Source organism: Oncorhynchus clarkii, chromosome 7, assembly GCF_045791955.1.
Source record: "Oncorhynchus clarkii lewisi isolate Uvic-CL-2024 chromosome 7, UVic_Ocla_1.0, whole genome shotgun sequence".
NCBI classification, from domain to species: domain Eukaryota; kingdom Metazoa; phylum Chordata; class Actinopteri; order Salmoniformes; family Salmonidae; genus Oncorhynchus; species Oncorhynchus clarkii.
Genome location: NC_092153.1, coordinates 43,858,637 through 44,002,815, shown reverse-complemented (window position 1 = coordinate 44,002,815; position 144,179 = coordinate 43,858,637). Strand labels below are relative to the sequence as shown.

The 144,179-nt window shown below is 41.1% G+C and overlaps 2 protein-coding genes and 1 pseudogene across 2 annotated transcripts; 2 read left to right on the top strand and 1 right to left on the bottom strand.

Annotated features, from left to right (window-relative positions):
* Positions 1 to 24,964: 24,964 nt before the first annotated feature.
* On the top strand, positions 24,965 to 64,558 carry LOC139414261 (microphthalmia-associated transcription factor-like). Its single transcript, XM_071162161.1, has 9 exons — positions 24,965 to 25,046; positions 61,263 to 61,490; positions 61,716 to 61,811; positions 61,999 to 62,101; positions 62,388 to 62,471; positions 62,845 to 62,898; positions 63,012 to 63,087; positions 63,218 to 63,365; positions 63,504 to 64,558. The coding sequence occupies exons 2-9, from the start codon at positions 61,413 to 61,415 to the stop codon at positions 63,891 to 63,893; spliced, it is 1,029 nt and encodes a 342-aa protein (XP_071018262.1). The 5' UTR covers positions 24,965 to 25,046; positions 61,263 to 61,412; the 3' UTR covers positions 63,894 to 64,558.
* Positions 64,559 to 65,306: 748 nt separating this feature from the next.
* Positions 65,307 to 68,421, bottom strand: LOC139414259 (2-epi-5-epi-valiolone synthase-like). The gene is made up of 5 exons (XM_071162160.1): positions 68,160 to 68,421; positions 67,168 to 67,807; positions 66,371 to 66,607; positions 65,825 to 66,077; positions 65,307 to 65,706 (listed from the first exon to the last, which is right to left on the bottom strand). The coding sequence occupies exons 1-5, from the start codon at positions 68,333 to 68,335 to the stop codon at positions 65,630 to 65,632; spliced, it is 1,383 nt and encodes a 460-aa protein (XP_071018261.1). The 5' UTR covers positions 68,336 to 68,421; the 3' UTR covers positions 65,307 to 65,629.
* A 1,263-nt stretch (positions 68,422 to 69,684) lies between these two features.
* LOC139412595 (uncharacterized) lies at positions 69,685 to 88,900 on the top strand (annotated as a pseudogene).
* Positions 88,901 to 144,179: the final 55,279 nt, after the last annotated feature.

The window sequence follows — 144,179 nt, the reverse complement described above, 5'->3', positions numbered from 1 at the left end:
TTCTCCCTCAGGGGTGAATGTTACTTAACCATTGTGTGGATGCCACCGGTTGCTACCCTCTTATGGGAGGGTGGTGAGATTGTCTCTACTGCATGATTCCGAGGCATCCAGGTTTAGAGCCAAGCCCACTGCATCAGGTTTTCTCAATGTCCAGTCAAGGTATACAAGCTAGATCTGCTTAGGCTTTTATAAAGCTAGCCAGCTTCTGTTAGCATCACATTCCAGGTCAGGCTTTATCCTTACTACAACGGCGGATATTGCTCTTCCGCCTGCTGCTAAGTCAGGTAGGCCAATTGTCTGGGAGAAGAAGGAAAAATCCCATTGCAAAATAATGCATTTTAACCTATTCATTGATGGAATACCATATGATGGAAATACATTAGACTGGCCATGCTTATCGGTCTATAGGTAATTTGCATCATTTTGTGGAATTAAATTTGCGATTGTGTACAGTATGTTAGTTATGCATTTTATGTATCACACGCGTACAGCATACAGATAGACTTTGAGCGGGAAATCTGCTACAGCATCTCAAACAGCAGAGGCATAGGCAACAGAAGGCAGGCTTCATCAGCGAGTCACACACCACTTTGCAATGAACTGTAGGCAGTAGGCTATGCATTTTCAAAACATTTACTTAAATTGTTTGAAACCTGAATGTGTACCTTGGTTTAAAGTAGCCTAGCCAAAATTAGACCACGTCCGTGGAGGTAATTATTTTATATAAACTTTCTTTCATTGTCCAGTGACCAAAAGCACAATCCTAGTCATATTAGCAAACCATGCAAATTGCTGCGTATTAGATATTTTAATCTCTTACACATGAAACAGCTCACATGTGCTGTGTGCTTTTGGCAACGGTGTTTTCCCGCTAATTGCTTTATGGAACGAACAGTTGCCCGTAGCCTATACTGCCTTGTGCGCATTGCTGCGCTTATAATGTGAATAAATAGCCTAATAGTTTATCAATATATTAAGCGAAACTTTCTGATCTGTTTACATTCACAACAAGTAGGCAAGGTCTACTTGTTGTATGAATTTGGGATCTATCATCCCACAACTGTCCCTGAGTCTGTTTGGAATTATTTCGACACAAGCTGACTGTTAAGGATCCAAATATTCTGTGTGTATCCTGTGTGTGTATTTCTTTTCTCTCCTTCTCCCCTCCTCACAGGTGGCAATCATCATTCCCCAATCACATCCCCTGTCCCTTGGTTTAAAAACCCATTCAGCTGTTTCCTCTGGAGCTCCATCTCTCTGTCAATCTCTCCGTAGTTCTCTGGTTTTGTTTTCGCTACTACATGTCACTTTGTCCCCACCTGTGAGTATTGTTTTTGTTATGGTGTTTGATGGTGGGAAAAGGGGGTACTAAGACAAGTCGCCCATGGGCATACACTACCCGTAGGTAAACTTTGTTTAAAACACTAGTTAGAACTGGGCGGACCACCCACTGTATTTTTGGTTAGTTAGCTGTATTGAAGTAGGTTAGTCTAATTTAGGGGTGTTTTCGGACATTTGTTTCTTTCCTTGGATCCAGCTCAGCCCATTTTCCTGTCCCCCTTTACCGTGTGTTTAGAAATAAACCCTGAGTGTTTGACGGTAACTTAGTTGTCTGTGATATTCGTTCTCACCGTTACTTTGTCACTATTACTTACACCTTGCATGAGTTATGTTACGTGTCTCGATACCATCCCCCCCCCCCCCCCCCCCCCTCCTAGACTGCCGGGCCAAATGGATTAGTAACACTGACCAATAGAATAGGTCAACTTTTCTACTATTTGTATTTTATTTATTTAACGAGGCAAGTCAGTTAAAACCTCTAGGGGATCTGTGTCTCTATACAGGGACAGTTTTTGCTAATGTGCGCTAATGTGACTAGAATGACGTAACAGCCAACTTTCCAGGACATATGCATGTCTTATATGTGCAGAAAGCTTAAATTCTTGTTAATCTAACTGTACGGTCCAATTTACAGTATCTATTACCATGAAGGAATACCATACTATTGTTTGAGGAGAGAGCACAACAACAACTTTTATCAAGGCAACTGGTTTGATACATTCACCTTTGAAGGTAAATCATGTACTTATATTCAGTAATCTTGCTCTGATTTGTCATCCTGAGGGTCCCAGAGATAAAATGTAGCATAGTTTTGTTTGATAAAATGAATGTTTATATTCAAATGTAGGAACTGGGTTCTGCAGTTTGAACCGCTGCTGTTTTTGGTTTTAAATATGCTTAAGTATCAAAAGTAAATGTAGTTGCTAAAATATACTTAAGTATAAAAAGCAAAAGTACAAATAATTAAATTCCTTATATTAAGTAAACCAGACAGCACAATTAAATGTTTTATTTACGGATAGCCAGGGTCACACAACACTCATACATCATTTACAAACGAAGTATTTGTGTTTAGTGAGTCCTCCAGATCAGAGGCAGTAGGAATGACCAGGGGATGTTCTCTTGATAAGCGTGCAAATTGGACCATTTTCTGTCCTGCTGGGAATTCAAAATGTAACAAGTACTTTTGGGTGTCAGGGAAAATGTATGGAGTAAAAAGTACATTTTAAATTAGTACTTCAGGCATTAGACAAGCTATTTAGGAATGTAGTGAAGTAAATGTTGTCAAAAAATATAAATAGTAAAGTACAGATAGTATTTTTACTTAAGTACTTTACACCACTGTCTGTAGCATTGAATTGTCTAGGAAGTGACCAAGCCTGTTTGAACCCTACACTACAGTGTGGAGCCACCCATAACAGTATCAAAAGACAGTATACCATTGAAGAACTCTCTATATTGTCTATCACAATGTATCCGTGTGTCTTTATATTAATCTCAGTGTTCCCTTTGTAACAGGCCCGTATTCCCATATAGCTGTCTTCCTGTAGCAGTGATCAGGACTCTCATTGTATTGAATGGATCAGCAGGGTGCTGGTCCATGGGGCAGGTATTCCCCTGTCCTCTCTGCAGCAGTGAGGTGGCTGACTGCTTGCTACTGGCTACCTGCTTAGTAGCTTGCTTCTGTGAATGTGAAGAGGTGGGGAGGGACAGCAGTGTGGAGGGGGAAAGGACAGGTGGCCTCTACTGAGGGAGGGAGGGGGTCTCACAGAACACAACATTAATGAGGCAGGGCTCATCCAAGCGTGGGATATACACATTGTCTTCCATCTGCCAAACAGCACAGATATTACTCCTAAAATCAACAACATATACACATTTCATGATCAGTACAGTCTTCCAATATGAGCAAACAGAGTATACGCTTGTCCAAGGAGAGGCAATCTCGCAAACACAAAACAAAAAGAATAAAGAGTACACTTCAGGCATTAGACAAGCTATTGAGGAAAACTCAATATATCACAGGTTCAGAGGGCTCTGTAGCTCGCTAGCCATGTCTTTACCAAGCAAACCCCTCCAGCAGTAGCCATGCGAAACACTCACATGGGGATTTAACCACTGAGCAGTATTGATCACTCTGGTTTCAAGGCTTTGGGGTATGTCTGCTCCCTGAACACATCTGCCTCCGTGAACATCTCTATTGCTGCTACAGTGAGAGAATAATAGCTGCTCAGGTCTCTCCATCCATATCCATCCCCCCCAATCAGCACAGAGTTCTCTCAATGGTCATTATCATTCAGGCCCTCAAAAACCTCCTAAATGAGCACTCCAGCTCCTCTCTCTCTCTCTCGTGTGTGTGTGTGTGTGTGTGAGAGAGAGATATAGTGAGAGTAATAAAAAAGGGAGACACACACAGAGACACAGTAATTACAGGAAGGATCATCGACAGCTCCCCCCAGTTTGCAGGCAAAGCAGCAGGATACTAAAGCATCCGCAGACAGACACAGAGCAAGGGCCAGGGATGGGGTCTGCTTTGTTGGTATTCTCAGTTCCCAAGCCTCAGTGTAATTGAGTGCTGGTCTGCAACACTGAGAATGAGACAAACAATAACAAAAGGATGGTGCTTTCTACACTGTGGTGCGGCTAATGTTGGCTCTTCTCAAGGGAATTATTACCCTATAGCCTCTGGCCTTCCTCAGTGCACAGCCATTGCCAGTGGTACCCCTGGGTAAGAGGTTGGTCTATAGCTCAGGCTCCATCTTACTCCTGTTAAAAGCCTACCTATACACCACAATACCCACTGAGAGGTGGAAGGTGACCAAATGTACACGCAGCATGGTTTCTCAAAGCAACAAAGTTCATTCTTAGAGCTCCCTATAAATAGGCATATAAAAGATAGGTCAATAACAAGCTATTTTCCATTTTGTGTACGAATGGGGCCATACCCAAAGACGGAGTGTCTGGAATCTGGATGCTTGGAATTGTGACATTACCCACATTATTCCCATGAGACAGGGGCACTTAATGTGAAGTGCCTCAGTCAATGTCCACTGACACAAATGGGTAATCTATAAATCCATCCTTATATCCATCCTCTAAATTATGTATAAGGAAATGCATGTGCTCTGGGAATTTTGGGTGGAATTTGTCCACAAACTGGCAATCCTCTCTCCTCCTTAAATAGATTGCCTGTTGGCTTAATGCATTCTCTTTCATCTAAATGATATGGGCCCTGCCTCCCAAAGGACTTCCATGCCAGCTGAGGAGCCCCTTTCAGGCCGAATCCCTGTGCTTTCTACTCTGCATCGCACTGAACACCAAAGCATGAAATGTGTCACAGTAGGGGATTCAAACCTTCCACTCACGTAAGAGGATGAGTACAGTCACTCAAATCATAACAGAAAAAAATTGAACAGGACAAATAAGCACATTTTCTTCCTAAATGTCTGCTAAATCAAACAAAAGCATTCTGTTTATTTATGTGTTTCAAAAGACTGTGCCTAAATTTACAAAGGGCCTAGAGGTCGACCGATTATGATTTTTCAACGCCAATACCGATTATTGGAGGACCAAAAAAAAGCCGATACCGATTAATCTGACAATTTTTTTATTTTTAATTTATTTGTAATAATGACAATTACAACAATACTGAATGAACACTTATTGTAACTTAATACATCAATAAAATCAATTTACCCTTAAATAAATAATGCAAAAACAAAGTGTTGGAGAAGAAAGTAAAAGTGCAATATGTGCCATGTAAGAAAGCTAACGTTTAAGTTCCTTGCTCAGAACATGAGAGCATATGAAAGCTGGTGGTTCCTTTTAACATGAGTCTTCAATATTCACAGGTAAGAAGTTTTAGGTTGTAGCTATTATAGGAATTATAGGACTATTTCTCTCTCTACCATTTGTATTTCATTAACCTTTGACTATTGGATGTTCTTATAGGCACTTTAGTATTGCCAGTGCAACAGTATAGCTTCCGTCCCTCTCCTCGCTCCTACCTGGGCTCGAACCAGGAACACAACGACAACAGCCACCCTCGAAGCAGCGTTACCCATGCAGAGCAAGGGAAACAACCACTCCAAGTCTCAGAGCGAGTGATGTTTGAAACGCTATTAGCATGCACCCCGCTAACTAGCTAGCCATTTCACATCAGTTACACCAGCCTAATCTCGGGAGTTGATAGGCTTGAAGTTATAAACAGCTGCTGGCAAACGCACGAAAGTGCTGTTTGAATGAATGCTTACATGCCTGCTGCTGCCTACCATCGCTCAGTCAGACTGCTCTATCAAATCATAGACTTAGTTATAACATGATAACACACAGAAATACGAGCCTTAGTTCATTAATATGGTCGAATCCTGAAACTATTATCTCAAACAAGACGTTTATTCTTTCAGTGAAATACGGAACCGTTCCATATTTTATCTAACCAGTGGCATCCATAAGTTTAAATATTGCTGTTACATTGCACAACCTTCAATGTTATGTCATAACTACGTACATTTCTGGCAAATTAGGTGACCCAAACTGTTGCATATACACTGACTCTGCGTGCAATGCAAGAGAAGTGACACAATTTCACCTGGTTAATATTGCATGCTAACCTGGATTTCTTTTAGATAAATGTGCTGGTTTAAAAATATATACTTTTGTGTATTGATTTTAAGAAAGGCATTGATGTTTATTGTTAGGTACACATTGGAGCAACGATCTGCACCGCATCGATTATATGCAACGCAGGACACGCTAGATAACTACACATGGTTGATGATATTACTAGTTTAACCAGTGATTATGATTGATTGATTGTTTTTTTATAAGATACGTTTAATGCTAGCTAGCAACTTACCTTGGCTCACTGCATTCACGTAACAGGCAGTCTCCTCGTGGAGTGCAATGTAATCAGGTGGTTAGAGCATTGGACTAGTTAACTGTACGGTTGCAAGATTGAATCCCCCGAGCTGACAAGGTAAAAATCTGTCGTTCTGCCCCTGAACGAGGCAGTTAACCCACCGTTCCTAGGCCGTCATTGAAAATAAGAAGTGTTCTTAACCAAATTGCCTAGTTAAATAAATATTAAATAAAAAGGTGTAAAATATATATATATATTTTTTTAATCGGTCTCCAAAAATACAGATTACCGATTGTTATGAAAACTTGAAATTGGCCCTAATTAATCGGCCATTCCGATTAATCGGTCGCCCTCTAAAAAGGGACATTTCAGAATGTCCATGGTTTAGTACATGAAAATAAGTTAGACTATTTGTTATACACAGGATGTCCTGTGAAAGGACAAAAGCAGACGTAAAACAAGGAAAAGGTCCAGAGATAACCAACCACACAGGCAGTATAACAGCCAACAAGAGTCCTGTTGACAGTGTTAACCATGTTTGACAGTTCCCTTCCTTGAGAGACTGGGAGCACAGAGGGCATTAAGTGCAAATCATTTGATGTTTTTCTGTTTGCATTGTATGTATATTTCACAGTAATTTCACCCCCTTGTCTCTTGCATGATCTCTGGCATAAAAACAAACAATGAACCCTGCCAAACTCCTAATTGGAACTCTAATTATTTACTGCAACTCTTAACTCAGCTTTCCTTTCTGGACAACCCTGCCATCTACAGTGGGAGGGGCTTTGAATTGATTTCCACTGCTAAGCCTAAAGATTACAGTTGACCCACAAACAGGCATTGACCAGCACTGCTTTGGGGCATGAACTTACATTAGGCACTACCATAATCAAGTTGAGTAGCCACACTAGTAGGCCTATTCATTAAATCAATCATACTGAACTGGAGAAAATATTTGAAATTCTACAAAAGTTCATAACTTTGAGAAGAGAGAGGTCATTAACTTATTGCATTAGTCTTTTTTCCCCTATTTTGTATTTTTGTCGTAATCTGTAGTCAGTAAAGGGTTCAGAGTATTGCCTGTAGACTAGAATGCCCTGTTCGGAAAATCTATTCAACAGGACCTGCTCACTCTGTCAGATTACATGATTTGTACAAACCTGCATGACCACAGTATCGAATAACTACCAATCTTCCTGTTCAATGTGCATGAAAAACGTTCAAATGATAGGTGCGTGGGAAAAACAGAAAATGCCAGCGACCAAATCTTAAGACAAAAGAAAGGATTGGTCTAAAGGTGAGAAATCACACTATTCCCAGGACCAGGTTTCTACATGTGTTGCCTCTGAAGGCTAAACAGTTACGTCTAGACAGAAAAGGTATGTTTCTACTGTTTACACTCTGAAAGGCTAGATTGTATGGATGAGTCCATTAATGTACTTTGATTGGTAAATAACTTATCTTTGCTGGCTGGGCACCAGCAATGGAATCTTCTGTGACAGTTAATAGCTTTATTGAATTGGAAGCGCTGAGCCCATTAAAAGCAACTGAACATACTAGACTAAAGTCAACACAATGCTGTCCTGCTTTTGTACTCTACTGTAATTACTGTAATGTGTGTGTGTACACGTTTTACTGTAATTGTGAGTACCAGAAGTCCTTACAAGAATAGCAAACCAACAACAATTCTGAGAAGTGAGGACATTTTGCCAGACCTCACTTGTAAAAAGGCGTCGGGTTATGTTCAGGGTTAGATTTAAAATGAAGGTTACGGAAAATAGGATTTTGAATGGGAATCAATTGTTGGTCGCCAAAAAGTCCTCAAGTTTAATAAGACAAAGCTCTGCGTCTGTCTTTGCGTCTGTCTCTGCGGGCCTGTGTAACACTTACTTTATGAACTGCAAATTCAATATTGACCCCTTTACAAACCAACCTCATGCTTTTTTTCAATATCACTGTAGCGACAGGCACATTAGCACTGTATAGCTTAACATGTATAGCTATTTCAACGACCATTGCATGACACCAGTGAACTGAGGTAAGCGAGTGAACTGAGCTACTGAGGTAAACTGAGGTTTGTGAATCAAACTTTGTACTGATCGGGTTGCTGTTTACAGTTAGTTGTGGCTTTACTGTACTATAAAGTTCCTACTTTGAGTAGCCTATGTGTAGCCTACAATTGCACTTTATTTCATTACAATCAAATGTGTGTTATGGCCTTATTTTGGTACTTGAGTCCAGAGTGACACAAGACTCGTACAGGATATCACATGCTCTCTCTCCCATTGTTGGTCTTTCCCAGGAAACAGGAAACTCAGGCAGAAGTTGTAAGTCTGTGGCTGGATGTTTGTTTGTGTCTGACCATGTCTATGAGCGTTGTCTGTTATGTCTTCATTGTCCCCCTGGACTCGTGCTGTGCTCATAAATAACACCTTGTTGGTGCATTTCCATACAGGATTTACCCCCGTGTTTTACCCAAAAGGCCGGCACCTGTGTCTCACTGGGCCATGGTTTCGGTGGACCTGCTCTCTTGGGGCCAAAGTCAGGCCACTGGTACTTTTCAGATAACATTTACATAACAATGGTTAACTGTGAACTTTAACACCTTCTCACAAAGCAACTGCTTTGATCATGTAATTGATTCTGCTTTTCACAAGTCGTCAATGTCAGCCCTAGATATGGAAACACGATTTCCCTAGTATAACATTAGGGTGTATACACTAGTGTAAAACTGGTGTTACAGTCGAAAAGCAGCATGTGTGCATGTTTACAGCATATTTACAAGAAAACAAGCATGTTTTGGTGTGGTACATCAGTCTGTCATGCAACCTGGTCTCGGAGCATTTTGTATTATTCTGTACGTAAATGTATTTTAGTATTATGTTACGTTTCGTATGGTTTGTATTAATTTGTGGATATCCGTCACCCATTTCGAATTTGACAAATTACAATTTGTATTATCTGTTACGAATTTGCTAAACATATGATATGTTACGAATTCTAGCTAGGTGGTTAACGTTAGCTAGCTGGCTAAAGTTAGCTAGACTAGGTGCTAGGGTTACGTTAATGAATTAGTTTAAAGGGTTAGAAAAAGTGTTAGCTAAAATGGTTCAGGTTGGGGGAAGGGTTAGCTAACATGCAAAGTAGCTAAAAAGTACAAAGTAGTTGCTAATTAGCTTAAGTTGTCCCTGATGAGATTCGAACTCGCAACCTTTGAGTTGTTAGACGTTCGCGTTATACGCCCACCCTACTTTTTTTCTTCTATTTTTTAACTTAAGTATCCTTCTCTGTCTTAGGTAACCATAGCAAGCGTAGTGAGTCTGAAACCAGGCTTGGTCATCACCTGATGTGTATGTTCTCTTCTCAAATTGGTAGATAATGACACTATAAGCTGGGTCAATACATTACATTTTTGTACAACGTCTAAGTAATAATAATATTATTATTATTATTATTAAGTATTCATATTGTAGGTTCCTAGCTTGTTTAAAATATTTAAGTATATAACATGTGCCAAGTAATGCACAACGCAACAGGATAATGGAATAGAACTGAGGGAGAAAACACAGAGCAAGTACCAGCTTAGGTTGGTTTATTGCTGAAGAAAAACAAAATCTTCGCGTGTAGCCTACACAAACAGGTGAAACTATAACTTATACCATAAATAAGTTGGGCTTGGCACAAATTACCGATGTTTGCTAGCCTCATCAGTATTGATATCGATAAACGTTGCTTAAATTATCAATAACTGGGCAGTTCCTTACCTTGTCTTTATTGTCGCCGTTATGATCGAATTGAGCTCCAGGACTCTTTGTATGAACAGAAGGTTTTTACCCGCACGGATAAAAACAAATTATTCCACCGGGTTTCTCTTCTGCTGTAACCAAGTAAAACTCATAAAGGTACAATTAACCGCTGATCTTTCTCTATAGACAACTGATCTGTTGGAGCCAGGAAGCAAAGCTGCCGGTGCATATCCTTATCGCGCACAGTTCCACCCATCCACACCCCGCCTCCTCCCCTCCTACCTTCAGCCAATTCACAGAACAGACGAACTTCCCACTAGCTGTGCCAGAAACGCGCTCTCCATTGCGTAAACGCACGCTCCACGCACAAGCGATGTGGCACCTGCTGAACCACCCGCTGAACCACCCGTATCAACAAAGCTCTGCAAGCTGCTCTGGTCTGCTCTGCTCTGCATTGCATGTAACATACTATAGCTAGCTACAGTGGTTGAAATATTGAATGATCTATTAATCATGCTGGTCATTCACATTAGTAAACGTTGAACAAACGTTGCATCCATCAGTTATCAGAGAAGAACTAAGCCCACCTGATGAAACATGTTTTATCCCATCGTTTTAAAGTGTTGATGGTAGAGAGCTGAATGTGTCCTTTCCTGTGAAACCTACATTTACATGTCAAGATATTTGCAGGTGCACATCATTCAATTACACTGCCTTTTCAATTGTATCGAAGAGAAGATTTTCTTTGCAGATCACATAAATTTGGATTTTGGTTTCAGGGGAATATAATGACAAGATATCAGTCCTGTCCCGACCTGTGATTTCACACATGGCTGGTTATGTGGAGATGATGCTGCTGCTCTCTCACATACATTCATCTTGATCTCAGTGATAGTCTAACCAATGGGGTAATGAGTTTTCTGGAATTTGTCTGCAGAATGTCCCACTTTTATGGGCACAGATAGACCAAGAGAGATTGTTTTTCTCATACAGTGAACAATGATTCATCTATTAGGTGAAAAAGTAAGTTGGTAGAATTTAAAATGATGAATTAGTAGCTTTTAACAAGCCCATTACTAAAATAGATATTGACTGAGTACTTGGTCAGTAGAATTTATGTGAATGTGCAAAATGGGTATCTTTCAACTGACAGAATTGTGAAACAAGTTATAAGGGGAAGGAAGGAAGTGCCAGATCATTGTGGAGTGTGAACAATGGAAAATCTCTGAAATCCACAAAAACTGCAGGACTAGGAAATGGAAAGGATAAAAAACAACTGACTAGGTTTACTGTAAGGTACACTACATGACTAAAAGTATATGGACACCTGCTTGTCGAACATCTCATTCCAAAATAATGAGCATTAATATAGAGTTGGTCCCCCCTTTGCTGCTACACATCCTCCACTCTTGTGGGAAGGCGTTCCACGAATATACATACATTGCTGCGGCGACTTGCTTCCATTCAGCCACAAGAGCATTAGTGAGGTCGGGCACTGATGCTGGGCGATTAGACCTGTTTCGCAGTCGGCGTTCCAATTAATCTCAAAGTTGTTCGATAGGGTTGAGGTCAGGGCTCTGTGCAGGCCAGTCAAGTTCTACCACACCGATCTCTGCCATGGAAACCCATTTCATGAAGCACTCGCCAAACAGTTATTGTGTTGACTTTGCTTCCAGAAGCAGTTTGGAACTCAGTAGTGAGTGTTGCAACTGAGGACAAAATATTTTTTACACATTACGCGTTTCAACACTCGGCGATCCTGTACGGTGAGATTTTGTGGCCTATCATTTCACATCTGAGCGAATGTTGCTCCTAGACATTTCTACTTCACAATAACAGCACTTACAGTTGGTTGAGGCAGCTCTAGCAGGATAGAAATTTGAGGAATTGACTTGTTGGAAAGGTGGCATCCTATGATGGTGCCACGTTGAAAGTCACTGAGCTTTTCAGTAAGGCCATTCTACTGACAAATCCATTAATTTGAAGGGGTTTCTACATACTTTTGTAAATATAGTGTAGCTCAACCAGGTCAAAGCGTTAACATGCAAACCAAAGGTGGGTGGTACCCATTAGCAATCTCACCCTTGCATACCAATTATTTGAAACCAATTATTATCCTTTGTGTCTAGACAACTGACTAGTGTGTACGGAGGCAAAATGCTTCCTTCAAATCCGAAATGAGTCACCCATGGGACTGCCCCACCCCCATCCCCCATTTGTGGGGATTTCTGGTAGCGAGTGATTAGGCTCACCCCAGTGCCATGTGTGCCCTAAGAATCTCTACCCCCAAATCTCTGCCTGGCTTCAGGTCCCATGGAGATTACCACAGAAGGCCTTGTCACTTTGGCTGCGTTTAGACAGGCAGACCATTTCTGATCTTTTTCAACTAATTGGTATTTTGAGCAAACCCATCAGATCTTTTCAAATCAGATCTTTTTTTTTGAGAGGATCTGATTGGTCAAAAGTCCAATTCATGAAAAAGATCAGAATTGGGCTGCCTGTCTAAATGCAGCCACAGACACTTCCTTTATCTGTCATTTTCAATGATACATTAAAAATAAATCTAGATGGCATGCCAATTTTCTTCTCAAAAATATTAATTAAATATGAGAAAGAAGGTATTGGCTACATAGTCAAACATCCTTAAAATTCATATTGCATATTGTTTGAGGATTAAGACAGTTTTTGTTCAGGTGTGAACAACCAAATGCATCACATAAGTATTTATTTATAGGCCACTGTTCTATTGTAGTTCAGAATAGGTCCATGAGGAAATGTACAGATCTTTTAAGAAATTTTTAAGTAATTACTGATTTTGAGAATTATGTTTAATAATACAAAAAATTATACATTTGGATGAATGGTATGTACGGTAAGTAATGTTTAAATAGTCTACCTCAAAATACCATGTTGATAAAGTGGAGTAATTCTTGTTTTAGGCAGGGGAGGTTCACACCATGAATATTGAATAGAAGGGATTATGTCCCATCAGTGTTCCTCATGAAGCAGATGTTAACATGGAAAGGAGGGGTAACCTTCAGGACCGGAGAGACCTTGAGCTGATTGACACACTGTGCCCATCTCCCTGCTGGGGCCATTGTCAGTGTGCACCATGTCACCATGCATCTCCAAGAATCTGTCTCCTTTTACAGGCCTCGGGCCAGTTTATCTCTGACTGCCACTACCATTAGACTTGACATTGGTTAACTGGTAATATGGTATTTGATGCTCAGACATCACCTCTCATTAACTTTGCAAACCACAACTGTTTTTTTGTGTTGTGAACTTGTGTACAATCCCTAATATCAAACAAAGGACACAATAATAATTGTGGGTGTTGAATCCATATGGGCTAGTGTCTATATGGGCTATAGACATCCCATCTCACTCAGCAGAGCAGTCAAAACAGGTTGACTGTACAATGGTATTGTACTGATACAGCCACCAGCCTTCATTCTTCATTTTCCAGGTCATACTGAATTACACCACCATTAGTCTCTCCTTCAGCTTTGTCAGCCCATCCCCCATTTAAAATTATGAGGTGTAATGTGGGGATATTGCAGAGGAGGGTAGAGGGGTTTTTCGTTTGGCAGTTTCCTTTATTTCTCCAATATGTGTCTCTCTGTACCTCCTGTTTCAGGTTCTATGTGCTGCATTCATGCATTATGGTTTGCAAATACTCCAATGTTGATTTATGATCATATTTTGAGCTAAAGCCATAATATCAGCACCCTATGTTTACCTGAATTTATACCTGACACTTTTTTATAATGTTTATATGAATGATGAGCAACATATTAGACCAGGCAATGTGACATAGTATATCATAATATGTGAATAGTGCAATTTTGTGGCCCATAATTTTTTTTTTTACAAAAACGGATCATATTTAGAGATTAAGTGCTTATCATTAAAACACACTTTTAAATACAATAAAACTAAAATATTAAGATATCTTCAAATATCCCCATGCACATTTCCCCCCCAGGGCATTCATTATATCTGGGCTCCCGAGTGGTGCAGCGGTCTAGGGGGTCGCTCCAGGCTGTATCACAACCGGCCATGATTGGAGGCGCACAATTGCCTGGCGTAGGCCGTCATTGTAAATAAGAATTTGCTCTTTACACTTGCCTAGTTAATTAAGGGTAAAATAAATATCTGTTTTCAGTATACAGAGATGACAGACAGGTAGAAAGAAATGAATATTCCCGGACTTCCTCTTGCCTTACACTACCATCTAGTGGAGTGCACGTGGAACTGGACAGTCTCCTTGCACACTAATTTGCGCAGCAAATAGCTGAATTTATGCTATAAGAAAATTGTCGTGCGGCCTAGAATATTATGGGTAGTCTATTAAAAATTACAACCGTGTGCTGCTATATACCAGCTAAGTATAACACCGTTGAAGTTAGTGTAGGCTAGTTTATTATCTCTGCCTGTTGCTTTCTCAGTATCATCATGGAAAACAAGTAGTTGTTGATTAACCCACCCTTTGGTGTTCACAGGATATGACTACATAAATAACTTTTGTTTTCAAATGACAGTTCATCATAATTATGTTTAGATTATTTGTAGCTATTGTCGCGAGAGTTTCACTTGGAGAGTATGCAGTCCGATTCGCAATTGTTCCAGGTATTGTTGAAGAGCAAGCCCATGAAAAACTGGTCAGTGCAGATCTTAACAACCTACTGCCTGGAGTTGGCTAAGTAAAACGATGATTAGTGATGTCGAATTTATGAATGTCTTTTATGATTACTGATATAAATATTTCACATTGATGTTTAAAAAATAACCATTAGTCTAATAAACTAGAGATATTAAGGATAATAAGAGTAGCTGTGATGTAAACCTTGGGCCATTCTTTGTTTGGACTGGAGGTTACTGAACAGCATTACCCCTGGAATGAAGACTGGCCCTTTTCTCATTTGGGAAAAGTCAGTCCTCCACTCTTTCTCTTCCGTCCTCTCTCCTCCCTGACCCGTAAACCGATAAGTGGTAGAGAAGATGTCAATTTGTTAGTAGGTGAATGGGAAGAGTGTCCTCCCCTCCACGATAGCCACCTTGTGTATCCTACCTGAGTCCTTCCTGGAAGAGTTTAGAAATTTGGCACACAGCCTTTTTTGAATCAGCTTTTGCTTTGTCGGAGGAGAAAAGCATGCATGCGTTTAAAAACAACATGCTACTGTACATACGATAAAAATGTCTTGCACAACTAACGTATTATTTTTTGTATCACTTTATACATTTATTTTGGGATCCACCGCTGTAAACGTAATTTGCCTGATGACATGCGGAGGAGAAGGAGAGCCTAATTTCATTCAAGCGCAATTTCGTCCACGTTCCCTCTCCTCGCTGCTTCTCCTCGATTTACTTTTGACCTTTTTCAAAAGGAGGTGAAAGAGGATGGAGGAGACAGGAAGCAAGAGTTGAGCAAATCCAATTGAGAAAAGGCTATCCTGTGTTCATCCAATTTAATGCTTCAAGCACTGTAGCTGAGCACGTAGGTTTTTTTTAGATGTAGATCTCAATGGTAAATCTACATCAGTGGAATGTAGCAATTATGGAATGCTGGCAAGATGAACTAATATTCATAGGATTTTAGCCATCTTTATCATGGTAAGATAATTAATATTGTCGGGGTGTGCTCATCAGGTTTGTCCCTTTGTTTCAGGCTTGTCCACAAAGTAATATTGGCACCCAAAACCAAATCTCACGTGTACACTCGTGTGAAAAGGACTCTATTTGCACAAATACAGTACGGGCTATAGTGGTTAGGCAGCTAGGCTACTCCACCATCACCGGTGCTCAAGGTGATGCTATTTCACAGTGAAGCTGACATGCTTTGTTGTGTCAGGCTTGCTCTGACATGCCTCCTAGAGCAGTGGTTCTCAACCAGGGGTACCAGGGGGCCTAGTGTGTACTTGAGAAGACTCAGGAGACCATAGGCCTAATGGTAAAAGGCACATGACGGGGTACTTCAGGGGTACTTCCGGGCAGAACAAAATTCAGTTAGTGGTACAGTAACCAAAAAAGGTTTGGATCCACTGTCCTAGAGTGTGTGGTGTAGGCAGGTCCGTCATGGGGGAAGAGGAATGGCAGGAATTCACCCCAAGGGAAGAGGATGACATGTCTATGAGCGCTACAAACATATCACATGGATTCACTGAACTGGAGGTGGCTGTAGACTCGCCTGAAGCTGTCAATGATACTTATAGGATTCAATGAGATCAGTCATATAGAACAAAAATATAAACGCAACATGTAAAATGTTGGTTCCATGTTTCAAGAGCTGAAATAAAACATTCCAGAAATGTTCCATACACACAGAAAGCTTTTCTCCCAAATGTTGTGCACATATGTTTACATCCCTGTTAGTGAGCATTTCTCCTTTGCCAAGAAAATCCATCCACCTCAGAGGTGTGGCATATCAAGAAGCTGATTAAACAGCATGATCATTACAAAGGTGCACCTTGTGCCTGGGACAATAAAAAGCCACTCTAAATGTGCAGTTATGTCACAACACAATGCCACAGATGTCTTAAGTTTGAGGCAGCATGCAATTGGCATGTTGACTGCAGGAATGTCCACCAGAGCTGTTAGAGAATTGACTGTTAATTTCTCTACCATAAGCCACCTCCAATGTCGTTTTAGAGAATTTGGCAGTACGTCTCACAACCTCAGACAGGGGCGCAACATTCACTGGGGACAGGGGGGGACATACCCCAGACAACATGTAACCACGCCATCCCAGGACCTCCACATCCAGCTTCTTCAGCTTCGGGATCGTCTGAGACCAGCCACCCTGACAGTTGATGAAATTGAGTATTTCTGTCTGTAATAAAGCCCTTTTCTGGGGAAAAACTCATTCTGATTGGCAGGTCCTGGCACCCCTTCAAATTAGTGGATTCGGCTATTTCAGCCAAATCCGTTGCTGACAGGAGTATAAAATTGAGCACACAGCCATGCAATCTCCATAGCCAAACATTGGCAGTAGAATGGCCTTACTGTAGAGCTCAGTGATTATCAACATGGCACCATCATAGGATACCCAACAAGTCAGTCAAATTTCTGCCCTGCAAGTGTTGTTATTGTGAAGTGCAAATGTCTAGGTGGAACAACAGCTCAGCTGCGAAGTGGTAGGCCACATAAGCTCACAGAACGGGACCACTGTGATGAACGCCTGCTGAAGCACGTAGCTGATAAAAATAATCTGTCCTCGGTTGCAACACTCACTACCGAGTTCCAAACTGCCTCTGGAAGCAATGTCAGCACAATAACTGTTCGTTGGGAGCTGCATGAAATGGGTTTCCATGGTCGAGCATCACCATGGCATAACATCACCATGCGTAATGCCAAGCGTTCTCTGGAGTGATGAATCATGTTTCACCATCTGGAGGTCCATACAGAAATGGTTTGTCGAGATGGACAGATGAATTGGAACGCCTACTGCGAGCCAGGCCTAATCGCCCAACATCAGTGCCCAACCTCACTAATATTCTTGTGGCTGAATGGAAGCAAGTCCTCGCAGCAATGTTCCAACATCTAGTGGAAAGTCTTCCCAGAAGAGTGGAGGCTGTTATTGACACGTTCGTTATAAGGATCTGACCAAGGCGCAGCGTGGTATGCGTACATTCTTATTTATTTAAAGAATGAACACTGAACAAACGCTATACAAATGAGTGCTGACAGGCAACTACACATAGACAAGATCCCACAAACACCAAAGGGAAAATGGCTACCTAAATATGATCCCCAATCAGCGACAACGATAAACAGCTGTCTCTGAATGAGAACCATGTCAGGCCAACATAGAAATACAAAGAACCCTAGACCTACAGCAACCCTAGACATACAAAAACACTAGACAATACAAAAACTAGCGTACACCCTGAGTGTACGCTAGTCACATCCTGACCTAACCAAAATATAAAGAAAACAGAGATATCTAAGGTCAGGGCGTGACAGTTATAGCAGCAAAAAGGGAACCAACTCCATTTTAATGCCCATGATTTTGGAAAGAGGTGTTCAACGAGCAGGTGTCCACATACTTTTGGTCGTGTAGTATATATATACTGTATATTTATACTCCGGACTCCGACATTGCTCGTCCTAATATTTCTATATTTCTTAATTACATTAATTTACTTTTTAAATTGTTGTGTGTTGTTAGATATTACTGCACATTTCGCTACACCCGCAATAACATCTGCTGAATATGTGTTACGGACCAATCAAATTTGATTTGATTTAGTTACACTTAGGCCTACAGTGCATTTTCCGAGATCTCCAAGATCCATGATTCGTACCGGGTTTAAGTTATGTTCTAATTCAATTGTTAAATGCTTAATGACAAATAACACCATCATAAATGTCGTTAATGTTCGGAAAGAAAGGTTGTGTTTTATGTCACATGACCTGTGAAGACTCCATGCTAATATTAACTCATGAATTTTGGACAGCTCATGAACTAGGGTGTAAAACATGTTTTGAATCAACTTGTATTATATTGAATGTAGGCTACCGGTTCTGCTTGTGTTCATGTGTGTAAAATTGCCTCGGCTGAGCGGGTAGGCTACCAGCAGTGGTGTAGGCCTAGTGGTGAGTAAACAGAAGTAAACACCGTTTACCCAACTCTTTCAGATAATTGTATAGGGGGCGTAACTTTTTACATTTTTTACTACGACCAGCAATCAGATATTATCCACCTATTTTCTTTTAACATAACTGGCTCATGACCATGTGGGTTTTTCACCGGACAGTGTCAGCCCCATTTCAGGTGACCCGACTTATAGTAGACATAATCAGCAGAAATTGTAATTGTTTTAAGAAGGTCAAACCAAGGAACATTTTGCTGTTTGATTGAGAATTGTAAGACCCCTTGATGCATAAAAAAAATAAGATAAAAAAAAGATTTGATGGAAAATGTTATGGCCTTACTGATATTAGACCATAGAAACGCATTGAACAACAAACAGATAGTCCCCCCCAAAAAATCTAAAATAACATTTTTCTTGTGTCTGTCCTATATCTGAGAGATATCAGAAATATCATTTTACATGTATTTAACCCCTCATTTGAACCCCTTATTTTTGTCACTAAACAGTCTCTGTGTATACTTTTTTTTAGACTGGTACCGGGGGACCTTCAGATGAGTCTTGTGAGGCATGTGTGCATCCTAGAACAAAACATCCGAAATGTACTTCTTCGTGAGAGTCTCATCTTTCCATAGAGGGGAATAGTTTGTATGTCAATGGAAGGACTGTGTGCATCCTAGAGCAAAACAACTGAAATGTACTTCTTCGTGAGAGTCTCATCTTTCCATAGAGGGGAATAGTTTGTAGGCCAATCCGGACGCTACAGACGATTTTGTGAGGAGACCAATGTTTGGGATGTCTCATGTTGTGACTAACACGTCTGTTCACTTTGATCGCAGATGCGGAAGTGTTACATAGGCGGATGCAGTGGATTGAGACTCCAGTGCAACAAAAAAAAAGATATCTCTAGCTAACTTTTATGGGGATTTGTCACTGAATTGGTATCACCAGTGAGTTACAGTGCCTTGCGAAAGTATTCGGCCCCCTTGAACTTTGCGACCTTTTGCCACATTTCAGGCTTCAAACATAAAGATATAAAACTGTATTTTTTTGTGAAGAATCAACAACAAGTGGGACACAATCATAAAGTGGAACGACATTTATTGGATATTTCAAACTTTTTTAACAAATCAAAAACTGAAAAATTGGGTGTGCAAAATTATTCAGCCCCTTTACTTTCAGTGCAGCAAACTCTCTCCAGAAGTTCAGTGAGGATCTCTGAATGATCCAATGTTGACCTAAATGACTAATGATGATAAATACAATCCACCTGTGTGTAATCAAGTCTCCGTATAAATGCACCTGCACTGTGATAGTCTCAGAGGTCCGTCAAAAGTGCAGAGAGCATCATGAAGAACAAGGAACACACCAGGCAGGTCCGAGATACTGTTGTGAAGAAGTTTAAAGCCGGATTTGGATACAAAAAGATTTCCCAAGCTGTAAAACATCCCAAGGAGCACTGTGCAAGCGATAATATTGAAATGGAAGGGGTATCAGACCACTGCAAATCTACCAAGACCTGGCCGTCCCTCTAAACTTTCAGCTCATACAAGGAGAAGACTGATCAGAGATGCAGCCAAGAGGCCCATGATCACTCTGGATGAACTGCAGAGATCTACAGCTGAGGTGGGAGACTCTGTCCATAGGACAACAATCAGTCGTATATTGCACAAATCTGGCCTTTATGGAAGAGTGGCAAGAAGAAAGCCATTTCTTAAAGATATCCATAAAAAGTGTTGTTTAAAGTTTGCCACAAGCCACCTGGGAGACACACCAAACATGTGGAAGAAGGTGCTCTGGTCAGATGAAACCAAAATTGAACTTTTTGGCAAGAATGCAAAACGTTATGTTTGGCGTAAAAGCAACACAGCTGAACACACCATCCCCACTGTCAAACATGGTGGTGGCAGCATCATGGTTTGGTCCTGCTTTTCTTCAGCAGGGACAGGGAAGATGGTTAAAATTGATGGGAAGATGGGTGGAGCCAAATACAGGACCATTCTGGAAGAAAACCTGATGGAGTCTGCAAAAGACCTGAGACTGGGACGGAGATTTGTCTTCCAACAAGACAATGATCCAAAACATAAAGCAAAATCTACAATGGAATGGTTCAAAAATAAACATATCCAGGTGTTAGAATGGCCAAGTCCAGAAGTCCTGAATCCAATCGAGAATCTGTGGAAAGAACTGAAAACTGCTGTTCACAAATGCTCTCCATCCAAACTCACTGAGCTCGAGCTGTTTTGCAAGGAGGAATGGGGAAAAAATTCAGTCTCTCGATGTGCAAAACTGATAGAGACATACCCCAAGCGACTTACAGCTGTAATCGCAGCAAAAGGTGGCGCTACAAAGTATTAACTTAAGGGGGCTGAATAATTTTGCACGCCCAATTTTTCAGTTTTGATTTGTTAAAAAAGTTTGAAATATTCAATAAATGTTGTTCCACTTCATGATTGTGTCCCACTTGTTGTTGATTCTTCACAAAAAAAATACAGTTTTATATCTTTATGTTTGAAACCTGAAATGTGGCAAAAGGTCGCAAAGTTCAAAGGGGGCGAATACTTTCGCAAGGCACAGTAGGTGCAAGACACCTGCTCCCAAATTCTCCATGCTTCTTCTGAGAGAAGCAATAAGGCCTGAGGTGGTGTGGTATATGGCAAAAATACCATGGCTAAGGGGTGTTCTTAGGCACTACGCAACGCGGATACAGCCCTTTGCCGTGGTACATTGGCAATATACCACAAACACAGCTAATCAGCATTCGGGGCTCGAACCACCCAATTAGATGATTAGATGATGCTTTCTTCCCCTGGTGTAAATCTAGAATATTATACTATTAAATTGCCCCAGCATATGTGGCAGAATAAATAAAAATTGATGTAAGCTTCCACCAAGCTTTTGAGGGATTTCCCTGGCTACAATATCATACTTTGTAACTTCTAACTAGACCAGAAAATGGAACATATGGAACAAACAATAACTGCCTTGTTGCATATCTATACTGTTCATAAAATATGTTTCACAGTGTCTCAATAAAAATAAATTTCTCAATGGAAGATAATATGCATGTTGTGCTATTGAAATGTATTAGACTTAGGAAGTAGATTCAACATTGAGACATCACTGCGATTTGATGTGGTTAATTGAATGGTCTTGGACAGGATGACCCAAAGATATTGATGATGTTTTAGATGTTCCTGAAATTAATTCCATAAAAATGTGTGACATTTTGACCTTACCCAAGCCTTCTTTAAGACTCTACAGTGATGTGTATATAGATGCTACAAAGCCAGTTTAGATTAAGAATGCAAATTATTGACATTAATTTATGGATAATAAAAAAATATAAATATTTCAAAAGTACCCTTTTTGATTTTGTTTATTCTTAGACATTTTGTTTGAAACAAAATACCCTTAAAAAATGTCCAGAGTGGGCTCTTTGGTACTTTTAAATATAAGGAATTGCTAGTAAATAACAGCAATATACACATTTTGCATTCCTTTAGACTTTTAATTTGACTTACCTTTAGAAAACACGTGTCCTAGTGTTGCGTGACTTCTGTGAAAATTAATATAGTCTATTGCATGTTACACTGTACGGTACATAACATTTATCCTTACTGCACTATATACATGTATAATAATAATATTTGATATATACTGTATGCTATTTAGCAGACGCCTTTATCCCAAGTGACTTACACTACGGTGAGATCATAAATGTTTTGTATAAAGGTCCCAACAGGAATCTAACCCCCAACCTAAGAATTACTAGCGCCACACTTTACTAACAGCCACACAGGACCATGCCCTTAATGGTTTGTGGCTATGATCAATGGAGGTCAGTCTGACACAGCCTGAAGATGAACCTACATGATGAGAAAAGACCCTGTTGGGATGGTCCTGTCAGGCCATGTAGTTCCTGTATGGCACAATGATGATTTGTTATTTGGTTTTGTTTTGTTACTTTTTTTGACCCTCCCCTGATGTCTCTCTGTAGCTCAACTTTTTAGGGATCGGCGTCCCATCAACCGGACAGTTGTAAATCATGCAGCACCTTGTGTCACGATCACAGATTTTAGAGAAACAACAAATGTTGGTACATAGAAGTGTCTTATAACGGCTGAAAGCTTAAATTCTTGTTAATATAACTGCACTGTCCAATTTACAGTAGCTATTACTATGAAAAAAATGCCATGCTATTGTTTGAGGAGAGCTCCTAACAACAAAACACTTTTTTCACCGCGATAGGTTTGATAAATTCACCTCTGAAGGTGAAATGTGTACTTACATTCTGAAATCTTGCTCTGAATTATCATCCAAAGGGTCCCAGAGATAACATGAAGTGTCGTTTTGTTAGATAAAATCTTTTTTCATATCCTTAAAGTCTGTATAGCATGCACGATCGATTTTGTATTTCCACTTTTTCAATTTGCAGAGAAAGGAATCTGTGAAAATCTAACCCTAAACATTGTTTCAACCAGTCAAATCACGTTCGTATGTATTCCTCAAAGATCCTAGAATGTAACCAGACTTCACTATATCATTAGGGGTGTAGTATATCCTATAGGACCCTATATTTGGTCAGAGAGCGACGCCTTCATGGCATGCCGATGACGCGGGTGGTCTTCACTTGAATGACTCTAACTTTGTCAAATAAGCACAAATAGGGGTCAATCAAAGCTAGCTAGATAGCCAATGATCTGGGCTTTACGGGAGTATCCGGAAACCATGTATCTGTCATAAAATGTAGCTACTAACCTTGTGCGACTAACCTTGTAGAACTGGGACCTTTCTGTTGCATGTTAAAGATGGTGGTAGAAAAAAACGGTTGGTCTTTGTATTTTCTTCTACCAGATCTATTGTGTTATATTCTCCTACATTCACATTTCCACAAACTTCAAAGTGTTTCCTTTCAAATGATACCAATAATATGCATATCCTTGCTTCAGGGCCTGAGCTACAGGCAGTTAGATTTGGTATGCTATCCCTGTGGCCACAAACTCCACAAACCTCATGTCTTTATAAATGTCTGCAGCTTAACATTTGTGTAGTTCCTATAACTGTGTGGACGAGAGCCAGAGGACTCTTGCTTGTTGTTTTGGGCAGTTTCAGTCTGCATGAATAGTGGGATTGTCTAGATATTTTAGGGTGGGGTTATAAGATCATGAAGCCTCCACTGTGCTATCGTACGGGCATGGTGATGCTAAGTGATAGTTGCAGTGCGTGGCTGAATTTGACATGACTGGCTAATTAGCGTGATTATCACACAGCTGCGCAGGCTGAGAGGCTTTGCGGTGGTTTTATCAAAAGGATCACTTACCCAGGGAATGCCTCGTCCTGACAGTACATGCACTGCCACATCCATTCAGGTCTGGGATCGGCAGAGTCCGTCTTGAGAAACACATTGTACATTTCATAAAGGGAGAAGAGAGTGGATGGGAATAACAGTGATAGATGGAGAGGAATGACTTATTGCTCATTTGTATTATTGCACATGATTAAGACTGCAGAGTCTTGTTCCAAGAAGGCAGGTCAATATTGTAGCCAGTCTGCTGTTGCCACGTCTCTGAGGTTATAGGGCCACAGGCCACTTCTAGGAGCTATGTGGCCCAGTCTTGGTCACAGCTTTCCCAGAATTCCACTCTGATCAGGCATCAGGGGAGAATAGTCCAAGTTTAGATTCTATGTAAGAACCTTCCAGCATCTCTCTCTCCCCCACCAACTACAGGTGTATGATCTTAATTTGAACACTATTTTGTTGTCAATAATTTTCTAACACATGGTTATATTAACAGTATTCCATTTTTCATGCAGCCTCATTTTGGACAGCTGATAGCCTAACCATTATGGACTAATTGTTCAAATCTTGTTGCTACAGGATTATTCTGCTGTGACAATACACCTGTACCTGCAGCTTCCCCTTATTTGCTAGTTCCTTGCTACCTACATAATAATGTATGTGCCTCTTTCACATATTGTTCTCCTCATGCTCCGAACAAAATCTCTCCTTTCCCTACATACTCATAATGCCTCGGTTTACCTCCCTCTCTCATTGAATTGTATTCTAATATGATGCCTCATCCTGCTCGTTAAACCTGGATGGCTCAGAATAATGCAATCAGCCTCTCACTGCGTGTGTGTTTGTGTCCTGACTGTGTCTCTCTCCCCAGCTCTGCCTTGCTCTGGCTGGGCCGTGGTCTGCAGAGATCCCCTGGACCTACATGTGTTCTCCAAGCCCCCCTGGATTCTCAGTGTGCCCCCCCGTGGTGATGTCACGCGTCCTCTCCGCCAGCAGCTGAAGTGGGAACAGTTCCCAGGAGCAGGAGCAGCAAGAACAGTGGGAACAGGGAGTGAGGAGCACCAGGCACCCCTCACACCACTTTCTACACTTCAGCACCCCCCAGACCCCCACCATCAATGTCACGCCGTCCCCCAACCTGCCCGCTGTGACCCATGTGTCTATGGAAGTCCTCAAGCTAAGACTACCACAATCCCAGGCAGGTAGGGTTGGACACTCTCTTTTCACCGCTCTGGGTGGCAGTACTAGAGGAGCTGCCAAGAGGTAGGGGCATGGGCATGGCATCTGTAGCTTCTGTCTTTCACTGGTTCCTAGGTACATGGGTTGTTATTGTTAGTGCTGCAGTGGAATTGTCTTTCAGTGCCCCGTTTTTCAGAATTTCATTTAGATTCTTGATTAAACGTGACTACAAACAGATTACAGTTTATAGCATTTTTTGGTAAGATTGTTCATTTAACATGATTATGGAGTTTCATTACATAAATAACGGTGACTGTGTCACCTTAAAACTGAAAACTACAGCTTTTTAAGACTGAACTGTGTTAAATCCATATCTGGATTATCTCCTGACAAAATCCCTCTGTTTCCAGACATTTGGCATTCAACATGTTTAATCCTATTTGCTCCACTACATTGACCATTTTCATTGCTTTGATTTCTGGTACGTCCTAGTGAACCCTAAAAACGAATGGTAGCGTTAGTATGTTTCTGCAATGAGACAGAAGGATATTACAATGTTTTCCCAAGGCAACTGTTAGGAATCAAGAACAGGTAAGATTTTATATTTTCTAAATTGCATGTATTCGTTGTTTTATTTTACTCTCTCTAGCTCGGTTTCCACCAATTTGCGAAAAGAATATTGTGAATATTCAAAAAATCTGCATAAATCAGCACATTTCCCCACAAGAGATGTTTTTCCATCAAACAGACTTTTTGCGGATAAAAGACTGTGCGTGATGACTTAGTGCACATACAAATACATTTTGCAGTGAAATGCCAATTTACCGAATGAAAAATACAAGTTAAATGGGTTTCCATGGCATTTTCAACTCTATTGATGGCTTTGACACAAAAACTGTTGCGTTAAATAGCAAATGTGCCCACACCGGTCTTGACAAGTGCGTTCTTGCCAACAGCTCGCCGACACAGCGTAGTCCTGCTACCTACGTTATTTGATTATTATGGATAAGAGCGATATTATTTGCATTTGTCAAATGGCAGCCAAGCATCGATCATAATGTCACCAGAATAAGACCCTCGATATTTATTGGAATGGCGTATCAAGCTCATCACCTTGCACATCCACCACCCTTTGAAGTTCATCACAATTTATCTGTAGCATATTGCCGCGTTCAAGTACTGGTCAGAACTAGGAAACTCCGACATGTCCGACTAACTAACAACTGGTTGTAGTTATACACGTGCCGTGTTCAATGAATAAGCAAATCGGAAATGTAATAGTTTCCAATTTCCGACTAGCATGTGAATGCGGAATAATAAACTGCACGCTTTCCAGAGTCGTAGTGGGAGAACCATTAAACATTTCATCGCGTGACTCCAAATTGACTTCGATAGGATGGTTATTATATCTTGCTCAAAGGAACCTACTGCATGGAGAATGTTAGTTGTGCTTGTTAAAAGAAAGGGGCCAAGCAGCAACTCTGTGTTTTAAATATGTCGTATCCTAAAAAGTTGGCTATTTGGGATTTAGCATGCAATTGTCTGCCATTAATCTCAGTTCAGAAAGAAAACACAAAGTGTACATTTAACCATTTATTAGAAAAGATAACAATGCATGTGTTGGCGTTAGGGCTCTGCTCCTTCAGGGTAGTTCACTGCCAGAGCGAAGAGACATATTAAGATGATAATATAACTACAGGCAGTTAGAATATAAACTATATGAAATCGCCCGAAGGAAGGAACACAGGACCCATATGGTGAGATATGGTGGTGAGATATCAGAACAGCAAGCATTGCGAGCAACAGCTAGTAGCAGCAGCACGGCAGCAAGAGACACCAGGGCAGAGAAAGGCTACATAGCCTTCTTGATTGTCAACAAATCTGCCCAATTAGCTGATTCACTTTCCATTCACTCACTCCTTTCGACAAAACCCACTTGTCCATACTACAATCGCCATGTTGGGTTGCAGCCCAATATACCCATACCCGCCAGCGCATGTGAGCACGTGACATCTGGCATCGACGAAGCTTGTGTAGAACGGGTCTTTTGAAATAGACCGCATGTAATTAGTGTGAATCCAATTGGTGCAATATCAGCTGATGCACTCGGGTTTCCCTTATGTACTGGTTATGCTTAATTAGTTCTATATGTTTATTACTGTTTACACTGACTGCTTGTTTGGCAGGGTTTCCTCTGCTACTAAATTCTCCACCAGAGATTAATCATCATAAAAATGCATGTGCCGCTGTTATGGCTGATAAGATATTTAAGTAAAGAATCTAGCAATATTATACCTGTTCTGATAGAGATGTTATTAGTTATCAATCAGAGATCTATGTGAGCACATTATCCGCTCCTACAGGTGCAGGGTCTTAATTTGAGCCAGTTTCCTAGAGCTGGAAAATAATTCTGCAGCAACAGCAAATGGGAATTATTGTGTGGTTTATAATTAATGGACTTTTTTGTAGGGGTTGATACATTTTTCACAAGGGAATATCAAGTTTGACATTTTAAAGTGGAAATTACAAACTTCAGAAACCTTTTAAAACGTCAGATACATTACAAGTATTACATTTCCTGCATTGCAGGAAGTTTTTGAGTTCTACTTACTTTGTGATAGCCAGAGTAGTCTGTTGTGACCAGCAGAATTTGTTCACATTTGATAGCCTTGTATCTCTTTCTGCAGACTTATCGGACTTCTTGTTTCTATTTTAGTCACATGGTGGTTGTTGCCTCCTATAGCCTTGCACAACACATTAGTTCATGTTTTGTTTTGATAAATATTGTTTTTTTTAAAGTTTATTTGGTTTTTAAGATGGTTGTAATATTTTAGAGAACATTATACATTTTACATTCAATAATGTTTAAACAGCTGTGAATCCAATGCTTTGTAGAAGCATCCAGCTGTTTCCAGGAAAGCTTTAGAGAAATGCTTGACATTAAAGAGGTTCTTAGAAGTGTAGGGTTTTCTTTCATTGTAAAAATGACCCACCAACATCTAACGTCCCTAGTAAACACATTGTGGCAGTTTGAATTTGACCTATCTGTGCCTAGATAAACAGGGTCCCTCCAAAATTATGCATGCAGGCAAAATTAGCTTAAAGGTACCAGGCAGAGCCGCTGGGCCATGAAAGTGAAAACATTCAACACAGATGAGTTTATCTAAAGACTGAGGGGACCCTTAATTAGTTACCTCTGACCCTGCGAGAAATTAGTAAGGAACCAGTTCAGGGGTCAAGACAATGGCATGCACAGAGTTTTACCACACACAGAACACTAAGTCAGCAAAGAATGCTCTTAATTAGGCCCAATACTTTCATTCTTGAGCTTGTTTAGGAAAATAAATACTGCATTGAAATAATGCTCACAGGATCATATCCAATGAGCTCAAAATCATCACAAAGAAACATTATCGCAGTTGATGCTTGACATTTGGGATAGCACATACCAAACATGCCATTTCATAATTACTACATGAGTGACCATTAAAAAAAAATGTATGTCATGAAAACCTGGTGAAGTTCATAAATCCCCTCCCTAATCCCTCCCTAAGAAGACCACAGTCCTTCTTACTGGATTACATGTGAATATTAAAGGGGCAATCTCCATATCCTACATAAATGTTTGGACTTTTGAAATATATAGCCATTGATTCTTGAAGAATATAACTTATGAATCCCTCATGAGCTTTGTTCAACTGTCATACCCCATCAGAACACAACATATAAGCTTGTTTTACTCCATTCTTTTACTCCAGTAACCTACCAGGTACAACCCTAAATCCGTAAACATGGGCACCCTCATAGATATCATCCTGACCAACTTGCCCTCCAAATACACCTCTGCTGTCTTCAACCAGGATCTCAATGATCACTGCCTCATTGCCTGCGTCCGTAATGGGTCCGCGGTCAAATGACCACCCCTCATCACTGTCAACCGCTCCCTAAAATACTTCAGCGAGCAGGCCTTTCTAATTGACCTGGCCCGGGTATCCTGGAAGATATTGACCTCATCCCGTCAGTAGAGGAAGCCTGGTTGTTCTTTAAAAGTGCTTTCCTCACCATCTTAAATAAGCATGCCCCATTCAAGAAATGTTGAACTAAGAACAGATATAGCCCCTGGTTCACTCCTGACTTGACTGCCCTTGACCAGCACAATACATCCTGTGGAGTATTGCATTAGCATCGAATAGCCCCCGCGATATACAACTTTCAGGGAAGTCAGAAACCAATATACTCAGTCAGTTAGGAAAGCAAAGGCTAGCTTTTTCAAACAGAAATTTGGATCCTGTAGCACTAATTCCAAAAAGTCTTTGGACACTGTAAAGTCCATGGAGAATAAGAGCAAATTGTAGACCTCCACAAGACTGGTTCATCCTTGGGAGCAATTTCCAAACGTCTGAAGGTACCACGTTCATCTATACAAACAATAGTATGCAAGTATAACACCATGGGTGTCACATTCTGACCTTAGTTCTTTTATTATGTCTTTGTTTTAGTATGGTCAGGGCGTGAGTTGGGTGGGTTGTCTATGTTCGTTTTTCTATGATTTGCTATTTCTGTGTTTGGCCTGGTATGGTTCTCAATCAGAGGCAGCTGTCAATCGTTGTCCCTGATTGAGAACCATATTTAGGTAGCCTGTTTTCTATTGTGTTTCGTGGGTGATTATTTTCTGTTCTGTGTTTTATGTATGCACCGTACAGGACTGTTTCGGTTTCATTTCGTTATTTTTGTTGTTTTATTATTTAGTGTTCTGAATTATAAATAAATATAATGAACACTTACCACGCTGCGCATTGGTCCTCCGATCCTTCCTACTACTCCTCCTCGTCAGAGGAGGAAGACGAAAACCCTTACAGAGGGACCACGCAGCCGTCATACCGCTCAGGAAGGAGACGCGTTCTATCTGCTAGAGATTAACGTAGGTTGGTGCGAAAAGTGAAAATCAATCCCAGAACAACAGCGAAGGTCCTTGTGAAAATGCTTTAGGAAACGGGTACAAAAGTATCTATGTCCACAGTAAAAATGAGTCCTATATCAACCTAACCTGAAAGGCCGCTCAGCAAGGAAGAAGCCACTGCTCCAAAACCGCCAAAAAAATGCCAGACTATGGTTTGCAACTGCACATGGGGACAAAGATCGTACTTTTTGGAGAAATGTCCTCTGGTCTGATGAAACAAAAATATAACTGTTTGGCCATAATAATCATTGTTATGCTTGGAGGAAAAAGGCGAGGCGTGCTAGCCGGAGAACATCCCAACCGTGAAGCACGGGGGTGGCAACATCATGTTGAGGGGGTGCTTTGCTGCGGAGGGATTAGTGCACTTCACAAAATAGATGGAATCATGAGGAAAGAACATTATGTGGATATATTGAGGCAACATCTCAAGACATCAGTCAGGAAGTTAAAGCTTAGTTGCAAATTGGTCTTCCAAATGGACAATGACCCCAAGCATACTTCCAAAGTTGTGGCAAAATGGCTTAAGGACAACAAAGTCAAGGTATTGGAGTGGCCATCACAAAGCCCTGACCTCAATCCTATAGAAATGTGTGGGCAGAACTGAAAAAGTGTTTGCGAGCAAGGAGGCCGAAAAACCTGACTCAGTTACATCAGCTCTGTCAGGAGGAATGGGCCAAAATTCACCCAACTTAATGTGGGAAGCTTGTGGAAGGCTACCTAAAACATTTGATCCAAGTTAAACAATTTAAAGGCAATGCTACCAAATACTAATTGAGGCATGTTAACTTCTGACCCACTTGGAATGCGATGAAAGAAATAAAAGCTGAAAGCAATAATTCTCTCTACTGTTATTCTGGCATTTCTCTTTCTTAAAATAAAATGGTGATCCTAACACAGGGAATTTTTACTAGGATTAAATGTCAGGAAATGTGAAACTGAGTTGAAATGTACTTGGCTAAGGTGTATGTAAACTTCCGACATCAACTATATATAGATTTTTCTATTGTGTTATTGACTGTATGTTTGTCTATCCCATGTGTAACTCTGTTGTTGTTTTGTCACACTGCTTTGCTTTATCTTGGCCAGATCGCAGTTGTAAATGAGAACTTGTTCTCAACTGGCCTACCTGGTTAAATAAGGTGAAATAAAAATAAATACAAAATTGTTTGTAAACAATACCATTGTAAACAAACAGTGTATAGCTTCTAAACATGGTTAAATCTATACTTTTGATCTCAGGTATGGTCAGCACTTGTATCCATAGCTGTGTCTATGAATTTGAGAGTGGTTCCTTTTCTCAAGCCCCATCACTCAGCTGTTAACCTAAACCAAGGTCAGGTGGCCTCTTTGTTGTTGTTGTTCGAACTGCAGATTGCCCCTCTAAAGTTTTTAAACGTCTTTAAACACAGCCATTCACATGTAGCCACTATAGATACAACCTTCCATATACAGTGCCTTCTGAAAGTATTTAGACCCCTTGACGTTTTAGACATTTTGTTAGGTTACAGCCTCATTCTAAAATGGATTTAATTGTCCCCCCCCCCCCTCATCAATCTACACACAATCCCCAATAATGAAAAATGAAAAATGTTTGATCATTTATTACAAATTTTAAAAAATACATAAGTATTCAGACCCTTTAGTCAGTACTTTGTTGAAGCACCTTTGGCAGCGATTACAACCTTGAGTCTTCTTGGGTATGACGCTACAAGCTTGGCACACCTGTATTTGGGGAATTTCTCCCATTCTCTGCAGATCCTCTCAAGCTCTGTCATGTTGCGTTGCTGCACAGCTATTTTCAGGTCTCTCCAGAGATAATCGATCAGGTTTAAGTCCGGGCTCTGGCTGGGCCACTCATGGACATTCAGAGACTTGCCCCTAAGCCACACCTGCGTTGTCTTGGCTATGTGCTTAGGGTCATTGTCCTGTTGGAAGGTGAACCGTCGCCCCCAGTCTGAGGTCCTGAGAGCTCTGGAGCAGGTTTTCCTCAAGGATCTCTCTGTACTTTGCTCCGTTCATCTTTGCCTTGATCCCGACTCGTCTCCCAGTCCCTGCCGTTGAAAAACATACCCACAGCATGATTCTGCCACCACCATGCTTCACCGTAGGAATGGTGCCAGGTTTCCTCCAGAAGTGACACTTAGAAATCAGGCCCAAGAAATCCATCTAAGTTTCATCAGACCAGACAATCTTGTTTCTCATGGTCTGAGAGTCTTTAGGTGCCTTTTGGAAAACTCCAAGCTGGCTGTCTTGTGCCTCTTAATGAGGAGTGGCTTTCATCTGGCCACTCTACCATAAAGGCCTGATTGGTGGAATGCTACATAGATGGTTGTCCTTCTGGAAGGTTCTCCCATCTCCACAGAGGAACTCTAGAGCTCGGATTCTTGGTCACCTCCCTGACCAAGGCCCTTCTCCCCCGATTGCTCAGTTTGTCTGGGCGGCCATCTCTAGGAGGAGTCTTGGTGGTTCAAAACTTTTTCCATTTAAGAATAATGGAAGTCACTGTGTTCTTGGAGACTTCAATGCTGCAGAAATGTTTTGGTACCTTTCCCCAGATCTGTGCCTCTACACAATCTTGTTTCGGAGCTCAACTGACAATGTCTTCAACCTCATGGCTTGGCTTTTGCTCTGGCATGCACTGTCAACTGTGGGATGTTATATAGACAGGTGTGTGCCTTTCAAAGTCATGTCCAATCAATTTAATTTACCACAGATGGACTCCAATCAAGTTGTAGAAACATCTCAAGGATGATCAATGGAAACATGATGCACCTGAGCTCAATTTTGAGTCTCATAGAAAATGGTCTGAATACCTATGTAACTAAGGTATTTCTGTTTTAAATCGTTTATACATTTGCAAAAAATGTCTAAAAACCTGTTTTCGCTTAGTCATTATGGGGTATTGTGTGTAGATTGCTGAGGATTTATTTATTTTTTAATCCATTTTAGAATGAGCCTGCAACATAACAAAATGTGGAAAAAGTCAAGGGGTCTGAATACTTTCCGAAGTCACTATAGCCATTTGTGTACAGACATAACAGTAAAGTCTAGCTTAACCTCGGTACTGTAGGCCTGTACAGTCTTAGCTTGTTGAGTCTCAGTGGTTAATGGGATTTTGAGTTCAAACTTGTCTGGTGTTGGGTACTCAAGAAAACACTTCAGTTGTCATTTGGTTTTAACTTAGTTTTAAACACATGGAGTCCACCCAACCCATTCAGAAATAACATCTACTCATTTTGCTTTGGAGGTTGGGTTGCAGTTAGTGGACAAAAGGGAACATTTTCATTTCTGACATACACAAAGGCATGTGTCAGTACTGCAAGTCAATAGTTAAATTAGGAAAATTGCATGAAACACGAACAGCCTAAAATAAACAGACGAAACAGCAAGCAAACGAAACAGACAAGAAGGATTGTTCTTATAGACAGTATCTGTGTTGCAAGGGATCTTCTTCATAATGTAAGATTTTGGATTGCTTGGATTAAATCAAAGCTGTGCTGCAGTTATCCAGACTGCGGAAAGATCACATTGTTCCTGTGCGGCAAAAATGTACACTTTTGATTAGTATCTAAACCTTTTTATAGCATCAGAACAACAAAGGTCTTATTAGGGCTTATCACTCGAGAGTCCTATTTTCTGTGTGGCTGTGACCAGTTGAAGCTATGGTAGTGCTGTGGTGGTAAGTGGTGGCTAGTGCAGAATTAGGATAAGGGGTTCTTAGATGATTATAACAGCTTGACATCAATAAGGTTTTTTGTACCCATGGAGCTCAGCAAAGCTTCACCTGCGTGGGCACAGTAGGAGTAGGAGAGGGCTGAACTGGGAGGGGACTCAGTCTCATAAATAAATAGCCTCATAAATCATCTAAATTCATAAATTGATACCAAATATTTGATATAAAATAAAGTTGGCCATTCTGCAATGAGCTGAGACAGTTGACTTTTAAATACCATCAGATTTATCTCCACATGGAGAGTAGACTTGTTGTCCTTTCCCTCTCTCTGATAGTTGGTAGTAGGGTTGACCTCTGGAAATGTTCAGCTTGGGGCCTAGTGCAGAGCTGCATAATGCTCCATCATTGTGCTCCTTATTTTGGAGAGGAGGTTTAATGCTGAGGTTTAATGCTTTGTCAAAACCCAGCAATTTGAAAAAAGTTTTGTTTCAACACAGTTCAGTAAGTATACCAACATCACTCTGGATTTCTGAGGACTCTCTTCCTGCCTCGATTTTAGGGGCTTTACACACAAGGGTATACGGCCAAGGATCCCAATGCAATGTGAACTAATAATAACTAATAATGTGAAAGCTAAGTTAAAGGGATACTTCAGGATTTTGGCAATGAGCTGCATAAACACACAGAGCTGGTTTATTATAGCCTGGAATGGGACTATGAGATCTCTCAGCTTAACTTGTTATGACAGTGAAAGTCTGTTAAACAAGGGAGGTCTGATACTGTACATCCTGCTGTGGGGTCAAGAGGTGCAGAATGCATCAATGTGTTATATCAAGTCCAGCAATGAATAGCACAAAACCAAAAATAAAAACTACAACAAATAGTAATGAATGAATTTCCTTTTGCATTCATTTGTTGTGGTTTATATTTTTGGTTTTGTGCTATACATTGCTGGACTTGATATGACACATTGATGCATTCTGCACCTCTTGACCCCATAGCAGGATGTACAGTATCAGACCTCTTGTTTAATGGACTTCCACTGTCATAAGTTTAGCTGAGAGATCTCATAGTCTCATGCCAGGCTATGATAAACCAGCTCTGTTGGTTTATGCAGCTGTACACATAAACTCCATTGTTCATCATTTAGGCAAGTGCATTTTCTTAATCCCTTAATTTCTTAAATTGGACAATGTTTCCCATTCTGGGTAGAGAAGGGTTACATTCTTGTTAACGTCTCTTGCCATAGGCCCAGTACCACACAGCACAAGTAGAAGATGCCTCTTTGTCTGTGGCCCCTCTTCTTAGCTGAGCAGCCTATGGCATCACAGCGGCTCCTATGCCTGAAATGTCAGAGGCTTGTATCTATGGGCTGGGAGGCTAGAAAGCAAAAACCACTGCCTTGAGGCTACGATGGAATCCAGAGCATATCGGTCACTTAAACACACAAAGTCTCTCTTGATTTCAAGGAAGAGCTGTGTTTCACTGATATGCATTCAGTGTTTTGTTTATTCTCAACAGCTTCCACTCTCTCTCCCACTCTGTTGAACACATCATACCTTCTTGACACTTACCAGCTGGTATATTCTGAGAAGCATATGATTTTTAGAGCTTGGTGAGAGCAGGATTGTCCTATTGTTATTTTGCATACAACCTTCCCACAACATTCTGGGAATGGTGCAGAATAGTTGCTTCCCAACGGGCACAGACATCAATTCAACATGCATTCCACATTGGTTCCACGTAATTTCTTTGAAATGACGTAGAAGCAACATTGATTCAACCAGTGTTTGCCCAGTGGGTTGGCTTTGGAATATTCTTAGCACATTTAAGGAACTTGACAAAAACATTATTTTCTTGGTATTTCATTACTTTAACAGAACGTTTTCTAAAAGTTCAAATATGGTTACTATTCATTTCAATTTTGGTAATGTTCTAGGAACGTTCTCCAACTGGTTTGACACATGGGAATGTTATCAAATAGTTCATAGAACGTTAAGAAACAACGGTCTTCTGTGGGAATTTCAGTACTTCAGCATAACGTTTCTTACATGTTTCTATTTAAAATCATGTTCTCAAATTGTTCCCAAACATGAAGAAATCTCCATAAAAACCACAAGAATACTTTAGTAATGTTCAGAATATGTTTTAAGAATGTTATTTAAAAACATATACATTCCGTTCTCAGAAACAACAAAACTCTCTCTATCCTCTATCTTGTTAAGTGTATTCAGGTGTGTTGGACGCGCCCACTAATTTGTCACACCTGATCTTAATGTGTGCTCTTTTCCTTTGAAATAGTCTGTTTGAGAACTTAAATCCGTTTTAACAAATTTATGTCAGCATGTTAAATGTGCAACCAGAGGGAAAAAAACTGGACCACCTATACTCCACACACAGAGATGCATACAAAGCTCTCTCTCGCCCTCCATTTGGAAAATCTGACCATAATTCTATCCTCCTGATTCCTGATTCACTGAAGCACCAGTGACTAGATCAATAAAAAAGTGGTCAAATGACGCAGATGCTAAGTTACAAGACTGTTTTGCTATCACATATTGGAATATGTTCCCGGGATTCCTCCGATGGCATTGTGTACACCACTGTCACTGGCTTCATCAGTAAGTGCATCGATGACGTCAACCCCACAGTGACCGTACGTACATATCCCAACCAGAAGCCATGGATTACAGGCAACATCTGCACTGAGCTAAAGGCTAGAGCTGCCGCTTTCAAGGAGTGGGATTCTAACCCTGAAGCTTGCAAGAAATCCCGCTATGCCCTCTGACGAACCATCAAACAGGCAAAGCGTCAATACCGGACTAAGATCGAATCGTACTACACCAGCTCTGACGCTCGTCAGATTTGACAGGGCTTGCAAACCATTACAGACTACAAAGAGAAGCACAGCTGAGAGCTGCCCAGTGACACGAGCCTACCAGACGAGGAAAAGTACTTCTATGCTCGCTTTGAGGCAAATAACACTGAAACATGCATGAGAGCACCAGCTGTTCTGGAAGACTGTGTGATCACGTTTTCCGCAGCCGATGTGAGTAAGACCTTTAAACAGATCAACATTCACAAGGTCGCAGGGCCAGACAGATTACTAGGACATGAACTATGAGCATGCGCTAACCAGCGGACAAGTGTCTTCACTGACATTTTCAACCTCTGCCTGTCCGAGTCTGTAATACCAGCATGTTTTAAGCTGACCACCATAGTACCTGTGCCCAACAACACTAAGGTAATCTGCCTAAATGACTACCGACCTGTAGCACTCACGTCTGTAGCCAGGAAGTGCTTCGAAAGGCTGGTCATGGCTCACATCAACACCATCATCCCAGAAACACTAGACCCACTCCAATTTGCATACCGCCCCAACAGATCCACAGATGATGCAATCTCTATGGCATTCCACACTGCCCTTTCCCACCTGAACAAAAGTAACACCTATGTGAGAATGCTATTCATTGACTACAGCTCAGCGTTAAACACCATAGTGCCCTCAAAGCTAATCAATAAGCTAAGGACCCTGGGACTAAACACCTACCTCTGCAACTGGATCCTGGACTTCCTGACGGGCCGCCCCCCCCCCCCCCCCCCCCCTGGTGGTAAGGGTAGGTAACAACACATCCGCCACGCTGATCCTCAACACAGGGTCCTCTCAGGGGTGTGTGCTCAGTCCCCTCCTGTACTCCCTGTTCACTCATGACTGCATGGCCAGGCACGACTCCAACACCATCATTAAGTTTGTCGATGACACAACAGTGGCAGGCCTGATCATTGACAACAACGAGACAGCCTATAGGGAGGAGGTCAGAGACCTGGCTGTGTGGTGCCAGGACAACAACCTCTCCCTCAATGTGATCGAGACAAGGGAGATGATTGTAGACTACAGGAAAAAGAGGACCGAGCATGCCCCCATTCCCATCGACGTGGCTGCAGTGGAGTAGGTTGAGCGCTTCAACTTCCTTGGTGTCCACATCACCAACAAACTAACATGGCACACCAAGACAGTCATGAAGAGGGCACGACAAAACCTATTCACCCTCAGGAGACTTGGCATGCGTTCTCAGATCCTCAAAAGTTTCTACAGCTGCACCATCACTGCCTAGTATGGCAACTGCTTGGCCTCCGACCGCAAGGCACTACAGAGGGTAGTGCGAATGGCAAAGTACATCACTAGGGCTAAGCTTCCTGCCATCCGGGACGTCTATACTAGGCGGTGTCAGAGGAAGGGCCTAAAAATTGTCAAAGATTCCAGCCACCCTAGTCATAGACTGTTCTCTATGCTACCGCACGGCAAGCAGTACCGGAGCGCCAAGTCTAGGTCCAAGAGGCTTCTAAACAGCTTCTACTCCCAAGCCATAAGACTCCTGAACACTAATGAAATGGCTACCCAGACAATTTCCAAAATAAGCTACACTGTGGCGGTGTTATTCAAGTCTTATTGAAACATTCAGTGAAAGTTTTAAGGAAGTTAATCAAAAACCTGCAAATAACCATCCTTCCATTCTCAGAGCTTTGATTAAACCACTTTCAAGGAACAAGAGTAAAACATTCTCAGAACCTTCTTGCAACCTAAAAATAGTGTTCCCAGAACAGGCTAAATGTTCCCTTCTGTTTTCAGAGCATTTAAAAAAACGTTCAGTTTTACCTGTCAGTACTATGGCTTCTTTCTCGCAACCAATGATAAACCAAAAACATATGTTCACACAACTTCCAATGAACCAAATGTGCTTGCTGGGTTATCTTAACCCTGCATTTAAGATATCACAGTCCAAGGGAAGAAGGGGTCAATAAGAGTATACGTCCCATCTGTGAAATGTTCTAAAGGCACAATATCTAAGATTTTTTTCTGTTGACGATATATACGCATTGATTTTTGAATTATGTAACTTATACGTACGTACGTGCCTTATGAGCTTAGTACCTGGTTGTCGAATATCTCATTCCAAAATCATGGGCATTAATATGGAGTTGGTCCCGTTTTGCTGCTATAACAGCCTCCACTTTTCTGGGAAGGCTTTCCATTAGATGTTGGAACATTGTTGCAGGGACTTGGTTACATTTAGCAACAAGACAAGAGCAGCAGTGAGGTCATGCACTGACGTTGGGCGATTAGGCCTGGCTCGTAGTCGGAGTTTCAATTCATCCCAAAGGTGTTCGATGGGGTTGAGGTCAGGGCTTTGTGCAGATCAGTCAAGGTCAATTGTTCCTCCTCCACCAAACTTTACAGTTGGCACTATGCATTCGAGCAGGTAGCATTCTACTGGTGTCCGCCAAACCCAGATTTGTCCGTCAGACTACCAGATGGTAAAGCGTGATCCATTACTCCAGAGAACGTGTTTCCATTGCTCCAGAGTCCAATGGTGACAAGCTTTACACCACTCCAGCCAATGCTTAGCATTGTGCATGGTGATCTTAGGCTTGTGTGCGGCTGCTCGGTCATGGGAATCCATTTCATGAAGCTTCTGACAAACAGTTATTTTACTGACAGTGCTTCCAGAGGCAGTTTGGAACTCAGTAGTGAGTGTTGCAACTGAGGACAGACGATTTGTACGTGCTACACGCTTCAGCAATCTGCGGTCCTGTTCTGTGAGCTAGTGTGGCTTACCACGTCACGGCTGAGCCGTTGTTGCTCCTAGACGGTTCCACTTCACAATAACAGCACTTACAGGGCAGCTCTAGCGGGGCAGAAATTTGACTAACTGACATGTTGGAAAACTGGCATCTTATGACGTTACCACGTTGAAGGTTACTGAGCTCTTCAGGAAGGCCGTTCTACTGCCAATGTTTGGCTATGGTGACTGCATGGCTGTGGCTTTATACACCTGTCAGCAACAGGTGTGGCTGAAATAGCCGAATCCACTAATTTGTCAATTTAGTGTACTTTGATTGTTTGTTTTTTCCAACAACAGTATAACATGTCCATTCTTCTGATCACAAGTGACAGACCATACCTTTAACATAGATATGAATTTGGCTATAGAATTTTAACTGTTTTGTCTATAAACTATTATGACCCCATTCCTGAAAGCTACGACACTCTGGAATATGAATTAGCCTTCTGTTCCCCGTTATGATGATCGCAGGCCGCGTTAGAAGGGAGTGTCACAAAAAAGACTAACGCGTCTTCAGGTCTCAGGCAAGGTTACTCATCACATGCATGGATCACCAAACCACCTCTGTTGTACTCTCATTAAATGGGGTGCACAGTTCCTTCTGCTAAACACTAACCCAGGTCTCCTGTGTGCCAGAATATGCAACTTTTCAGATCAAAGACAAGTTACTCATCGCACAAGCATGGTCACGGAACCACCTGTGTTACACTTCAGCCCCCTTTGACCTCCTCCTTGAAGATCCCCATCCAAGTCACAGGACCAATGCCTAGGCTTTAGCTCAACAGGCTAACACAGTCTTAACCTAGTCAGACACATGTTAACATTATAATGACTAACCTTGCCGGAGACTTGAAACTAACACGTCTAACACAAAGTAGCACATCAAACTAATACGTCTTCAGGCCTCAGACAAGGTTCTCATCACAAACTACGCTCTTTTGATGAGTAACCTTGCTGGATCTTGAAGAATTGTATTAGTGTCACAGATGGAGATCTGTGAAACTCACTCATTAGCCTGAAGTGTCACTCCTTGATCAATTGAAGAAGGCCTTTTTCAATAGCACGTTGGGTTGGAACACTTCAGGAGGGCGGTCACGTGTGTTTGCGAGGCAGAGGTCCTGAGTTTGAGTCTTGGTATGAGCTGAATCATTGGCAAACGGTACTCTTTAATCTTGACGCTACCCATCCCGTTAGCGGGATCATTTTCGTCAGCAACCGCTGAATAGCATAGCGCCACAGTCAAGTAATATTACAAAAAAATATTCATATTCATGAAATCACAAGTGCAATATTGTCTTTTGTTAATCCACCTGTCGTCTCAGATTTTGAAATTATGCTTTACAGCAAAAGCAATCCAAGTGTTTGTGTAAGTTTAACGATAGCATAACAAAACATTATGTACACTAAGCATTAAGTAGCTAAGTCACGAAAATCAGAAAAGCAATCAAACGAAACGTTTACTTTTGATCTTTGGATGTTTTCACTCACGAGACTCCCAGTTACACAACAAATGTTCCTTTTGTTCCATAAAGATTATTTTTATACCCAAAATACCTCCGTTTGTTTATCGCGTTATGTTCAGAAATCCACAGGAAAGAGCGGTCACCACAACGCAGACGAAAATTCCAAATAATATCCATAGTTTCCACAGAAACATGTCAAATGTTTTTTATAATCAATCCTCAGGTTGTTTTTAAAATATATATTCGATAATATATAAACCGGGTGTGTAGGTTTTTCAATAACACCGGGAGAAACAATGGCCGCTTTACTCAGTAGCGCAAATCTCACTCTGAGAGCCCCCACCTATCCACTTACGCAATGTGATCTTTCACGCTCATTTCTCTAAATAAAAGCCTGAAATTATGTCTAAGGACTGTTGGCACCTTAGGGAAGCCATAGAAAAATTAATCTGGTTGATATCCCTTTAAATGGAGGATAGGCATGCATAGGAACAGAGAGGTTTCAAAATAAGAGGCACTTCCTGATTGGATTTTCTTCTGGTTTTTGCCTGCAATATCAGTTCTGTTATACTCACAGACAATATTTTTACAGGTTTTGGAAACTTTAGAGTGTTTTCTATCCTAATCTGACAATTATATGCATATTCTAGTTTCTGGGGCTGAGAAATAGGCAGTTTCAAAACGTTTTTTAGCCAAAAACTAAAATACTGCCCCCTACACGCAAAAGGTTAAGCAAGCAACGTGTCGTCCTTTACATTAACTTCATGAACTTACGTTCTTTACCATTCGGCCATCAGATTTGCCACCATTGCTCCTTATAGGACATATCACTGCACTCTATACTCCTCTGTAAGCTGGCCATCTCTGTATACCGTCGCAAGACCCACTAGTTGATGCTTATTTATAAAACCCTCTTAGGCCTCACTCCCCCCTATCTGAGATATCTACTGCAGCCCTCATCCTCCAAATACAACACCTGTTCTGCCAGTCACATTCTGTTAAAGATCCCCAAAGGATACACATCCCTGAGTTGCTCCTGTTTTCAGTTCACTGCAGCTAGCGACTGGAACGAGCTGCAACAAACACTCAAACTGGACAGGTTTTTCTCAATCTCTTCATTCAAAAACTCAATCATGGACACTCTTACTGACAGTTGTGGCTGCTTTGCGTGATGTATTGTTGCCTCTATCTTCTTGCCCTTTGTGCTGCTGTCTGTGCCCAATAATGTTTGTACCATGTTTTGTGCTGCTACCATGTTGTGTTGCTACCATGTTGTTGTCATGTTGTGTTGCTACCACGCAGTGTTGTCAAGGGTTGCTGACTTGCTATGTTGTTGTCTTAGGTCTCTCTTTACGTAGTGTTGTGTTGTCTCTCTTGTTGTAATGTGTGTTTAGTCCTATATTTATATATTTTTTTATTTTTAATCCCAGGCCCCCATCCCTGCAGGAGGCCTTTTGTCTTTTGATAGGCCGTCATTGTAAACAATAATTTGTTCTTAACTGACTTGCCTAGTTAAATAAAAGTTAAATAAAAAATACAATAAATAAAAAAACGTATCCCTATAGGCTTTAGCTAAGTTGGCTAGAAGGATGATATGGACAAAAATCCATATCGCAATAAATTGCCTGAATTGATGCGATAACAATAAGACAATATGTTTAGAACATTAATCTGCACCACAGTTTTTTTTTTAGCTATCCTTTAAACTACTACTAGTAGTTTGATGGTTGAAGCCATCAATTGTCCCATTAACAATCAGCCATATTAGCAAACTTATTTAATTTCAAACTTGACATTTCTCTGGTGTAGGCTACTTATTGCAATGAACGATATCAGTAAAATGCCTGCGATAAGTTTGATTTGATTTATTAGGATCCCCAATTAGCCGACGCCAATGGCGACAGCTAATCTTACTGGGGTCTGACACGTAACTAAAAAGACATTACAGACAAAATACTTTATAATTTACATACGGTTAACCCCCATGGGACGGTTGAGCTAACGTGCGCTAATGTGATTAGCATGAGGTTGTAAGTAACGAGAACATTTCCCAGGACATAGACATATCTGATATGGGCAGAAAGCTTACATTCTTGTTAATCTAACTGCACTGTCCAATTTACAGTAGGTATTACAGTGAAATAATACCATGCTATTGTTTGAGGAGAGTGCACAGTTGTAAACTTGAAAATGTATCAATAAACCAATTAGGCACTTTGGGCAGACTTTATACAACATTTTGAACATAAATGCAGTGGTTCATTGGATCAGTCAAAAATGTTGCACGTGCATTGCTGCCATCTAATGGCCAAAACCTAAATTTCGCCTAAACTGGAATAATACATTGTGGCCTTTCTCTTGCATTTCAAACAGGATGATCTTTTACCAGATCTAATGTTTTATATTCTCCAACATGAATTTCACATTTCCACAAACTTCAAAGTGTTTCCTTTCAAATGGTATCAAGAATATGTATATCATTGCTTCAGGTCCTGAGCTACAGGCATTTAGATTTGGGTATGTCATTTTAGGCATCTATCAGTTGCACAGATATGTCAGTACATACACACAACCAGTAGGTCACATGGGGGAGAATTGTGCTGTGAGGTGTTGCTTTATTTGTTTTTTGAAACCAGGTTTGCTGTTCACTTGCGCTGTATAAGATGGAAGGGAGTTCCATGCACTCATGGCTCTGTATAATACTGTATGTTTCCTTGAATTTGTTCTGGATCTGGGGACTGTTAAAAGACCCCTAGTGGCATATCTGGTTGGGTAAGTGTGTGTGTCAGTGCTGTGTGCAAGTTGACTATACAAACTATTTGGAATTTCGAACACATTAATATTTCTTATAAAAACAAGAAGTGACGCAGTCAGTATTTCCTCAACTCTTAGTCAAGAGAGACTGGCATGCATAGTATTAATATTAGCCCTCTGATTACAATGAAGAGCAAGATGTGCAGCTCTGTTCTGGGCCAGCTGCAGCATAACTAGGTATTTTTTGCAGAACTTGACCATATGACTGAACAATAATAAAGGTAAGAATAAACTAGAGTGTGCTGGACTTGCTTTGTGGAGTGTGGTGTCAAAAAAGCATAGCATCTCTTTAATACAGACATACCTCTCCCTATCTTTGCAACTATTGAATGTATATATTTTGACCATGGCAGTTTACAATCTAAAGTAGCACAAGTAATTTAGTTTCCTCAACTTGTTCGACAGCCACACCATTCATTACCAGATTCAGCTGAGGTCTAGAACTTAGGGATTGATTTCTACCAAACACAATGCTCTTAGTTTTAGAGATGTTCAGCACCAGTTTATTACTGGCCACCCATTCCAAAACAGACTGCAACTCTTTGTTAAGGGTTTCAGTGACTTCAGTAGCTGTGGTTGCTCATGCGTTTATGGTTGAATCATCTGCATACATGGACAGACACATATACTTTGTTTAATGCCAGTGGCAGGTCATTGGTAAAAACAGAAAAGAGTAGAGGGCCTACAGAGTTGCCCTGCGGTACACCACACTTTACATGTCTGACATTAGATAAGCTTCCATTAAAGAAAACCCTCAGTTCTATTAGATAGATGCACTACATGGACAAAAGTATGTGACACCCCTTCAAATTAGTGGATTCGGCTATTTCAGCCACACCCATTGCTGACAGGTGTATAAAATCAAGTACAAAAAAGCCATGCAATCTCCATAGACAAACATTGACAGTAGAATGGCCCATACTAAAGAGCTCAGTGACTTTCAACGTGGCACCAACGTGGCACCATACTAGAGCTGCCCCGGTCAACTGTAAGTGCTGTTATTGTGAAGTTGAAACAACAACAATGGCTCTGCCATGAAGTGGTAGGCCACACAAGCTCACAGAACAGGCCCGTCGAGTGCTGAAGTGGTGGAGCAGTCAAAATACGTTCTCTGGAGTGATGAATTACGCTTCACCATCTGGAAGTCCAATGGACAAATCTGGGTTTGGAGGATGCCAGGAGAACGCTACCTGTCCCAATGCATAGTGCCAATTGTAAAGTTTGTTGGAAGAGGAATAATGGTCTGGGGCGGTTTTTCTTGGTCAGGGCTAAGCCCCTTAGTTTCAGTGAAGGGAAATCTTAATTCTACAGCATGCAATGACATTCCAGACAATTCTATGCTTCCAACTTTATGACAATGCCCCCGTGCACAAAGCATTGTCCAAACAGAAATGGTTTGTCAAGATAGGTGTGGAAGAACTTGACTGGCCTGCACAGAGCCCTGACCTCAACCCCGTCAAACACCTTTGGGATGAATTGGTACACCTACTGCGAGCCAGACTTAATCGCCCAACATCAGTGCCTAACTAATGCACTTGTGGCTGAATGGAAGCAAGTCCCCACAGCAATGTTCCAACATCTTGTGGAAAGCCTTCCCAAAACAGTGGAGGCGGAAAACGAGGGACCAACTCCATATTAATGCCCATGATTTTGGAATGAGATGTTCCACGAGCTGGTGCCCACTTATAATTAGTAATGTAGTTTAGCTCTGAATTCATGATATGGCAGAGGTTGAAAAGCCATAACACATACGTTTTCACAACAACAGGTTATGGTTAGTATTATCAAAGGCTGCGCTGAAATCTAATAGTACAGTTCCCACAATCTTCTTGTTTTCAATTTCTTTCAACCAATCAGTCATTTGTGTCAGTGCAGTACATGTTGAGTGCCCTTCTCTATAAGCATGGTGAAAGTCTGATGTTAATTTGTTTACGAAGAAAAAACATTCTATTTGATCAAACACAATTTCTCCCTTCAGTTTGCTAAGAGCTGGCAGCAAGCTGATAGGTCTGCTGTTAGAACCAACAAAGGCCACTCTTGGGTAGCGGAATGACTTAAGATCCCTCCAGGCCTGAGAACAAAGACTTTCCTCTAGGCTCAGATTTTTTTTTAAATTAAGTACCATTTTATTGGTCACATACGAATTTAGCAGATGTTATTCTGGGTGTAGTGAGATGCTTGTGGTTCTAGCTCCAACCGTGCAGTAATATCTAACAATGCACACATATATAAAAGCAAAATAATGGAATTAAGAAATATACAGTTGAAGGCGAAAGTTAACATAAACATAGGTTGGAGTCATTAAAAATTGTTTTTCAACCATTCCACAAATATCTTGTAAACAACCTATAGTTTGGCAAGTCGGTTAGGACATCTACTTTGTGCATGACACAAGTCATTTTTCCAACAATTGTTTACAGACAGATTATTTCACTTATAAATCACTGTATCACAATTCCAGGGGGTCAGAAGTTTACATACACTAAGTTGACTGTGCCTTTAAACAGCTTGGACATTCCAGAAAATGATGTCAAGGCTTTAGAAGCTTCTGATAGGCTAATTGACATAATTTGAGTCAATTGGAGGTGTACCTGTGGATGTATTTCAAGGCCTACCTTTAAAGTCAGTGCCTCTTTGCTTGACATCATGGGAAAATCAAAAGAAGTCAGCCAAGACCTTGGGAGCAATTTCCAAACACCTGAAGGTACCACGTTCATCTGTACAAACAATAGTACTCAAGTATAAACACCATGGGACCACACAGCCGTCATACTGCTCAGGAAGGAGACGTGTTCTGTCTCCTAGAGATGAATGTACTTTGGTGCGAAAAGTGCAAATCAATCCCAAAACAACAGCAAAGGACCTTGTGAAGATGCTTGAGGAAACAGGTACAAAAGTATATATATCCACAGTAAAACAAGTCCTATATCGACATAACCTGAAAGACCGCTCAGCAAGGAAGAAGCCACTGCTCCAAAACCGCCATAAAAAAGACAGACTACGATTTGCAACTGCACATGAGGACAAAGATTTTTTTGAGAAATTTCCTCTGGTCTGATGAAACAAAAATAGAACTGTTTGGCCATAATGACCATCGTTATGTTTGGAGGAAAAAGGGGAGGCTTGCTAGACAAAGAACACCATCCCAACCGTGACGCACGGGCGTGGCAGCATCATGTTGTGGGGGTGCTTTGCAGCAGGAGGGACTGGTGCACTTCACAAAATAGATGGCATCATGAGGAAAGAACATTATGTGGATATATTGAAGCAACATCTCAAGACATCAGTTAAAGTTAAAGCTTGGTCACAAATGGGTCTTCCAAATGGACAATGACCCCAAGCATGCTTCCAAAGTTGTGGCAAAATGGCTTAAGGACAACAAAGTCAAGGTATTGGAGTGACCATCACAAAGCTCTAACCTCAATCCTACAGAAAATTTGCGGGCAGAACTGAAAAAGTGTGCGCGAGCAAGGAGGCCTAGAAACCTGACTCAGTTACACCAGCTCTGTCAGGAGGAATGGGCCAAAATTCACCCAACTTATTGTGGGAAGCTTGTGGAAGGCTTCCCGAAATGTTTGACCGCGAAGTTAAACAATTTAAAGGCAATGCTACCAAATACTAATTGTGTGTATGTAAACTTCTGACCCACTGGGAATGTGATGAAAGAATTTAAAACTGAAATAAATCATTCTCTGAACTATTATTCTGACATTTCACATTTCACACACTATTATTCTGACATATAAAATAAAGTGGTGATTCTAACTGACCTAAGACAGGCAATCTTTACTCAGATTAAATGTCAGGAATTATGAAAAACTGAGTTTAAATGTATTTGGCTAAGGTGTATGTAAACTTCAGACTTCAACTGTACATAGAATGGTATATGTACAGCAATATTTGAATCGGATGGACTTGACTAGAATGCTGTAATACTCTACAATCATGGCCAAAAGTTTTGAGAATGACACACATTTTTATTTTCACAAAGTCTGCTGCCTCAGTTTGTATGATGGCAATTTGCATTTTCTCCAGAATGTTATGAAGAGTGATCAGATGAATTGCAATTAATTGCAAAGTCCCTCTTTGCCATGCAAATTAACTGAATCCCCCCAAAACATTTCCACTGCATTTCAGCCCTGCCACAAAAGGACCAGCTGACATCATGTCAGTGATTCTCTCATTAACACAGGTGTGAGTGTTGACAAGGACAAGGCTGGAGATCACTCTGTCATGCTGATTGACTTCAAATAACAGACTGGAAGCTTCAAAAGGAGGTGGTGCTTGGAATCATCGTTCTTCCTCTGTCAACCATGGTTACCTGCAAGGAAACACATGCCGTCATCATTGCTTTTTAAAAAGGGCTTCACAGGCAAGGATATTGCTGCCAGTAAGATTGCACCTGAATCCACCATTTTTCGGATCATCAAGAACTTCAAGGAGAGTCATTCAATTGTTGTGAAGAAGGCTTCAGGGCGCCCAAGAAAGTCCAGCAAGCGTCATGACCGTCTCCTAAAGTATATTCAGCTGCGGGATTGGGGCACCACCAGTACAGAGCTTGCTCAGGAATGGCAGCAGGCAGATGTGAGAGTATCTGCACGCACAGTGAGGCAAAGACTTTTGGAGGATGGCCTGGTGTCAAGAAGGGCAGCAAAGAAGCCACTTCTCTCCTCTCCAGGAAAAACATCAGGGACAGACTGATATTCTGCAAAGGGTACAGGGATTGGACTGGGGTAAAGTGATTCATCAGAGAAAATGACCTTTCTGATTGTCTGGGCCTTATGAAATGCTTGTAATTATACTTCAGTATTCCATAGTAACATCTGACAAAAATATATAAAGACACTGAGGCAGCAAACTTTGTGGAAATTAATATTTGTGTCATTCTCAAAACTTTTGGCCACGACTGTACGTATGAAATGGGTAAAAAATTATGTAAACATTATTAAAGTGACCAGTGTTCCATTATTAAAGTGACCAGTGTGACATATAGGAGTGGCTATTGAGTCAGCTACCATCCTCACTAGCTTTCCATCTATGTTGTCAATGCCAGGAGGTTTGCAATTATTGATCGCTAACAATTAAAAAAAAAATGTAACATCAATCTTGGCTTCATACAGTTTCTTCTTATTTTTTTGAGTTTCTCAATTTGCAGTAAGTCAGACAGTCAGATATGCAGCCAGACTTATTAGCCACTTCCTTTTCCCCCCATCTCCATCAACCGTACAGTTTTTAAATTCCTCATCAAACCATGGAGCCGTAACAGTTCTAACAGTCCGTTTCTTAACAGGTGCATGTTTATCAGTAATTGGAAGAAGCAATTTCATAAATTCATCAACTGCACCGTCTGGATGCTCCTTATTAATCACTTCAGACCAACAAATATTTTTAACATGATACACATAAGAGTCACAGCAAAATATTGTGTATGATCTCTTATAAACTATTTTAGGCCCAGCTTTTGGAACTTTGGCTTTCCTGGATATAGTCACCATATTATGATCACTGCATCAAATGGTTACGGATACAGCTTTAGAACAAAGTTATACAGTATTAGTAAAAATGTAGTCAATACATGTAGATGATCTTTTTCCTGTAGTGTTTGTAAACACCCTGGTAGGTTGATAAATAACCTGAAACAGATTACAGGCACTGAAGCTTCCTCTGGTGCAGACAGCTTGATGAAAACCAGTCAATGTTAAGGTCCCCAAGAAAGTATACCTCTCTGTTTATATCTCATACGCTATCAAGCATTTCCCACATATTATTTAGATACTTACTGTTAGCACTTGGTGGCCTATAGCAACACCCCAAAAGTGCCAAGTGAACTTGCAACCACTACACTTCAAATAAGATCTTCTCCAAGCATGACTTTTTATTTAACTAGGCAAGTCAGTTAAGAACAAATTCTTATTTACAATGACACCTACCCCAGCCAAACCCTAACAACACTTGGCCAATTTTGCACTGCCCTATGGGACTCCCAATCACAGCTCATTGTGATACAGCCAATGATTGAACCAGGCTCTGTAGTGGTGCCTTTAGCACTGAGATGCAGTGCCTTAGACCACTGCGCCACTCAGGATCCCAAGGGGACATGGGATATGGCTCTGATTATATGACAGGGATATGGCTCTGAATATATACAGCAACATCTCCCCCATAAGCAATCCTGTCTCTTCTACAGATGTTATATCCTTGTATTGCTGCTGCTGTATAATCAAACAAATTATCTAAATGAGTTTCAGAAATGGCTAATTTATGAATGTTATCTGATGTTAGCAAGTTATTGATTTCATGAACCTTATTATTGATTTCATGAACCTTTCTAAGGCTACATATATTCATATTAAGTGATCGATATGGTTGGTGTTGATAATTTTCGGTTTATCATCCCGGCTCTGCTAACACAGTTCTCGACATGCAGGAGACCTGGTTCGAACCCAGTTAGTGTCAAGAGCAAGATTAAATAAGGAGTGGAAGGGCCATGACAATTGCATTTCAACCATAGTCTTATGTGGGCCATTTTTTGTTGTTGTGACACTCCTAACTGTCACGCCCTGACCATAGTTTACTTTGTATTTTCTATGTTTTGATTGGTCAGGGTGTGATCTGAGTGGGCATTCTATGTTTCATGTCTTGTTTGTCTATTTCTATGTTCAGCCTGATATGGTTCTCAGTCAGAGGCAGGTGTTCGTCATTGTCTCTGATTGGGAACCATATTTAGGTAGCCTGGGTTTCACTGTGTGTTTGTGGGTGATTGTTCCTGTCTATGTGTTTTTCACCAGATAGGCTGTTTTAGGTTTTCGTTACGTTCATCACGTTCTTTATTTTTGTAGTGTTTGCATTGATTCGTGTTTTACGTTTGTTCATTAAAACATGGATCGCAATCTACACGCCGCATTTTGGTCCGACTCTCCTTCGCATCAAGAAAACCGTTACAGAATCACCCACCACCAACGGACCAAGCAGCGTGTCAACAGGCAGCAACAGCAGCGTAAAGAGGAATGGACATGGGAGGACGTTTTGGATGGCAAGGGCTGTTACACTTGGGAGGAGATACTGGCTGGAAGAGATCGCCTCCCATGGGAACAGGTGGAGGCACTTAGGAGAGCTGAGGCAGCCGGAGAGAGGAGCCGGCGATATGAGGGAACACGGCTGGCAAGGAAGCCCGAGAGGCAGCCCCAAAAATTTCTTGGGGGGGGGCTAACAGGGAGTATGGCTACGCCAGGTAGGAGACCTGCGCAAACTCCCTGTGCTTACCGGGGGGCTAGAGAGACCGGACAGGCACCGTGTTATGCAGTGGTGCGCACGGTGTCTCCAGTGCGGGTGCATAGCCCGGTGCGGTATATTCCAGCTCCGCGTGTCTGCCGGGCTAGATTGAGCGTCGAGCCTAATGCCATGAAGCCGGCTCTACGCAGCTGGTCCCCAGTGCGTCTCCTTGGGCCGGCTTACATGGCACCAGCCTTGCGCTCGGTGTCTCCGGTTCGCCTGCATAGCCCAGTGCGGGCTATTCCACCTCTCCGCACTGGCAGGGCGACCGTGAGCATTCAACCAGGTAAGGTTGGGCAGGCTCGGTGCTCAAGAGCTCCAGTGCGCCTGCACGGTCCGGTTTTTCCAGTACCACCTCCACACCCCAGCCCTCCGGTAGCAGCTCCCCGCACCAGGCTTCCTGTGCGTGTCCTTGGCCCAGTACCACCAGTGCCAGCACCACGCATCAGGCCTACAGTGCGCCTCGCCTGTCCAGCGCTGTCGGAGCCCTCCTCCTCTCCAGCGCTGTCGGAGTCTCCCGCCTGTTTAGCGCTGTTAAAGCCTTCCTTCTCTACAGCGCTGCCGGAGTCTCCCGCCTGTTCAGAACTGCCAGTTAGCATAGAGCTGCCAGTTAGCATAGAGCTGCCAGTTAGCATAGAGCTGCCAGTTAGCATAGAGCTGCCAGTTAGCTTAGAGCTGCCAGTTAGCAAGGAGCTGCCAGTTAGCAAGGAGCTGCCAGTCTGCAAGGAGCTGCCAGTCTGCATGGAGCTGCCAGTCTGCATAGAGCTGCCAGTCTGCATGGAGCTGCCAGTCTGCAAGGAGCCGCCAGAGCTGCCTGTCTGCAGGATGCCGCCAAAGCTGCCAGTCTGCAAGGAGCCGCCAGAGCTGCCAGTCTGCAAGGAGCCGCCAGAGCTGCCAGTTAGCATGGAGCAGCCAGGGCCGCCAGTCAGCATGGAGCAGCCAGGGCCGCCAGTCAGCATGGAGCAGCCAGGGCCGCCAGTCAGCATGGAGCAGCCAGGGCCGCCAGTCAGCATGGAGCAGCCAGTCAGCATGGAGCAGCCAGTCAGCATGGAGCAGCCAGAGCAGCCAGTCAGCATGGAGCAGCCAGAGCTGCCAGTCAGCGTGGAGCAGCCAGTCAGCATGGAGCAGCCAGAGCTGCCAGTCAGCATGGAGCAGCCAGTCAGCATGGAGCAGCCAGAGCTACCAGTCATCATGGAGCAGCCAGTCAGCATGGAGCAGCCAGAGCTGCCAGTCGTCCAGACTCTTCCAGATCTGCCAGTCGTCCAGACTCTTCCAGATCTGCCAGTCGTCCAGACTCTTCCAGATCTGCCAGTCGTCCAGACTCTTCCAGATCTGCCAGTCGTCCAGACTCTTCCAGATCTGCCAGTCGTCCAGACTCTTCCAGATCTGCCAGTCGACCAGACTCTTCCAGATCTGCCAGTCGACCAGACTCTTCCAGATCTGCCAGTCGACCAGACTCTTCCAGATCTGCCAGTCGTCCAGACTCTTCCAGATCTGCCAGTCGTCCAGACTCTTCCAGATCTGCCAGTCGACCAGACTCTTCCAGATCTGCCAGTCGACCAGACTCTTCCAGATCTGCCAGTCGACCAGATTCTCCCAGATCCGCCAGTCGACCAGATTCTCCCAGATCCGCCAGTCGACCAGATTCTCCCAGATCCGCCAGTCGACCAGATTCTCCCAGATCCGCCAGTCGACCAGATTCTCCCAGATCCGCCAGTCGACCAGATTCTCCCAGATCCGCCAGTCGACCAGATTCTCCCAGATCCGCCAGTCGACCAGATTCTCCCAGATCTGCTAGTCGACCAGGATCTGCTGAAACCGCCAGCCAGCCAGGTTCTGGTAGTTTCTACTACCTGCCTGGGCTTCCTCTCAGTGCTGAGCTTCTTCTCAGTGCTGAGCTTCCTCTCAGTGCTGAGCTACCCATCTGTCCCGAGTTACCTCTGTCCCGAGCTGTCCCTCTGTCCCATGTTATCATTGTGGTGGGTAACCTATTTAGGGACGTTTAGGAGGGGGATTAAAACTGTCATGGAGTGGGGTCCACGTCCAGCGCCAGAGCCGCCACCGCGGACAGATGCCCACCCAGACCCTCCCCTATAGGTTCAGGTTTTGCGGTCGGAGTCCGCACCTTGGGGGGGGGGTACTGTCACGCCCTGACCATAGTTTACTTTGTATTTTCTATGTTTTGATTGGTCAGGGTGTGATCTGAGTGGGCATTCTATGTTTCATGTCTTGTTTGTCTATTTCTATGTTCAGCCTGATATGGTTCTCAGTCAGAGGCAGGTGTTCGTCATTGTCTCTGATTGGGAACCATATTTAGGTAGCCTGGGTTTCACTGTGTGTTTGTGGGTGATTGTTCCTGTCTATGTGTTTTTCACCAGATAGGCTGTTTTAGGTTTTCGTTACGTTCATCACGTTCTTTATTTTTGTAGTGTTTGCATTGATTCGTGTTTTACGTTTGTTCATTAAAACATGGATCGCAATCTACACGCCGCATTTTGGTCCGACTCTCCTTCGCATCAAGAAAACCGTTACACTAACACCACCTGTGATCACCATAGACGGAAATAGAAGGCACGTCCATGTTCCAGAGAGTCTTAGCTTCATAGCCAAAACGGTTCAAATGCTAGAGCCAAGTTCATAGCAGGAAAATAAATTAAACATGCCCCATTGGCTTTAGAAACCGCCAGAAGCTTCTGTTGACCACAGTGAGTATTTGATTCTATCTGTTCTCCTTTACCTTTCCTGGCTGACAAAGTACCAGGATGTTGTCTCTGGTTTTGAAACTACATTTAGAGAACAGAATTTGAAAACTGAATCTGAATGTACATCTTTTTTCAAAAACAATTTCTGTTGGCACTGAAATTGCTTCATATTTCTGCCAGGCCGCAGGTCACTTCCCCTGTGTGTACTTCACCTCTCTATCGCAATCTGGAGGCCTCTTCTCCACTCCAAGTCATGGTTTCCAGTTGTCCCAACAAAGATGTCATACTGTGAGAACTTTAGAGAGCGTTCCATTAAACACTGAACCACCATCACTTATTGGAATGACGGAGCCTCCCCGCCAACAACCCTATTATTATAATTGTCTGTAGGAGCAAATTCCGACACCGAGACAATTCCCCAAAAATAGCCCAAATTAAGATTCAAGCTCTTCCCCAGCGAGAATTCTCATTAATCTCGCTTTCGTTGTTTCTGACTCTCTCTTTTTCTCCCGATTGTCGCACCTGACCTTCACTTTAGTTAAATTACAATCTCTGTGTTTATGTCCTAACCTGTCACAATGTTTGCAGGGAGTATTGCACTCCAGGGCGAGATGTCCTGTCTTATTGCAATTGAAACATCTTCTCTTTTTCTTTCTGCTCCATAAAACGCTGGTCTCCCGTTAATCCCGGGACCTCCTTTGAGGATTTACTACCCATGTTTGATAAATCCTTGCCGTTACTAGTAGTTATGGTATTAATCACTATCTATGTGTATGTATTTTTTACCTTCTATGTGTGTGTTCCCACTTTCTACCGCTCTCACAATCTAGGTGTATATATTTATATGATCTATGTATGTGCTGTTTAACGTTACCTAGTTACAATCTATGTGTATGGATTTATATGATTTCTCTTCCCTGGAAACTTTATCTATAGCGTTGCTGTCGATTGGATATTAGGTCTTACCTTACAACTATCGGGTTGTGTCGGAGGATTTTTAAAGTACACTAATATCTCGTATCTCACTTCACTACTTTGGGCTTCCCTCTCCTCCTTTTTGGACACTATCCAAGTGTTGAGTAGGTTAAACTATCCTGTTAGTTATTATTCGTACAAGCCATCCGTCCTACCTAACAACACCATTTAGTATCCCGGCTTAATATCTCGGGCAAACAGACCTCTGTTATTAAGTTTAGTTTTATTTATGGTAGCGCACCTTACCTCAGGTCATCGCGGACCTGTTACTACTGTGTATATCGGTCATACAAAACCCTGTGTATATTGGTCATACAAAACCCTGTTCATCTGTTTGGAATAATGAAGCTCCTATTATTGATAAATTCGAAATATTTTTTTAGAACATCAAATCAAAGATAACTTAAATCATTCCCCCCAAATCCGAGAATAAAGACCATTTACCGTCGTCCTGCAGACTGGGAAAAGCAATGTTCGTGAGATTCCGTCAACGTCTCTGTCGACCTTAGATATATATATACCGGCCTGTTCTTTGAACCCCAATTCAGAGGCCAGGTCTTTAAATAACGGGTCAAGACCCGCCCATGCACGTTTTTCGGGCGTACTACCTTCGGACGACAGAGGCAGGTTTGGAAATCCGCTCGAAGGACCAATTGTCAAGGGAATTTCATAATTCCTATACGTGTTCATTAACCAATTCAATTAAAATCACTCTGTCTGTTTCTAAGAATTTGTAAGATCCTTATTTGCATAAAATAGACAGAGACCAGTCTTATCAAAATTAGATAATAGTATTTAATCTCGGAGCACGCTACCCATAGAACAATGTACAACAGTTTATATATCAAATATGACGTCATTGGTTATAAACTGAATCTCCTCCTCTCGACCAAGACAAAGCAGGTTCAAAGGTTTATTCCAACCCACTAGCGCACACTCCTGACACACACACTATATCAAGATGAACTTCTTATGGTATAGGGGACGGTTGCGTCCCACTTGGGCAAAAATGCAGCGCGACAAATAAAAAAAAAAGAACTTTCATTAAATCACACATGTAAGATACTCAATTAAAGCTACACTCGTTGTGAATCCAGCCAACATGTCAGATTTTTAAAGGCTTTTTGGTGAAAGCATAAGAAGCTATTATCTGATGATAGCACAATAGTAAACAAAGAGGGTAGCATATTTCAACCCTGCAGGCGCTACACAAAACGCAGAAATAAAATATAAAACATGCATTGCCTTTGACAAGCTTATTTTGTTGGCACTCCAATATGTCCAATAAACATCACAATTGGTCCTTTTGTTCGATTAATTCCGTCCATATATATCCAAATGTCCATTTATTTGACGCGTTTGATCCAGAAAAAAAACAGCTTCCAAAAAATTCAACGTCACTACAAAATATTTAAAAAGTTGCCTATAACATTTGCCAAAATATTTCAAACTACTTTTGTAATACAACTTTAGGTATTTTTAAACGTTAATAATCAATCAAATTGTAGACGGGTCTATCTGTGTTCAATACAGGAAGACAACAAACCAACGCTACTTTTCACGTCTTGCGCACTCTCAACAGTGTTACCCAGTTCCTAGATGGCCTACTTCTTTATTGCACAAGTTAATAACCTCAACCAAATTCCAAAGACTGGTGACATCCAGTGGAAGCGGTAGGAACTGAAAACAGGTTCCTAAGAAATATCATTTGCCAATGAGAACTCAGAGAACTCATTTGCCAATGAACAGACAGAGACCAACAAAAAGAAATCTGAACGGTTGGTCCTCGGGGTTTTGCCTGCGACATAAGTTCTGCTATACTCACAGACATGATTCAATCAGTTTTAGAAACTTCAGAGTGTTTTCTATCCAAATCTACTAATAATATGCAAATCTTATAGTCCTGGCATGAGTAGCAGGAAGTTGAAATTGGGCACGCTATTTATCCAAAAGTGAAAATGCTGCCCCATATACCTCAAGAAGTTAAGAGTCTCATTAGGTCACTAATGTGGTGTGCCTGAAATGTTTCCAAGAGACCATTACCTTAATGTCAAATAGAACTTACCCAAAACGTGGTTACCATGTTCTCAGAACTTAAGTTATTAATGTTCTAGACATGTTTAATGGGAAAATTGCAAGAACATTCATGTGTACAAGGGTACAAGGGTTAGGAAAATATTCTATCAATGTCCCACCAAACATGTACACAGAACATAAGATATTAATGTTCTAGACACCTGAACATTGCAAGAACATTTATGTGTCCAAAAATAAATAAATACACATCACGTCTCATTACTGTTGCTGAGCCAATCAAGGCCCTGATTGGCAAATCACTGATCGATTCACAGCTCTTTGTCTGTTTTCCAGGTTAGGGATAGTCATACGCACAGTGTTTATAAGATACAATGTTTTCAACTTACATGTTTGACACACTTTGACATACATGATTACATTATGCATGTTCAATTAGTAATTATTATTCAACATATCCTGACCTGGGATTTGATCTTATAGCCTCTTAGTTCACAGTACTTATTTCTGCTATTTAGGGGCTTTCTGTGTAGTTGTTTAATGTTGGAGGGGCATATTAACCTGTTTTAATGCTACTCCTGAATCACTTTGATCAATAAAATATTTTCTTGAGTGTACTTTTAACAGAGCTGAGATTTAATTCATAGTGCATTCACTCTATTGCTTACACCTATCAAGTTGTTTCAGATCTACACGTGCCTAGGGAGAAGGGGTTAGGGTTTCTTCTGGACAGGGGATAACTATCACTAGCCCAATAAACACGTCCTAGAGATATACATTATTGGGAGAGTGGCTAGGGAATATTCTCCGAACCCTCAGAGTACTGGACACATGAATGTTCTTGCAAAGTCCCATAAAAGTTGCCTAGAGCATTATTGTTGTAACCACGTTCAAGATAAGTTCTGTTTGGGATTAAGGGAATGTTCTCCTACCTTTAACACTAAAACATGCTAAAAAAGGTTCTCAGAATGTTTTATGTTACCCTAACTAACGGAAAACTGGACACTCAAACATTAGGGGAACATTACGGATAACAATATGGGTAACATTGCTCTCCCTAGATCTGTTAGCTGGGCTCTCTATGTTTAGGGTTTGGGGTATGTTAATCCATCATGTTTGTGAGAGGGCTATTGATATCGCTGTATCTCATGTGAGGGTCCTCATCAATTTGGACTCATGGCTAAGCAGTTCGTTCGCCAACTTCGTCACCTCATTCATAGACCACATCTGTGGAATTGTTCTGAGAACTGGCACTGTTAGCATCATCCTTTTGAATGCTCCTCTAGTCAGTTACATGAGTATGTAATTGGTAGTATGTAATGGGGAAATATGCATGTCCCGACAAGAAGTTTAGTGTCTTGTATCCTCATCTCTTTGGAATTTTCTGTCAGAGAAATACACATTTACTGGTGACTGGCAAATAATGTAATTATCTTCTCCCAAGAGTAAAAATGTACATTCTCAGTTTACACCCATTCAGAACAATGTTGGTCCTTTTGATATAATGGTGTACAGCGTTGAACAGGTTGCTAAACAGCAGTTCCTAGATTAGAAAAGGACATTCAATGTTAATGTTATGGGATCTCCATTTTTATTTTCAAGGTTCAGGTCTCTTTTTTCAAGGTTATTTCTAAGAACTACATCTCAACTCGTGTATCCCATATTATGTGAAAGCAATGTCTAGCAGCCCACTGTATGCGCTTAAGGGTACAAGGTGTTTTTGACAGGTAGATAGAGAAGAGAGTCTAATTACAAATGTTAGGTGCGAGAGGGAGGCGTTGTCTGCAACATTAGACTAGGATAGGCTTAGCTACAGCGCTCTGCACAGTTCTCTGCAAAACGTATTATATTTGACAAAAATTCATGCCACTCCGTTTAGTATGATATGTTACTTTACGTTAGATAACATTACATTGGCCTACGTAAACCCGGGACACCCAAATTAGTATGATATATTGCGTTTGGTATGAACATAGGTTACGTAAGGCAAAAACAAAAGGAGGCTGGTTGGTCAGGGTGGATGGGTTGGTATATAACGCTATTGTCCACCAACACAAAGGTTGCGTTTTTGAATCTCATCATGGACAATATCAGAATTTAGCAACTTTTCAACTACTTTATTCTTTTTAGTTACTCTGCAACTACTTTGTATATTAACTAACCCTTCCCAAAACCTAACATTAACCTTTTAACCTTACTCCTAAACCTAACCTTAACCCTAACCTTACCCCCTAGCATATCATACTAAAGCAGTAGAGCGTAATATATCACACTAAAGCAGTCAAACATAATATATCATCTTAAACAATCAAGACGTAGGATACTATACATCCTGCAATTCGTATTATATTGTACGACCACTATTTCATTAGTAAGCCAATGTAATGTAACCTAAGATAAAGTAAAATTTCATACAAAGTAGAGCCCTATAGTGGAGGTGTCATTATACCCATAAAACCTAGCGGTCAAACAGGAAATGGTTCCAATCGTTTTTCCACCATTCGTTTTTCCCATAGGGAATTTTAGAAACACTTAAAATAAGTTATGTTTGCCTAGTGGATACAGGCAAATATATTGATACAAGTCACCTTGTCCTAGAGAGATTTACACGGTTATCAAAATGTCACGCCAGAGTAAGCCTACACGAAACACAGCCGTTATTGTAAGTGTTTCTAAAATCCCCTATGAGAAAATTGTATGGTGGGAAAACGATTGGAACCATTTCCTTGTTTGACTCCTAGGTTTTATGGGTATTATGACAGATACTGTGGTACTCTATGGAATGGCATGGATTTTAGTAAAGTATCATTTTGTTTTGCTCTGAGACCAGGTTGCTCTGCATCACAGGTGTTGGCTCCAGGTATGACCCCTGCAGTTTTAACTAAATGACTGCCCCAGAATAATGGGCCAGCTTTGTTAAAATCGAATGGTCAGTTGTGAGCTTAACATTTCTGGTAGTGGATTTTAGGGAGGAATTTTGGTACTATTTGAGAATGTAAAGATTTGAGAATGTAAAGATTTTTCTAACAATTTTAGTAACACACTTGTCTATACTAAAAATGTATAAATAAATAGCTCTATAAATGAGCTAATAACTGTTTTAGTTTTTTTGCATTGTGGAAATCCCAGTTGGCACTCTGCTCATAGCTTGTACATGTAGAGACAGACCAAAATCTGTCAAAACAAATGATCTTCCTGTACAAGGGTGTGAGGATGAGATAATATTCTCGGTTGATAGGGATCTCAACTGATTTATATACAGTACAGTTAGCCCTTGTGTTAGATACAACTACTTACAGTGTCTTTTATTTTTTCATATTTGACATGGTTTTGGAAACATGAATGGGCACGTGTCTTCTGAAAGCCAGATAAACTTTTCTAAGCAGGGTTGAACTTTATTGGCATACAGGTCTAATGGTCTAGATCAACTATTAAACTGTATTGACATATATTCATCTTCCTAATTAAACAGTAATATTTGTTTCTGATAATGTCATATTCCTAAGGTGTCAAACCAGCAGTGATTCTACTTTTGTGCCATGCCTGTGATCCATTTTAAACTGGATTTGTGATCCCCTATTCTTTTTAACCCTAGTCAAGCTGCAGACTAACTAGGAATGGGCTATGACTTAGTAGACTAGTGGATCCTGGCACACCATTTGGGAACCACTGGGAGACTAGGTTTAACACGCAACACCAATCCGAAAATTGGTAGTGGTATGGTCTGTTCTAAAAATCCTGCTACATTTTTGGATTAATCTTTTTGTTACGCAATGTTTGTAATGGAACAGTGGTGTCAATTGTATTCCGGGTTCTCAGAAAAAATAATGTTTTATACTAGATGAGCGGAACTAAAGATGAAACGTTAGTTAGCCGGGAGCGAGTTTCAATTTGGAAACTAGTAACCCACTAGCAGAAAGAGTCCTTTGTGAGACGGAGATGTTGACGTCAAATGAACGCTGTGAAGACATAAATTCGTAGTTTAGCTAGAACAACACAACATAGAGAGGATGAGCCCTAGTACCCTCCCCCTGTCTCCAAACTTGTATAACTAATTAGGGGTTTGCCTTTAATAAGTTAAACTGATAAAGCCTGTCCTCTTGTTTGCACATGGTAGCCTTGTATTCACACAGTTGACTGTCCAGACAAATAGGATATCTGATACATACTATCATACAAATTACAATATGTTGGAGATGCTTGAATACAGCCATTACCAGGTGAGTTTTACCATTACCAACTGTTTTTTGGGGGGTTTGGTTTTCTATCAGTATGCAGTATTGCTATGAGTGTTAGTGTCACTTGCATTAGTATAATGTCATATTTATGTATGTACTATATTTGTACAAACATAAATAAATGCATTGTATTCATGACATTGTCCTCGGTGCACTGTATAATTCACTGTCATTGAGTAGAAGAAAGAAAGGGGCGTATAATTAGAGGCTGTGATTGAAAAGGTTTGGTTTATTGTTCATGATTGTACAATCCATGTGTTGCTCTTCAGACATGCATTCAAGTCTGAAGATCAATCCACAGAATCTCACAGATCTTAATTGTGAGACATTTTACAAACAGCAAAGCCACATTTCACTGGATAACTATACGTTTCCATAGGATGAGATGGTCTAACCCCAGGAACCTCATTACCGACACTGAACAAAACTGACTTTGGAAACATTTTCCGCCGTCTTCCAACGTCTCTCATTTCCCCCCACCAAGGTGCAGAGCCATCTGGAGAACCCCACCAAGTATCACATCCAGCAGGCCCAAAGGCAGCAGGTGAGGCAGTACCTGTCCACCACCCTCGGGGGTAAGCCTGGCAGCCAGGCCAGCAGCCTGCAGTGCCACAGCCAACCCCCAGAGCACGGGATGCCCCCCGGCCCAGGCAGCACTGCCCCCAACAGCCCCATGGCCCTGCTGACCCTCACCTCAAACTGTGAGAAGGAGGTAGGCATAAAAGAGAGGACACAGAGATCCAATGCATGTACCATTTCCACTGTTTTTTTTCTTTCATTTTGACCTCACAATGGATTTATTCAGGAATATGGCGAACTGGGTACAAAATGCATATAGATTTCTGGTACATCTTTCAATGTTGTCTATCAGAACATTACTCGAATACAAATCTGGTACTTTAGGTTGGTTTATAATGTTTTTGTTTTATTATTACAGATGGACGATGTCATCGATGATATTATTAGCTTGGAAACCAGTTATAATGATGATATTCTTGGCTTTATGGACCCCGGACTCCAGATTACAAATACCGTAAATTTACATCCTTCCCAATACATAACAACTTTTTCAAATGTTAAAGTGCAATAGCAATCACTCTAATCTTCAGGAAGGTACACAACACATTTACTGAAAAGGAACTACAGCTTTGCATGCTTTAGAATATCAATATCAATACATGTTGCATTGTAATCATTGAATGCTCTGTTCCTTTCCTCAGCTCCCTGTATCTGGTAACCTTCTGGACATGTATGGAAACCACGGACTTACCAGCAGTAATGCCTGCCCTGGTAGTTTATCCAACATAAAAAGGGAATTCTCAGGTACGTTTTTGGTCTGCCGAGTACAACCAATTATTTACAAGACACCATCAGCCAAGCATCTCCATATTAAATATTGTCAACCCTGTCAGATCACAAATAGATATTTTAAAAAAAACTTTGTTTATGAAACCATCGTAGTGATGTACCAATAGTATACTAATGATATACTAATACTAACAGTCAAAGAAGCATATATGCATCAATATTGTGTGCAATTTGTAAAATGCATAACATACTGTTAGCTATAAATAAAATAAAAATTACAAATAATTTACCAATACTTAAGCTCCTGGCATGATGAACATACTTGACAAGACTGCATCCTGTGGCCAGTTTGACAACTACCAAAGGCCTGAGGGCTTTCCAGTTGGTACGTTGTCACTAGATTTTCACATTTTCAAACGATTGTTTATTTCCTTTTTTGAAACACATTATTAAACTATTTTCATGGTGGCTCATTAACGTACCTGAACCAAAATGTCAGTGGGGATTCAGTGGGGATTCAGATTGGATATTTTTGTGATATTAAAGGCAGCATTAAAGGCAGGTATTTACAATTGCCTCTGTAAAGTATTTTGTGTGTATTGACAAATTAGATCTATGTATCAGTAGAAATGTAGTTTAGATACCCAATGGGTTACATGAATGGTGTTAAGCTAGAAAAGGGTTGTAATCATCTTGAGTAGGTAAGAAATAAGACACCTTCACTTGCCACTCAAAAGTGTTTCCCTTCCGACCAGAAGCTGAGGTCCGAGCGATGGCCAAGGAGAGACAAAAAAAGGACAACCACAACTTAAGTGAGTTTCTTCGGCAAAGAGGAGTAATCAGTTATTTGGGATACATGTGTCCCTCACATGATATTAAAACTCACTCCTTATTTTCTGCTTTTCTGCTTCTCTTCACCTTGTAGTTGAACGAAGGAGGAGGTTCAACATCAACGATCGAATCAAAGAGCTTGGAACCTTGATTCCTAAGTCAAATGATCCGTAAGTAGCCCAGTTTATCGACCAAAAATGTTGGCGTCCTCCCTAGGACGTACGTGCTCATGCAGTTTAAGGATCAGCTGCTCAGTTGCTACGCGCTGACTGTAGACTATTGTCCCCTGCTGTCCCCTAGGGACATGCGCTGGAATAAGGGCACCATTCTGAAGGCCTCGGTGGACTACATCAGGAAGCTGCAGAGGGAGCAGCAGAGAGCCAAGGAGCTGGAGCTTAGACAGAGGAGGCTGGAGCATGCCAACCGCCATCTGATGCTCCGCATACAGGTACACACCACCAGAGGGAGCCAGTGAGCGTAGCACAAGGGCACCTTGAGAAGAAAAAAAGTTATACTTAAATCCTCTGGAAATGTATAGCCAGTATAAGTATCTATGTGTTCTTGTGTTTTCTGTGTGTCTGTGTAGGAGTTGGAGATGCAGGCGCGGGCTCATGGTCTTGCGGTTGTGCCGTCCCCTTCCCTCTGCTCCTCTGAGCTGATGGCCCGAGCCATCAAGCAGGAGCCCATCCTAGGAGACTGTCCGTCAGACCTGTACCAGAAGTCGGGCCCCGACATGTCCCCTACCACCACACTAGACCTCAACAACGGCACCATCCACTTCAATGACAGCCCTTTGGATGCAGGGGAACCAGGGGCCTATGGCTCCAACAAGGCCTCCACTAAACTGAAGGACATAATAGACAACACCCTGTCACCCATATCATCCCTTCTGTCCTCAGTGTCTCCAGACGCCTCCAACAGCAGCAGCAGGCGTAGCAGCAGCTCAAGCATGGAGGAGAATAATCCTGGTTGTTAGCACTGCCCACGAGCTCAAGTCACACTCACATTTTAGCATATTGTTATTACTGTGATTGTTATTACTAGGTTCTGCTATTGATCTATTCCATGAGACACTTCTGTGCTGGCATCCAAAGATGTCCTCCAGCTTTCCTTCCCTCGTCTACAGACATTCTGTCTTTTGCTTTTGTTTGTTTTGCAATATCATTGTGTCTCTGTCTGGAACCAAATCTGACGGTTCAGATTAGTCTACTCTGCTCCTTAGCTGGCTGCTGAGATTTACTGTACAATAAGATGAACTTTTCATGGGTGAATTATTTGAGAGAAAGTGCACAATAACATGACAAGATTTGATATTTTTCTCATGTCATGACTATTTGTTAAATTAGTTTAAAACATTTGTTTATTACAGTATATGATATCATACATATTTAGTTGAATACTTTGTTCATTCAACTGATAATAACATTGTACTAAGCATTTAAGATGAGCTAATACCTCTTACCCTTAAATTAAATTCAGAAGCAATGGTTTGAAAGCCACAATTTTATTTTTGCGAATAAGAAACAACTTGCAGGAACAATGAATGCCCTTTTAATGACTTTTTTTCCCCTACATGGTGATAGCTAAAGTGAAGATATTTGTACAAAACGACACTGTAAATATAAACATTTTGTGATTTTTTGGGGGTTTGTTTTTTTATTGAGTAGGTCTTTAATTAAGTATTAAATTAAGTGAATCGATTTTTATTTTTATTCCCCTGGCTATTACCATATAATTTACATCTGTGTTCTTATCCCATACAAAGTTGTAATGCACATGAAGATAATATTTTGAAGAGTTCAAACAGATATTTAGCTCAGAAGGAGCACCTGCCAGCATTGTTCTTGTATGTCAAGTACTGAAATACTATCCCTAATATTACTTTATAATTACTAATATTATTTCCTTATATAACTTTCTATAAGATGGTTGACTGTAGGAGCTAGCCCATTTATAAAATAATGTAGTTGATGTAACCAACACATTCCCCTATTTCATGTCTTCTGAGCCACTTATCTGACCTAACCTGAATATGAATGTTATTATTTATTGTGTTGTGCCACTCAGTCCTCGACTTGCGCTAATCATGTGGTTGCTGGACCCGTGTACGAGGGTCAGAGGTATGAAGTGATTTTTTTGTACTGTCTATCAATGTGTTATCTTCGGTGGCAGGTAAGCTGAAAACATTATACAATTTAGTATCAGTGGAGCTCTGGAACAAGTGCCTTTCATTTCAGAAAAGTTAGGGGGAGTTAAAAAAAATGCATTTACCGAGCCTCAATATACATATTTTGTGCAATATTAAAGTGCACCGTGCTTTAAAAACGTGTTTGTAATTATGTATGTAAGACAAAAGTGATTTAAGTTCTTAAAAATGATTTAATGGAGACGAAAAAGTGACATCAATAGCAATACAAAGTCATAAAACATACAGTTTTGATGAAAATCCCTTTTTGTAACATAGTAATAAAACTGTGGGGTTGATTTTTTTCAATATGACAAGACAGGACATGCTATTTCCAATCAAATCAAGTCAATCTGAAAAATCAACAGCACCAACAAATATCATCTACAACTATGGAAAAATGGTTGAGCATTCCAGATATCTGGGCCAATGTGTCATGCAGAAATGACACATCCTTGTTCCAATCATTTCAATCATTCAACATAAATCATCTACAGCAATACAAAATTATTTGTGACCAGTTCAGGTCACTGTAGTCGCTGCTCATCACACCACTTCTCAAACGCTCTGTACAGGCTTTCATCACCCGTGTCATTGAAGATCTCTGCAGATGGAGAGAGGAACGGGATTGTTAACACCATCTTTGAAAATATATGCATTTAAAAAAAATCTTTGTTACTATGCTGAACTCTCGTTGACAAATTCATTTCTATCTCCTTTACCTGCGTGCCCTAGGCCAATGGGTAGAGGCATCCTGACCAGTCCACCAGAGTGCTTCAGCCTCTCACTAAGTGAGTGCTGCACCAGTGCCAAAGTAACATCCTGATGCCACACAGGCAGCTCCAGCCCCACCATGCAGCCAATAATCCGCAGCTTTTCTTCCTCTGTCATGAGGCCTCTCTCATGGGCCACATACACCATGTAGGACATATCGATGTTGACCGCCTCTCCGTGCAGCAAGGATGGGAGCACCTTCTGCAATCAAGAGGGTCAGTGTTCAGCGTTCAGTACTATATCCATGCACAGCTCTCTAGAGTGGAGTGTTGCACAGAGCCACACCGTTTCTAGTCACTAGCTAACATGAACAGGCGTGAGTAAACTTGACACCATTCTCATTTGGCACATAGTTACACTCAAAATGGAACAAGAGGTGACAAACGTGACAGGGTGACATAATGGTTCAAACCCAGTTACATGCAGTAGATCATGTAAATATTTGGCTTTGTGGTTATTTAAGGTGCAGAGGAACATAATTGATTCTACTGTACCATTTCCAGCTCTGGGCTGATAATGTGACCAAAGTCTACCAGTCTGTCCAAATCGTCCTCCCACAGGTTGGGGGCCAGCTCCTCTAGCATGGCTTCTATGGCCACGCGCGTGGACACGGAGGCAGCGTCTTTGTTGTCCCCATGAAGACCGCTGTCAGACTGGAACTTGGAGTCCAACAGGAACGGACCGTGGGTCTCCAACAGCTCAAAGAGACCTCTGTGTTTCATCAAGGCCATCTGTAGGGCCATATGTTTACATTACATTTACATGAAATAGTACATAAATCAGATCTACAGAGCCAAATGAGCATGAACATATTCTCTAAGAATATATTGCTCTCTACAGTATAAAGTCAGATAGCACATTACTCTATCTTAAAGCTAAAATCTTTAGTTGTTACATACATTTTTGGACTTTGAATAAGTATATATACCCATTGATTTTTGTTAAAGAAGATAACTAAGCTCATGAAGCATTTTTAAGTTCAACTGTCATAACCCATCAAAGCCCAAAATGCAAGCTCCAATGTTTGTAAACAATGTAAATATCAACAAAACACTGTATAGCCTCAAAACATGGTTAAAACTACACGTTTGATATCATGGATGGCCAGTCCTTGCATCCATAGCCGGGTCTATGAATCTGCGAGTGGTTACATCCCTCAGCTTTTTTTACCAAAACACAGGCAGGGGTGACTGCTTTTGTTTTTTGTTTAAATGAAGGATTCTATTTTTAAGTTCATGTACAGTCATATATCCAATCCATATGTGTTTGCTGTCAGGCATTGCTACTCTACCTTTAACATTTCGGCCAGCCCATTGGAGATGTGTCTTCGGGAAACCGTTTGAATGAAGGACAGGTCTAGGAAAGCAGCCACTGGGGGGATGTAGCCACCCAGCTTATTTTTACAGTTGGCAAAGTTCACCCCAGTCTTTGCCCCCACGCTGGCGTCGACATAGGAGAGGAGGGTGGTAGGGACACGGATGTAGGGGGTGCGTCTCCTGTAGAGGGAAGCCGCCAGGCCCACGATGTCCAGGCAGACCCCTCCACCAATAGCAATAATGGGCTCTGTGCGTCTGTCCAGGGAGAACTTATGGACCTCCTCCAGGATCTTCATCACCAGCTCCATGGACTTGTTTTCCTCTGTGGTGGTCAAGGGCAGGATCCTGCAGAGAACATTACGAGCCTCAAAGTAGTCTGTGAGCTGGCAGCCATAGAGGTTGTAGACGGTCTGGTCCATGACCACGAAGCGCCTCAGGGGCTTGGTGCTGATGCTGCTCCTCAGGGCCTCCTGCTGCTGGGGGTCCCTGATGTGGCCCAGGAGCAGGGTGTCGTTGCTGGGGTCCAGCAGGCCCAGGGACTCAATCACCTTGTAGGTGAAGACGATGGGACTGATCACTGTCCAGGAGGTGCCTTGCTCCGTGGTGCTCTCATAGCTGGAACATGATGTATTTGTTTGAGTTGCCAAATTGTACAGTATATGTTTGGAGCACAAAGCCTGGGGGTAAATGTAACTTCATACCATTTCACTTTTCTGTGGCGGTAACTAAATAATGTGGAAGAAATGTGTTTGCAAATGACTATGATAGTGTTGTCTGGATGGGTAAACATCGTGACAACTTTTCACATGGTGAAAGAAATATTCACTGTATAGTGGATCTAAGAAAGAACGAATTTAGATGTATAAACCATAAACCAGATTTGTTATACCTTTTATACCGTATAACGTTTTTATTCATTGTAATCAATTGCAGACCTTAATTATATTTTCATAAAAGTTTTACTCACATTTTGGCAGCTGATACTCGACCTTTCAAGTTTTTATTAAAATTCTTTACCGTTTTGCGTTTCCATGTACCATTGACTTGAACTAAATGAAACTCGTTATTCTTTACCACTGCTATATTGTGGCATTGCAGTGGCTCTTCCACATGTGTCTTCCCGGTGATTGCAACATACGACATCTTATGAATTGGAAGACAATGCGTGACAGATGCGGAGTCAAGAAATAGAGCATCATGTCCATCTCTTATTACTGTCTGTATATATACTCGCCACTCGACAGAAGATCACCAAGGGAGGAGCTATAATGATCAGTGCGCTTACGAAAGTGTTACCAAAACCCTGAAACGGTTCAAATGTAGCCTACACGGACCTTACACGTGGCCCCACGTGATCGGTTCTTATACAATTTGGTTCAGTGACGTAAAGAAGTCGGAGATTTATGTAAAGAGGGAATTACCATTTATATAGAAAATATTTAGGCTGCTTAATAAAATAATCACTGCAATTAATTGCAAGCAGCTTCTGACTCCACATCAACACTTCAATACGTATTTAATGTGTAATTGCATGTGATCACACATCTATATCTAAGTCAAGTCTTTAAATTCCCTCAAAATATGCAAAATGCAAGGTACAAACATTTGTAATAAATGAACATGTATTACACAGGAAAATATATATTTTTTAATTGAATAACTGGTAGGCAGCATATGAGGATCGTGTATTTAAACTACTTCTGACCCGATTCAGTCTTGATTCCTATATCCAGAAAATCTGCTATCAGTAGGGTAACTGATGAACATGAGAGAAAGATTTGGGTGATCATTTGACATCTTTCAATCAGCGTTAGTCTACCATTTTTTTGTGTGTGCCAAATTTTCTATAAGGTAATAACATTTTAGTTTAGTTGATGTATGTTAAATTATAGCAACAGTTACAAGACAAAGTGTGTGTTTGTGACACGAGATTCATGTTCACAGGTCAACCTTACCAGCCACTGTATTACAAGCAAATTCTGTTTACACACTTGGATTTTCGCACTTGTGGATGCCATGTATTACAAGCAAATTCTGTTTACACACTTGGATTGTCGCACTTGTGGATGCCTGATCGACGGGACAGCTCGTAACGTTCAAATGTCGCAGGACAGATACAGTAGCGCATGACTTGGCATGCAAGTATGCAGTCTTTCAGCTCCGTTGACACAGAATAATGGTTTGTGCCCACTCGATGTCAGTAAAAAGACCCTCGCTATGGAGAATACATTTAGTTGGTTTACACTAAAAGTTTGCTACTGATAGAATCTTCGTCAACGGGCACGTGAGCGAAACGGTTTTCTAAGAAAAATGCATAGTTGTTTCGGCGTGTTTCGCAAGCCATCAATTCAAATCAATTTACAAAACAGAAACGGGTTTTTAGGTAACGTTAGAGAGATAGTCTCTGCTGCTTCGCAAGCCGCTTTTGTGGGACCTAACTGAGTTGACTACTTGTTGTGCATTTTGTCTTACGAACGTCGTGGGCATTCACCATGCACGCTGCCAAAGGTATGGTCGAGATACAATGTCATTATGTTGACGTTTTAATGTATTATTATCCCAGCGTTGCGTAGCCGAGCGGACACCCTTGAAATGCCTCTGTCAGTCTTTTTTTTTCTCTGTCGGTCTTTCCAACATAGTGATTGTAGAAACTCGAATGAACAACCTGGTTTCAGAGCATTTCGTATGATTTTGTACGTTATTCCCCAATACTTAGTATATCTTAGTATTTATTATATTTTACGAATTTAGTAAATGTACAATATTTAGAAAATTAGAAAAACGTACACTATGTTACAAATATGTCAAATGTATGACGTGTTACGAATTCTGGCTAGGTTGCTAAAATTAACTAGCTGGCTAATGTAAGCTAGGCTAGGGGTTAGGGTTAAATTTAGGAGTTAGGTTAAAGGGTTTCTTAAGGTTAGGGTTAGCTAACATGCAAAGTAGGTAAAAAGTAGTAAATAGTTGCTAATTAGCTACAACGCTATAGTTGTCCAAGATGAAATTCTAACTCGCAACCTTTGGATATACGTCCACCCATCCACCCGACCAAACACCGTTCTTTCATTTTTGCTTTAAGTAACCATCTGTCTTTGTAACCATAGCAAACGTAACATATAATACTAATTTAAGTGTCCTTGATTTACATTTACTATGTTCTGTCTAGCCTATGAGACCAGGCTGGCATGAATGAGCTGATGTTGTTGATAGGCTAGGCTACATAGTTGCTGTCTTTAGGATGCAGGAGGGCAAATATCAGCTGGGAAGATGACAGGAAACTTGAACATAGTCTACACATAATCGATTCCCAGTTAGCAAAATGACGTTGAAAATGCATATTTTCCAGACGTTGAAATTATGTTCATTTTCGTCTCTGGATGAAAGTTGAACATACATCTTTTCCGGATGTTAAAAATACTTTCATTTCGGATGTTGAAAATCCATATTCTCCGGACATTGAAAATACATATTTGACTGACCTTGAAAATACTTATTTTTTGGTCATTGTTTCTATGGGCAAATTTCAACCGTATATATATATACATGTAAATGAAGAAAACATTATATCACATTGCTTTAAAAAAAAATATATATATATATATATATATGAAAATATATATATATATATGAAAAAAAAAAAATATATATATATATATATATATATATATATATATATATATATATATATAATAATATGAAAATGGAGCAAACTGAAGATTGCATTATGGAATATGTATTATTACACCCATTTGTCACATGCACTCATGTTAACTTTTTCAAAAGCTTTAGAACTGGCAATGATCATGTTCAAAGTTTTCAGACCAACAGAAAAAATAGCAGAACACTACAATAACATTCTCAGTAACGGTTACAGAAATGTGTTTCTTGTTATGACTGTGATATTTGGTTCTACCTTAGTTGAATGCACTGACCATAAGTAGCTCTAGATAAGAATGTTTGCTAAAAGCCCAAAATGTAAATGTAAAATGATTTAGTCAGTCTCACAAGTTTGACAGCACGGTACAGTACAGTAGAGTTAAATTCAAATCAAGTGCAATCTCTATTGCACTCTACACTGCATTTTTCCACCTGGACAAAAGGAACAGCGACGTGAGAATGGTATTAATTGAATACAGTTGAGCGTTCAAATAATTCCCTCAAAGCTTATCACTAAGGTTAGGACCCTGGGCCGCCCCCATGTGAAAGGGTAGGTAACAACACATCTGCCACGCTGATCCTCAACACGGTGGCCCCTCAGGGGTGCGTGCTCAGTCCCCTCCTGTACTCCCTGTTCACCCATGACTGCATGGCCAAGCATGACTGCAGTACCATCATTAAGTTTGCAGACGACACAACAGTGACCACCGACAACAATGAGACAGCCTATAGGGAGGAGGTCAGAGACCTGGCAGTGTGGTGCCAGGATAACAACCTCTCCTTCAACGTGATCAAGAAAAAGGAGATGATCGTGGACTACAGGAAAAGGAGGGCCAAGCACACCCCAATTCTCATCGACGGGGCTGTAGTGAAGCAGGTCGAGAGCTTCCAGTTCCTTGGTGTCCACATCACCAACAAACTATCATGGTCCAAACACACAAAGACATTTGGGAAGAAGGTGCAACAACGCCTATTCCCCCTCAGGAGATTGAAAAGGTTTGGCATGGGTCCCCAGATCTTGCCAGTTGGTCAGCGCTCTGAGTACACGTCCTAGTAATCTGTATGGCCCCGCGGCCTTGTGAATTTTGACCTGTTTAATGGTCTTGTTTCCATCGGCTACGGAGAGTGCGATCACACAGTCGTCCGGATCAGCTGGTGCTCTCATGCATGCTTCAGTGTTGCTTGCCTCGATGCAAGCATAAAAGGCATTTAGCCCGTATGGTAGGCTCCCGTCACTGGGCAGCTCGCGGCTGGGTTTACCTTTGTAGTTTGTAATAGTTTGCAAGCCCTGCCATATCTAACGAGCGTCAGAGCCGATGTAGTAGGATTCAATCTTAGTCCTGTTTTGACGCTTTGCCTGTTTGATGGTTCGTCTGAGAGCATAGCATGTAATCCATGGCTTCTGGTTGGGATATGTACATATGATCACTGTGGGGACGACGTCGTCAATGCATTTATTGATGAAACCTGTGACTGAGGTGTTATAATCCTCAATGCCATTGGATGAATCTGAACATATTCCAGTCTGTGCTAGCAAAACAGTCCTGTAGCGTAGCATCCGTGTCATATGACCATTTCCGTATTGAGCGAGTCACTGGTCAGATTTGCCAAATAGAGGGCGAGGGAGAGCTTTGCATGCGTCTCTGTGAGTGGAGTGAAGGTGGTCTAAAGTTATTTTTTCTCTGGTTGCACATGTGACATGCTGGCAGAAATGAGGTAAAACGGATTTAGGTTTTCCTGCATTAAAGTCCCCGGCCACTAGGAGCACCACTTCTGGTTCAGTGTGGTCTTAGTGCCAGCATCAGTTTGTGGTGTTAAATAGACAGCTACGAAAAATATAGATGAAAACTCTCTTGATAGGTAGTGTGGTCTACAGCTTATCGTGAGGTACTATAACTCAGGCGAGTAATACCTCGAAATACTTCCTTAATATTAGACATCGCACACCAGCTGTTATTGACAAATAGACACACACCACCACCCCTCGTCTTACCGCAGGTTGCTGTTCTGTCCTTCCAAAGCACGGAAAACCCAGCCAACTGTATCTTATCCATGATGTATTTCAGCCTCGACTCTGTGAAACAGAAGATATTGCAGTTTTTAATGTCCTGTTGGTAGGATAGTCTTGAAGGAGCTCTTCCAGTTTATTCTCCAGTGATTGCACGTTGGCCAATAGAACGGATAGTAGAGGCGGGATACCCACTCGTGGATTTGGGCCTGGTCGGGGAGCACCAGTGTATCCTTCGTCAGACTCATCAAAAAAAAAATCTTTCTCCAGTTCAAGGTGAGTAATCACTGTTCTGATATCCATAAGCTCTTTTCAGTCATAGGAGAGAGTAGCAGAAACATTAAGTACAAAATAATTTACAAACAATGTGAGAAAACCCCCCACAAAATAGCACAATTGGTTAGGAGCACGTAAAACGGAAGCCATCCCCTCCGGCACCGTTATTCCATTCAGTAAAGTACAGTAGGGTACAGTACAATATAATACATTATATTGTACTTTACTATACTGTGTTGTACTGTACTATGGTCTACTGTATTATACTGAACTATACTCTACATTATTGTACTTTCCAAACTTGTGAAACATAGACATCTATGATTGGCTCAGATTTGGTCATAAACGTCTATGTTCAGATCAAATCAAGTCCGGACCAGATGTCTGTGGATGTTGAAATCAAGGCCGGTCTGGACCGGACCAAATCTGAACCAATTATAGAAGGGGGAAAAACAACACCTGTGGACATTGAAATAGAGACCAGAGAGGACGGACCAAATTTCAATATCTTTTCAACGTCCATGGATGTGGGTGTCGGACGGTACTCACTGGGTTATATTTTCTTTTAAAAATGAAACATTATAATATTGATTTGAATTCAATTAAATAGGCTCCAAATATGCAAAGGTTATAACCCAACCTGTTTTGGTAATTCATTAGTCCTCCTTCCAGGTCTCATCAGTCTTTGGTAGAGCTCGGTGTCCACCTAGTGGTGTAGTTCTGTTATGACACAGAGTAGTCTGAATTGTCAGAGAATAACACGTCTTTATCATTAGAATCACTCCTTCACCTTAATCATCACCTTGTTTTTTTTTGCCTCCCTGTCTCTAATTTTGCCTCCCTGTCTCTAATAATGGTCTACAGTACTCATTAGGCCTATGCTGTATAGGCTTGTGTACAGTTTGTTTGTCTTGTATTCTCTGCAGTCTCTGACACCCTGATGGAATTCATGGTGGATTTTTTAACCAAAGCCAAAGAGAAAGCAGATCGCAATGCCAACATTCCAGAGGAGCTGAGGGTCAACCTACAGAAGGCCCTGGACATAGCGTGTGGTCTAGACGGCTACCTGGAGGAAATGAGCAGCCGGTAAAGTGCACCTCTTGCCGAACTGTATCAGTGAGTATTTCCCGTGTCTGTCCCACAAACACAGTGCACATGCATGGTTTCTCATGCACAAGTCTTACGGAGCCTCTTGGAACACAACGATGGAACACAACTGGGAGAAAGTTTTAGAGGTCGGGCAAAACTCAGTTTCGGCTTCCCGAAAGAGTGCGTCAAATCACAGGGCATGTGGAAGGTGAGCTGTCTTTATTACCTGCATTGGGTAGAGTTGAGTGGATGCATGGCTAGAGAGATACATATTTAAATGTGCTAAATATTTGTCTTTCATTATATTTAATTGGCAGGCCAGACTCTGAAAATGCTGGTTCACATGAGTAAAGCCAAGATGATCCATGAGATAGGCATGTTCACAGGCTATGGGGCTCTGTCAATGGCTGAGGACTGCCCGAGGATGGTTCACTGGTTGCCTGTGAGCTTGAGCCACATCTTAAAGAATTTGCTCAGCCCATATTTGACAAGTCTCCACATGGCAGGAAGGAAACAGTAAAGATATGTTCTGCCATGGATACCATGAAGGTGACTAGTTAAAGCATGTTGTATAAGCCTGCAGTGATTTCACGTGTTGATCCGCTTGTTTAATAACCAGGTTATGAAGTCATGTGGATATACAATGCAAACCAAGTCACTTATGGAAACATAACTATTTATATTAAAAGTGTAATACGTATGATGAGTGTAGTAAGTAGGCTATGCTATATAACATAACCATTATTTGAGTGTCTGGTAGAGGTAAATGAAAATACACTGTATCCCGTACATTTAGCTCAATGACAGTGAATGGTTCAGTGCTCCGATAATATTGTCTCTTTTTAAAGGAAATGGCTGCAGCAGCCAAGTAGTTTGACGTGGTCTTCGTCGGCGCCGACGAGAACAACTACATCAACTACTACAAGTTCATCCTGGACCACAACCTCCTACGGCTGAGTGGTGTGACATGTGTGGATAACTCTCTGTTCAAGGCTAAGGTCTACCTAAAGGACACCGCTGATGAAAACGGACTGGCACTTCTGAGATTTTAACCAGTTTGTCACAAGTGATCCTCGTGTGGAGCAGGCCAAAGGGGAGACGTGGCTTGTAAAGTGGCAGATGATTACAGGGTATTTTCTCTTGTGTTAATGAGGAAGCGTTTGGTTTTCAAGGTCATTCTCCCTCTCGGAGATGGGATCAGCATCATCCGCGGAGTAGGTGCAGGTACAGGTAGTGTAAGACACATTCTCAGAACCACATTTAGTTCATGTTTTGTCCAAGTTTACTTTTAGCATTGGTACTTCCATTGTTCATTGGCAACGGTGGTTACTACTACCATAAGTCAAATGGTGCCTTTACAGTACTTAACAGCTCATACAGACTTTTTCCCAGATCGTTTACTACTCACAACTTGTGTCTCAGAGCAAGGTAACATACGATGCGATATTCCGTGGTGTGAATGGGCGGTCGATCCTGGACCGGATGCGTCTGGACGGCAGGGTGGCCTATGTGACAGGGGCAGGCCAGGGTATAGGCAGGGCGTTCGCACATGCTCTGGGAGAGGCTGGAGCCAAGGTGGCTGTCGTGGACATGGATCAAGGGAAGGCTCAGGGCGTGGCTGAAAGGTAAGGACTTGTCAGTAGAAAACAACACTATGATTGTTTGTTACAGTGTTGGCATTTCATATTACACTTCCACGTATATGCCAGCAGATGGTACTCTACTCTCACGGACAAGTAGAGGAAATACTGTATATTGTAAAATTCCAGGGCCAACTGACTATATTATATGTCAAAAAAACTTGCATGTGCACCATATTTTACATATGGAGACAAAGAATTATATAAATTATATTTCAATCTTATCAGTATAGACTAGGGATGAATATTTTCCCAAAAATCTACCAAGTTTCAATAATTCATATTTATCCAGAGAGTCCCAGGGAAAAACAAGAAGTGCCCATTTAAAGTGTTTAAAACCAAGATATGGCCAATATGCCAGGGTTCTCCCAAAATAAGTGAGGAGATGTGCCATCTTGTTGGCTTGGCTGGGCCACTATGTAATGATTTCAGAGCAAATCAAATGTATATTTCGTAGTGATAAAGTAACTATCTTTCATCGCCTGTGACATTGTTGTGAATTGCAAAACAGGCCTTTCATAAATTCTTATTTATCATGTTCCTCAATTAATTCAGCACATTTCAGCAGTAGACTATCTCCACACAGAGCGCACTCAGGACACACAGATTGCACCCCGAATATAGCTTTGTTGAATCATACAAACTTTGTAACGGCAGTCAAGTCAAATGACCAAAGTTGCTAATAAGCTTGCTATATAACCTCCTTGAACTAATGACAGAATATCTCCTATATTTGGCCAGATCAAGTTGATGATTATACAGATAGCATATTAGCTCATGAATAACATGGAGATGAAAAGTGGAAATAGTTTAAATATCAAGGTATCTTAACGGGGACCAACTCTGTTTTTAATAATATCTGTGTCTACTCTCATACAGTTTGTTGATCACACATTCTCTACCGAAGCTCTCATATGGGCAGCAAGGACGAGACAGCGCAGAGAAGCGGGGGAAATGTCATACCAGGATTTTGACATGCATAGGCGAGAGACGTTGTTTTGGTAATGCTACCTATGGATTACAGAATAAAGTTAGGAATTTTCATGCGAGATTCATGTTAGATTGGAACTGGATAGAAAAATAGCCTAGGCTCTAGGACAGGAGAAGATGATAGAATTTTCCCTCATGCCTCTGAATTCTTAACAGACTTGCCTATGTAGTGAAATGTGCATAGGCCTGTCAAATTTGGGACTGTCTGAAGAGTCGCAATGACAGCCCAAAGAGATATGTTATTTTATGAGCTATACTGTAGTGGTTTCCTGTAGGGTTTATTAACTTTTTTCAGGTTGCGTGTGAAGTCCGGCACTGTCAATTATGCGTGTGCTTTGAATTTATGGTGACTTTGTGTGAAGTAAATACACTAGGCTAAAGGCTTCCATGCGACAACCTGTTTGGATAATATGCTATATTTTTTTTTGCTAATCTACTGCTGCGCATGTTGTGCATTTTGTGGAATTGCATTAGTGCAATGTTTGGGGGAAATGTTGTAATTTCCTGTGTCTTGTCATAATTTTTTGAGCTGAAATGTGGAGATTGTTTTCCGGGACAGTCCCGGGACCCCGGTTACCCTTTTTAATCCGTAGTCTAGACATGTTGCCTATTGTCACATTTTAAACAGCCACTACTTTTTAATACAGGGATCAATTGCATTGCGATTACTGCTGACATCAGCAAATCCGTGAATGTTGAGAGGATGATTGACAGCATTGTGTCCAAATGGGGAGATATCCAAATAGCATGCACCAATGCAGGGATACACATGAACTCAGCCAGTGAAGACACCAGTCAGGAAGAGTGGGACCAAACCTTTGATGTCAACTTGAAGGAGACTTTCATGTCCTGTCAGGTGTTTAACTCCTCTACTGTATACTACTCTAGGCCTGTTTGATCTATTCCATCACTCAGAGGGTCATAACTGTGTCATAGAAAAATATAGTTTGCATTTCAGTTCTGCTTACATGTCTAAGTGTCTTGGGGGGAATGTTTGGCCTGTAAGTTACACATGAAATATATAGGAGAGTTTGAGTTAGGGTCTTTGAGTAAGTATGAATAATAATGAAAAGTGTGCACTAATGGTGCTTTTCCATTGTGACTTACCCCCACACCAGTGGGTCGCTAAGGTTTTATGTTAATGTCAGCTCTAGTGATATTGTGTTTCTATCAGGACTGTGACACACACAAAAATGGACTTACAAAAATGATGTTTTATTGTCACATACACTGGATAGGTGCAGTGAAATGTGTTGTTTTACAGGTTCAACTGGAGTAAATTAGGGTTAATTTACTTGCTCAAGGGCACATCGACAGATGTGGCTCGGGTAGGTAGCGTCAGGTAGCCCAACACTCTACCCGCTAGTCTACCTGTCGCTCTAAAGACTAAAGACTTGTGGTCGGCCACTAAAGATTTGTGGCGAGCAGAATCAACAACCTCCTTTCAGGAATGTTGCTACGTGAGAAGGTGTCAAAGTTCACAGTTAGCCCTTGTTATGTAAATGCAAGCTGAAAAGTAGTAAGGGCCTTGCCTTTAAGTTAGATCCGTTCCCGTCAGAGCCATGGTCCAGTGAGACACGGGTGCCGGCCTGCAAAGATGGAAACAGAAAAGTCTGAGCCTTTTGGGTAAAACACTGGGGTAAATCTTCAATGGAAATGCAGCAATAGGGTGTCAATACTAAAAGTGTGAAGAATGTTCCTAATATGCGTCCATTCCCCCGGAATTCTTGCCTCAGGCTGCAGGTCATGTGATGCTGAAGCAAGGATATGGGACGATTATTAACACAGCGTCCATGGCCAGTCTAATAGGTGAGTGATGATTCTATCTATCCTGTATATTTGTCTTCCTTTCATCTCCATGTATTGTGAGCCACGTGAAGAATGGTGAGCCAAGTGAAGAATAATGAGATGAGCTTTGTTGCTGCACTGATGTCTCCTACGCTGAGAAGTACATGTAATACACATCACAGTGCTGTTTTGCACCAGAACACCATTGTATACCGTTTGTTTCTGTAGCGTTGCAAACAGACTTGACTGGGCTTCTATAGTATTGCCATGTCAGTGTCTTTTAGTGAGCTTAAAGTGACATTAGAGGAAGAGAACTTGGTGACCCATTTCTCAAATGCAATCTATGTCTAACAGTATAATTGCTACTACTGCTAATCTTCATCGTATCACTGTTTATTCAGGCCAATGCTATAGTGATTTATCCAACCCCCCCCATTATTCTCCCGCTGCAAACGCACAGTTGTGATTGCTGCTCATTAAAGGCAGTTTTGCATCATAATAAACATCCGTCTCCTGAGCTGTGGGGAGGATGTGGAAGAAAGGCAACCTGAGGTCCAACATGTAAAGGGTGTTCCTGTGCAACAACCCTGCCTGCCTGTGCCAAGGGCCGTGTTTAAGCAGCGGAAGATGCTTTCAGATTTTACTGAGTGCATTGTGAAATCTGAGTTATTCACAGCCCAGTTGAAATCCTCCTACAGGTTCTTCCAGAGGAACAGCAGCACTTCATCAGCAGTATAGTCAAATCGCCAATAAACTCCTGTACCATATGGGCCTCAGTCCCAACTACAGGGGCAATCTGTAAAACAGGACCATGCTGGTAAATAGAGGCCGGTATAAAAAAAGTGATCAATTACTCACATTACCAGCAGTCCTGAAGGAATTTACTTTATTGGTCTGGACATCTGTTATAATATTGTCATAATGCATAATCAGATGGGACTTGTTTTAGCCAAGTAGGGTACCAAAAAGCAGCCGTGAATGTCCAATTAAAATGCACAATGACAGCTTTTTGTCCATCTGCTGAATAAAATGTGTTTTTCCCCCCTCCCCATCTCAGGAGAATGATGGTCAGACACACAGGAGGAGGAGCATTAAATGTACACTACATTAACAAAAATATGTGGACACCTGCTCGTCGAACATCTCATTCCAAAATCAAAAATCATGAGCATTAATATGGAGTTGGTCCCCCCTTTGCTGCTATAACAGCCACCACTCTTCTGGGAAGGCTTTCCACTAGATGTTGGAACATTTCTGAGGGGACTTGCTTCCATTATGCCACAAGAGCATTAGTGAGGTCGGACACTGATGTTTGGTGATTAGACCTGGCTCGCAGTCGGCGTTCCAATTCAACCCAAAGGTATTCAATGGAGGTTGAGGTCAGGGTTCTGTGCAGGCCAGTCAAGTTGTTCCACACCGATCTCGACAAACTATTTCTGTATGTACCTCATTTTGTGCACGAGGGGATTGTCATGCTTTAACAGAGTCCAATGGTGGCGAGCTTTACACCACTCCAGCCAAAGCTTGGTATTGCGCATGGTGATCTTAGGCTTGTGTGCAGCTGCTTGGCCATGGAAACTAATGTCATTAAGCTCCCGATGAACAGTTCTTGTGCTGACATTGCTTCCAGAGGCAGTTTAGAACACAGTAATGAGTGATGAGAGGACAGACAATTTGTACGCGCTACGCGATCAGCACTTGGCGGTCTCATTCTGTTAGCTGGTGTGGCCTACCACTTTGCGACTAAGCCGTTGTTGCTCTTAGACATTTCCACTTCACAATAACAGCACATACTGTTGACCGGGCAGCTTTAGCAGGGCAGTTATTTGACGAACTAACTTGTTCCTTTCAGCATGGCTGTGTGTTCAATTTTATACACCTCTCAGCAACGGTTGTGGCTGAAATAGCCAAATCCACTAATTTTGAAGGGGTGTCCACATACTTTTGTATATATAGTGCATTTATACATGCTAACAATATATATTCCAATATATATGGTCATATTTTTCATGCTGTTGGACTGTATTGGGAAGAGGATGTGCAGTGTTTGACCTGAGTGAGCAGAATAGAGGGAGTCATTGCAGTGGAGCTGTCATTCAAATGAATATACCTAGGGCTGTGGCGGTCACGTAATTTCATCAGCCAGTGATTGTCAAGCAAATAACTTTCGGTCTCATGGTAATTGACCGTTTAATTAACATAAACACATTTAGCATCTCCTGGCTTCCACACATAGCCTACAAGCCACTGATGCAAATCTACATTTAAAACATCTACATTTTAAAAAATCTAATAAATCAATGTAATATAGCCTTCTCCTTCACAATAAACCCATTACTTATTTTAGACAGGTATAAAGAAGCATGGTATGAAGAAATAGTTGTCGTTATGTTATGTCCTGATATGCCTATGCCAAATGGCTGTGGGCAACACTAGTTCCTCTAGCAGACAAGATTTGCTTAGAATTCCATGGCAGTATTTTATAGTAAAAAGAATGCAATTGAACAAAGCTGAATAAAGTAGGATATTTTCTCCAAATTATTTGAGGGAGTGCACACATGCAACTATTCTGTGTTGAGCGGTTAACCAAGAAATAAGTATTCCTATATGCTTAATTTAGTTATTAATGCAACTTTAGTTGTTCTACAAAGGTTGGGATATATTTTTTGATAATACATTGTAAGGCTGCATGATGCGACTAGTGATGATTAGAAAAAAGTTGCTTGAAAGACGAGCTCTGCGTTGTTTTTTTGCAGTGTTTAGGCTGGGCGCTGCTGGTGGAGAAGTCAGGTGCAGGAGAGCAGAGAGGTGTGAACAGTCCACTTTATTTGGCAGGAGAGACGCAGCTGTGTCAAAAACCTCCAACCAAAATTAGGCAAAAGTGTAAATGCGCCAAAATAGACACAACTATATAAAGTTAACAAAGTAACAATCTTCATGTAAACAATAAACACGGAACAAACCAGCATAACACAAAACAATCCTACACAAAGACATGATGGGGAACAGAGGAATAAATACATATGATGATTGGGGAATGAAAACCAGGTGTGCAGGGAACAAGACAAAACAAATGGATACATGAAAAATGGAGTGGTGATGGCTAGAAAGCCGATGACGTCGACCGCTGAACGCCGCCCAAACAAGGAGAGGAGCGACTTCAGGGAAAGTTGTGACACACAGTTGTCATGACGTTGGCCTGGGGGTAGGTTTATGACAGTCATAAATACCTCTTCCCCCCTTTTTCCTCTCTCTAACCTACTGATGTTACATGTGCAAAACCCTTGGTTAACATAGAGATTCTGGGAACATCAGAAGGTGGAGGGAAATTAACTATATTCTGGTAATTTGACCAATTGAACATATGAGGTGGTACTTATTGAATATGAATTAAGTCAGTTCGGTTGTCATCTGAGACATTCTCATCAATGATAAGATGACATAAACTTTACAGTGGAAAGTCTACACATCAGAGTTATCGGATTTACATGGAATTGTTGTTCAATTTAAATGTTTGAATATGAAATTATTCGTGATGGGATGAAATGTGATTTTATCTTCTAAAATGTGAGATTTGGGTTTTCATAAGGTTCTGCTCAATCAGTGGCCCGCCCCTGTGAAGGGACATGGGCTATAAAACCTTTCAAACACGCCCTCCTCTCCCTTCCTATATAAAGCCTTGACGACAATATAACCTCCTGTTCCGAGGATGTGAGTACGACGGTCCGATGTCAGAATGGTTCAGATAATAACTACAGAACGAAGCCAACATCAGCGTGAGCTTTGGTTGCGAATGGCATGAACTTTGAACTCTTATTCACTACAGAAGTGATACCTCCTAGCCGTTGAGTTAGCAACATCAGCTGCAAATGCAGGTTAGGAAGGAACAGACAGAGTATCCCGTCTACCACACAACAACATTACTACAACGTCTCCAATTGACCACCAGAGACATTCTTCAAAGGACAAAGGACTCGGTTTGGCAACACGGCCTTCCATCTACCACCAACCTACCGAAGCGCAGCTCAGAGTAAATATTTATTACATTTTCCTTTTCCAAAAGGGTGGTAATTTAGAATGCATAAGATACTGTATTTACGATAGCACAGCTTCTACCTTTGTCCCTCAGTCTTCCCGCTCTTTCACTCAAACCCATCCCTTTTCTTTTGTGTAACAAGCTGTCTTATCTGTTCCGCCCGCTAGGGACGTTTTCCTTTATGACATAATTTGTAATCAAGTTATGATTTAATTATGTGTATGTGTAATTCTGTGTGATTAGTTAGGTATTTAGTAAATAAATTATTAAACCCAATTTTGTATTTCTGATTCAACTTGTAGGCCAGGGTTTGTGCAGATAACCAAGAATGTACAACTTTCAGATGAGACTGAATTAAGATGACGATTAATATTGACTGCTATTGATGTAAAATATTACTAGGTCTTTAAGAGTTTATTCGGAAGATAACAGCTCTATAAATATTATTTTGTGGTGCCCGACTCTCTAGTTAATTACATTTACATGATTAGCTCAATCAGGTAATATTAATTACGGAGAAATTATTTTATAGAATATCATGTCATATCACTTAATCTGGCGTAGCCAAAGACACGGCACAGTCTTTACACACTTCATCAGTCACTCATTCACAATTTGACAAGCACTTGATAATGTCTCAAATCTCACGGCGACATCTCCTTTGTGTGGCCGTAATGCACCCTAAAATAATACATGCCTTTTGCGGCCAGTGCCCATTGTGCCCTTTTCTTTACTTAGATTTGTGTGTATTAGGTAGTTGTTGTGGAATTGTTAGATTACATGTTAGATATTGCTGCACTGTCAGAACTAGAAGCACAAACATTTCGCTACACTAGCAATAACATCTGCTAACCATGTGTATGTGACCAATAAAATTTGATTTGATTTGTTTTGACCTAAGTGTTCTCACACACATGGCTCTCCATCACGTGATCAGGTCTTTCTCATAGGCTACAAGTGAAGACAGACACCGGGGACGCAACTGCGCGTGTCCTTATCCAATTCCGACATGCGCATTGAAGATATTGGAAGAACTGTCCACATTTACTTTTCGTCAGCCAACAAGATGAGTAGGCTTAATGAACAGCAAAAGCACTAGCCTATGTCAATATACTATCCCCCATAGTACAGAAGTCGACTTATTCTATTCTGTGCGAGAAATACATATTCCAAAAAGAGTCTGGGACAGCTGTGCGATGTGATAGATCCCAAATTAATACAACCACTAGTATCAAAAACCTTTTGTATGCAATGTGGCTGACGCAACAGATCAGAATATTTAGCTTAAAATGTTGATCAACTATTAGGCTATTTCTTCACATTATAAGCTCAGCGATGCACAAATGGCAGTAAGCTATAAGCGTGAATGTTCCATTAGCGGAAAAACACCAATATCACAAGTGACCACAAATGCAATTATGCATGCAATGCTTTTATTATAAAGGTAAAAAAATGTATGGTGCAAATGATCTTCCCCAAACTTGAAATGCGCTGCTTATGTATGCTAGTTAGGTCCTACACCCCTTGTAAAGTGGATTAATGTTCTTCATTTTAAGAAATTATTTGGCCACTTTAGTTGTGATACAAACCTTATTAAAACATATAGGCCTATATGCTAGACTACATGATGTGTGTGACTATGATTCGAAAAAGTCACGGGAAAAAAGCAGAATTCACAAGTGATAATATATAATTCACAAGTGATAGGCTAATATTGTCACCCATCAGACTATTCTTGATTTAATCTTGTCTTTACATATACTAAATAATATTGGAGTGAAATTTGTTTTGATTTAGAATGGACCGTTATCATACACCTGTATCGAAACAGGGGCAGCAGGAAAAAAATGTATCTACAGTATGCACTTAAATAGCGAATGGAGGACGCTTTTCCAGTGGTTCATTTTCATGCCAACTAGGTAGGCTATACTCCTGTTGTAAATATAAGCAATGTGCTTAATATAAGGAATGTTGAGAAATACATATAGTAGGCTTAGCCTATAGAAAGCTGATGGGATCCTCCTCTTTTTAGTAAAGGCCATGACTCCTGTTTTCTCACACAATTGCATAGCCTATAGAAATGTTGTGCAACCTGAGCTCATGGGCTCTCATGAAGTGTTTGATTAGATTTTCGATTACATTTGCATTTATTTAACATTTGCATTGTCAGAGTGATTAGAGGGACAATAGGGTGCTGAATACCAGGCAGTTAGCAAGTTTGGTAGGATACTAATGTCCAGCAGCAGAATGAGAGCTTGGAGAAGCCCAGTTACCGTGACTAAACGGTCACGTGGAATTTGACTGCCATCATGACTCGTGACCGCCTGTGTGGCGGTAATACGGTCACCGCAACAGCCCTAGATATACAGTGGGGCAAAAAAGTATTTAGTCAGCCACCAATTGTGCAAGTTCTCCCACTTAAAAAGATGAGAGAGGCCTGTGATTTTCATCATAGGTACACTTCAACTATGACAGACAAAATGAGAAAAAAAAATATCCAGAAAATCACATTGTAGGGTTTTTAATGAATTTTTTTGCAAATTATGGTGGAAAATAAGTATTTGGTCATTAACAAAAGTTTATCTCAAACACACCGCCCGGGCAACGAAGGAGTGGCTTCGTAAGAAGCATGTCAAGGTCCTGGAGTGGCCTAGCCAGTCTCCAGATCTCAACCCCATAGAAAATCTTTGGAGGGAGTTGAATGTCCGTGTTGCCCAGCAACAGCCCCAAAACATCACTGCTCTAGAGGAGATCTGCATGGAGGAATGGGCCAAAATACCAGCAACAGTGTGTGAAAACCTTGTGAAGACTTACAGAAAACGTTTGACCTCTGTCATTGCCAACAAAGGGTATATAAACAAAGTATTGAGATAAACTTTTGTTATTGACCAAATACTTATTTTCCACCATAATTTGCAAAAAAATTCATTAAAAATCCTACAATGGGATTTTCTGGATTTTTTTTCTCATTTTGTCTGTCATAGTTGAAGTGTATCTATGATGAAAATTACAGGCCTCTCTCATCTTTTTAAGTGGGAGAACTTGCACAATTGGTGGCTGACTAAATACTTTTTTGCCCCACTGTACTTGCAGTTGCCATCAGCATGTTAACGTACATAAGCACAAGGTATCCTTTCTTATAAAGAGCCAATCATTCTGTCCCGAGGACTTGACTCTGTGTAGGCCTGCCTGATGAAAGGGCTTGTTTTCCCCCACTTAGAATGGGCAATAAGTAGCAGGGTGAATGTTAGAGGGTTTTAGAGAGTGCTCTCCTTCTGCCTCTCTTTCTACCTCTCTAAGGATTACTGCTCTTAAAGACGGAAAACATCAATGCAGGTGTATTTGAAGGATGAAGGCCTGTTTTGAATGGTATTTTGGAGCCATATCATCAGGTCTTCAGTGAGGATTAGCACTGTTAGGCTTTTTTTCCTGTCCTGATAAATCGGCTTTCACCTTCAATCTGGGTGTAAGCCCTGGGCTCTGCTCCTCCTCACGTGCTCTTCCTCTCCTCTTGGGCTGGGGCCCTACCCAGGGGCCTGCACCTCCTCCTCAGCCTCCTCACTCCACCATGGAAGCATTCTCTTCTCACATCAGCTATTTTACTTTCTAAACAGAAGCTCCAGTCCAGTCTGTCTCCCCAGGACCGGCCCCTGCCTCTCTGCAGCTGTGTCATATTTATCATCTCAGTCCCAACCGAAGCAATTTGGCAGTGAGATCACGGGGCGACGAGGTTAACTACTAAAGTTGTATGTAACTTGGAGGCTTCCTTGTGATGATTAATCAACCTGAGGAAAATGAGCCGCTGTCCCAGCATCCCATGCAGTGTGCAGCATCTGTGATGGTCAAGGCAAACAAATGGTGTGTTGCCTTTGTTGCTGAACACGGTGCAGAACCGGACATTACAAGCAATTAATTTGACATGGCTTCATCCACGGGGTCCCCAGCAGCTAATGGAGGTGTTTTCATGTAGCATCCAGTATGAAAGCAGGGAGCTGAGTTATGATTGAAATGAAGCAACGCTCCAAATGAATTACACACAGGGGTACTCTCGGAGAAAGTGTGTATTGAATGTGTTTCATGGTTGTTAAAGGGGTAAGGTTTGGTTTTTAGACATTGAGTGCAACTTACATGGTCAGAGATAAAACAGGTGACATGTTCACGTTGGTTGACAGTGGTCTCTTTGTTCTTTTGCCTGTCCCCCTCCTCTGCAGTGCCCCATCCACAGAAGCAGCTTGCCTACAACAGCTCAAAGGCAGGAGTGCTCAAACTGACACAGTCTCTTGGCACAGAGTGGATAGACAGAGGGGTCCGAGTCAACTGCATCTCGCCGCAAGTGTTTGTCTCCCATGTTTGTTATAAACAGAATAGACCTACAGTATAGTATCAATGTCAGGGACTGTATCCCCATGCCAAAACAGTTTACACATCACTTATAGGCACGGATAAAAAGGAGAAGATTTCAATCCTCACTTGTATTAAGAATGTACACATACAAAAAGTCCATGCATTGTTTTTTTTTATTGAGCTGCCAAGTGCAGTATAGCACATCATTACAGAACTATAGTGCTGAGCAGTGATTGAGTGGTTTCCTCCTCTGGAATGGCTCCATTTGAGAATGAGGCACCAGTTTAAGTCCTCAAACAATGTGCTCCAGCTTAATTGGATGACGTCTTGAGGGATGAATCAACCAAACACTTGCTCTAATTGTTATATTCAATTAGGGAATCAAATTAGCATCATCACTACAAGTGGCTCCACAACAATAGCTTGTTGTTTGTGTATGTTTGCCTGTGAAGCCGTGCGGTGGGAAGACGAGGGCTGAGAAAAAGTTCTGTCTGTGTGTTCGGTGGCGCATCCCTTAGCCACAGCCATCCCTGAGCAAATCCGTCCAGTGAGTCGGCTCAGCGGGCCCGTCACGGCCCCAGAACAAAGCGCCCATTCATGCGCCAGTCGCCGCTTTGCTTTATTTATTGCCAGCTTGTTTGCTCATTTTAATTTGCAAAGAAGCAATTCTTTCCCCCTGCTAACTGGCTGTCTCAATGGGCCGCTGATTTCTTTGAAGTGACAGTCTGTAAATATGCATAAAAAAAGGGACACAATTAGCGGAGGGCGAGGTTGACTGCAGCCTGATTTCATTGGCAACTTTAGCCGCGCCGGTGATAAGCTGCATTATCTACAAAATTGGTTGAGGGAAAACAGCACCTCTGATTGCCAGGAAAGGTTCCAGATAACAGGGCGCTGAAGAGAAATATAATTGAGGTGGAATATGTTAACTATGGTGTCACATGCTCCTTGGAGGCGCTAATTTATCCAAATGTTGGAATTTGTATCAAGGCACAGCCTGGAATACTGTAGGCCAAACATGTTAGGTCTGGGCTAAAGATGAGTCGACCGTGAAGCTTTTAGCTACTGTCATATTGATTGTGTGAAAAGCCTGAAGTCGTCTCACATTAGACACAGATGTGTTGACATGTTTATCCAAGTTATATATTTAATTAGGTGGAGAGAAAATCATTGGTTATGATACACTAATGCTGACATTAGACTGGAAGAGGCATCGTCTAGACTTGAAAGTGCCTATGTCTCAGAGGAGGAAATCAGACGAGGAAATGCCTACAGTACCAACACACCTGTTTCCTTTAAATGCCACTCAAGCACCTGAAAATCAAACCAGCTCAAGCACATATCAGGCAGGAATCAAAGTGAGATTGTGAGCAAGACGCAGAGAAAGTGCTTATCTACAGGCTCCTGAAGGCAAATTACACCCAGGGTCCCATCGTACCCGGTGGCGCTTCCTGCGATGTGCCAGTCATTAAACGGCACGAGTCCCACTGTAAATACCATCAGAGATGCTGCGCCGTGCCCTTTCTCTGAGGATAATTGGGTTTATTTTTGTCACCAAAGCGGTGGCTCTGAAACACGATGCCGCTGTCACTCCTGGCTCTGAAGTCTGATGTCTCTGATTCCTCTTGTTGATTTTTTTTTCTCTCCCTCCATCCTTGTCTCTCCCTCTCTCATTTCAGGGGGATTGTTGACACCCCTCTCATCCTCTCAGAGAGTCTGAGGCCTCTGGTGCAGTGCTGGCTGTCAGATATCCCTGCTGGACGACTGGCTCTAGTGACAGACCTGCAAGCTGCAGTGGTCTACTTGGCATCTGACGCCTCCGACTACATGACAGGGCATAACTTAGTCATAGAGGGTGGGCAAAGTCTGTGGTAGAGAGAGGGCGATACTTTCTTTGTTCCACCCTTGGATCACACAGCGAGGGAGATACTTTCTTTGTTCCACTCTTGGATCACTCTTGGGAATAGGCACCTACTGTGAATGATCTCCACAGGGGAGAATAGAATAGAATAACATTGAGAGATTAGGTCAGGGTGATTACCTCACTGGTTTAGCATTATGTCAGATTGGAGATGGTTTTTGTTAAGTTTCATACGGTGCTCTTCCAATAAATGGGTCATATTTATTTAGACACAATTGTGCTTTTATATTATATCTATGATCGATTTTCTTGACAGTAATGCACACCTTGTTGCACATCCTTAACACGCTGATCGTATCCCTTCTACATGGTGCAAATCTGTTTTGTCATACAGAAACCCTTTACTCGCTTGCCTCTGAGTGACTCTTCTAAACAAGTATTCAAACCATTGGCCTCGTCAGAGGTATTTTGTTTCGTTGGTGCCAAGTTGTTGAAAGTGATTCATACAGTAGTTCAAGATATTAACACGCTAAACTCATGCTCTTTTCGACTGTGCAAGCAAGTACAGTACGCACTGGATTGGGCAAAGTAAATGAAGAAAGGGGATCCTATAAAGTGGCTCCACTGTACTGAGATGTGTATGGCAAGATACTGTACACAAGACAGTCTGTCCCTCAAATAAACACTATCAAACCTGTAAAAAATAAACATTCTTTTTTTTATCAAAAGAAAACGTAAACTATAACGTAAACATTACGGGGACTGTACACTTAAGTAAGGTTTCTAAACTAGCTAGACATTGTTGCATAGAAATGTGTAATATCTACCTGTTTGACAGGCTCCTGGGCTGTGGTTGTGTGTTTCTCTGGGTACCATAGCATATCCCTGTCCCTCCCCTGTTCAGCTCGTCTCTCTCATGGTTTTGCTGATTGGTCCCCCAAGTGGTGCTTACGAGCCGCATCTTAATTGCTCCCTGTACTGTTTATGTGCTGCAAAACAATACTTAAAGGAGAGGTTAGCTGAGGGCACGGCCTCAGTCACTGCAATTATACCAAAGGAGTGTCCAATTAGCACCATCTATGCAATGAGACAGTGCTCGTGTTTGTGTGAGCAACTTCTCACTATTAGTGGCTGTACTCAGATTTACATAATGGGGTCTGGTCATTAACTGAGCTAGTGAGTGAGAGGATCCCATTTAGATATGGAAAGATCTGATGATCGCTGCATTTCAGTTGGATTTGATGTAGAAGACATCTCAAACCTGCTTGGTAGATACACAACTCTGAACTTTGAATGATTTTATTTTCCTCACAGGAAAATATCAGAAATGAGATTCCTGTAATCAGTGAATGTGAGAATATATTGAGAATGAGCTAATGAACATGTAAATGTGCCTAGAGCATGTTCTTTGTTAGGCACTTCATCAGATGGCCACAAAGGGGCGGTCTAGAGTCAGGATACTAGCTGTTTGAATGTTGGGCTATAAAGGACGTTGTATGCCATTGTCTGACAGCAATAACAACTGGTCTGCTATATATATATATATATATATATATATATATATATATATATATATATATATATACAATTACTCTCTCATCTCTTATATTTATATATATATATATATATGAGATGAGAGAGTAATTGTCAAGGTTCAGAGCAATTGAAATGCTACCTAACCAGTTAATATTGAGTGTTGGAATATCTGTTTTTATCTATTGTTGCAATTATTGTTGTCTATCAACAATGACAAGCCACCAGGGTCTGACAACTTAGATGGAAAATTACTGAGGATAATAGTGGACGATATTGTCACTCCTATTTGCCATATCTTCAATTTAAGCTTACTAGAAAGTGTGTGCCCTCAACCCTGGAGCGAAGCAAAAATACATTCTGCTACTTAAGAATAGTAAAGTCCCCTTTACTGGCTCAAATAGCCAACCAATTAGTCTGTTACCAACCCTTAGCAAACTATTGAAAAAAATGGTGTTTGACCATTGCTATTTTACAGTAAACAAATTGACAACAGATTTTCAGCACGCTTATAGGGAAGGACATTCAACATGCACAGCACTTGCACAACTGACTGATGATTAGCTGAGAGAAATTGATGATTAAAAGATTTTGGGGCTGTTTTGTTAGACTTCAGTGCGGCTTTTGACAAGAAAGATCATAGTCTGCTGCTGGAAAAACTTATGTGTTATGGCTTTACACCCCCTGCTATAATGTGGATAAAGAGTTACTTGTCTAACAGAAAACAGAGGGTGTTCTTTAAGGGAAGCATATCAAATATAATCCAGTTAGAATCAGGAATTCCCCAGGGTAGCTGTTTAGGCCCCTTGCTTTTTTCAATTTTTACTAATGACATGACACTGGCTTTGAGTACTCAACACTATACACGTCAGCTACTACAGCGACTGAAATGACTGCAACACTTAACAAAGAGCTGCAGTTAGTTTCAGAATGGGTGCCAAGGAATAAGTTAGTCCTAAATATATATAAAAAAAACTAAAAACATTGTATTTGGGACAAATCATTCACTAAACCTTAAACCTCAACTAAATTATGTAATGAATAATGTGGAAATTGAGCAAGTTGAGGTGACTAAACTGCTTGAAGGCACACAATACTACATAGAGCCATGACTACATGGCTAAGCACACAGCCAAGACAACACAGGAGTGGCTTCGGGACAAGTCTCTGAATGTCCTTGAGTGGCCCAGCCAGAGCCCAGACTTAATCCAGATCGAACATGTCTGGAGAGACCTGAAAATAGCTGTGCAGCAACCCTCCCCATCCAACCTGACAGAGCTTGATAGGATCTTCAGAGAAGAATGGGAGAGACTCCCCAAATACAGTTGTGCCAAGCTTGTAGCATCATACCCAAGAAGAATTGAGGCTGTAATCGCTGCCAAAGGTGCTTCAACAAAGTACTGAGTAAGAGTCTGAATACTTATGTAGATGTGTTATTTCCGGTTTTAATTTTTAACAAATGTGATAAATATTCTAAAAACCTGTTTTTGCTTTGTTATTATGGGGTATTGTGTGTAGATTGATTAGGGAAAAAACAATTTAATGCATTTTAGAATAAGGCTGTAACGTAACAAAATGCGGAAAAGGTCAAGGGGTCAGAATACTTTCAGAATGCACTGTAGATATGTTGTAGTAGTGTAGGGGCCTGAGGGCACACACTTAATATGTTGTGAAATCTGTTTTGAATGTATTGTAATGTTTTTTTTAAATGGTATAACTGCCAAAAAATGGTATAACTGTGGCACCATCTAAACTGTTTTGATGTTATTATGTTTCGTATTGCCCTAAACTGTTTCAAAGACCTTTTTAGAGGTCTTGTTTTCCCTGTAAAGTGCAGCCACAAGAGCCAAATCTAGTATTTTCAGCTGAAAATGGGGTCTCTCTCTAAACCTATGGCTTGCTTCATGAGGTGTAAGTGATCTTGGATACATTATTTATGACCTCCTTGTGCTGCAATTACACTCAGGAGCGGGCCCGCGAACATGCCGGTGTTGTGCTAAACAGTTCTTCGGCACAAAAGCACTTGTGCCCTCACACTTCAAATCAACTTTGATTAATGTCCATGCCTGTCCTGGCATGCAACGTTTTACAGCAGAAGCGATTCATGAGTAGCCCTGGGTCGATGCGACAACAGGAGGAGACAACACAGGACTGAGCACAGCCTGTATCTGGGTGACAGAGTATGTCAGGGTTTATAGATGACATATTAACATTTGACAACATCAATACCCTTTTATTGATGTATTTTATCGTTCCTTAGGCCTAGTCTAGTGAGTGAGATATTTGAAAATGAAATGTATAGCCTTGTAAAGGCTCCCAATGCAGTAGACCTGTGGCCTGCCTGTCATCACATAGCTCATTGTATACAACACCGGATATATGTTAGTGTTAACAAAGTCATGCTTTTAATATGTTTTGAATGCTTTAATTTCCAACAGGTCAGTAAAACCTACTTTATTTCAGTTAAATGTACGAACGCACCGATTCCGTGTTTTTCTGCTGCTCATGTGGGTGTTCCTTGGGTGTGTTATTTTCACATATCATACCCTGGCAGTTACTGTTGTTTTTCCCTCTTGACATAGCCACTACCACTTCCTCAAAATAGTCAAGAAAGATAAATCAAGATATATTTTGATGTTTTTGCCAAGGTCTTACTTACGCAATTTTACATATACAATAGCTAAGGTGTTTGATGCAGTATTTCTCAAGTAGAAAAAAGGGGAAGGGAAAAACTACACTCCCAAAAGTTTTTTGGGGGCTGTCCCCTAGGAGAACCCTTTTTGGTTCCAGGTAGAACCCATTTTGGGTCCAGGTAGAACCATCTTTGGTTCCATGATGAGCACTCTGTGGAGAGGGTTTTTACATTGAACCCAAAAGTGTTCTACTTGGAACCAAAAATAATTATTCAAAGGGTTCTCCTATGGGGACAGCTGAATAATCCTTTTAGGTTCTAGATAGCACAATCTTTTCAAAGAGTGTAGTCAGTGCACTGCAGACAGTGACGTTATTGAGTCAGCTGTTGTTGGCTGCGATCAGAACAGACTTCTGAGAACATGTCTACAACTTCCTCATCAGCAAGCTGTCAAACTGTTGTAAATAAGCACATGCTACACACTGTTTATCAGTTCTCAAAATCACTAGTCACAGTAGTAGCTAGCAGGCACATTGAGCAGGCAGGCCACGTTAGCTAAATCAGTTTATAAGTCAGTGGCGAGTGACGCCATGTGCAACTTTTACCAGTGTGCATCTGGCTGCCAGTGTTTCATAGCGAATCATGTTACAAAACAGGTTGTGGCAGAACACAAGATGCTTGCGAATGGGTTTAGCATTTTGGAATATTGACAGTGGCAGTTTCCCAAAACAGTGGCAGACTGTGGAGTGATCCCTATCAAACACATCAACAAGTGGCCACTCCATCAAGGGCTTAGGGGCCAAGTGTTCTTTCAACAGAACATTGGCAACGCGTCGTCTTATGTAAACAAGTCCGAGGCGCTGCGCAATGGGCAGGACAGTCTCACTGTCTGAAGGTTCTGCTGCTATGATTGGATAGAGCGCAATCAGCGCAGCATATTCTCTGTGCATGACAATTCTCCCTAGGCATTACCATCTCGTGTTAGTGAGCAAGTGGGCATGGCCAAACCCAACCCTCATGTAAATCGTGACGACCTCAGTTACACAAATCGCACAAATCAGTTTTGGAATATACTGACTATGACCAAAATTATCATACATAAACTTTTTAGTACATTTTGGCACTGGAATAAATGTTTCAGACTAATATCGATGTCACATAAGGCTGTTTTCAACCAGAGAAGTTGTTTTTCTGCATTCATTTGCTTTTTAATAACCCCTCCTCTCCACCTTATTTGAGGTCAGATCTGTGTCAAAGTTAGGAAGGGGTGGAGATCAGAAAAGGGGAGAACAAGAACCTAGTGATAATAGAAAATGGACACAACCCTCTTTATCTGCCATACCTCTGTTAATCCTTGTCCTTCAAAGTTGAGCAAATAGCAACCAACTCCAGCGAGATAAAACAATGGGAACTAATGCAGGAAAATAATAGACACACAGATGCCAAGTAACCTTTACAAACTGCAGAGTGGTTGACATTTTAGGGACCTTGATTCAAACTTGGGAATAAAAGTGGTTTTAATTATATGCATGTTTAAATAAGCAATTATTGATAAACCCTAGCTGCTCAAACCCAGGGGATGGAAATGGCCATCAAGACTGTTTAATTCATTTTTAAAGCTTTTTCCAAGTACATTTCATTACATTTTCAATTGAGAAATGCTGCCCCTATATCAGTACAGAGTTGTGTTTTCTCTGATGGTGAGGGTTGCATCAGGTCTCGTGCTCTAGGGAGTGTGTGTGCGTGTTCGTGTTCGCGTGCGCGCATGTGTGTGTGTGTGTGGTCACTAGCTGTATAGATAGGTGGTGGTATGTAGACCTAGCCTTGTTTGTCAACTCATGTGTTATTCATCGGGGCCTAGTTGTGCTGTTTGCTGGTATCATGCTCACTTGCTGACTTCCATAATTTAATTCTATGTGGCTGCTGTGTATATGTACTGTGAGGTGGATTTTCAATAAATAATAAAAAGGTGAACATTTTGTCAACCTATGTTATGATATTGTATTATATTTGAACGGAGGTAGCAAAATAGATGCATACACATGCATTATTTAAAAAAAAATAATCTGGAGAGGCACCTTTCTGCTCATTTCTCTTATGAATTGCTTCTGTCTTTGAGTTCTTTTTTTAATCTACAGTAAAACTCATGAATTCATGATTTTCATTACCAATGGTGCAACAACTGAACCAATGCTTTGCTGACCAAGCAAATTGCTGTCATGTCCGTTTGGAATTTACTCTATAAAATGATTCAAACTTTTGAATAATTCAACTACTGTGCCTTTTTATTGTTTTCTATCATTATTTTAATGACTGTAGCTAAGATGATTACAGTATATTTGTCCCTACCATAACGGTAAAATGAGTGGGATCCATTGCCAAAGCTGTTTTGATTCAGCTTCCCATTGAATTAGCTAAATCATATGGGCAGACTATGTCATGCATCTAATACAATACTCCAATGACACTTTTGCTTTAAACCAATTCCAATATCCGTATCCTGTATCTGCATTACAGATGTATAAGGCTTGTATTCAACATGAATACTGTACGAGGGAAACATTGTACTGTGAGTTCTCTAATTACAATGCTGCTAATGTATCATTTCCTCCCCATGTGGGATTACTTTCATCTTCCCCATTTAAGATGCACATTTTGTTTGGATACTCAAATTACAAACGCTCTATTGAATCTGACTGCACAAAAGGCATTGATCATAACCCCGATAGCTCCACTCCAACGTTGATTTAATTTGCACTTCCATTAATATCTATGAAACGTCCAATTGTCGTCCTAGGCATATTGATGGTATTGTAAGCCCTGCCTTCGTATAGTATTCCCCAGCGGCAATAAGGAAATGTTGCGTAGAATTAGGCTGAGGAGCAGGCTCAGTGGAACTGGCACAGCACTCAGAAATTCATTATCCTAATAAAAAGAGGGACATAAGCGAGAATCTTAAGATAAATTTCTCTTCCCCACACAAAGCCCTGAATTTGGCTGGAGTGTAGAATTAAAACTTATGCACTTCTGATTATTGCTGCCTGTGCACACGAGGGTGTTCTCAAGACCCTGAGACATCTTTTAAAAAAAATGCCTGATGGTTCAATAGAAAAGCAATCACTTAGCACCTCTCCACTATGAGGCATTCAGCATTCAGCTTGCTGGGGTTATATGGATACACATGGCTGCGTCTCTTGAGCACCCTGGTTGATTATTACATTAATGAGCAATACTTCCTGGAAATGCCTTATTAGAATAGAATAGGGTTCATTTTATTTTAGCTTCAGTTGATTCGGTGACTTCCTTGGCTTACACTACAGTATCAAACTGAAAGCATTATGTAAGATATGTTATTTTGATGAATGAGTTCCCATCTCTATCTTTTGTACCATGTGTTCATCCCTGGTTGAGATTTTGACATGTTGTTTCCTTTAGGGACCACACCACTGGAGCCTAGAGACATGAATTATGCTGTAATTATGTTACAGTAACGCAAGCTAGCTGTTGTGCTGTGCTGAAAACCATTTGAGGTCTTCAAGTAGTCTACGTTAGTCTACAGTTTTGCGTGCCTTCTCTAGCATCAGAGGAACCCCAACACAAGGAGGAATTTGGGCCCCTGGGTGAATGAATGGACGGACACTGTAGTAGAGAAATGGTTAGTAGTTTCCTGTACTGAATCATGATTATAATTAGCAACATATCTGAAAGGCATTTGTACATGCCTCTTGCCTCCTATACCTCTGCTTTGGCACCGCTGTGCCTAGTTTCTGTGATCTACTCGCAGAATCTTCATCTTTTTGTTTTGCTCATTTTCAAAGGGGATTCCGCTTCTTTATGGTTCTGCCATAGTGATTCATTTGCAGGTCATTAAAAGAAACCGTGTCTTTTGAAAGCATTGGGCTGCTCAGGTGGCGAGGCCTGTGCAGGGAGACACGTCGTAAATAAAGCCAGCTACATTTCAAATGCCATAAATAGGGGGCACCTTAGGTCCTTGCATGATTGCAGACATCAAATCATTTAATTTATGCGTGTCTAAAGGAGACCTCATTAACATTCAAGTAGCACTCATCTGTCTAACGGGATCGTTCCGTAGGCTACATCGGCCTCACACGGAACATTCTTATTTGGTCTACACAGCATGGTTACACCACATTCAACAACCTCTCTCTTTTTAATGTCACTGGAGGCATTGAATGTAACTCTCGTTAAGTTGTATGAGAATATGACACGGTTATTGTGTGCTGCGGTGGAAAAAAATGGACTAAATGAGCGGTTATGTACTGTGCAGTGTGTACACAGGAACAGGAGTTTTTGAGTGTTGAATGAATAACCATTCATTTGATTGTAGGTGAATATTGCATGCTATACATAATATTTTCACAGCTGATCACACGAGATAATGGCCTCCGCTACAGTTTGATGAAGATCACTGAGCGCTGGGATGTCGATTTTTTTTTTGTAAAGAGTTTCTCAAGGTTATGTTATTACCAGAATCTCCTTAGGTAGACCTCAGTAGCTTTGGAGCCTCTGAATCATGCGTGACAGATACTCAATAGTAATTGGCGGGGATTGCCTCTGACATCAAGTCTGTATCTGACAGCTTGTTCTGTGGTCAGATCTCCTATTTAACACACAAAGAGTATGGCTGCTTCACACGCCACATCTGACACAAGGTTACGATTGGAAGTGTTGACCTCCCTCTCTATGATACATCATAAAGGTGCATATATTATGCTCCCAATAAAAGACCTAAACTGTACAAATCAGATAAACATGTAACAGCTAGCTTGTCTTCTTATAAGTATGAAATGCAGTACAAACAGTAGATATGGTACAAGGCGTGGTTTTAATGCACAGTAGCTAATACTTCAATGGTTTTTATGGTACATTTTTTCCTTCCGAACTGGACGACAGTATGTCTAAAACTTCTCCTCGACATGTTTCAACTTAAAACCAACAGCGTCTGGATTCCGTAACAGACATGAACATGACAAGAGGCGCGTTCCCTGAAGGTAATGACAAGACCATGCACAATAGGCCTGTGCAGATTTACACGGGTGGGGAGGTGAATAGGAGGAGTTATGCCATGATCGTCAGCAGAAGCCTGGAAGATACGGGAGAGATCGATCTGCAGCTAATGCAGTTCCCATGATTCCTTTGAATAAATTCTCCTAACGGAGGACAGGGCACTTAGGAGGTACCTGGTGTTAGGACAGTGTTAGTGTTTCCTTCATCAGCCCTGGGAAGCTACTCTCCCCTGCTGGCCTGAATGAGGCAAGGCAGTGCGGTTTTTTGAATGACTCCAAGTTAAACACTGTATTTAGAGGAGCGTGTAAAGAAAGAGACATGCTCTTTTTCTGTTAACAGCGTCCAGCATTTTGATGTCTCTAACAAGAACACAATAAATTGTTCCTCATTATTCAGTATAAACTCCAATGTGCCGGGTCCCCATCCCCCTGTGCCACACTCTAAATCACCTCCCCCTTCCCTCTCCTCCTCCTGCGACACAGCTCTTTAATTTCCTACGCTGTGGGGGGTGGGGGCTGGAGGGGCACGGAGAGCTTGATGCACTCCATCATCCCCTGCCATGTTTGCCATCCGCTCCCCTACCCTAGACTCAAGCTCCCCTCCCTTCCCCTCCTCCATTCCCCTTACCCACCCCTTACAGATATCTGGGCCCCGCTATGGGATAAAGCCTGGTGGAGTGGTAGGGTCAGCCAGCCTGGGAGGATACCCTGGGCATCAGTTATCTTCGGCGAGAGAGACTGACGATGAGATAGCAGTGTTCTGCGCTATCAGGTGATCATCACTATGCCTCCAGCCTTCATTCAGGAGTCGGACCCTACATGGTATTTTCCTTTCCTGCTCCTCCTGCTCTTAATTGTTAAAATTAGGTCATTAATTGGAGGCTGAGTCAAATCACCTGTCATTTCAGATGGGAATTAGCTGCTGATTGAAAGGTATCATAAAACCCTGCCCAGGGCATGGTTGGTACGGCTGTGCCTGCTGGGAGGGAGCTCCCTTTGTGCCTTGGCACACGCAGCCCACAGGCCCAGAGCTCACTCTACTTTCTCTACTGTAGATTGGGCCTGTACTCTTGAGTGACACACATCCACACACATGGCCCAAATATAGATTCAAGAGAGGCAGTAGTGTCATGCTCAATTCCTGGAGGATGCTGTGGGAGTGTTCGTTTCTACTGCGCCAGTGCCCCTGGCCTAATTGGGTAGGATGCACATAGCACACACATGCCATTCCTCAAAGAGTAAGGTCAAGTTCATTTAAACAGGTAATTGTGAAAGCAGACATGTAAACTAAACTGGGACAATAGCAGGGGTACACATGTGTTTAATGCGTTTAGGCAAGCCTTACTGAAATGGTCTTCATTTGTATTACTGTTGTGCCGGTATTAGGAAGAATTGAAACATTAGAAAATATGTTTGCGCTATGCTCCGAGATGTTTTAACACGTTCATAAGTAGAATGCCTATTTCGGGAAGAAACAGTCTCAGAAACACAGCAGTTAAGGCTAAATAAGGACGGTGCATTCTTCAAGATGTGTGTAATTTGGGAGAAAAAAAATGGAGATTTTGACAGAGGAAATACAGGGCCTTATGAGAAACACATGCATCAACATTTGTCTCAGCGATGATGTAAACCGATGACACACCCAAACATTCTTCACTTCTCTGGTGGCTACATTTTGCACTTCAAGGTACAGTGAGCCTTACCTAAATTCACTTATTACGCTCCATTTGTTTTTTTCAAAAATCACAGTGAATATGTTGGCAATATTAACACAGAAAGACCATTAGAAAAACATGCCTAAATTATTACAAAGGCACAGCGCTACATAAACCCCTTGGAGGGACCACATCTCCACACGGACCGAGTCTTGAAGAACAGTACGTAATGTGCTGACAAACCCGCTGTTTGAAATAAAACCCTCTAAACACATGATGTTAATATTTAATGTTGCTGTTCCTCATGAGGCCGTTCTGTGCTGTGTGAGAGGGTCTGAGGGGAGATGGTATTAGTGCTGCGTGCTCTGGAGGAAGAGCCTGCGTCATGCTAATGAAGCGATTGGGGCCTCAAACTCCAAAGAAAAACTCACATCTGATTAGAGAGCAGAGGTGCACGTCAACATGCCAGCTAACGCAGCATATAATAAGATCAACTTGAGTTAATGCAAGTCTATCATCACTAAACACAATCACGGAGAACTATCCCAGCACATCATTATACAGCCACAATAACAAAGCAGATGTTAAAAGATGTTCCACTCTCTGCAAAAGTGTAGGCAAAGCAAGGTAATGGGACAACACTATTCTCTAAGCAGCCATTTGAAAGCATGCATGTGGTACAGAACACAGCAATGACAGCCACTTGACCTTCTCTTCTCCTGCTGGACTGAGCTGGGACATCTAGCTGGGACATCCTGTGAACCGGGGCTCTAAAGGACAGGCCATTTGGATGTGATTAAAATGCATTAGAGATCCTGAAGCCAATGCTGCTCCCCAAGCTATCAGGTAATTTGACAGAGTTCCAGCGAGTTTAAGACATGCAGATGTTTTCAGTTTAAGCCAGGCATCTGTTTATGCAGACACACTTTATGTTCGGAAAATCACAAAGGACCTCCAATAGATTTTATGGTGCCGTATTAGCTAGAGTAGTCAGCTTTGTAATTGTGCCGCTGCAGGTAATAAACAAATTGGTCACAAGCAGCGCTCCCTGTAGATATGACCAGAAACGTACAATTTTGCACAGTGTGCTTACTATCCATGGTCATTAGGTGTCTGCATACAGTATTAGTGTCAGTGCTACCGAACTGCGGTCTAGGGAGGCGTGTCACTCATTTCACATGCTGTTCTTAAACCCTTTTAAAACGTCAAGGTTCAGTTTTTGGACAGCAGTTTAGCCTTTTCACAAATACCATCCTTATGCATGTCGACGAACTAGCACTACTTGCTTTCTCATAGCAAACATAATAACAGCAACACATGAGACCTCAGTGTCTCAGACAACTGGGGTGTGACTTTCTTCTTGTTGATACAGAAGCCTTACCCTGTTAGACCTCACATCTGATAATGGAAAGTAAATGTTTAGCGAGTGGAGATAACATAACCACACGGTGATCATGGTGTAGCGTACACTGGCCCCTCTCCGCCTGACCTCCCAGTGAAACAGATGATGTGTTACTTCATGCCGCTCTTTGCGGTGTACTTTACCTAGAGAAAGGGACGTACCCACCGGTACTCCGGTGTCCATTTCCTATTATGTGACAAGGACCCATTTCGGATTGAAGTGATCCAAACAGTCAGCCGCCACTTGAGGGAACTGTCTTCACGAACAGAGGACGGAGGTCGAGGGGGAACCACAAGGACGAGTGTCCTAGGCATGCCGTCTCCAACGGGTTCTGTTGAAACAATGACACTCAAACTGAAACAGGCCTAGTGAACATAGAAGGCTTTGTGTTTCAATAAAAATAACTGACATGCAGAAGGTGGAGTGTGTGTTGATGTACCGTACAACACTTCAGTGATGGAATCCACAACTCTCAGGGCGGGCATTGTCCACTGTGTACCTCAGTGATCTCTGTGGTTTGAACCTCAGCACATAGGCCTAGCTTTGCAATATTACACAAGCAACAAGCTAGGTCAATGTCCAGGTCAGGCACATGACATGATATCTATACGTGCAGACACAAGGTAGCTATGCTGTAGATGTACAGAGCAGTGACACAGAGGAAGGTGTTAAGCTAAACATGAGAAGCCATGGTTTCAGCAAATGCAATTTCAAGTGTCCATGATGAAAGATATCATGGACAACGGTCGCTAAGTGCATCGTTGGAGCATGTATCGATACAGATAGGATCGAAGAAATGTAGCGCTGCTCTCAGATCAGATCAGATTACCTCAACATGATAATTATTTCACAATACTGACGACAGATCAGCTTCCAGAGAGATATTGGCACCTACGGTTATTCTAGTGCTTACCCAATAAAAATACACTACATCACAGATTTGGCACGTCGTTGCGTGCGCATGTTAGACTACACATCATAGTAGACAGTAAGTAGCCTGTAACAAAAATATAACTTCATTGATTGAACACGGAATGTATTTCAATATGACAACCAACTGTTTATATTCGATCTCGCTTTTCATTTGAAGAATCTTCAAATACGTCACTTGTTTGGATCAACTGACATGGGCAACTTTGTATGTGTAGTCACCTTTGTTCTGAAATTATTGAGGGTCACGGCACTGGATAAAGGGTCTTGTGTGGCTCAGTCGGTAGAGCATGGCCCTTTCAATGCTAGGGTTGTGGGTTCAATTCCCATAGGGGACTGGGGGAAAAAAGGGATGAAAATGTATGCGCTCCACTGTAAGTAACGCTGGATAAAAGCATCTGCTAAATGACTTAAATGTCAAATAAACCATAGTGGAGATCTTCTGTGTATAAAGTGATATGGGAGGGCAAATAAGCATTTAGCGAAGCACTTAGCTGTTCTACGAGTGGTCTGAGGCAGGTGTTAGATTACAAGTGTTTTCAAGTGCAGCGTTAATATAGATGGTTTTGGGAAACAGCTCAGAGATTTAAAGATGCTCCTACAAAGGTTCTAACGATGGGAAACCGGGCACATGTTCCCAAGAGAAGTCTGCAATGTAATATATGCTTCAAACAGCCAGTCCTTTACCTTGGGATTTGTCTTCAGGACATAGATCCTCTGTGCTCCTAAAATACCTGTCTGCCCTCACTTATTTTTTTAAAAACATTTTAAAAGCTTCCACTCTCTCTCTATGCGTTCTTTTACATAATTTAGGAAATCACCTCTCACTCCAATACAGAGAGACAACTGAGGAAGCTGTTTGGAGGCATAACCAATTAGCATCAGCCTCTATGGGTCTCTCAGTAGGAACAATTTAAAGTTTCACCGTGGCTGCTCTGAAACAACATGCTGTGGGCCTTTCCACTACCCTTTGCTAAATGCTACCCCCCTGGGTGCCATCAAATATGAGGTCAATGGGCTAAAATGATAACCACAAAGAGAGAATCATTTCAGTTGGCGAGAAATGCATTGGGATTTGGTAAATATGTTAATCAGTTAGAATAAGCAGATAACGCTATAATATAAACAGCTTTGCAACACACATACTGTATAACTAGCTAAATATGTCAGGCATGTTGGATAAGTGTCCCAATACACTCTGACGACAAACAAAACAAGAGTAACTTTCATAATCTATTCCATACTCCAACATCTTTATAACTATGTCGTGAAACATCATTTTGAGTAAATTGCATAATAAATATGTATCTAATCACTGCATAGCATGTTTACTGATTTATGTTTTTAATAAGTACATATGCAATCAATTGTGTTGATTCATTAGGTAAACGTGTTTCCACTGTTGTGACTAATTATACATTATAGGATTTTCTTCTACTGTTGTTTCTGTATTTAAATGATTTATACATTTCAATAATTGATCATAAAAAATGCATTTAAACATGCTTACAGCAAAGTGAAAGCTAATTTGTCACATTTCAAAATTCTTACAGTAGAGGGTTACAAATACTTAGGTCTGTGGCTTGACCATACAGGATGGGAATTGGGTAGTTTTGTCTTCAGCTACAGCACATCCTATTACTGATGTCCTGACTTCCTGTTTCTAGAAGACAAGCCATGAATCAGAGGCCAGTGCTATAGGGAACGTTGTCTTTGTCACTTGGACTGTGGAGTGTATTAGAATACAGATGTCGGGTCTTAACTTGATCACTCTCTTCTCGCTGAGAATTTTCCTGCTGCATCAGGAAATTCAAATGAGCCTCTTGATTCCTTAAAATGAGCAGTTCTCTTTCTCTCCATGCGGGGGCAGTCGAGTCATTGGGATCATCAAATTATCTTCTTGCTCGCTCAAACGTTACCTTTACTGCAACACTCATATGTACAAAATGTTTCTGAAATGCAGCCATAAACATTAATCATTGATTTAGTTAAACATTTCAAATATGGACAGTCAGGGATATTTTACCCCCGATCTTGATAATGAAATGGCCAGACACTTTTGGATAGCATCAATAGGAAACAAATAAAATAACAACAGTAGGTTTACCAGGGTACACCACCAATGCTTGTCAGATAGATAAATCACCCTCAGTCTATTAAAAAATGACTAAATTGTTCCGATGACAATACCAACCAAAGGGCTTCACTTCAAGAGCAGTGGTGAAGATACAGGCTTTGATGGGCTTCTTCTTCTTTCTTCTTCTTCTATGGTATTATGGAAGTCGGCAAACAAGCGTTAGAAGTACATGCCTACACCTACAGTGCGGGTGGTAAACTATAGAAAATATATCCATTATAGGAAAAATAAAGGGGGAAAAACCGACATCATACAAAATACAAAAAAATGTAGCCTGTGAGGGTGGAATATCCTTTTTGACATGATTTCTTGCAATGCCTCGGCTGTACCAAAAAGCAATATGCTAAACTCACAATAATTAAAATGCTCTCTGATTTTTTCTTTGTTTGAGCTGTGCAGTTTATGGCCATTGCAATTAATGCTACAAAGTCAATCACGTCCTCTACTTCTTCAGGTATACCATCTGCATCCACGTCAAGCGCAACCTAAGAGAAATACTCTCTTTGACAGGCGCCCTGCTTCAGAAATCCATACACCCCCAAAATAATTTGAGACGCAAAGCAAGCTTCTTCTGTTCTGCGGACACACAAAAAAAATCGGAATAATACCAGCTCTTATGACTCTCACCAACACCCCCTCACCCAACGCCTCCATCATACTCTTCGTGACTTCGAACAGATCCCCCAGGTAATATTGATCCAAAACCCTCACTCTGACTATAAACGAATCTAGGAATTTCTTTGTTTCCATCACAACTTTACTTATTTTGTTTCCTTTATTTTTCATGACTGTAGCCCACTCGTTCGCACTCTCTGTACTGTCATCTTCCCCTGACCCACCATCAGTTTCGAACAGAGCAGCAACACTCGACGGACGACTTTGAGAGCCAAGGAACTTAGGAGTGTTGATGAAAAGCTCCTTTGAATGCATTTCATTGGTCAAGGCGTCGTGAAATGTTCATACAAACATAAAGGGGAACCATCGATTCATGTAAAAATGAAAATCAAAAAATGTGGTTACGTGGTTTTCATCCGACAGCGACGATATAATAACATAAATCTATGTAACTGAAGTGATTTGGTGAAATGTAACGGAGTACAAAGTACGTAACTTTCTTCAGAAATTACAAGTACAGGGTAAGGGTACAAGTACAGCAGTAACTAAAGTAATAGTTCCTCCAAAAATACAAAGGGCAGTGGGCCGCATTCAAACCCATATTAAATACTTCTACCCCATACAAATATGTCAATTTATTATCATCAACATAAGAATTCACACGAGAAGTGTTGTAGCCTGTACGTTGTCTACATAGGCTACAAGAACTGATGCCAAAGTGGACCTGCAGTCTAAGTTATTGTATAGCCTACAAACAATTCTAAATATTCAATATTTATCTATTCACATCCTCCTGCTGCAGTAGGGTCTTATTAAGATCCGACATCTGTAGTCCATGAGGCTGATGTGAATTAGGCTTGTGTGGCTAACCTCCTGTGTTGGCTTGATGAGAGGAGGAGGAGGAGGGGGAGGAGGAGGAGGAGGAGGAGGAGGAGGAGGAGGAGAGAGTCTGAGGGGGAGGAGTTTCTGCTGAACAAAGAGGTAGTGGAGCTGTCCTTCTCCGTGGGCTGCTGAGGATCATGGGAGCTCTGGTCTGTGTCGACCTTTCCCTGGACCTGGCTCATACTCTGCAATGACGCTCAGCTTCTGGACACTGACAGGGACCTCACTCAGAACCCCCCGTCAAACAAGAAGGAACGTATTCTACCCACCCCAAGTACCCACACAAATAAGTATTCTCTCCCTCTCGCTCTCTCTCGCTCTCTCTCTCTCTCTCACTTACAGGGAAGCAAGATACGCTGAAAAACAATGTACTACAGCTATTCAGTTGGGTGAAATTATTGATTGAAAACTCTTATAAAGACTTTAGAATGACTAACCTCCCTTGAATCTGACAACTGTCCCTTCACCAGCACAGAATAGCAGCTGGGCTTGGTTTTAAACTATCCCCAACATCAGCCTATTTTCCACAGAATAGATCTACACAGTCATGGAACCAGACCTGCACCTCCAGCAGTTAGGGGCTTTAGCAGGTGCCACTCTACAGATTGGCCAGCGAAAACATAATCTTGTGATGGTTATGGTCTAGGTTATTCACTAGGAGGAGTTTCAGTACCTTGCCGTGTGCAAACTAGTACCAACTTCATTATGGGTTTGGGGTGGAGCACTACTAGTAAAAAGATGATTATTCAAAACTTTGTTGTAAGTCTATTATTTTTCTTGGGGCAGAACAGTCAGTGCCTTCAGATAGTATTCATGCACCCTTGATTAATTCCACATTTGTTGTGTTACAGCCTGAATTTTCTTCTCGCCCATCAACACACAATATCCCATAATGACAAAGTGAAAACATGTTTTTTTTTGTTTTATTAAAATCAAATGTATTGAAAATGAAATGCAGAAATATCTCATTTACATAAGTATTTGATTTGACCCCTGAGTCAATCAATACATGTTAAAATCACCTTTGGCACCGATTACAGCTGTAAGTCTTTCTGGGTAAGTCTCTAACAGTTTTGCACACCTGGATTGTACAATATTTGCACATTATTCTTTAAAAGAATCTTCAAGTTCTGTCAAGTTTGTAGTTGATCATTGCAAGACAGCCATTTTCAAGTCTTGCCATAGATTTGCAAGCTGATTTAAGAAAAAACTGTAACTAGGCCACTCAAGAACACATGTCATCTTGGTAAGCAACTCCAATGTATGTTTGGCCTAGTGTTTTAGGTTATTGCTGAAAGGTGAATTTGTCTTCCAGTGTCTGTAGGAAAGCAGACTGAAACAGGTTTTCCTCTAGGATTTTGCCTGTGCTTGGCTCTATTCCTTTTCTTTTTATCCTAAAAAAAACTCCCTTGTCCTTGCTGATGACAAGCATACCCATAACATGATGGAGCCACAACCATGCTTGAAAATATGGAGAGTGGTACTCAGTGATGTGTTGAATTGGATTTGCCCCAAACACATTGCTTTGTATTCAGGCAGTTGTGTAAAGTAACTAAGTAAAAATACTTTGAAGTAGAGGCCTCCTGAGTGGCGCAGCAGTCTAGGCATTGCACTGTAGTGTTGAGGAGTCACTACACAGCCTGGTTCGATCCCAGGCTGTGTAATAACTGGCAGTGACCGGAGTCCCATAGGATAGCGCACAATTGGCCCGGCGTTGTCCGGGTTAGATGAGGTACGATCACGAATATCCTACCAAAGGGACATCAAAAACTGTAAGATCATATGTTTCACAGAATCGTGGCTGAATGACAACATGGATATATGCTGCACCGGCAAGTTAGAACAGCACACTCTAGTAAGACGAGGGCGGTTGGTCTGTGCATATTTGTAAACAACAGCTGGTGCATGAAATCTGAGGAAGTCTCTAGATTTTGCTCTCCTGAAGTGGAGTATATTTTGATAAATTGCAGGCCACAATGCTTGCCTAGAGAGTTTTCAGCTATACTTTTCGTGGCTGTTTATTTACCACCACAGACAGAGGGTGACACTAAGACCGCACTCAGTCAGCTGTATAAGGAAATAAGCAAACAGGAAACCACTCACCCAGAGGCGGCGCTCCTAGTGACCGGAGACTTTAATGCAGGGAAACAAATAATTTCTACCAAATTTCTATCAACATGTTAAATGTGCAGCCAGAGGGAAAACAAATTCTAGATCACCTGTACTCCACACACAGAGACGCGTACAAAGCTTTCCCTCGCCCTCCATTTGGTAAATCCGACCACAATTCTATCCTCCTGATTCCTGCTTACAAGCAAAAATTAAAGCAGGAAGCACCAGTGACTCGGTCAATACAAAAGTGGTCAGATGAAGCAGATGCTAAACTACAGGACTGTTTTGCTATCACAGGCTGGAACATGTTCCGGGATTCTTCCGATGGCATTGAGGAGTACACCACATCAGTCACTGGCTTTATCAATAAGTGCATCGAGGACATCGTCCCCACAGTGACTGTACGTACATCCTGTTAAACAGTTATTGCACAAAGAGTGAGTCCATGCAACTTATTATGTGACTTCTTAAACAAATGTTTCTCCTGAACTTATTTAGGCTTACCATAACAAAGAGGTTGAATATTTGACTCAAGACATTTCAGCATCTTAATTTAATCCATTTGTAATTCAGGCTGTAACACAACAAAATGTGGAACAAAGTCAATCGTTGTGAATACTTTCTGAATCCACTGTATGTTGTACCAACAATAACAGCAATGCTAGTCACTGAGAAATTGAGTTTTTTGTAACTTGTCAATGTGCACAACTTATTGATTCTGAGAGCTAAGTAGCGGTGTTGATATATTTCATTTTGATACTGGGAGGCTTTCTATATCTTGGATGGTTTTACAGAGCACAGAAAAGTTGATTCATCTGCTTTTCATGGACCTATTTGAATGCTTATTAATGAAGTATTGCTTTGACTGCTCTAACATGTTTATTTTTCTACCACCTTTTCTGAATGATTTACCACACCTTTTTCTCTCTTTATTTAACTTTTAATGTCCTCTGATTTATTAACAGCTTGGACATCATTTCTTAACATGAATACACAATATTGGTCTACTAAATAATCAAAAGGAGATACAATCCAAATACGCATGGCTTTGGGCTGTATTGGCTGGTTTTAATATTTTATTTATTTTTCCTAAACTGGGTAAAACTTCTAGAATATCAGTTTGTTTACTGAACTATCTAATAGCTGACTTGAGCGATAATCCCAATATTTCAGAATTATGGATGTTTTCATCCGATCTTGTCAGTTCTCACTGACAGTGATTGAACAGGAGAAGCTATAAAACAAGTCAGAAAGAGTCGCAGAATCAATTAACCCCTTCACCACCCCTCACTTCAGAGGACAAATATCTTTTCTGTTTTTTTTTACAGCTTTTTTGCGACATATACACACATTCTGCAAACACATTTTACATATACATTTGACATACAAGGTACTTTTATATAAAGCAGTCACATAACAATAATACTTTACCAAACATCAACTCTTTAATCCCAACCCTCCGCCACTCTCAGCCCATATCACCTATCACCATAGACGATCCTCGTTTGGTTTCCAAGTACCATTTATTTTTCATTTCTGCTGTGATGTTTTACAAAATTTTATAAATAAATGTACACTCAGCAAATATAAATATACTCAGCAAAAAAAGAAACATCCTCTCACTGTCAACTGCGTTTATTTTCAGCAAACTTAACATGTGTAAATATTTGTATGAACAGAACAAGATTCAACAGACATGTGAATAACAGAAATGGAAAAATTTCTCCCTGATCAAAGTGGGGTCAAAATCAAAAGTAACAGTCAGTATCTGGTGTGGCCACCAGCTGCATTAAGTACTTCAGTGTATCTCCTCATGGACTGTACCAGATTTGCCAGTTCTTGCTGTAAGATGTTACCCCACTCTTCCACCAAGGCACCTGCAAGTTCCCGGACATTTCTGGGGGGAATGGCCCCTGCCCTCACCCTCCGATCCAACAGGTCCCAGACGTGCTCAATGGGATTGAGATCCGGGCTCTTCGCTGGCCATGGAAGAAGATGGCCATGACATTCCTGTCTTGCAGGACATCACACACAGAACGAGCAATATTCTCATGGCATTGTCATGCTGGAGGGTCATGTCAGGATGAGCCTGTAGGAAGGGTACTACGTGAGAGAGGAGGATGTCTTCCCTGTAAATCACAGCGTTGAGATTGTCAGCAATGACATCAAGCTCAGTCCGATGATGCTGTGACACACCGCCCCAGACCATGACGGACCCCCCACCTCCAAATCAATCCCGCTCCAGAGTACAGGCCTCGGTGTAACGATCATTCCTTCAACAATAAACGCGAATCTGACCACAATCCCTGGTGAGACAAAACTGTGACTCGTCAGAGAAGAGCACTTTTTGCCAGTCCTGTCTGATCCAGCGACGATGGGTTTGTGCCCATAGGCACAACGTTGTTGTCGGTGATGTCTCCAAGCCCTCAGTCCAGCCTCTCTCAGCCTATTGTGGACAGTCTGAGCACTGATGGAGGGATTGTGCATTCCTGGTGTAACTCGGGCAGTTGTTGTTGCCATCCTGAACCTGTCCCGCATGTGTGATGTTCAGATGTACCAATCCTGTGCTGGTGTTGTTACATGTGGTCTGCCACTGCGAGGACGATCAGCTGTCCGTCCTGTCTGCCTGTAGCGCTGTCTTAGGCATCTCACGGTACGGACATTGCAATTTATTGCCCTGGCCACATCTGCAGTCCTCATGCCTCCTGGCAGCATGCCTAAGGCACGTTCATGCAGATGAGCAGGGACCCTGGGCTCCTTTTTTTGGTGTTTTTCAGAGTCAGTAGAAAGGCCTCTTTAGTGTCCTAAGTTTTCATAACTGTGACCTTAATTACCTACCGTCTGTAAGCTGTTGGTGTCTTAATGACCGTTCCACAGGTGCATGTTCATGAATTGTTTGTGGTTTATTGAACAAGCATGGGAAACAGTGTTTAAACCCTTTACAATGAAGCTCTGTGAAGTTATTTGGATTTTTACGTATTATCTTTGAAAGACAGGGTCCTGAAAAAGGGCCGTTTCTTTTTTTGCTGAGTTTATATAGCATTCTCTTGGTGGCAAGAATTTTATATAATAATTTCAATTGAAAAGCTGTGTTGAATCAAGTGTAGCTTTTTGTACCAGTTCATAAACCATGTGCCATGGAATTGGTACATAGAAACATTTCTTCCCATTTACTTTGCAACCTGTATGCCGCAGCTGTCAACATTTATTTCCTCAAATGAAACTGGTATATTTTTCTATTTATGCCAGTTTCTTTCAGACAATTTGTGTCTTTATTATATGGCAGGCAAACAAGTTATTTTTTACCCATCTACTATGATTTAAAAAATGAGTCATCTGGAGTAGGCAGTGTCAATAGTAAGTAAGTAAACTGTGATAGGACCAAAGAGTTAATCAATGTGATTTTTCCATAATAGACAATTATTTCCCTCTCCGTGGTTGCAGAATCTTATCTATTTTTGCTAACTTTCTATTGAAATGAATTGTGGTAAATTAATTTATATTTTTTGAGATGTGAATACCAAGTATGTCTACTTCACCATCCGCTCATTTTATTGGTAAATTACAAGGTAGTGTAAACACTGTATATTTTAACGATCCAATACGTAATATGGTACATTTGTCATAATTAGGTTTTAATCCAGAGAAGCTAAAAAAGTGATCAAGATCTTCAATGAGACTGTGCAGGGATCCAGATTGCAGACTTAAGAAAAAACTAGAGTCATCGGCATACATTGCACTTTAGTTTTTATCCCCAGGATTTTTAACCCCTTATTGTTCTTGTTTTATCTCATTTTAATAGCTAGCATTTCAATGGCCATAATAAATAGATATGGAGACCATGGACAGCCTTGTTTACTCCTCTTTTAAGCTCAATACTTTCTGAGAAGTAATCGGTATTTACTATTTTACCTCTGGAGTTGCTGTACATAACTTTAACCCACCGTATAAGAAATGCACCAAAGCCTCCCGGGTGGCACAGTGGTTAAGGGCGCTGTACTGCAGCGCCAGCTGTGCCATCAGAGTCCCTGGGTTTGCACCCAGGCTCTGTCGTAACTGGCCGCGACCGGGAGTTCCGTGGGGCGAAGCACAATTGGCCTAGCGTCGCCCGGGTTAGGGGGGCTTGGTCGGTAGGGGTGTCCTTGTCTCATCGCGCACCAGCGACTCCTGTGGCGGGCTGGGCGCAGTGTGCGCTAACCAAGGTGGCCAGGTGCACAATGTTTCCTCCGGCGCATTGGTGCGGCTGGCTTCCGGGTTGGATGCGTGCTGTGTTAAGAAGCAGTGCGGCTTGGTTTGGTTGTGTATCAGAGGACGCATGTCTTTCAACCTTCGTCTCTCCCGAGCCCGTACGGGAGTTGTAGCGATGAGACAAGATAGTAGCTACTACAACAATTGGATACCACGAAATTGGGGAGAAAAAGGGATAAAATTAAACTTAAAAAGAAATTCACCAAAATTAAAGTCATCCAGGCATTTATATATAAATTCTAGTCGTACTTTATCAAATACTTTTTCAAAATCTGCTATGAAGTCCAGGCCTGGTGTCTTTGATGTTTCATAATGTTCAATTGTTTCAAGTAATTGTCCAATATATCATCCATGTAAAAAACCTGTCTGATCAGGATTAACAATATCTGGTAAAACCTTTTTTATTCTATGTGCTATGCATTTCTCCACGATTTTCACATCACAACATTGAAGTGTTAGAGGCCTCCAGTTTTTTAAATTGACTGGAACTTTATACTTACAGTACCACCTGGGTCCTGTTTTAGTAGTAATGAAATTAGACCTTGTTGAGTACCTGAACATCGACAATTTGTATAAGAGTAATTAAAACATGATAATAATGGATCTTTGAGTACATCAAAAAAGGTCTGATATACCTCTACTGGTATACCATCAAGCCCTGGTGTTTTTCCAGTCTCAGAAAGCTCCTCTTCTGTAAATTAGCCTTCACACAGGTCTTTCTGTAAATGTGTTAATTTGACATTGTTATTATTATTAGGAAATGAATCCTTACAGTTAACATCATTCAGTGGAAATGGAGGAGACTGAAAAGAAAACGTATGCTTAAAAAATGTTACTTCTTCTTTCAAAATATAATTTGGTGAATGATGGATAACGCCATCATTTGTAACGAGTTTCTGTAAGTTATTTTTTGGTAGAAGTTCTATGTTGAAGATTCAACAAAACGTTGTGTGCATTTTTCACCATTTTCCATCCAATTCGCTTTATTTTTGTAATACATTACACTTGATCGTTCTTGAATAAGTACCTCCATTTCTTTTTGTTTTTCCTCTAACCTATCTTTTGCCTCTATAGTAGGTTCCATTACCACCTGCACTGTTATTTCCTCTATTTTCTTTAAATGTTCTAATCTCTAAAACAAACTGATTTTGTTTTGGTATTGAATGGCCTCTAAAGGTGTTGTATTGAATGGCTTCTAAAAGTACATTTAAAAGTATTCCATACAATAAGGGGATCTGCTGTACCTATGTTGTGCAAAAAAAAGTGAATTATGAATTATTTTGTCTTAGTTAAGAACAAATTGTCTTCCAATAGGCTTTGATAAAATGTCCAATATCCCCGTCAACGTGGAAATTCTGCAAGTCGTATATGGAGGCCAATTAGGTGGTCACATTCGGTCTCTTATTAATACCTTTTAAACTTTTGATGCCAGCAAGAATGAGACTAGAAAGTAATCAAGACCGCTAGCTTGATTAAGCCTCCTCCATGTATATCTCACTAGGTCAGGGTTTTTCAACCTCCATATATTCACCAGCTCTAATGTATCCATGATCTTCGTGATCTCCTTAAGTGCTTGAGGGTGATAGTTTGTAGAGTGATTTCCTTTAAGATCCATTGAGGTACTTAAAACCGTATTATAACCTCCCACCATAATAATAGATGATTTTGTTGCTTGTGAGTTAAATAGATGATTTTATATATTTTCGAAGAAGTGTGGATCATCATTATTTGTCCCTTATAGATGTTTAAGTTGTTTCTCCATGGTGTACAAAGCTTTTCTTGTGAAACTGGCATAATAATAATGTATGTAAATATTAAAAATGTCTGATATTTGTCATTGAGAACATTGTTCTTAGATATTTTTCAATAAGGTGAAGTTCATTCCTTTTACCATATCTTACCAAAGGCAATTAATTTTCCCTTTCTTAATATTCTGGTTTTCTGTTCTGCCTTCTGATCTATTGATACATAAATCAATTATAGGATGTCTTAATAACACATCATTGATTGATCATCTGTCAAAAAGGTTAATTTACTGTTTTGGGATACACATTCATGCACTGAAACAGTCAGAGTTTAAATGCAGAATGCAAGCATTTATACGACTTAATTAGGCTTTTGCACTCTCTGCCTCTAAAATCACAAGCCCTCTGTTCATCCTCGAGATAAAAGATAAAATATATATACATATTTTTTTTTTATTAAGGGTCACCCTTAGCTGCTTCCAAGGCAGCAACTACTCTTCCTGGTGTTCAGCAACATTAAAGCAGTTACTGTATATACAATTTGAAATATTACATGACATTACAATTCATAACACTTTACACAACACATTCATTGTGTTTCCTCAGGCCACTACTCTACTATCACCTATCTACAATGCAAAATCCATGTGTACTGTATGTGTGTGTAGAGTGCGTGTCTTATCATGTGTATGTGTGCCTGCCTGTGTGTCTCTTCACAGTCGCCACTGTTCCATAAGGTGAATTTTTATCTGTTTTTTAAATCTGATTCCACCGATTGCATCCGTTACCTGATGTGGAATAGAGTTCCATGTAGCCATGGCACTATGTAGTACTGTGCGCCTCCCATAGTCTGCTCTTGACTTGGAGATTGTGAAGAGACTTTTGGTGACATGTCTTGTGGGGTATGCATGGGTGTACGGGCTGTATGCTAGTAGTTTAAACAGACACCTCGGTGCATTCAGCATGTCAACACTTTTTACAAAAACAAGTAGTGATAAAGTCAATATCTCCCACACTTTGAGCCATGAGATGTACATGCATCTCATTAACGTCAGCTCTCCGTGTACATTTAAGGGTCACATGACTGAACAGTAGTCCAGGTGCGACCAAACTAGAGCCTGTAGGACCTGCCTTGTTGATAGTGTTGTTAAAAAAGCAGAGCAGCTCTTTATTATGGACAGACTTCTTCCCAAGCAGTTTAGTCACCTCAACTTGTTCGATTTTCACATTATTCATTACAAGATTTAGTTGAGGTTCAGGGTTTGGTGAATTATTTGTCCCTAATACAATACTTTTAGTTTAAAAAATATATATTTAGGACTCATTTATTCCTTGCCACCCATTCTGAAACTAACTTAAGCTCTTTGTTAAGTGTTGCAGTGATTTCACTTGCTGTAGTAGCTGACGTGTATAGTTATCCGCATACATAGACACACTGGCTTTACTCAAGACCAATTGCATGTCATTAGTAAATATTGAAAAAAGGGCTAGACAGCTGCCCTGGGGAATTCCTGATTCTCCCTGGATTATGTTGGATAGGCTTCCATTAAAGAACACCCTCTGTGTTCTGTTAGACAGGTAACTCTTTATTCACAATATAGTAGGGGGTGTAAAGCCTTAACACATACATTTTTTCAGCAGCAGAGCATGATCGATAATATCAAAAGCTGCACTGAAGTCTAACAAAACAGCTCCCACAATCTTTTAATCATCAGTTTCGCTCAACCAATCATCAGTAATGTGTGTACATGCCATGCTTGTTGAATGTCCTTCCCTTTATGCATGCGGAAAGTCTGTTGTGAATTTATTTACATTAAATATAATTGTATCTGCTCAAACACCCCTATTTCCAAAAGTTTACTAAGGGTTGTTAACAGACTGATTGATCGGCAATTTGAGGCAGTAGAGGGAGCTTAACTATTCTTGGGTAGTATACTTACCTTTTACTTCATGCCTGAGGGCACACACTTTCTAATAGGCTTAGATTGAAGATATGGCAAATAGAAGTGGAAATATCGTCCACCATTATGCTCAGTTATTTTCCATCCAAGTTGTCAGACCCCTGTGGCTTGTCATTGTTGATAGACAACAATCACTTTTCACTTCTTCCACACTCACTTTACATAATTCAAAATTACAACGCGTGACTTTCATAATTTGATCAGTTATACTTGGATGTTTATTGTCAGCATTGGTTGCTGGCATGTCATGCCTAAGTTTGTTAATCTTGCCAATGAAAAAAACATTAAAGTAATGGGCAATATCAGTGGGTTTTGTGATAAATGAGTCATCTGATTCAATGAATGACAGAGCTGAGTTAGCCTTTTTGCTCAAAATGTAATTTAACCTCTTGAAGCTAGGGGGCACTATTTTTATGTTTGGAAAAATAACGTTCCCAAAGTAAACGGCCTATTTCTCAGGACCAGATGCTAGAATATGCATATAATTGACAGATTATGATAGAAAACACTCTAAAGTTTCCAAAACTGTAAAAATATTGTCTGTGAGTATAACAGAACTGATATGGCAGGCGAAAGCCTGAGAGAAATCCAATCCAAGTGACTTATTTTGAAACCCCTGTGTTCCTATGCATCCCTATTGCCCATTGAAAGAGATATCAACCAGATTCCTTTTCCTATGGCTTCCCTAAGGTGTCAACAGCCTTTAGACATAGTTTCAGGCTTTTATTTTGAAGAATGAGCATAAACGACCACATTGCGTAAGTGGACAAGTGGGGGCTCTCAGAGTGATTTGTGCGCAAAAGAGAGAGCCAACTGTCCCGGTTGATATATTATCGAATAGATATTTGAAAAACACCCTGAAGATTGATTATAAAAAACTTTTGACATGTTTCTGTTGACATATAAAAAATATCTTTATGGAACAAAAGGAACATTTGTTGTCTAACTGGGAGTCTCGTGAGTGAAAACATCCGAAGATCTTCAAAGGTAAACTATTAATTTGATTGCTTTTCTGATTTTCGTGACCAAGTTACCTGATGCTAGGTGTACTTATTGTTTTGTCGAGCAATCGTTAAACTTACACAAACGCTTGTATTGCTTTCGCTGTAAAGCATCATTTCAAAATCTGAGACGACAGGTGGATTAACAAAAGGCTAAGCTGTGTTTTCCTATATTGCACTTATATTAATATGAATATTTTCTAGTAATATTATTTGACTGTGGCGCTATGCTATTCAGCGTTGTTGACGACAATTCTCCCGGATCCGGGATGGGTGGTTCTAAGAGGTTCTCGAAGCTTTTTACTATCATTCTTTACATAATTTATCTTTGTTTCATAGTATAATGGTGTGGTCCGGACTGTCCTTGATTTCAATGTCCATGGTCTATGTTTGGTTGAGATTTGGTCCAGTCAGTAACAACCTTGATTTGGCCCAAATATAGACATCTATAATTGTTTCAGATTTAGACCGGTCCGGACCGGACTATGTTTGTCACAAATATAGATGTCTATAATTTTTATTTGAGTTATTCAGAAGGCACTCTTATACAGAGTGATATACATTAAGTGCATTTAGCTAAAGTAGATAATCAACCACATATCGCTGTCATAGGAAGAAGAAAATATTTATGTAACCGTTACTGAGAATGTTATTGTAGTTGATGAGGTCTGTAGGTTTATTCTCTAGGTTGGACTACTTTGAACATCATCTTTGCCAGTTTTAAAACTTTTGAAAAAGATAGCATAAGTGAATGGGACAGATGGGAGGAATAATACATGTTATATGTTGCAATCTTCAGTTTGTGCCTCTTACCTACAGTTGAAGTCGGAAGTTTATATACACCTAGGTTGGAGTCATTAAAACTCATTTTTCAACCACTCCACAAATTTCTTGTTAACAAACTATAGTTTTGGCAAATCGGTTAGGACATCTACTTTGTACATGACCCAAGTCATTTTTCCAAAAATTGTTTACAGACAGATTATTTCACTTATAATTCCCTGTATCACAATTCCAATGGGTCAGAAGTTTACATACAATAAGTTGACTGTGCTTTTAAACAGCTTGGAAAATTCCAGAATATTATGTCATGGCTTTAGAATCTTCTGATAGGCTAATTTACATAATTTGAGTCAATTGGTGGTGTACCTGTGGATGTATTTCAAGGCCTACCTTCAAACTCTGTGCTTCTTTGCTTGACATCATGGGAAAATCAAAAGAAATCAGACAAGACCTGTGAAAGAAAATTGTATACCTCCACAAGTCTGGTTCATCCTTGGGAGCAATTTCCAAATGCCTAAAGGTACCACTTTCATCAGTACAAACAATAGTATGCAAGTCTAACACCACGGGTCCTATATCGACATATCGACCTGAAAGGCCACTCAGCATGGAAGAAGCCACTGCTCCAAAACCGCCATAAAAAAGCCATGTGTAACTGCACATGGTGACAAAGATCGTACTTTTTGGAGAAATGTCCTCTGGGCTGATGAAACAAAAATAGAACTGTTTGGCCATAATGACCATCGTTATGTTTGTTGGAAAATGGGGATGCTTGCAAGTCAAAGAACACCATCCCAACCGTGAAGCACGGGGGTGGCAGCAGCATTATGTTGTGGTGGTGCTTTGCTGCAAGAGGGACTGGTGCACTTCACAAAATAGATGTCATCATGAGGCAGGAAAATTATGTGGATATATTGATGAAACATCTCAAGAAGATAAAGCTTGGTCGCAAATGGGTCTTCCAAATGGACAATGACCCCAAGCATACTTTCAAAGTTGTGGCAAAATGGCTTAAGGACAACAAAGTCAAGGTATTGAAGTAGCCATCACAAAGCCCTGACCTCAATTCTATAGAAAATTTGTGGACAGAACTGAAAATGTGTGCGGGAGCAAGGAGGCCTACAAACCTGACTCAGTTACACCAGCTCTGTCAGGAGGAATGGGCCAAAATTCACGCAACTTATTATGGGAAGCTTGTGAAAGGCTTCCCAAAAACATTTGACCAAAATTAAACAATTTAAAGGCAATTGCTACCAAATACTAATTGAGTGTATGTAAACTTCTGACCCACTGGGAATGTGATGAAAGAAATAAAGCTGAAATAAATCATTCTCTCTACTATTATTCTGACATTTCACATTCTTAAAATAAAGTGGTGAGACAGGGAATTGTTACAAGGATTAAGTGTCAGGAATTTTGAAAAACTGAGTTTAAATATATTTGGCTAAGGTGTATGTAAACTTCCGACTTCAACTGTATATTACATGGATTAAAACATTATTATTGTGATATAATTCTTAGTTCATTGAGAATGTGTGTGTGGTTAAAACTTTCATTCAGGACCAAAAATGAACTTGATTTCAACGTCTGTAACATATTATTTTCAACGTCCGTAAAATACGTATCTTAACCTTTCATTGACAACCTAAACCAACTTCTGTTTAATAAACTTCTAATTCCAGTTGCAGGTGGATCTCCATAAATCAGAGTGCATTCGGAAAGTATTCAGACCCTTTGACTTTTTCCACATTTTGTTACGTTACAGCCTTATTCTAAAAAGTATTAAATCGTTTTTTCCCTTTATCAATCGGCACACAATACCCCATAATGACAAAGCAAAAACAGGTTTTTCAAATTGATAAAAAAAAACAACAACAAAATATATTACATTTACATAAGCATTCAGACCCTTTCCTCAGTACTTTGTTGAAGCACCTTTGGCAGAAATTTCAGCCCAGAGTCTTCTTGGTTGTGACGCTACAAGTTTGGACACTGCACAACTATTTTAAGTCTCTCCAGAGATGTTTGATCAGGTTCAAGTCCGGGCTCTGGCTGGGCCACTCAAGGACATTCAGAGACTTGTCCCGAAGCCACTCCTGCTTTGTCTTGGCTCGACACAATCTTGCTCGACACAATTCCTTCGACCTCATGGCTTGGCTTTTGCCCTGACATGCACTGTCAACTGTGCATGTCAGACAGACAGGTGGTGCCTTTCCAAATCATGTCCAATCAATTGAATTTACCCCAGGTGGACTCCAATCAAGTAGTAGAAACATCTCAAGGATGATCAATGGAAAAAGTATGCACCTGAGCTCAATTTCGAGTCTCACAGCAAAGGATCTGAATACCTAAGTAAATAAGGTATGTCTGGCTTTTATGTTTCATAAATTGGCCAAAATTCTAAAAACCTGTTTTTGATTGGTCATTATTTGGTGTTGTGTGTAGATTGATTAGGGGAAAAACTATTTAATCCATTTTAGAATATATACTTTACCGAATGCACTGTATGTACTTTCTGTACAGAGTGAGAACAATCGAGACCAAGCACAATCGAGACAGAGCTTCAACAACATCAGCAGAGCAGATGTCAGCAGAGCGATGGCCAGAGACAGACAGAAATCTGATCAAAAACCCTATCTGATGGGGATGAGTGAGTCAGTGTACCAAATGAGAAATGCCTCTTGCATGTGTGTAGATCTTTGTTTGGGTCACACTGAGTGACACGATCTGTGACTCGCTGTCATCTTCTGCACGTCGCTTTGAACTGTCTAGTTCCTGCAAAGAAGTTGGGAAATGTGAGATGTCCGGCAGCTAAAATGGAGAGGGAACTCCTCACTAAGTGCAAAAAGTGGATTTATTACAGTACCTTTCTGAATATTTCCTTGTTATTGAAATTCCACCTGCAATTAGAAACAGGAGTTTTTAAGTCATTGGAAGCATCCAAGTCTAAAACTAATAAATATCAGCAGGTTAAGGTTGGTTGAATGTTGTATGATTGCATTATCTATGGACCATATTCTCGACCTTAGCGACTGATGCTCAAGCTCTTTGGCTAGCAGGCAGGTAGACCCCTTCCTATAGTCCCGGAGGCCTGAAACATACGTGCATAATTACCAGTTGGTCCTTGGATTGGGTTATACCAACTTACTTCTCCAGAGAGGTGAAATCTCTCTAAAACACAACTCAGTAGAGTATTATGCTACACTCATAATAAATGGAATACCACCATGAATGAACCTGCATAGAACAAAACGTCCATGGCAATACATATTCTCAAAACTAAACTAAACCCATGCACAAAAATGTGCGCCTCCAAACTCGGTATGAATGGTCACCCAATTCGGCTCATCCCCTTGCCCTATGACCAGGAAGCGACGTCCGAAGCACGAGAAACAACGGTCACGTTACCCTAGTCAGACGTTGCATGCATCAATCAATGGTTGCATGCCACATCATCGTTGCTATAGCAATCGCCGTCGGGCACCTGATTGCTATAACATATGATGAGGTTAGCTGATACATAATATACCTATCCAGGTATTGTAAGATCTGGCATGCGTCAGCAATGCCTGGGCAGAGGAACGCACCCAATGTGAGTGAGCTGGCTATTAACATATCTAAAGTAAGTAATGAATTCATTGGAATGATGGAAAAATACATCATATTTAGCAGACCATGTAAACTAATTAGCCTATTGAGTGAAGTTTCATAAACCAAATGGTTGTCTGAGATAGGAACATGATGTAGCATGTAAACCAAACAAACTGAGGCAAAGTGAATGAAGCTGTGCATTTCTCAAACAACAAGTAAATATAGCATGTTATAAACTCGGTGGTTCGAGCCCTGAATGTTGATTGGCTGACAGCCGTGGTATATCAGACCGTATTACAACGGGTATGAAAAAACATTTATTTTTACTGCTCTAATTATGTTGGTAACCAGTTTATAATAGCAATTAGGCACCTCAGGGGTTTGTGATATACGGCCAATATACCACGGCTAAGGGCTGTGTTCAGGTACTGCGTCGTGCCTACGAACAGCCCTTAGCTGTGGTATATTGGCCATGTACCACACCTCCTCGGGCCTTATTGCTTTATTAGAAAATCTATTTGGTAGGCTACCTAATAATGTTGTGAATGCTGTGGTAGCTAATCTAACAGAAATTATATGAAACCGACATCAGTGTGCGGCTGCTTTCTCCAATGTCCCTGTACTACACTCACCCCTTCTAAATTCACTACACAGGGAGCGACCCTGGCCGTTGAGCTGAGCCCAACTGTGAATTCGGGTCACGGTACCAGTGAAACCGACGTCAGTGTGCTGCTAACAGTATTCCTCCAGAACTAATGATCCTCTGCTCGTAAACCACACTTGACTGCACTCCTTGACAATGTACCAACCAATTGAGCTATACAAAAGGATCCAATTGGATAGCGCCGTCTGCGACATTTCAAGTTAACTATGGAGCTTTTAACTCTGTTACATATAGTAAACCTCTATCCTATAGGCACAAATTCGGCCACAGGTAGACGATCAAATGCATGCGACTGCAAGTGAATCATCACAACTAGACATTTGAAATCCTAGAATGTTGTAAACGGTGTTGTAATTATAGGCCAATCAAAGAAAACTTGCCAATGTTGTAGGAGTTGTAGTGAATTTACAATGTGGTACTCCAGTAACTTACAGTCCCTTCCACATCACAACGTGGGCCTTCAAAACAATAGTACCAAAGTGGGGCTTTGCAGTGAAACATTGATATTGAGCGGCATTCAAATTTAAAGCCTACCAATTTACACTAATTAGTGTAAATTAAAGCCTACCAATTTACACGAATTAGACTTGACATTAAAATTGCATTTAAAATGATGCCCTGCTGTGTTTGCATATGTTTAGCACACAGTGGCATTGCTCAAATGGTAAATATGACTCCTGAGGAGAATTTAGAGGGAGGGCTTTTCTCATATTTTAAACACACAGACACACGCACTTTTGTCATTTAAAACCTATTGAAGTATTGTATGCTACCGTATAACATGAAGAAACTTTAAGTATTTCACTAAGACCAAGCTACAGTATGTGATTGTATTTCATGCCAAATTCGTAATTATTGTTATCCTCAGCATCAGTTGGCTGTGACAGCTGGTTTCCATCTATCATTGTTCTACGTCAATCATAGATCATGCAGGTGAATATAGACAATTTAACTTTTATGGAAAGGTACTCAACATGAAATGTGTTTTGGGCCTGAGACTGCAGAAAAGTCGCAGTGGCTGACATGACACCCATTAGAGCATTCCTTAATGTAGACGTGTGTGATAGCCTGAGTCTGAGATCAAGTTCAGGTACAAATTACAGTACATCTAAGTGGCAGTTTACCCACTGATTCAGGGCCCTTGTAATGCACTCCATTATTTACAACAGTAAACATGTCTTTTTATTACTCTCTCCCTCTCTTTTTCTCCCTCTTTCTCTCTGCTCTCTCTTTCTTCTCTCTTTTTCTCTTTCTCCATCTCTCTTTCTGAGTGTGTGTGTGCGTGTGCGTGTGCGCGCGTGTGCGTATGTGTTTTTGTGTGGTCCTGATGGCAGGTGTTTCAAAGAAAGAGTTGGATGGACAGGGTTGTAGGATTCTTCAGCAGTCTCAATGTCATAGTTAGTGGAACATAGCATAGGGTCAGAGGTGCGTCTTGTCCAATGAGGTCTGTGGAGGATAAATGTCATAGACAGGTCTGGTGAAGAGACCAGCCTCCCTGTCACCTTGAAACAAAGACAATGGAAGAACTGATGTCATATTCAACTCTAAATCAGTCTTTTATTTGAAATTGGTTATATTGGGCTGGGTACGTTCACGTGTTTTGTCACTTCTATAGCCTATATTAATCATTCACAGGTAAATAAATGATGTAAACCACACATTTCATGGATGAGCAATAGTTTGTTTGTTTGAATAATTGCAGAACTGTATATGGAGTCTTAAAGTTGAATAAACCTGGCAACAGGATTTGCATTACCTCCAAATTACCTATTCCAAGAGACTGACGAAAATATGTATTTTAAGCTGACAGCTTGACATTTGTTTAAAGACATCAATGAATCAGTACCTAGCAGAGGGAGAAATGCTACTTAGTGCAAAAACTGGGTAGTGAATTTTACCTCCAATACTAACATTAAAGTGTTTCCACACAGGATTAGGTGCTAATCCCTCACGGATCACCATGGAGAATTGGCCCTTGCTTGAGAGGGAATGAAGCATGAAATCAAAGAAGCCTTTTCTGACCGACTTTGAATGATCTAGGTAAGTCGCATAGGGAAAGTATATTTAAATGTGTAGTTTTCGTAGGAGTTATGCACTGGGTAATTTTCCATTACCACTGAGATTACCTTAGTACTCTATCCGTGCCCTGGGCATCTTTTCTTACCTTTTTTACTGATCCACTTACTGTAGGCCTGCTTTCCTGTAGACATACATCACCTTACGATACCTTTAGGGAGTGTACCAGCCCAACTCATTAAGTACTCAATAATGCCATCTCTCTCTAATTGAACCAGTCTCAAATGACTTCAACACCTTGAACATGTCTAAGGACACCTGCCTACAATACCTCCATGACAGTCAAATGACACTGTGTGGGGGGGGGGGGGGAACTCTTGCAGGCTGACATTGAGGAGAGAAATCAATGTTTCCAAATTAAGACTGCAGATAAATGACCTTACAAAATGAAATAAATCATAGAAATATGGAATGGGGAGGGAAATTTGATTCTTTGGAGTATAACAGCATATGACTGAAACCAACTGGGGATCGTCTCTGTCTTCAGTGGAGGATATGTGGGTTTCCTAAGGCGATGGGCCCACCAGGGACTCTGGGAGGCTCCGTGGGGTCCTTGCAAAAGCCTTGAAGTTATTCAACCCAGTAAATGGCTAAATAGATTTCTTCTATTAAGGCTTATGCACTATTGTTCTGATTTCAGAAGTTCCACGATGGTTTCAGGCGGTTTATTTCACTGTACTGTACTCAACCAAATAGTCTTTATTTAATTTATTATCGAGGCCAAAATGATTATCCTTAATAAACATCCTGGTATTTCAGAGCAGGTGTTTGGTGGTGTTCAAATGAGAGTGTGATAGGTTTGTTCAAAATGTTGATCTGCATTTGGAGATGAAAGACTTGGGTTAATTCCTTTGTTCTGTCTGACTTTTCCCCACTGGCTTATTGAAATGTATTTATGGTTTAAAAAAAATTGTCATCATCACTATAACTAAAAGTATTGGCATTCTTTTAGTTCATTCCTCTGTAGAACTTTATAATAAAACAGAGCAGTAATGGTACCTCTAGAATGTGGCAAAACCTACTGTAGGCCAATCCCATTGCACCTGCAGATGTAGGATCTTAATTTGATCACTCTTTTGATGCTGAGAATGTTTTCCTGCAGGAAATGCAGGAAATGCAGATAAGCTTCACCGTAAATCCACACTAACACACAGTTACAATAAAATATATACATTATTTTAACGGTGTTGCACTTTCATGTAGCCTACTTTTGGCCACTTAATAGCCATAACTACCGATCAAACAACATTACGGACTAAATGTTCAAATCCTGTTGCTGCAGGATTATTTTGCTGTAGGATTATTTTGCTGTAGGATTATTTTGCTGTGACAATATACAATAGGTCCGTAGGTCAAATTGCATCTGTATGCCAATCAAAGGGAACTGTGTTTGAGACACTCCTTATTTTTGACATATCATCTTACACAGAAAGCAAAGCCTGCCTAATGTTGTCACATTTTGATCATTGAAAATCCCTAAGGACGTTCTGTGAAACGACTATTGTTAGAGACCAATTTGAGCCTTGGAGATAATCAATGTTGGAAGTGATATAGAGTAGCCACCTTCTAAATGTTTCAATTGATCTTTGATGCTTTTTCACCAATAAGCCGTTTAAAATGACTAATTGGGTGGGGGCTAAGATTAGCCAAAGCTTTTACTATTAGTGTAATGATGATATGACATCAGACGCTTTCGGTAAAGTATTGTCTTGTTGTTATTGCGCAAGACAGATTATGATTGGGTTTAGCTGGTGCACATTATGAGATGCTTCCTAAGTAGTGTTCATAAAGAAACCCTGGTGGCTGTGTCAAAGCCGTAATACGAGCCGTGATTCATATATACTTTAGGAGTCAAGGGTAACAGTGGGTGAGACCTGTATTTAATTTTATTTGTCCTTGCTATTAAAGGGATCCTGCCTTGGTCCTGCCTGTACTTCTTTTGTCCCATCATACCTTCTGAGTGTGTTCTCTCTGCACTGATGCTGGCGTCTCATTGATATGCCAACACTGTTTTTAGACATTGTCAATTTATCTCTCTCATTACCGTCATTAATAAAGACTCAGATACATCTCATTACCAGGTTAATTGGGACAAATCTAAAATCCCACCCCCCCCCCTCCCTTTAAAGTATGATACCATGTCTCTCAAATGTTCATCGCTCGAGGTAGATTGCACACTACCGTGTTAAAGTCTCTAACAGCTGCTAATATTTCAAGATACTATAGTTCTATTCCATGATTAGTTCTTTTTGATTTGATACGACTTTGATGGCATCATGTGATTATGATCCCACTGTTAGTGTGTGTAGGCCTAAATTGCACATTTTATCAGACATTGCATTCTGTACAATGGTATGATATTGAACTAAGGCATTAATACACCCTTCGATACAATAATCAACTAAATGAATCATCACAAAAAATGATCAGACTGGTTTTGGACACCTTTGGGGACTTACTATTTAAAGTCCCATACACACCCACATACGCACACAAACTCACTCACACATTAACACCCATATGATTTATTTTCTTTTTGTTAACAAAAGAAACACACACTCACTCAGCTATATGGTGCAATAGACTGCTCATCTGTGTGTAAGATTGGCACTTACTTTGTGAAATTTCAATTTCACATTTCTTTTACAATCCCCTTTTTCATTTTGCAAGTTGCATGAAGTCCTCCCCATCTACAACTTAGTTTCCCAGCCAAATATTGACTTTTAGATCTGATTATTAAGCAATTTCCGCAAAACTTAAAATTACTCACTGAACAATTATTTTAAAGACGTTATAAGACCCAGTAGACCCCCAAGGTCCTGGAACTGATTATGCAAAAAGATAATTGCTATGAAGATTTAAAAAGAATTAAATTGGTTTGACAAACCTATAAGTTGTTAACTACTGCTCAGTGCAAAAGAATACATTTGCTGACGAGGCCACAAAGAACCAGAACAGGAAGCTTTTCCCCGTGTGCTCAGGTGGGCGGGAGGTATCGCTCTCTTTATTATCACAGCTAATGGTGTTCCAGATCTGTCCTCAATTATAGAGGATGAGATGAACAATTAATGAATAATTATTGTGATAGATAAATGGTGCCACGTTCAGCAGATTCTAGAGATAGAAGGAAAGGAAACTCCGATACAGGGTATTGACTAACAGTGGCCCCTTTTTCTCTCTTTCCATATAGAGGGTAATTTCAGCTTGACACCCAGATATGTCCTGTTTCCCCTAGCCTCTTTTAGCTGCCAATGCATCATATGGAGTCTGGATGTTTTGCTGATTTACTGTGTGTAAAGCCAATGTTGCTTAAAGAGTGTGCAAAAAAAGAAGAAGAAGATATTAATCGTTCTTTTCTTCATAGAAAATGGTTATTTCTTTCCTTTTAGGTACACTGCTTGAAAAATGATACATTACCAAAGTACTTTTGAGCAGAGGCTAAATTGTATAATTTCCCCATAAACTTGGAGCTTTTAAGTGTAGAAAGGAGGAATTATATGGCCATGAATGGCTTCCTTAATAGCGATATCACTTCTCTGAACAAAAGAGTGAGGCTCTGCAATGAGCTTGGAGTGCGGACGTAGCTCGATTGGCCATTTCCGTAGCGTTCCATTAAGGTCACGGCGCTGCTCCACCGTGCAGGAGAGTGCATGAGTGACAACACAGGGCCAAAGACCAATGGAGCACTCTTCCACAAACCTCGTTAAGACTGAAATCACTGAAAAAAATAATAGTTATTAAATGAATTGCAGTCGTAATCTCGTAAAATATGTGTCTAAAAATGATATGCAGTTCGATTAAAACATAACATCGGTGTCAAATCTGCAATAAAACCCTGATCAATAAAACAATAACCATGTTGTTAAAAGCCTGATCATTGAAAGGTGTTGCTGGGGATGTGTCCCAGGGGTGAGCAACCCTTTTAATATAAACGGATTTCATCTTTCCACTATGTCACCTAAATCACTGCAATGTTTGTGTATACAATTATAATAAGATAATAAATTGCGGCAATGGATGGATTACGAACATTCTCTTCAACCCCATAGATCAGGCTTTGTCACGAGCCCAGACAATGCGTGTCTAACAATCTGTTGATTACAATGTGGTGTGAGGAAAGCTCAAGAGAGGGACGAGGATGACTGTTGCAGGATACATTATTTGAACATATTGTTATGTTTAAATCGATATGTTTTAAACGAGCACTAACGACTGCAATTAATTTGACTTTTAAGAATCTTTATTAAATAAGTTACCACATGTATCCAGATTTAATGAATGGTTTATTATTTCATACTGTTGGCAATGACTATTACGCTTAAACGACTGGTATTTTATCTTGAAACGGGGGTGAGAGAAGACAGGGTTTATTTGGAGTGTGGAAAGCATGATGACACTTAAGTTGAAGGGCATATTTGTATTAAAGACAGAGGGAGAGACATCATAAGGGCATGGTTCTTGATACAGTTGCGTCTGCTTCCTAACCACATTACACTCATTTCCATGCCCAAACTATTTGCCCCTTGAGATATTAGTATTTCTTTTTATCAGCGTGTTTATATTAAATAATTTGAGTGGGGATGTCAATTTGAAAATGAAATCATCTCTGCCAGGAACTCATTCAAATTGGAAATTAATGATATGGCAATTAAAAGTCAGGGTACAGTATTTGGTAACAATTATGATAATGATTGTAGCTAGAGGTGTGAATATTGCAGGGAATGGTTATTAACACGAGCACAGTATTTCCACTGGAAAGCACATTGTGTTTTAGCAGTATCAGCAGCAGTGTCACATGTTTCTGTCTGATCTGTTCTCTAAAGCACCTCTCTCCCCACTACTAAACATGGCTGAATAAACCCTTCCTCTCTTTGCCCTGCTATTTACCACATGAATCAGATGACACAGCTTTGTGTCCCTCTCACCTCCCCAGCAAAGCTATCGAAGGTATACTAGAGTATGTCAACCTAACGTATGCATATTTACTTATTTTACAACATGATACAATTTGTGTCAATCCATTACTGACACCAAGCAAACAGCCTTTTGTAATGCTGTCATATGGATGTGTTTGTAAGGGATGCGTCCCATATACTGAACTGGTAATTGAGTGGTTTATCAGCTCATGTTGCGAGTAGCTATAGGCTAAGTGTGGTTGAGATTCACAATTACTAACAGACACAACATGGTGTTTGTCTGCTCATGATTAATGCACTGCGTCTGCAGCTAGGGCTGCTGTTCTCACACTGAAGCTGCTGGGGTGATGGAGGATTCCTGTGAGATTCTTCCCCTGTGCTTTTTCATGCACTGCTATCAGCCAAATTGGATGATCAGTGCGGGAATTCTCCCACTCTCTGAGGCTTTCACTGTGGTTTGTAGATTTTGCCTTTAGGTTGGAAATTCACTCAGACTGGAGAACTCTTCCATCCAGGGAGTGACATTTTCAATTGAGCATTAAGTGGGGGTCCAGATGGGAAAATAAATATATATTTTTTCTCCTGAGACCGGAATGTTGATTCTCTTACCCACAATCTTTCATCCTGGCATTGCCAACACCTGTCTACAACCACCCATGAACAGGGAGTAAAAGTTGGTTGAAAACCAGAAGGACCACATGTTTGTGGTGTAACGCGGGGTTTCTCAAACTCGGTCCTGATTCAAATAACCAACTCATCATCAAGCTTTGTTTTTTTGAATCAGCTGTGTGGTGCTGGGGGGGGGGGGTACAGGACTGAGTTTGAGAAACCCCGGTGTAAAAGGACCTTCTTTCCATGTGAGCCCTTAGCGGAAGCAGAGGGTAACCATGTTTTCCCCCCTGACATATTTTTTTCTGCCACTCAATGACCATCAGGCCTCATTGTGATACTTTAACGTTATCCGATACAGTGGCTGTCACACCACTGCTGGAATTGGTTTGCCACATTTTGGGGGCTGAAGCCGTCATTGAGATAAATAGCTAGAGCACTCGCCTCAATTGCAATAGCTTTTGGACAAAATTCAATCATCCTAATGGTATATTTTCTTTATATGAAGAGGACACATTTGGTTAGTGCATATAAGGAACAGCATCGATACAGTACAGTTCAGAAGTATGCTGACTAGCTGGTGTATAATGTCTGTACTGGATGCAATGTAACTATTTGGTCACTTCTATTGGAAGGTGATCCAATCAATTCCCCTTTTTTTATGCTTATAAAGAAGCTCTTAACTATGTGGGTTTATCAACATAGAAGCCTTAGTAGGGCTCTGTCTCATGATTTACCTAAGGTAGATTAAACCCAAGAGCTTGAGCCAGCGAAAGAGATGCGTATTGCACATCCATTCTTTAACAGATTCACTGGTCAATAATTGAATGAGTGAAGCCCATTGTCCAATTACCCGCATTATCTGTGGATAGTCCTCTCATTAAAAGGATAGAGAGGAAGGATAATAATTAAGAAGATTTGCGGCATGGGCATTTAATGATCACACTGCTTTGGCCTGATATACTCTCCAGGAGCGGTGATATCATACTGGATGGAATGGAGGGCAGTCAGAGGAACACACTCAGCCTTGCAGCACCAGAACCACAGGGCCGTGTGGTAGAGGGTCTAGCTACAGTACACCGAGAGTCTACTGTTACACATTGGCAGTCAGGCCACATACCCGTGGTGGGAATACCCAAGTCAGGTAGAAATCCTTTGCACAATTAAGCATGTGAGTGCTCCAAGAAACACTCGCTCCCTCAGTGAAGTAGGGTTTTAATTAGTCCAATCTGAATGAATAACACAAGTGCAATTTGGTGTTGATCTTACACCGCAGAGGCCTGCTGTTTTAAGATTGGCCTCTCTCTCTCTGGTGGAGCACAACACATGGTCAAGTGCACTTTTGCATAGTGCGTCTGGAAAGGCAGTTTTACTGTGAACAGACTAAGTGTCGCGCAGGAAACCACAGACCAGGATGCTTTCATACTTCATGGACGCTGTCCAAGAATCAGTGTCTTGGTGATGCAACAGCTGACCAGGTTTGGGCCGATCCCCTCGTTAAGGGTTCCAGTGTAGCTTTTTAATAGTGCTGTTAAGTACTGCTGAACTTGATTTTGCTGTTTATAAAACTCCGTAATTGGTGTAAATGTTAGTTCAAATGTTTTCAGCCGGCTAGCGAGGCTCCAGAGACAGTTCTGGTTAGGGAGGGAAGGGGAGTGGTTTTTTGGTCATAAGCCGTTGTGAGGCAGCCCGGTCAGTGCCAGAGCCATGGCCAGGCCAAGGGCAGAGCACCAACGGGGGCGGGCACACTGAACCTCGGTGACACGGGCTGATGTTCAGTAGGCCCACATCCTGACAAATATCGCCAAGCAGAGCCACAATGTGTTTCTGATATGTTTGCAAACTGTTAGACTTACCTTAGTGAACTATTGTGGTATAGGTGAGACAATGGCACTTCATTATGCTATTATGCTCAGTAAATCAGACAACTGTAGCCTTTCACATTGCCTGTCCATCCGTGTCCAACCTGCAGTAGCAGCGGTTGTTGGTTTTAGCTACAGGGCATGTGTGGACAGTAAGTGTGATGCGTACTGTGTTGCACAGTAGATGGAATGGGACCTGTGTCAGAGTAGAGGTTAACCTCCATCATCTGTGTTTATTCGCCTCAAATTCTAGGTTCAACTTACCCAAACCGACACAAAATAAATATTTGTCAGGAGATGGAAATAGGCTGTGTTTGATTTTCCAGCAATTAGGACTGCCCCTGTAAATTGTCTAGTAATTTGTGAAAAAAATGTTCTCTGATGTGCAGTATTTACAGCTCACTGCTCTCTCTCTTACACATCCCAATAATGGCAACGTAGTGCAAATCCAGAGGCGCTTCAAGTCATTTGTCCAAGTCTGCTGCACGGAGGTAGTTGAGGCCATGTGATTAACAACCACTCATTGTGGAAGGAATGAAAATAAATGCCTGTTTTTAGTCTTCATGGCTCTTCTCCTTTGGCTCTCCTCCTTTGGCTCCCAACTTTTCAGAGAGCAGAGTTCTGTCTCAAAGTTGAACCACTCAGGCCAAGGATTTTCCTTAACCTCTTTTGAGAAATGGACCGCAGGGTGAATTCATAAAAGAGCAGGCTGTTGGACAATTTGTCTTTTGACAGAAGGGAACATTGGAAACCACCAGAGGGTGGTCAGCGGTGAGTGGCACAGGCCTGCCTGGGGCGGTACCTGCAGGCTACGTTGCTTCTTGATTTGCTCAGGACGAGGACACAGCATACTGTAGATAACTGCAGCACGGGCATGGGCCGCCATCTGGCCCTGGCTAGGGAATAGGGCGGTGCGGTGCGGACGGCAGGCGGGTTGGTGTCAAGACGGCTCCATCAGGGCTGTTTGTGAACAGATGTTCTGTGGTTGGCTGAGGCTGAGGCGAGCTCTCGATGGGCTCTGGAGGGACAACATGTCTATCAGTGGCTGGAGAGTTCCAGGGGAGCCAAAGACTTTAACCTTGAGGCTGGAGCATGTCAATGTCTGTCTCCCAGTAAAATACATAAAGCCCTTCTGTATTTCTATATCAAACAGAGGCCACATTCTGTTCATATGATTTAAAGAATTGTACATATTGGCTAGCTGTTTATGGAATCAGCTCAGTTTGGATGTGCTTCCTGAAGTTGACCCTAGACATTTGATTACTTCTCAGTAAATCAGACAACTGTAGAATTAAGTGCAGAATGTCGTGATTTAAGGGTGTTAGACATTTTCTGCTATGAAATCATCTTCCCATGTTGTAAGTGTATTCTGCTGCCTCATGGACAGAGCAGAGGACAGAATAAAATGCAAGGGTAAGAGTATCTATAGACTGTGTCGCCAACATCCGGATCTCCGCAATCAATAAGCATTTAATCAGTCAATTATATGCCATTAATTTAACACCCTGCAGATAGACCCATCTCCAAGCACTTCCCCATAAAAAAATACCATGCCATAGGAAACGGATCTACTGGAAAATGTCAGAGCAGAAAATTACGTTTTCATGCATGGATGTAAAAATCGACAACACGTCAAAAGAAAATGTGAGATCGAGAACACAGAATCCACAGACCTACTTTTCTCATCATCTGGTGACTGATTTGGGGGACAGTTAGGAAGGAGGGAGAAGACGTGGCAGATTTAACGGGAGTCATCAGGGCCTCGTACTGTGCCATGCCTAGTGGACGTAGTGAACTGAGGATGCCCTTGGCAGAGTTAATCACCCTGTTACCAGCAGACGCACCAACCAATATAAGATAAAACATCTCAACCAAAAGAGAGAGCTTAAAGCTGGATTCTTGAAATGTAAGACCATGAGAAAATCTGAATAAAGCTCAGACTTACATTTTTGGTTACCATAATGATATCAGCATGCAATGGAACCCACAGCTCAGTTGGTGAGAGACTGTACAGTGTACAACATTTCGCTGCGTTTATACTGTGCAAATGACAATAATCAAATGTATTTTTATTAGACATTTGGTGTGAATGAATACCACCTTTGCATTTTTCAGTATAAATGCTCAAATGCTATTGTGTCACATGTAGAGAAAATCATTCAGAGGAGGGATAGTGCTGCCTGTGCTGTCTGTGCTAACCTGTTGACCTGATCACACTTTCACGGTGAACACATTCTCATCTTCTCCCCGCGTCCGTCTGCTTATTATTTATTCAACAAATTTGCCTGCCGTCTTGCTGACAACAGTCGTATTTGTAAAACCGAACCCCGCACTGCAAAAATGTTTATCACTTTATAAACTAAAGGCTAATGTTTTATTTATGTGCAATGATGAGCGAAAAACAGAGCTGAATTGATGTTTACCTAATAGGCTGAAAAAGAAGAAGCCAACATAATATTAGGGTTTTGCTGGCGGCCAGGCTTGTAATTCCTGGTGTCAATATTTGAATCACTGAGGGAAGTATTGCAGACGCGGCCTGTATCGGAGTGCAGTTTAGCCCCTCGTCTATAAAAACTAACATCTGTTGAAGCATGCATTAAGTTTAAAAATAACTGTACAGAGATCACCGGGTAAAGTACAGCTAACCAGATGTCGTTTTAAAGTGCCAGATGGAACAATGAAAGTGGGATCGAAAATTAGAAAGCGCTGTGAAAGGTCAGATCAATTAAGAAACCTGCATTGGCTGCCATATGACAATTAAGGCAAGTTTAAAGCACTTGAGCGATGGGGCAGTGGAGTGACTGTCGCAAGGAGAACTTCTTGGGGGCATACAATCTGTGTGCAATGGGAAGCTCTGGTGCATTTACACCAGGTCAAGGTTAATGACCCGCACAGATAAACCTGATAGAACACCTCACAGCGTTGCTGACGACCTTTGTCCATCAGTATTAAGGAGCCAATAAATTACAGCAGTGACTTTAAGTGACATTGACATTTACTCTAACGAGAGAGCGAGAGAGAGAGAGCGAGAGAGAGAAAGCGAGAGAGAGAGAGAGCGAGAGAGAGAGAGAGAGCGAGAGAGAGAGAGAGAGAGAGAGAGAGAGAGAGAAAGAGAGAGAGAGGTTGATGGGAGAGAGAGAGAGAGAGAGAGAGAGAGAGAGAGAGAGAGAGAGAGAGAGAGAGAGAGAGAGGTTGATGGGAGAGTTGAATGATACAACACTAATTACACTCTTGGGTGTTTTGTTGTTATAGTTGACACAAATAATGTATTCCCATTCACAATCATCTTATGGGCCTTTTCAGGCAACCAGAATCACTTTCTTTGTTTTTTAACTTCAATTTTGAAATATTCTTACTCTGGCCCATTGTATTTTTCTCAAATATGTTTTGTGTGTGTGTGTTTTAGAGCATGATTGAATTCGTGTGATATCATATACTTTGTAATGGTATTGAACACTACATTATATGAAATGTAATATGATTCCCTCATATTTGATCAACAAGTAGAGTGACTAGTTTTTATTTGGAAAATATGTTATGTGGTGTCTGCCTTGATCCCGGTCTCAGATGTATCTAATATATTTTACTAGTCCTTCAGCAGCACCTGGGACTTCACATCCACCACAAGGGGGCAATATTTGCATTGTTTGTCTGCAGTCTCTGCAGGCACACTACTTTACATGTATGTTTTGCATGTGTGGGTCAAAAACAGTTTTGTTTGTTCATTTACAGTTTAGCATGCAAAAAAAAAGTGTTTAACAGAAACCATGATAAGGTGTTTGCTTTTTCGATGACCTACCACACCCTTTGCCTGGTCCCCCACATGGACCGTGTTCAATTGATCAGAAATGATCTTAAATCGACAATCGCCACATGCAAACAGTGACTTCTTTCCTCAGATGTGTTTTTAATGCTCATCTGTACTTTTGTAAATTTGCTAAAGTGACATCTGTTTTCTTTCCCTCACAATCTTTTTTCTTTTACCTGACAATTAACTAGCCATTGTTCTGAATGGTCAAGCATGCATTTGTGCTGCCTGGCATACAGGCTCATAAGAAAAACAGAGAGTTTTTTCTCTCCCTAAACACTGTGAACAAGCCCGTTTAAGAATTTTGAAGACCATTTGTTCAGCTGATTCCTTCAAAGTTCTGCTGTAAGCACCTTATCAGTGTGCAAACAGAATTATTCATGAAATAATGATAACATAAATGCAGTAGTTTAATATACTCCTGGAGTTGAACTTTATTTATTCGTAAAAAATTATACGTTACTGTAATCTTTTTGTAAATATCAGGGCTCCATAAAATGATTCATTTGAACTCTATAATATTGAGAACGTTATATGTTGGGTTTGCTAATGTTTGCGTTTGGTATGTCCTTAGAATACAGTTTGAATTATAGATAAGCCTAACCTGTGATAACACCAACGCTAAGTTACCACAGAGTAATATGAAGTGTTGTTATACTGTCATTTTCCAGATTACAATTTTACTCTGTTTTTAATGTTAAAAATTTGTTTTTATTAAGCTACAACTCAGAAAGTAAGTCACAAAGCTTGGTTGTATATCTCGTTTAACGACTGACCTCCACTCGCAAACCGCATTGGCAAAACAATTGTTAAAATCAATAAAATAAATAAAATAAAATCGTCACAAAGGTACCAAATCTTCTCCTATACTTTACTCTATTACATCAGCAGATATTTAAAATACTTTCTAGGCTGAGTTTACATATAAAAACCCATTGTATTTTACATCCTCACGGAACTAGGAAGCCCCTGCTTAGGCTTAGGTAGGTGTCCATCACTGGAGTGTGTGTGTGTGTGTGTGTGTGTGTGTGTGTGTGTGTGTGTGTGTGTGTGTGTGTGTGTGTGTGTGTGTGTGTGTGTGTGTGTGTGTGTGTGTGTGTGTGTGTGTGTGTGTGTGTGCGTGCGTGCATGTAACGTAGCATTGGGCTCCTTTCCCAGTGTTTTGTCTACATTGATTGTTGGATTGAGCTACTGGAGTGTTGGAATTAATTACATCATTTGTATAATGGACGTGGGCACATAAAGACGTGTGTGCAGGGCTCAACACACTGCATGCATCCTGCCGCTCCCATTGTCCTTGAGGAACTCTCATCCAGATGTTCAAACGGATTGGAGGCCGACCTCTCACCCTCTCCTAATTATCATTTGAATGACAACATGCTCCAGATCAATAGTTCCCAGTCACAGTTTGAAGATCAGGGATAAGAACTCACCTTGTTGTCAGAGAGAAAATGCTAATGTGATTAATGGACAATAATCCACTGGCCAAAGATATGCACGTCGGTATTAATACAGGATATTCCCACTAAACGTATAGGTCCAGAAAACGCCATACACTGTTTGCACATGGTTTGATGACACGGTGCTGTACTGTATGTGGGAGCTGATGAGAGCAGAGTGGCTTCCTGTCCTGACAGGTCTGTATGTGGCACAGGAGGAGGACAGCGGTTGGTAGCTCTGTGGAGAACACGGCTGATGATGAGGTCACTGGTACTGTGCGATGCCCCTGTTTGGTGTGGTTCCTGCCTGCTAGGCTGCTCTCGGTGTCACACTACTGGGCTGTCTGTGTCTCTCCCCCTACCTGTACTGTAGCATATACAGTATATGGTTGATTCCTATATACCTTCACCGATTTGGTATGAGTTTGGATCATGATAATGGTTTAAAGCGGCAATCAGCAGTTGAAACAATAACAAAGTGAAATCCCCACCCGTGTCACATTAAACATCTGAGGGATGGGGCTGGAGAAGTGTAACCACTCTCAAATTCATAGAAAGAACTATGGATGCAAGGAATGATATCAATTGTATAATTTTAACCACGTTTTGAGGCTGGTGTTTGTTTACATTTACCTCGTTTACAAACATTGGAGTAAAAACAAGCTTATATTGTGGGTTCTGATGGGTACAACAGTTGAACTAAGCTCATGAGGCATTTCTAAGTTATACTCTTCGAGAATCAATGGGTACATGTCATTAATTTACAAGTCCAAAAATGGATGCAGCCACTGCAGATTTCCCCTTTAATGGAGTCATTTGCATTCTTGAGAAATGATGGTGCCTTTGCCTTCTGACTACCTGCCATATCAGTGACCAGATTCCCTTTAGGCTAGCCCAGTCCATCCTAGTACTCTGAATGTTTCTGTTCCCATTAGCCTTATTAGGCCTGACCCCAGCCCAGCACTGATGCTGTAGCTATTACACACTGTTGACCTGATTCCTACCTCACTGACCCAGTCGTGACTTTGATACCTGTTCACTCAGTGTGATCCTTAGGCCTGTGTCACTCATACTGATGTGTTCCCCAGCCTCTCAGCTTCCCAGCAGAGACAGCTATGAGCAATCTGACGGACTAGATGATTAACATATTTATTCCCTCTAAACCTCTACTCAAAAACAATGCTACCCACTGAGCCAATAGCAATTTAGCTGAAAAGTTGCACTCCTCATGATTCCAAACCGTTAACTCAGTGTGTGCCAATGAGCACCCAGTCCCTGATTTCACATAGAGGGGATGAAAGGTTCTGGAGAATAAAGCCGCCAAACACAATTAAATAAATTGTTATTATGTTATCTCATGAGCTTTCTCCCAGTAGTCGTCACATTTCAGATGAAATGATCTATATGAGACAGTGATAAAAACCAGGGGAGGGGTGTTTATGTGTGGGTGGGTGTGTTCGTTACGAGACGGGGAGAGATGGAGTAATACAATTTATTCCTTAAGTGAGGTAAAGGCTGTATTGCCTGCCGTTAACGGAGCAGAACGTAGGCACGGACCGATAATTAAGTAATCTATGAGAGCATAAGCAATATTGGACAATCACTAACATCTAGTTCTCCTTTGCCACATCAAGCCACTCTGCTTTTTTCATGAGCATCATTTTAGATTATGAGAGAAATGTTATTGCGTCGTGATTCGAAATCGCTGCTATTGAGGGGAAAAAGCTCTGCTTCAAGATCCAAACTAATGATTCCAGTTAGAAGAGCTCATTTCAAAAGGAATTGCATGCTGCCTGTAATTTGGTGGCTTCTAAAGTTGTCTTTACGCAGTTGGAATCTCTGATTTTTAAAAGAATTGCCTAGAATGTTATGGTCAGTGTGTTTACTCACAACTCATATGCTAATGTAGTCCAGAAGCATGTAAGAATATGCAAAAATGTACATATGATATATTCTACATTTCCTACCTATCTATTATTTTATAAGCATAGACATTTTAAGAACAACTGCATATTTCTCCTTATCTGTGCTGTTTTTTTTGTGATTCAATATCTGTCACTTTTAGGAAAGTGAACAACTTATTAAACTGCATTTAGCCCTGCTGGTCCAGTAGCTATTGAAATATTTATCCCGATTACTATCTACAACAATCTACGATTTAAAACTGTCCCTATGTGTTCCAAATGCATTTCCTTTGTTACTAAAAAAGAAATGTAATCATGGGAGGTTTAAGACAAGGCTCTTCAGCTGCCAGGTTTGAACATTTGAATTCTCTCTTTTATCCCTCAAGACTGAAAAAACAATTTCATGATCACCTCACTGCTAGAGCCATGCTTAATAATTCCCAATTATGCAGCCAGGCACCTAGTCCACAGCTTGAGCCCAGCCCCATGCAGCCGGAGCAGACTCCTGATGCCCGGCCCAGCGCTCAGTGTGTGTTCAGTCACCTTGATATCATCGATGAGCACGCTCCCCATCTTAGCAGGTTACTCCGCCAGGACCTATGCTGTTCTGTTTTATTAATAATAAAACATGGTATTGTCCAGGAGAGAGATTACTCTGTGTCTCCAGCGGTAGCCTTTCCCCCCCCCTAATTTGTTACGCAGTTTACCCAAACATGGAGCATGCCGTTCCATGCGCTGTTCACTGTGCGTGTTCAGGGGATGCACACATGCACAGGGGAAACTATACTTAACAAAGTGTACTAGAAAATAAAGTATTAGAGACACACGCAGGCACACCAAGGGATGGTCTAGAAGTTGATAAAACAGGTGTGTTAGTACAAATTATGTTCTAAAGACATTAGGAGGAGGGGAGGGGGGGGGGGTAATGATGATGATGTAGACGATGAAGAAGATGATCCTCATCATCACAAAAGGAATCTGATTTTAACTGTATTTACCCCTACTGATAATGACATTTAGTTGAAGGTGTGTTCGACTCCACCGATACTGTTCTACATTGTGTAACAATGTTTTTCTTTGCTCATTGCATTTCCTTCCTGTGCTCTTTGTTCCTTCACAAAACATGTCCCTTATGCACCCTGGGTGTCGCAATGGGACCTCTCACCCTCCAGTAAAAGCTTTTCATCAGACGCCTGCTTTGGCTTATGTAGCAGAACTGCACATTGTACTTTAGTCAGACTCACACTTTTCTGTCCTGTATCTGTTACATATTTACCCTGCCTCGTTTCAGCATGGCCTCAGAGCCATACTATACGTACCTCCAAGACATATGATACCTACAAATGGTCTACTTTAAACAGAAGCGAAAGTAGGGAGGTTGGTCTGGGTGTAACGTCTATCAATCCAAACGTGCGTGTTTGCATCAGGGACAGCTGTAGCATTTTAGCTAACCTTTATTCTAACCTTAAACCGTTATTTTAAACTAGGCAAGGCAGTTAGGAACAAATTGTTATGTACAACAGCCTACCCTTGTTCAGGGTCAGAACAGCAGATTTTTACCTTGTCAGCTCAGTTGCTGGCCCAACACTCTAACCACTAGGTTACCTGCCGCTTCAAGAACTGAGCTAGCCAGGAGACGAACCTAGAATCTTCTGATTCCCCTTTTATGTAAATGATCCGAACCTTTGTCATTAGTTATCCTAAGCACCAATGTTAATTCTCCCCGTAATTCTCCTTTGCTGTTAAGATGAAACAAGCAACCTTGTCCCAGAGAAAGACGTATAATAATATACGTCCTCCAAGAAGTATAATAAGTTACATCCTCCAATTCGTATAGCACGCCCGGATAAGCCGTATGATATTATACATCATACTAAATGACGGGACAGATGACTTTACCAAATCCTACAAATTGCCCTGAGATCAGGTTGCTCGTTTTGGTCTCCATAAGTCATTATGCCAATGTTATGAACAGAGTTTCTGGCCAACCATATGCTGAGCAAGAGATGGAAACCAGATAGACTTGGCTTAGATGACATCATAGTGAGACCCTGTGGTACACCTGTGAGCTCAATAGGCATGTCACTGCTTGAGCCCTCCATTATGTGTTGTCGTGTTGGAGTGAAAATGTCTCACCGCGACTGGTCAGTTATGACACATACTGTTCACTGCCTGCTCTATTTGTTTAAGCTTTCTTGTTTTTTTTTCTGCATCTCAGCCTCAATACTGAGCACACGAGCAAGTTCATAATTAGTGATTGAAGGTTTCATATAGGTCAGACAGCTGATCAGAACCATGTGGCATGTGCATTTTTGCGTCAGCCCTTGTGGAAATCCGTCTTTACAATGACCCGCCCATATATCCGAGGACTTGGAGAACATATTTGTGAGCTTACTGTCTAGTCACTTGGAATTTAGTCAGAGATGAATTGGGGAGATACAATATTGAATTATTCAAACTTGCCTAAGGAGTATATTCACTCACTGCGCCACATCCTGGCCAGTAACTTTGTTTTCATCTAATTCTATAAAGTTGCTATGAAGTTGTTTGTTTTCTCCTTCCTACGCCACACTTCTGATTGTATTTGTCTGTCATGAATAATAAGAGTTTGTATAGTAATTTGTAATTTGATTGTGACTAATACTAAGCCTTACCTGCAAGATATGTTATGTCATTTAGAATTGAAAATGATTTCCATCAAAGTTAAATATAAAATATATGAATTCACCAATAGGTTATAAACACGTTATAGACATAGAACTAGGCATGAGTGGGTTGGTCTTGGTCTTTGTTCAGCCCTCACCTCTTTGTTTTATACCGGTGTGCTGGGCTGCGCAAGGCTCTTTAAAAAGATCACATTCCACATGCTCTGCTCTGCAGCGAGCAGGTCAACTTACCCCACAATTCTGGAGAGGGGGATTTGTGTCCAGGGCCTGCCCATTGTCTGCCCAAGGAGCCTGTGGAGAGAGCCTGACGCTTTCAGGGCAACTCTACCAGCCCCTAATATGGCAAATGAATGCATGAGCGAATACAAGAGTGAATATATGAATGAATAACCAAAGACAATTTACATAATTGCACATAGGGTATGTCTTTTCTAGTGTTTGAGAGTGCATTTACATATTCGGACGCTATAGAAAATTATACAGTCAATACTGTAGCTCCGGCATGTAAATATGGCTCCTTTGAATTACTGAAGAAAAAAGTCAAACAATAATAATGTTAATTATGTTTTTTGCCCTGAGGGGTAGAGATTCTCTCTGCCTCTGGAGCTATGACTGTCAGAACAAAAGTGATCCTGTGGCCCAGTGGTGATGAGACAGAGACGTGTGGTTAGCAGGTAAATAACTAGAAGGGGAAAAGGCTGGACTGACTGACTGACTGAGTGTGTTCATGTGAACACCTTTCCCTCAGTGTTGATCTGAAGTGGAACGGTCCATACTGACTCCATGTCATCAAATCCAAAATGTCAAGTGTCTTTGTTTCACATGTGTGATCACAGTCTGCAGTCTCCTGCTAATTGTCTCCACTGTCTTGTTGCGTCATTTGAAGTCCTGTGATCCCACGTGTCACCATTCTTTGTTGTTGAGCTAGCCGTAGAATTTGCTGCCGAAGCCTTTTAAATATTTCAAAAGCCCCACTCTTACTTCACATGCCTTTTGTTTTAGATATAATTTAAAGAAGGTTAACCTTCAGCTAGTTGCAGATTGAGACTGAAAGCGGGGATAGGGTGTCAGGGATGCAGGGAAGAGGGGCGAGGGAAGTGGGATGATGGGGAGAGGGGCAGCTGGAGCGGGGGGGGGGGAGAGGGGACTGGTGGGGGGTTGGGTGTGTGGGTCTGTGTTAACCCCCCTACCCTTCACCTTTGTCTCACTCTGTGGAGCTGCTCTGCTCTGAGCGCTGGAAGAGGACGTAGATGAGAGGAGCAGGCCTCTGGCCAGGAGAGCTGCACCATACCTGGACTCTACCACCTCAGTCTGTATCCCTGGCTCTCAGTGCTGGAGCACTGAGAACACCACACACACATGCTCTGTTAGGGAAAAGCTGAGGGAAAGAACAGTGGAGAAATCAAAGAAGGCAGCATCTTTGTCTTGATCACAGTTTGTTGTCAAATTAAAACCTAAAAGAGACTCATAACCCCCTAAATCGTGTCACAATTCCTGTATGTGTAAGCAAGTTATTGAGTTACTCTCTCTGTTAGAAGGCCTTGCTTTCATTTCTGTCACTGTGTGTATTTACGTATTTACGTATTTATGTTTGTATATTTATGTATATTTGTATATTTATATTTATATTCAAATCTGTATCTCTAGAACTCATACATTAAGAATAACTGTTTACATTTATCAGGTCTAATCTGTGCTAAATTCGCCTTGCCATGTGTTTGCAATAGGACACACAGGCACTTAAAGGAAAGGTTCACCCATTCTGAATGTTATATGTTTTTGTGCTTCTTTGAGAGATGTTCTTTTGATTAACTGGGTAGTTTCATGTTTTCAGATATATCTGAGTTACTGGCATTCAAGCAGGCAGTGGTATGAAGTAGCAGTGATAGTAGTTGAAGTGTACCTATGATGAAAATTACAGGCCTCTCTCATCGATTTAAGTGGGAGAACTTGCACAATTGGTGGCTGACTAAATACTTTTTTCCCCCACTGTATAACGCCCCTCCCACTAGACCTTTGATCAATCGCATTCACATTGTCATGCTGTTTCACGCGGTTGCTAAGCTAATCGTCATGCAATACATTTTCAAAGTCTGTGTTGATATTTCGAGAAACGTGCCTATTTTCCCCGAAAGTACCTAATGTCACGATTCTAAAGCTATAAGATACTACAGATAGCAAGTTAATAATCTCACATCTCGGAAAATATTTGTAATGTTGTACTTCTTGTTTACAGAATTTTTGCTAATGTTGGGTTTTTAAGCTAGCGCCCAATAGACTCCCATTCACTCCTTGAAGGAGCTCATTGTCGCAGAATCGCCCAGAATGCACCGCGTGGCCCATTGACGTAGCATGGGCAACGTTTCCCATCTCCTCAAAAGTATATCTGCTGTTGCGAATGTTAGACTCCACTCTGTGAGGCACATCGATCTGCAGGTTGAACATAATGAGACTGTAGACTCATAAATTGATAGTGCAGTTTGTTTCGCCGGTTTTACAGATAACTAGCAACGTTATATGCTGATATTGTCTTTGGTATTATTGTGTGTAGCTATGTTTGCTAACAATATCCACCCAAAACCACTCATTCCTTTAATTTAAACCTTTAAATAACACTAATATGTGAGAACAATATATTTTTGTGTACAAACATTTCATAACAACGTTGGTAACAACATGGAAAATCATTGTGGAAATCTGTTACAAAATCCACAATGCAATGTTGTCTCTATGGACTGGCTGGCTAGCAATGATTTCCCATGTTGTTACCAACCTTATTATAATGACAAAATTATACATTTATTCACAAAAAAATATTGTTCTGGCATATGAGTGTTATTTAACAGTGTAAATTAAAGGAACGAGTGGTTTTGGGTGAATTTTTCCATTAAAGCTGCAGGCAGTTGTAGTGTGGTGGAGCAGGTCTTTGCTGCACTGTCAGTATCCACAGAGAGAGAGAGCCTGTAAATTCAGATCTCTCCAGTCCTGAGGGGAAGCATTGCTGATCAGTGTCCAGCACATAATCACTACTAACTCCCTACTGATGAGGAGGCTCAAATACAATCATCTGCCCATCAGCAGAATACCAACAGGACTG

Excerpts from the sequence above, each read along its gene's own strand:
- LOC139414261 (XM_071162161.1), top strand. The coding sequence starts at position 61,413 with ATGCCCCCCGGCCCAGGCAGCACTGCCCCCAACAGCCCCATGGCCCTG. Across the intron at positions 62,102-62,387 it reads CATAAAAAGGGAATTCTCAG|CTCCTGGCATGATGAACATA; the intron begins GTACGTTTTTGG and ends CCAATACTTAAG. Across the intron at positions 62,899-63,011 it reads AAAGGACAACCACAACTTAA|TTGAACGAAGGAGGAGGTTC; the intron begins GTGAGTTTCTTC and ends TTCACCTTGTAG.
- LOC139414259 (XM_071162160.1), bottom strand. The coding sequence starts at position 68,335 with ATGTCGTATGTTGCAATCACCGGGAAGACACATGTGGAAGAGCCACTG. Across the intron at positions 66,608-67,167 it reads GGCTGGCCGAAATGTTAAAG|ATGGCCTTGATGAAACACAG; the intron begins GTAGAGTAGCAA and ends ATGGCCCTACAG. Across the intron at positions 66,078-66,370 it reads TCAGCCCAGAGCTGGAAATG|AAGGTGCTCCCATCCTTGCT; the intron begins GTACAGTAGAAT and ends TCTTGATTGCAG.